Genomic DNA, 133,533 nt, shown 5'->3' on the forward strand with positions numbered 1-133,533 from the left:
GTATCTACACAACACAGCACCTGCCAACAAGGAGATGATGATCGTCGCCACAGATTACTTCACCAAATGGATCGAGGCCGAGGCTTTATCCTCTACCAAGGAAGCTGATGTCGAACGGTTTATCTGGAAGAACATCATCTGCCGATTCAGATGCCCGCAGTCAATAGTCACCGACAATGGTACACAGTTCGTGGGCAGGCAGATCACCACAGTCCTTGCGAAGTATGGCATCAAGCAGCACCTGTCAACTCCCAGATACCTCCATTGTAGACAAGCTGCTCCTCGAGCACAAACTTCATGGAGCCTTTTTCGAGAGCTATGTCCCCGACATACGCACACAGGCTACAAGCCTTACCTCCGCTGAAGGCAAGCTACTTCTCGAGTACAAACTTCATGGAGCCCCTTTTTCAAGCGCTATGTCCCCGACATACGCACACAGGCTACAAGCCTTACCTCCATTGCAGACAAGCTGCTCCCCGAGCACAAACTCAATGGAGCATTTTTCGAGCGCTATGTCCCCGACATATGCCCACAGGCGACAAGCCTTACCTCCACTGAAGGCAAGCTACTTCTCGAGTACAAATTTCATGGAGCCTTTTTCAAGTGCTATGTCCTCGACATACGCCCACAGGCGATAAGCCTTACCTCCACTGAAGGCAAGCTACTTCTCGAGTACAAACTTCATGGAGCCTTTTTCGAGCGCTATGTCCCCGACATACGCACACAGGCTACAAGCCTTACCTCCACTGAAGGCAAGCTACTTCTCGAGTACAAACTTCATGGAGCCCCCTTTTTCAAGCGCTATGTCCCTGACATACGCACACAGGCTACAAGCCTTACCTCTATTATAGGCAAGCTACTTCTCGAGTACAAACTCAATGGAGTCTCTTTCAAGCGCTATGTCTCCGGACATACACTTACAAGATACAATGAGAATTGAAGTTTGAAAGACAACTGAAAATTCCATTACAAAGCTGCCAACCAGCCAAGTTCAACAAGAAATGAGCTTGATTTTGCTCAACCGGCATCATCTGCTCAGCAGCCCCAGTTGCCTCCTCCTCCGCATCTGCCCTAATCTCATCAGCCGCGCCACCTTTGGCGTCGTCTTCCTGCATTGCAGCTTCATCAACTACCTGCTCTTCAACTGCTTCTACATCCAGAGCATTGAACTGCTCACTTTGAGCAGGGGGCAAGTCAAGATAGAGCTGCTCACCATCTTCATGTTCGAGAGAGCAACAAGGAGGAGCACCGTTCCTGCAGTCCAAGTATCCCAGCTTGTATGCATTAGCAGCAATTTCATGCTGGGATGCCTCCGTGGCTTCAACATGAGTGTCAAACTTGACCAGCAGAGCTCTCACCGACTTCCGGATCGGTAGTTTGCGCAACTAAAGGACTTTTTGCTCGAGCAGATGACTTTTTATCTCTCTTGGCTACAACTTGCAACATTGAGTCAGCTCCGCGCTTGACTATTCGTGGCTTTGCAGACGAGTCGTGACTGCTGAACAGAGGCACAGTCTTCTCAGTTTGATCCCCGGATCAGTGTAAGCAACCCAAACCTTGCTTCTATGCAGCCTCTTTATAAGGCAGATCACTGGTTTTGGGCAGTTCAACCGGAGACTTGAGCAGAATATCCCGAACCTCCTGTATGCTATTGACATGCTTACTATTCACGCTGACGAGGCGCATGATCCTAGCAAATGAGGCAGGAGCAACTCCCATAAGGACATTCTCAGCAGACGAGACCCTCCTTGAGGAAGACTTGCTCGTGGCAGAAGAAGGTCTCGGCTGCTTTGGCTGTGGAGACGTATTCCTTGATCGTGAGACTGCGACTTCATCGTGGGCAGATCTACAGCTAGACTGCCCAAGCCAAAGTCCAATTGGCGAGTCAAATACCTCCTCAACTCAGGAGCTCAAATCCAAGAAGGAAGCCTAGTTACAGCTGGACAGCCTAACAGATAATTCACATCTCCTACATGCCACCACGTGCCATGCAGAAGCTGGGGGGCATTTGTGGGAACCGAATTAAATCACCCTAGGTCAAATAATTCCTTCCATTTGGGGATTATTTGCCCTAATTGGGAGTTACTCAATTTAATTGGGAGTTGCCCAATTAAATTGGCAATTACCTAATTAAAATGGGGATTGATTTGATTCCTACCCCAATTAGGGATTTGATTTAAATCAAATAAATCAAATCCCTAATTAATCAAATCTCGCCTAATCGGGGAGGAATAATTCTTTTCCATCCACGGAATTATTCCTCTGAAACCCTAGCCTCCGAGGCTCCTATAAATACCTAGCTACACACAAGGGTTCAGGTACGTCTAAATTCCTACTGAAACTCTGCAGAAATTATCCTTCACAAACCCTAGCCACCATATTCTTTCTCTCCCTCACACAAGGCTCCGGCTTCCACACACGGTGGTCCTTTTACTCCGATCTGTTTTGCAGGGAGAGAGAGGTGCGAAGAAGACGAAGGAATCTTTAGGCGAATATTCCCGTGGGAGGAAATTTGCTCCCACACTCAGCAACAGCATAAACCATAAAGATAGTATTTCAGGGGAAAGATGCTGTGTTGGCACTGGTTAAGTATGTATGTATGTATGTATGTATGTCTGTATATATATATATATATATATATATATATATACATAAAGAGGGAAAGAAGTCCAAAGCCAAATACCTCTCCACCATCATCAAGAACAAAAACCTCTCCATGTTCAAAGGGATCTGCAAATTGTTGAACCAAAATCAAATTAATAAAGAAGAAAATTGAAGCATTTAAAGTAGAGAGTAAGAAAAGAAGAAGAAAACTGATTTTGATTGAGGTGACATGAAGGCCACATGCAAATCAATTAGGCAAAGACCAAAAGGGCGATCCGATTTGCAACAGACCGTCCCAAACGGAAATCAACAGCCCCAGATTCATCCTCAACAGCGAAGCCAAATCTTCCCACAAACGAAATTAATGGCCGCAAGAAAGCCAAATCAAGCTTCAACAGTGAAGCTGTCATCCGAGAAAAAGCCAGCCAAAAAAGATCTCCCATCCCCAAAGAATCCCAACCAAAGGCAAAACTGGTTAGATTTTTCTGACACGTCATGGATAAACAAATTATTAAGTTTTTAAAAAAAAAGTCTATCACAAAATTTAATCAACAAATCATAAACCCTAAATTCCAACAAATCAAATAATCATATATAGTCATCTATAATCCAACAAATCATTATCCACACACAAAATCATCAATATTCATCCAATCCAAAAAATCATTATCCACAAACAAAATCATCAACATTCATCTAATAACTCATTATAAAAATTTCAACTAACTAAAAATATTAGGCATTATCATCAATTAGGGATTTAGAGTTTAAAAATTACTTGAATATGAGCTTTTCCAAACCAATAGATTAAAATCAGAGATGGAGAGGGAAGAGAATGAAAACCTGGAGAAGTAAATCAAGCCCGCAAGCCAAATAAATGAGGCTCCAAATGCAGCTCCGAACCTTTTCTGCCATACACATGAACTAATCAAACCAAACAGTCCTATCAATTAATCAACAAATCATTTTTTTTTAGAAACAAATTTAATTAAGACAAATGAACAAACAGTGGGAGGAAAAGAAGTCCATCACAAAATTTAATCAACAAATCATAAATCTTAAATTTCAACAAATCAAATAATCATATATAGTCACCGAATCCAACAAATCATTATCCACACAAAATCATCAATATTAATCCAATCCAATAAATCATTATCCACAAACAAAATCATCAACATTCATCCAATAACTCATTATAAAAATTTCAACTAATTCAAAATATTAGACATTATCATCAATTAGGGATTTATAGTTTAAAATGACTTGAATATGAGCAGTAAAACACTTAATCAAAACAATAAACTTATGTTTTGGAATAAGTCTATTGCATTATGTCGTGTAATGGATGGTTTACTTGCAGGTTTATTATTAAAAGAAATACATCAAATAAAAACAAATACCAAATTAAATGGAAGCAAACAAACAGAGAGTAAATAGGTTTCTACATATTTTATACAGTGTTAAATCAGATTTTTTGTTTGAATGATCTTATATTGAAGCAACCATCTTTACCTTCCAGCTGAAAGACTCTGTTTTCTGAATACTTCAGCTAGTAAAAAAAAAATGTGTTACCAAATAAAGTAAAATTACCAGAGCATTCATAGCACCGACTTTGAAGTTATGGTGATATTGGGTCTCTTCTCTCAAGCCAAATACACCAAAGTTGGCAACCTGTTAAGCTCATAATTTCATAAATATACATGCCCTATTTACTTACTTCTTTTGCTTAGTTTCCTAGATTTCTATGTTATTTGCCTCTCTTTGTGTGTTTTGTAGGCCAAAAGAGCAAGAGAGCATAATTCATGCAATTCAAGCATGTTAAGGCCTAATTTGGATGAATGGATGAAGAGCTTAAAGACAAACTCATTTTGGCTACAGCCCCCTGCCAGTCCAGTTCCGTAGGTCATATTGCAAGCTTTGTTTCAACAACCTACATAGCTCTAATGAGGCCACATTATTCATGAAAGTTGTTCCAATGGGTGTGTACTATAACATATCCAAAATTCAGCCCCATTGGATAAATATGGAGTCTTTTACCTAGCAAACACAGAGCCATGCTCAGGATGGATTTTATCAGCGCGCAAAATGAGTTAGCAATTTGTTTTGGCCTTAACTTCCTCCTCCGACCTTGGATTGGCCCAAATAACATATGGCTGGAAAGAAGACATTCTGAACTTCAATTTCAAGTGCTTAAAGTCCTAATTTGATTAAGATAAGCCCAAGTTGTAAGCCCTTGAAGTTGCTGGTCATGCTGACCTCAGCATGTGCTGGTTGGATGCTTGGTCATGGTGAGCTAGGTATGAGCTATCATTTCTGGTTGGAAGCTTGGTCATGGTGACATGAAGATGAGCTAGGGCTGCTGGTGGGATCTATTGGTGAAGTGCATCAACCAATTCAAGATTTTCTAATACAAGTGCATCACCCAATTTAGATTTTCTAATACAAATGCATCAACCATTTCAGATTTTATAAAACAAGTGTTGTATGCATTAGCCATATTGAATTCAGATTTTCACTTCCCCTAGGCCTATAAATAGGGAAGTTCTCTAAGCTTGTAAAAACACCCCAAGGGGGGGGAGCTCTCAAACACTTCTCTAGAGCTCCCTTCCCTTCTCTCCCTCAAATTCTCTTAGTTTCCCTTTGTAGTTCTCAATTGTTGTAATAAGATCATTCTATTAAATTTTCTTTGTACTAAATATCAAACACTTTTCCTTTCTCTTCTTCTAAATTCTTCAAATACTCTCTTCTCCAAACACTTCCCAAACACTTCTCCCATTTCCTTCATCAAATTCTCTAAAGCTTTCAAACACATGTTCTTCCAAAATCCTCAAAGTTCTCAAACATCTCTCTACTTCCCTTCTCTTCCAAAAGTCTCCATGTCTCAAACACTTCACAAACACATTTCTCTTCCTTCCCTAAGTTCTCAAATTCTCCAAGTTCACAAACATCCTCCAAGTTCTCAACCACTCTCTTCCAAATTCTCAAAGTTCCTAAACACTCTCTTCCAAAATCCACAAAGCTCTCAAAACACCTCTCCACTTTCTTCTCCAAATCCTCCAAGTTCTCAAACACTCTCTTCCAAATTCCCCATGTCTTAAACACATTTCCTTCCAAAATCCTCAAAGCTCTCAAACACATGTTCTTCCAAAATTCTCCAAAGTTCTCAAACACTTCCTTTCTTCCTCAAAGTTCTCTTAGTTTCCTTAATGTTTTCTTAGTTGTAATTTATTTTTCTTTGTTATGTAAATTCTTTTCTTAAGTTTTCAAGTTGAATTAGTTTCCAAGTTTCAATTATGGTTTTTGTTCTTATTCATTATGCTTATAAGTTAATATGCTAGTTTGAATGATTGATCACCATTTAGGCTTGCATGTTAGCTATCTTGGTTTGAATTAAGAGTATACACCATGCTTTAATTCGAATTGAACTATGAATAGGAAGAGTATGTATGGACATTCGACAACAGGGATTAGATACATACTTGGTTGTTTAAAATGTTCTTCTATGCTTAATGGGTTCCTAATGCTTAATTTTAGGTTAGACAACAAATGATCAAATTAGGGAATTAGGAACACAAGGTTATGACCACACACCATGGCTTAATCATACTTTAGCTAGAATCAATCCATTAATCTAAATTGAACTTGGGAACTTATTTGCTTGAGTTACTTATTTCTTTCTTCCTTGTTTTATGTTCTTTATTTTTGTTTCTATTTTGTGTAGGGAAACTAAATTGGATCATTCAATCACCAATCCCTGTGGAATCGACCTCGCACTTACATATGCTATACTACCAACGGTTCGTGCACTTGCGAGTATCACAAGTTGAGGATGCAGCTTAATCCATTTTGGTGGAGCTAAATCTACGCAACACAACCCACACCCTTCAACCTTCTGATCAGATCTCCTTTCTATTACCTATTCTTATTAAGCAATCTCCCTGTCTTTCTATTTGAGCATGTGGATAATGAAGTCTCTCTTTATTTGAGCATGTGAATAATGAACCCTAGGAGCTTAATATCTTTTGCATCTAAACAAAATATGATTTAGAGCTGATATTATGAACTAATTGATCTGTCTCTCAGCTGGAAGGTAAAGATGGTTGTTTTAATATAAGATCATTCAAACAAAACAAAAAATAATGCAGAACCAACAATCAGCTCAAATAATAAATATAACCAACAATTGAAATATTCATCAATTTAAATCTTTTTTTTTTTTTTCAAAACCTGGCTAAACAATCAAAAGTCACCCTAAACAATTAAAATCACAAAAGAACTATATTTACATGATTGTTGTCATCAAATATTTGAAAATTCTCAGCTAAACTCAAAGAATTTCAATTCTCTGCTTAACTCCAAAAATTTCAATTCTCAAAATATGTATGTTAATTGATGAAATAAAGACCAAAAGATGTGCTAAAAAGGTGAGGTGATGCATACTCGAAGACAAAGGATGCAAGAATTCGCAGCCAAGAGAGATAGAAGATGCCTGAAGGTTGTAGATGAATCTGTGAAAAATATCACAACGAACAGACAATTTCATAAACCGAAAGAGCCGATGGATTCGTAGCTCGCCTCCCCAAACAAAAATCAACGGCCGCCAAAGCATCTCCAAGAGAGAACGGAAATCTTCCATCGCTGCCCCCCAACCAGCTAGTTCGAAATCAACAATGAACTCCTGCTCTGAGTGAACGCATCGTTCGTTGGGGAAGAAAGGCTGAAGGAGAAGGGGCAAAAAGGGAAGAGCAGAAAAGATTAAGTGGAGGGCATGTTTGGAAACTCATTGTGAGGAAGAGAAAACAAAATGTGTAACAACAGTAAAATGAGGGGCAAAACCGTCACTTCACTATTCCTAAGCTACAGTCTAGGAACAGTGAAATCATGGATTCAGTTTTAGTATATATATATAATTTTGAATTGAATGGGAACACAAGCACATGGGCTCATGCACATGTCCCTTTCATAAACAACTTTATGCATTTTAACAATTACAAATGTGGATCAAACTTTAACTTAATTATTTTCATGTCATCTTTTTCAAAGGAACAAGTATGAATGTTCATACTAGTTCATGGACATCCTATATACATATTTTAATATAAAAAAACATATTTTTACACATGAAATTAAAAAGGTTTTTCACGAAATCAACTAATGTGACCATGGTAAACAACATACTTTCATGAAACTTGAAACAACATAGAGAGGCAAAATTCCCTCTATGTCGTGTACCCCTATGCTTGCCCAAGCTTGAGTTCCAAACTCATGCCTCTTAACCTATTCTTTATAACACTTATAACATGTGGAGTTAAAGATTTAGACCCATAGTCATCCAAAATTATGGGAACAATCTAAAGCTCAAACATTTGAAGGAAACATTAAATCCTAACTATATTTAGCCACAAAGATAATATTACAATTAACCTTAGACAACGAAAGCTTTAAAATTTAATCTTTGAACGATAACATAACTAACCTAAAGTATCTTGAGGCTTGATTTAGATTGTTCCACTCCTAGACATTCTAGACTAAGAGAAAGAGAGAGTAGAAATTTTCCCCTTGAAGCACTACTCAGGGTTGACATCCTTTGAGTTGATCACCTTATGGAAGGCCTTGTAGCTTCACCAAATCACCAATGGAAGTGATATCTAACTTTTCCACACTAAGGATATGATGCAACCTGGGATGTCTAGCCTCAACAAGTAATTCAGCAGCTTTACAAATTGGCGCATTGTCAGTGATTACTTGAACCACATTTTGATAACCAATTTCCTTAATGGAGTCGATAAGAATGTTGGCAATACAATGTTTGTCCTTGTACTCTCCATCACAATTAATTCCCTTCAAGAACATAGGCCCGCTCTCACAAGTTGCCATAGTGTTAATAAGTGGTCTTCTTTGTGAATCTGTCCACCCATCAGTACACACACTTATACCTTTAATGCTCCATGTACCCTTGGTTGGTTGTAAACACCGCTCAATGTGCCTCTTCTCTTGTTGCAAAAGAGTAGTTCTTAGTGCATTGTAACCTGGTCGAACATATCCTGGAAGCATAGAAGCACGAAGATAGGAGTTTCGATAATGTGGATTCCTTGCAAGGTGGAAGGACAATCCACCTGTATAAAACATCCTTGCAACTTTAGCATCACATTGTTCTCTAGCCTCATTTTGAAAAGCTTTATCAAGGGGCCCATTCATTTCATTTCTCTTCTTTTGCTCAACATTAGACACAGAAGAGCAAAGTAAAGAACTAGTATTAGGCAAAGACACTTGTCTTGGAGCTGCACTTTTCAACCGGTGTTCACATTCTCTCACAAGTTTTTCATTTTTGCAAAAACTTCATCAGTAACCTTTTTGCAAGGTGCAATCCCATTGCCCGACATTTTCAACAAATGAAACTTGACTCTAGAGTAGGAGCCTTTGTAAGTATTATGACAATAATTGCATTCAAACATAGTATTTCCTCCTCCTTTTCCTAACTTGTCAAGCCTTTTAACATACTTCCATAATGGAGCATGATCATCTACCTCGATTTCAGTATTCTCAATACTATTAACATTATCAGGATGACTCATGTTCCTGAACATAAAGAAAATTCAACATATTGAATAAAAATAAATTATAATATTATTAAATTGTCTTAACTAAACAAAACTTTTTTCTTTTTTCTAAACAAAAGCATGTGGGTTTGAAACACGTGGGTTTGAAAACTTTAATAATGAATTTCTTTTTAATAAAGACTTGCTTTTAATAAGTTGAAAGTTTATTGAAAGTTGAAACCGTCAGTAAACAAAAGCCAGGGATAATATATGGACCAAAACAAAAAAACAAAACAAAACAAAACATAAGATAAACCACAATGAAAAATTGAAAACAAAGAGATAGAGAGAGAAGCTCAGAAACAAACAGAAAAGAACATACCTAGGCTGACGATGAAGAGAAATCAGAAGAAAATTCAAGAACACCACAGCCACCACCACACCAGAAGATTCAAGAAGAAGAAAAGAAGATCTGACTATGGTGGTGCTGTGCTGGGCTTTGTTATTTATATAGAAGAAGAGGAAGATTTGATTGATTCCGAAAAAGAAGAAGGTTTGATTCCCAAAACAAGTAGGAAAGGACAATTCATATCCTTGAAGACTTCCAATTTGTGCCGAATTTTAATTCTCCCTTAAAACGTATCCTTAAAATCGGATACCCGTATCTGTAACGTGGGATACGCGTATCCGTTTGTCGTTGACCGTATCCCTTGACTCAGATAAGTATCCATCGCGTGTCCGTACGGGTCCATTGCGTATTCGTACGTGTCCATTGCATATCGTATCCCGCAGCGTATCGGACACAGGATACATACCTTAACTGCCGTATCCGTGCTTCTTAGCCTACAGCAAATCTGTTTTTCCTCAAATTTTTGTGGTGGAGGATACTTTGAGAAAGGCAAAGGTTGATTCGGATAGTTTCATGAAATCTATGGCAACTCAAATGATGGAAAAGTTCGATAAGTATTGGAAAGAATATAGTTTGATCCTTGCCATTGCTGTAATATTGGATCCTAGATACAAAATTCAGTTTGTGGAATTTTGTTATAAAAGTTTGTATGGTTACAACTCCGAAGAAATGACTAAAGTTCGTGATATGTTGTTTTCTCTCTTTGATTTATACGTTCGGATATATTCTACTTCTAAATCTATTTCTAGTACTTCAAGTGTCTCAACTGGTGCTCGTTCTCATGTTGATGACATGGTTTCTAAAGAATGCTTGGATGTTATGAAGGTAAATAACTATTTATTTTTATAGGAATACATAAAAGTTTAATGTACATTTGACTGTTTGTGCTCATATTAATGTTCTATTTTTAGGAATTTGATAACTTTGAAAGTGAGGAGTTTACCACTTCTACCCAAAAGACTCAGTTACAATTGTATTTGGATGAGCCCAAAATTGACAGGAAGACAAAGTTGAATGTTCTTGATTTTTGGAAAGTGAATCAATTTCGATATCCTGAACTATCAATTTTGGCACGTGATTTACTATCTATTCCAATATCCACAGTTGCATCGGAGTCAGCATTTAGTGTTGGTGGTAGAGTGTTTGGTCAGTATTGTAGTGCTCTTAAGCCTGAAAATGTTGAGGCACTAATTTGTACACGTGATTGGATATTTGGCGAATGTATATTTGCTCAAACTTTAATTCTTATTTCTTGTATCTATTTCTTTTCAACATCAGCTTAATCTTTATGATTTGATTTGTAGAAAATTGTACTTTAGCACCCAACTTGGAAGAATTGACTAAGGATATTAGCACCCTAAACCCTATTATTAAGTTGGTTTTTATTTGTATTTTGTGTTGTAATTTATTCACTTTTGTAACTTGATTTGAACTATTGGAGGACATAGTTGATGTGGTTGAACGAACGATGCAGACTGATTAGTATTAAGTTGGTTTTTATTTGTATTTTGTGTTGTAATTTATTCACTTTTGTAACTTGATTTGAACTTTTCTGTTCAATTTGGAGTTGAACTTGAACTAATGAATATGTATTTGTATTTAATTATTTACTTTGGTTGTATTTGGGGGAAGTTTCATCAAACTGTTAAAACTATTGATTTAGTTATATAAAAAAAATGAACAAGTGACGGGTTACATGGGTTTGGTAGTGTCAACCCGTTAATAAACGGGTCGTGTTCGGGTTGACCATTTTTGACCCGTTTAAAATCTCGACACGACACGACCCATTGCCAAGCCTATATACAATCTTGTGGGACATCCTAGATCACCTAAAGGATGTCAAATCTATTAAATAAGTTAAAGAAGTTAATAGATGCTGTTGCGAAACAAGTAAAATGAATGATAATAAACCACAAGTGAATTATCAAACAAAATGACAATTCAACTCCTTTATTAACTCACCACATTTTAAAGTTCCAAGAAGTTGATCAATGGTATAATACACCGACCATGTAGCAATAGTGAAAGTTAAAAAAGTAATTTTCTTGATCATTATGAAATCATGAAATATGAACTTCAATTAAAGAGCTAGATTATTCATATAAGATGAATAACATCCAAGATAAAGTATCTTGAAGAAGCATTTTAGAAATGGCTATATTCCAAAAGGAAAAGTGGGAGCCCGTTCAAAGTCAAAAGGAGAATCGCCCTCACCTAGTGAGATTGTCTTCAAAAGAAATCTAAAAAGAAAGGAAATGAAAGGTTCATATGTTTATCAATAAGTATGCGATCATATATGATATGAACAAGATATTGCAAAACAAGTTGCACTTAATACAAGTGTATATTAAGGACAACATTGTAACATCCCAGGATCAGAACCCTGGACAACTGATAAAGCATGTCTTTTTGAGTGCCAAAACGCAAATAGACAAAAGGCGAAATAAGAGAAGAGATATAGCATTAGAGCATCATAGTGGAAGAATACACCTGAGTGAACTCTAATATAGGAACAAACTCTAGAAAGTCGTTCTATATAATCTTGGACGTTGTAACACTAATTAGTTTACGACGAAGAGCAGTAAATATCTATGCAATAGAAGTTGATGTCAACACATTTTTTGGATGAAAAGTAAAATTCCTTTACAGGAGTAGTTCCTACCATGATAGATCAATGCTCTTATAAGAAGAGAATACTCATGAGGCAATAGCTCAAGCCAAGGAACTTAAATCTCATCAAGCATCCAAAATTTAGAGAAGACATTAAATTAAATGAGCTGGTAATTCATGATGTCGATTGTCTCTAAGTTGCAAAGAAAGTTGATATAACATAGATCACAAAAGCCTACCTAGAACATATCGGCTATAGCTTGGTAAGCGTCTCAAGTTCAAACACATTGTGTGGCTGATTGGCTTTACGCACAAGTGGGAGACTATTAGATATAAGCCCTAGAAGCCAATATAAAAATGGAATACTCTAATGATATAATATAATTAATATAATCAAAGGGGCATAAATGTTACTTTAAGATACATAATATACCCAAAGTAACAAGTCCATGGATAAATATATAAATGGAAAGCAGTCTAAAGAAGTTAGATTCACGAGACCTTTCCATCATAGGAGTACCATATCCTACAAGGTTCCTGGTCATAGGATCACCAATTAGACAATGGTGAACCGCAAAGACTGGTACACACTATGTTTGCTCAAACGAGAGGATGACTAGCTTCAAGTCATTCGTGTAGAGACACTAAGACAAGTGTTTAGGTGCTCTATAGAGATAAAGTTTGCTGAACACAATCAACTCAAGAATTCTTGTATGGAAGTCTTACTCACAATTGTCAAACAAAGAATTCTAAGTTATGATAATGCAACTTAATCCTTTGATCTGAGACATCACGGTTGTCTTGTGTATGGGTTGTTTGTCTTTGAGAGAACCATATAGTCGTATCAAAAGGTTGTGACTTAAAGGTGTTCCACATGATACTCTATATGTGCACATAGGCATGTGAATGCACAACAAGGAATCTCTACTCTTAGTGGGAAGAGAGAATACTCTAAGGATATGATTCGTTGAATCTTTGGTCAAAGTACAGGATGAGAATTGAAACAAGAATGTTTGCAATTACATCCAAGTGAATCATATAACCTAGAGATGTCATGTTAGGGATTTGACACAAGTTAACCATATCCCAACAACACGACTTAGAGTATTGTAATAAAGAAGGACCGAATTGCATTGTAATAATAAACTGACTAGGTTCTCTAAATGAATTCTATTTAGCTTGGGTACTCATAACATACTACTAGTTGTCACTCATGGTTTGTGGAAGCCCTCTAAGGACTAATTATAATTTGTCTTCGCCAATATAGAGAATTGTATAGAGGGATACAATTCACATTTGATTTAGAAGAAACCATTCTTACCTACAACCTTGCTAATTATAACCTATAAGATTGCACACCGAAAAGGTATGGATCGAGAATTTAAAAGAGAATAAATGATTTTGCAGTTTGGTCAAAGTCAAGGTCAAAGTCAAAAGTCAAAGTCAAAGGTCAAAATCAAAGATCAAATTGTGAGCTCCTGTAAATATTTTTATTTTTAGTTGGACCTTCTATGTGAATGAGAAAAAGTCTAGGCTCAAAGTGGTGACAAGTTGGGAATCCTAGAAAAGGATATTAAGTGAGTACCTCTGTCACTTGTATTGATCCACCTCTTCTTGTATCAGGCCATGCAAACTTGCAGTTCCTTTCTCTACTAGATGCCGTTGGTTTTGCCAAAAATCTGTTTTGTGTACTATTAAAACAATTGGGAAGCATGATCTTGGTCTGCTGAATTGCTCCCCACGTCTGGCCTTGGTTATTTCAGTTTTCATTTCAAAAATTGAGAGATGTATGCCATTCACTTTCTTCAAGGAAGTTTTGTTGGCTGCTTCGGAACTCACTTCTCCACTACTCAAAACAAAATATGTCCTTCTATATAAAGCTATTCCCCTACCTCTCTAAGAGCACTTCCACCCATTTGCCATGGCAAAGGGCAAGGGCTATTACTATTTACATAAATAGTGGCAGCCCTTGCAAAAGGCTTGTGGCATTTCCACCTATTGCCATGGCAACCACTATTCACATGAGATATGAGGAGAGGAATTTGTATAGAGTTTTGGTGTGGGAAGTGAAAAATATGACTAAGTATTTATTTTAAAAAAATTCTGAAATTTGTAGTTTTTATTTTATTTTATATATTTAAAAAAAAAAAATTTGGTTACCGACGTCAGCAAACCTAGGCTAGAGCAAGGGCTGGTTTTGCCTAAGGGCCAGCACAGGCTTGTGGAGCCCACCCCCAGCCCGAGTAAAAGTGGCCCACTGGAACGCCATTTTTCTTCTTAGGCCTCTCCTTGCCCTAGCCTTGGCGCAACAGTGGAGTTGCTCTAAGAGAACATATTCAAAGGTGAGCCAAGTCTAATCAATCTACGTTTCTTAACCATCTGAAAGTCTGTCCAAGATGAGACTAGTTACCCTCATTCTTTCTGTGTGCTGGTTACACTCTATTGTTGACTTAATCACTATTGCAAGTAGCTTTCCCTTATCCTAATGACATCTAGCCCTTCATGAAAGTTGTTTCTACATGTCTCGACTATAAACTATCAAAATTTGAGTTTCATCTCAAAAATATAGTCAGCTCAAATCGTGTTGTAATGTCACTTGCTCATCCTTGTATACTATGTTGATGTGGGCTTCGATTCCCCCTTGCATGTCATTTTATATTGCTCCTTCGACCATCTTTCTTCATAAGAGTTGTACCTCAGTTAGAGAACTATAACATATCCAAAATTCTCAGATATTGGAGTTCTCTAACCACCCGACACCTTGTTCAAGGTTAGCTAGTCATCTACTCTACTATCCTAATTATAGAACACCTTACTCACTATTACATGTCTATTTCTCTTGCTCAGATTGTAATACTTGATAAGCTATAAAATCAAATATACTAACATTGACTCTCAGCTGCCATTGTCCAGAATAGTCGCAAGAACAAGAAAGATCTTCTCCAAGAAACCAACACTGTATGCTTATTATGATGGGGTGAATATTTGATAGCTAAAGCGTGTGTTGTTGGTTCTGGAGGGAGCTCTCTATTTATATGCATATATCTCTTAGAGTTTTGCCCATCAAGGAACTCTAAGAGATGTCCTTAATGCAGTAGATGTTGGAGTTTCAATCCTAATAGAGTTAGGAATCCCAAAGTCTTTAGATTTCTGTTTAACATATTATCCAAAGTTGCTAGTTGAGTAAGTCTTTGAGTTCTTGATTAACTTGGAGTCCTTGCAATCCCTTAGTGATTAGAAGATCACTTTAATGAGTCAAAGATGTATTTCCATCTTACACAGATTGCAAAGGTTCCTTCATGATTGTTGCTCCGTTTTTTGTTTTCTACCACATATCCGAAAATGGTTTCCATCCACCAGGTGTAGCCATCTCGGCAGTGGCACAATTGAAAGAAGCTCTTCCTAGTTTTTGAGTGTTGACTAAGTTGGCTATTTTCATTGGAAGCTTCTTGGTGTATTGCATAGCAAATATAGAGAATTGAGGTAAGGATTTAAGTAGGATAGAAGTGCAATTCTTGTTTAATTGAGGGCCTAAGTGATATTACAAAAGTCTCAAGGATCTAAGAAGCAATAAAAGGAAGTTAAAGAGGAATTTGTGAATACTTGGTTACTATATAAGGAACATGTGTTTTATTGTGGACTAGGAACTTCTTTTACTCAGGCATGGTGTTGACAGCGTTTTTGTGTTAAGACGAACCTTATGGGACAAGGCAGCATCATTAGACTCCAGGTAGGAGGACCATTAAACCCAGACTTGTATTTTCTTGTATGTATGAAGTAGTAGTTATGCTTGCATGAGAAATATGCATGAATTTTGGATGCCATTGTTGTATGGCTTTATTATGTGATGGGTACCGGGTTTGTCCGTTAACGGTGTTCCATATGACTTGAGAGTGAAGGGGACATAGCGACTACCTTGGGTTTCGATTCCCTAAACCTTCGGAGGCAGTTTTACGGACTGACTATTCCAAGACCCATTACCTAGGTGACAGTAGTCTATGTGGTATAACCTTTGAAATGGACACTCTCGCTATCGTGCCACCTAAACTGGATAAATTGGTGATATGGGTAGTTGGCCTACAAGGATCGGTCATCAAAAGAATGTTATTGGATATCTGAAAACTTGGTTTTAAAAGATTGTATGAGCATCCTGGTTTATTGAAAGTAAGTGAAATATTTCTTTTATTTTGTTGTGCATTCTGATTTTGGTTTTAAGATGACACATACCGTGGATTATACTTAGTATCTATTCTTGGTTATCTACTTTTAAACCTGGCTAGGGGTCTCCCTACTAAGGGCAGATGAGCTTAAGTGATGCTCACCCCTACTTTAGATCTTGCAGGTATTGTATACATGACTGGTAAGGATCTTGGACAATGGTCTTGCGGTAGCTTGTGGCTTGTCAACTCCCGTCTTTTGAGTCTGTCTTGTTTCTTCTTTTGGGCAAGTCATCCAAATTGACCCTTTGTGAGAATTTCCTTGTAAATTTCCGGGTTGTGACTTGAGCTTACTGTTTCACAAATGTATATCTAAGGTTACTCTCAAGCTTGCTGGTAACCTTATGGGTTGGTTTTAAATAAAGTGTTTCAACTTAAATATTTTATTTTCCCGCTACCAATAAAACTCTTATCCAACCCATTTTAACTACACAAAAGGGCTCAACATGTTTCGGGAATACTTGGGAGTATGATGCATTGGCGATTGGGCGTTGTATGCTGTCACGTGGTTTCCGAAGCGTGACACAAACTGTTGACCCAAGACTTGACGCAGTCAACATAAGGTTGACTAGGACCAATGCTTATTAGACAAGTTAGTGATTTAATTTGTTAAGTCATTAAATAAATTAAACAAATTAGATTAGCTTAATTAATTAATTAATTAAAGTTATGGAACTTTAGTTTTGGTCCTACATGACTTAAATAGATAAAGAAAATGGACCTTATAGACTTAGGCAAAGTGTGACACATTATGAGATTAATGTGGTAGACCAAAGTAGCCCAAAATGGCCAAGTCATAGGGGTGCGACATACATACGGGATTATGCCCATGTGTCATACAGTTGTGTCAAAATGTGGGTTTATAAATAAGATGTTATAGCACCACACCTCCTTAGGGTTCAAGTTAGACATTTAGGAAGAGAGGAAAATATCACAACCTCCCTCCCTAGTCTCCCTTGGCTGGCCACCTAGAGGAAGAAGAGGCTAGCACCCATCTTCTCCTCTTGGTTCCTTATTCTCCTATTCCATTCAATCTTTGGAGAAGATTCTTTGGGGAGACATAACCTCATTGTGCTTATTTGGAGAACAAAGTGGAGAACCAACATTGAAGGGACCAATCCCTCTACTTGAACACCATCCTTGGTTTCAAGATACACTCCAAGGGTATGTATCCTTTAATCCCTTCTTGCAATAGTTGTCTTAGAGAGTCATTGGTGCTATTTTTATAAACTTATAAAGATTGGAACATAAGATGAGACTTGTATGAATCTCTAGCTATTTCCTTGCTTGCGCTTTATTTGATTTCATATTTGATATGCATATGCTAGATGATTTGTTTTCTCATAGCCAATCCATACACATAAATTTCCCTTCATATGCAGGAATAAAAGAGCCACAGGGAAATTTTCAAAACTATTTGGAGCTTTTGACTGGTTTGGGGATGTGTTTTCCCCATCCAATTTTCCTAGGAAATACAATGAGTGCTGTGAAAATTTTCAATTTCAATTTCTTGTTTGTTGTGGGAAAAGTGGGGAATTTTCTCATGTGCTTGTTTTTTTATATTTTTTAATATCCTTAATTATTCACTACAACAAAAAGGCTTTTTGATGACATGGTTTTAATGACGTGTCAGGAATACACGTCATTAATTGTAATTATCTATGACGTGCTTTTAAAATGCGTCATTGAAGCTGGTTTGTGATATCCTTTCAATGACATCCGGATATGCACGCCATTGAATATGCATTCAATGACGCGTTTTACGCGTCATAGATTTTTTTGACTTTACATGACGTTGGATCTGCGTCATGAAACGTTTCTTAAATCAATGACGCATATTGCGCGTCATAAATGTCTATGACGTTTGGGTTGCGTCATGGAATCAAGTATCCATGGCTGGCTAGCTGCATCATGGAAGTGTTTTTCAATGACGTTTCCTATGCGTCATAGATCTATGAAAATTTCCCACCTTTTTTTTTTCGTTCCACGCAATTATTTTTTACCTCTTTAATTTTGCCCGCTATTTTTTCACATATTATAAAAATATTTTTAATAACCTTAAGATGACGCGTCTTGAGCGCCATAAAAGCTTTAACGATTTGACGACGCAGTATATGCGTCATGGAATTGGTTTTGAGGACGCAGTATACGCATCATAGAATGTAATTTTACGACGTAGATTCTGCGTCATGAAATTTGGTTTTGAGGCCCCAATTTTTTTTCACGTTGCGCTCTTTTTTTGGGTGAAATTTTAGTTTGCCCGCTATTCCCTTCCAGAAGGCGCGCTCTCTCTCTCTGTCTTTCTAAAATATTCTCCTCATTCTCATACCTAAGGATCTCTCTCTCTCTGTCCCCAACTCCAAATCTTCTCTTCATTCTCTCTCATCTCTCCCTTCCCTTTCTTTTCTTTTTCTGTTCACTCTTCACTCATTCTCCAGCACCCCCTGATCTTCTCCTCATCTTTTCTTCTCGTGTATCTCCAACGGTGGCTTATTTTGCTGGGGATGTGTGATATTGAGTTTTGAAGGTGGAGATTCTAATTGAAGTTGTGGTAATTCAATGCTCAAGGTACGAATTTTTTCTTCTTCTTCTCTTCTTTGCATTTTTCTCATTTATATTTTAGTTTGCCCCTAATTCTTTTTTATATTATCATTTTTGTAATGAATTTTCGGGACATTTGAGCTGGTGAAGAGGTGTCTTTTCGAGCCTTTAATTTCTTCTGGGGACATTTGAGAGAGCTTCATAAAGCCATTGTCAGCTTGGGCAATTCGTTGAGAGAGCTAAGGAATTTTGAATTTCTTCTTGAACCCTTTGTAAGTTTGTTTTCTCAGATTTTAATTTCTTGTTTTTGGATGTTGTTGTCTTGTTGGGTTGATTATTTAAATTGTGTAGTTGATTGATTGCTCCACAGAACCCACGAAACTAAATGGAAGAAGAGTATGAATTGGATTTATTAAGTTTGGGTGTATTGATCAACTTTCAGTTTCGGGTTTTGGTTTTTCAAACTTCGATTCTTGTTGGTAATTGAGTAGCAGTCATAACTGAAATATATACTTGTTTTTAAGATTGTTCAAAAGTGTTTTGGGGTTTTGTTTTGTTAAAAAAACAAATAGGTGCAGAAGTTGTTCAGTTTCAGATTTTTAGAAAGTGTGATTGTTTTACCCACATTGACTGTTAGTTTTGCACAGGTTGTGGGTTAGTTTTGAGATATAAGTACTTGGTTTTAAACTATACATATCCAGGATTAAAAGCCCTCTGATATCATGTAATTTGGCTGAAGTTTGATACCTAAAGTTTGGTAATTAAAGTATGACTACAAAATCTGTCAAAAACAGGGGCTGCAGTTTCAGTTTTGAAACACTTACCTTTGTTATATGAAAATAGACATCTCAATGAACATTTGAAAACTTGTTTCATGTAAATCAGAGTTAAATTGAATTTATGGTAACTTTTCCAAGTTAGTGTTATGCTGCAGAAAAACAGAAAAGTCTGTAACTTAGTCTGTTTTGAATTCAGTTTTTGACATGATTCCTGAACTTCGAATTGAATGAATTTTTGATATGATGAGGTTCTATATGTCTTGTTATGATCTAGAAAGTTTTACATTCTTTTGAATTAAACTGAATGTTTAGTTAGCAACACCACTGCAAATGTTAGGGGCATGGCCACAGAGCTTAGGATTTCCTCTGTCAAGATTGTAACCCCAATTAACCTTCTATGCAATTGATCGTCTTTGAGAGGTGATAGGTTCCAGCCCAAAAGAATTGAACAAAACTAACTGGTTTTTGGGTTTTGGATATAATGCCATATATGATATTAGTTTCTCTTACCATCCCTCCCCGTACTTGCACCTATTTCTTATCTTTCTTTTTTTCTGGTTTTTTGGTAAGTTAACTTCATTCAGGAATTTTTGGTCCTTAAAATTTGTTTTGTTGGATTCTATTGTTCCTCTTGTTTTATTTGGCATTTGGTTTAGCAAGACATTTCTATCAAATGAAATTTCCACAAATGAAATTTCCAATTTTGACCAATAATTTACAGACCTGTATCATTTTCATTCATGCTTGCTTGTAATTTCTAGACCTTCATTCTCATTTTCTAATCTTCTGTTTTAATGCAGGTGTGGTTGTAATTATTTTAGTACCTTTTACACTCTCTTTTGGACATGAAGCATCACATCCTCTCATACGATCATGGAGCATACTTTGTTTTGGACAGTCCAAGTATCAAATCTTCTCAAACTTCATAGGATTGACTTTGTGGGATTAGTTCAAGACAATATTAATGTACTAGCATCATTTTGAGTAATAGAAATATAATTTAGAGTACTTTGCCTTTGTGTCTTCATTTTTGCTTCTATATATTAATTTATTTTTTAATAATTATAATGATGGGATATATATAAATATTAGAATTTTTTTTTTTTTTTTATAAATAAAGAATTTCAATGACGTCTGAACTGTGTCATGAAAAATATTTCAATGACGTCTCATCAACGTCGTTAAGTTCCATGACGCCTAGTCCGCGTCATGTAAAGTCCTAAAAGAAGGCGTCAAATAGAACGTCATATTCTTAATGACGCTTAATTGACGTCATCAAAACTTCATCCATGACATCGAGGACGCGTCATGGAAAGAGTAGGACGACACACGATCCGCGTCATTGAAACCCCATTCCATGACGCGGAACAGACGTCGTGTTTTGAAAAAAGTTTCCATGACCCCCCCTTTCGACGACGCAGGTTACGACGCCTGATCCGCGTCATTAAATGCCTTCCATGACGCAAATCAGACGTCATAAAAGGGTTTTTGTGTTGTAGTGATTGGTTCATAATGCAGCGCACAAAATCTCAAATTTGGGTGATTTTCGTTTATGTGTTTAGGAAATTCCATGGTTGTTTATGGGTTTTCCAATGATTGCAATGGTTGTGATATTCTCTTATGAGAGAGAGAGAGAGAGAGAGAGAGAGAGAGAGAGAGAGAGAGAGAGGTGCATGTGGGATGGTATGCTCCTAAGGCAGTGCGGTGGCGGTGGGTCGACGGTTGGGAAAGAGAGAGAAAAGATGAGAGTGCTGGGGCTTTGGGTTGCCAAAGGAGAAGAGAGGGAGCAGTGGAGTGCCAAGCTTTTTCTTTTGTCTTTTTTAAATTAATATGGTACCTTTCTTGATAAACAGAGCAATGAAGAACACACAAAGATCACTCTCATATAGCCTTTATCTTCTAGAACAACAAATCAAGAGCACACAACAAAGAATAGAATTGAGCGCAGCAGACTTGCACCTGGAATAAGTTCTAGAAAGAAAGAAGGAAACAGCTAAGCTTCACCACTACTGTACACTTGTCAATATCTCCATCTTTCCTGTAACAAACTTTAGTCTAGATATTTCCATTTCAAGTGTATATATATAGACTACTGTACAATCTCATTATCATCGAATATACAATTTCAATTCCTACAAACTCTATATTTCTCCTCCTTCTTACTTTTCTTTCATGGTATCACGAGCTTCCCACCTCACGGTATTTTGATTCTATGGCCTCACCTACTTCCTCTCCCTCTACTTCCGTTTCTTCTTCTCCCTCTTCCTCCTCTTCTTCTTACTCTACCATTCCTCCGACCCACATTGCTACTCTCCTTCCCATTAAACTCCCTCTTCTCCTCGCCCCAACACCACCACTACCTATCACCCCAACCCCTCCTTCACCCATTCACGCTACCCCCAAGACTACAAAGTCCGCTGCCAAATCTGCAACAAACTCAACCACACCGCACTCCAATGTCGTCACCGCTCCAACTATGCTTACCAGGGTCGCTCTCCTCCACAACAATTTTCTGCCATGACTGCCACTCACCTTCCACAACCACCATCTTCCCCCAGCTCTCTCTGGTATGTTGACACCGGCGCCACCAACCATTTCACTCGTGACCTCAACAACCTATCTCTCAAATCTTCCTTCACTGACAAAGTGATTGTTGGCAATGGTGAAGGTTTGGATATCACCCATACCGGCAGCTCTCTTTTATATGCTTCTACTTCAAAATTTCAACTCCACAACATACTGCATGTTCCCCAAATCTCTCAGAATCTTTTATCTATTCATCGCTTTGTTTATGATAATCATTGCATACTAATTTTCACTCCTTTTGAATGCCTTGTGAAGAACATAGCAACGGGGAAGCTCCTATATCGTGGCCCTACTGACGGTCATCTCTACCCCATCAATCTTTCTCAAGTTCACTATGTTCCACCTGCTGCTCTTCTCAGTACCAAAGCCTTTGCTTCATTCTAGCACAAATGATTAGGCCACCCTTCTGCTCAGACCCTCCAACATCTTCTCTCCACTCATTCTCTTCCTCTTCAAGGCTTATCCGTCACCAATCGTGTCTGCGTTGATTGTCAATTAGGCAAAAGTCACAAGTTGTCATTTAATAAATCCATCTGTAGTTCTTCTTTTCCTTTAGAATTAATTCACACAGATATTATATCCTCTTCATTGATGACTTCTCACAAGTTGACATTTGGGGCCCTGCTCCTGTATCCTCTGTATCTGGCAATAGATATTATATCCTCTTCATTGATGACTTCTCACATTTCACTTGGTTATTTCCTCTTCAGTATAAATCTCAGGCACTCTCAGCTTTCCAGCAATTTAAATTATTAGTTGAAAAAGAATTTGCCCACAAAATCAAAGCACTTTGGTGCGACAACGGCGGTGAATACACCGGAATTCAATTCCGCCAATTTCTTACAAGTCATGGAATTATTCCCCAGTTCACATGTCCACATACACCCGAACAAAATGGCATGGTCGAACGCAAGCACCGCAATATAATTGAGCTCACTCGTACCCTATTTGTGCAGTCATCTCTACCCATCAAATACTGGGTTGAGGTTGCTCAAACATTTGTTTATCTCATTAATCGCTTACCATCTTCTTCATTGCAGAAATTGAGTCCCCTCCAGAAGTTATTTCACTGCAAGCCAGACTACGCCTTTCTCAAAGTCTATGGATGTGCCTGCTTTCCATGGCTCCGTCCTTACTCTTCCAACAAGTTGGAATTCCGTAGCAAAGCTTGCGTTTTCCTTGGCTATGGTGTCAATCAAAAAGGGTATCGCTGCCTTCATCCCGTCTTCGGCCGGGTTTATACCTCTCACCATGTGGTGTTTGATGAAAATATTTTTCCTTTTACACAGAAAGCCTCACTCTCACCCTCCCCATCCTCACCACCACAGCCCACCAACACACCAACTTATCTTCCATTCCTTCCTTTCACCCAGACTCTTCCCTCTTGTTCACCAAATCCCTCTCCCCCAATTTCCTCTCCCTCATCTCCATCTCCTTCAAGTTCTCCTCACATTCCTTCCTCATCCTCTACGCAAGACTCAACCTTGCCACCACCACCACCGCCTCCTCCTCCCCCACTTGTTCCCACTCACTGTTGCGTAGATTTAGCTCCACCAAAATGGATTAAGCTGCATCCTCAACTTGTGATACTCGCAAGTGCACGAACCGTTGGTAGTATAGCATATGTAAGTGCGAGGTCGATTCCACAGGGATTGGTGATTGAATGATCCAATTTAGTTTCCCTACACAAAATAGAAACAAAAACAAAGAACATAAAACAAGGAAGAAAGAAATAAGTAACTCAAGCAAATAAGTTCCCAAGTTCAATTTAGATTAATGGATTGATTCTAGCTAAAGTATGATTAAGCCATGGTGTGTGGTCATAACCTTGTGTTCCTAATTCCCTAATTTGATCATTTGTTGTCTAACCTAAAATTAAGCATTAGGAACCCATTAAGCATAGAAGAACATTTTAAACAACCAAGCATGTATCTAATCCCTGTTGTCGAATGTCCATACATACTCTTCCTATTCATAGTTCAATTCGAATTAAAGCATGGTGTATACTCTTAATTCAAACCAAGATAGCTAACATGCAAGCCTAAATGGTGATCAATCATTCAAACTAGCATATTAACTTATAAGCATAATGAATAAGAACAAAAACCATAATTGAAACTTGGAAACTAATCAAACTTGAAACTAAAGAAAAGAATGTACATTACAAGAAAAATAAATTACAACTAAGAAAACATTAAAGAAAGCTAGAATTGAGAACTAGAAAGCAAAACTAAGAGAATTTGAGGGAGAGAAGGAAAGGGAGCTCTAGAGAAGTGTTTGAGAGCTCCCCCCCTTGGGGTGTTATTACAAGCTTAGAGAACTTCCCTATTTATAGGCCTAGGGGAAGTGAAAATCAGAATTCAATAAGACTAATGCATACAACACTTGAATTATAAAATCTGAAATGGTTGATGCACTTGTATTAGAAAATCTGAAATGGGTGATGCACTTGTATTAAAAAATCTTGAATTGGTTGATGCACTTCACCACTAAATCCCACCAGCAGCCCTAGCTCATCTTCATGTCACCATGACCAAGCTTCCAACCAGAAATGATAGCTCATACCTAGCTCACCATGACCAAGCATCCAACCAGCACATGCTGAGGTCAGCATGACCAGCAACTTCAAGGGCTTACAACTTGGGCTTCTCTTAATCAAATTAGGACTTTAAGCACTCTAAATTGAAGTTCAGAATGTCTTCTTTCCAGCCATATGTTATTTGGGCCAATACAAGGTCGGAGGAAGAAGTTAAGGCCGAAACAAATTGCTAACTCATTTTCCGCGCTGATAAGATCCATCCTGAGCATGGTTCTGTGTTTGCTAGGTAACGGACTCCAGATTTATCCAATGGGGCTGAATTTTGGATATGTTATAGTACACACCAATTGGAGCAACTTTCATGAAGAATGTGGCCTCATCCGAGCTATGTAGGTTGCTGAAACAAAGCTTGCAATATGACCTACGGAACTGGACTGGCAGGGGGCTGTAGCCATAATGAATTTGTCTTTAAGCTCTTCATCAATTCATCCAAATTAGGCCTTAACATGCTTGAATTGCATGAATTATGTTCTCCAAAGCCATCATTGTTACCTAAAGCTCAATTAACTGAAAGATAAACACAAAAAGGATTAAAAGCACAAGTTTAACTCAAAAACATAACCAAATCATAAGCTAGAAGGGTAAGAAATAATATACAATTATGAACCGATCACTCACCCAATGCAAACCCACTCCAAATCAGGCATTACCAAACCTAGACACCCTTTTCCCATTGCATTATTTGCTTCCTCTCCAACTCCATCAATCCCTACTACTTATAAACAAGCAACAAAAGATCCTCGTTGGCTTCAAGCAATGCATGATGAGTTCACTGCCTTACAAAGGACTCACACGTGGACACTAGTTCCTCCTCACTCTGCTCAAAATCTAGTTGGCTCCAAGTGGGTTTTTCGGATCAAACAACATGCGGATGGCTCCATTGAACGGTATAAGGCTCGCCTTGTTGCCAAGGGCTTCAATCAACTTGAAGGTATCGACTACACTGAGACCTTCAGTCCTGTTGCCAAACCCATTACCATCTGTATCCTATTATCACTTGCAGTCCAGAATGATTGGCATATTTCCCAACTTGATGTTACTAACGCCTTTCTCCATGGTCATCTTACTGAGGAGGTGTTCATGACACAACCACCTGGATTCGAGGATCCGCAAAAGCCAAATTATGTCTGTAAATTACATCGTTCTCTCTATGGTCTTAAACAGGCCCCACGTGCCTGGTACGAAGAATTACACGATGCTCTACTTTCCTTGGGTTTTCAAACATCTGCTGCAGACCCCTCTCTCTTCCTCAAGATCGATAGTTCTGCTACGTTCATCCTTGTTTATGTTGATGACATTGTCCTCACAGGCAACAACCCCTCTTATTGTTCTCGGTTGATCTCACAACTTGGTTCTCAATTTGCAATCAAGGATTTAGGTGCTCTTCACTACTTCTTGGGTATCGAAGTGCATCGAACTACCTCTGGCCTTTTTCTCAGCCAAACAAAGTACACCACTGATCTTCTTTCCAAAACCAACATGCTTGACGCCAAACCATTTCCCTCTCTAGCAACCACAACGAAACTGGCTTCAGACTCTGGTGAACTTCTCTCCAATCCCACTTCCTACAGATCTATTGTTGGCGCTCTTCAATACTTAACTTGGACTCGCCCTGATATCTCATATTCAGTCAACCAAGTCTGCCAATTTCTCCATGCTCCTACCACAACTCATCTCACTGCTGTCAAGCGAATCCTTCGATACCTCAAAGCCACTCCAGATTATGGTCTACCAATTCAAAAAGGCAAGCCTCATCTCATTGCCTTTTGTGATGCGGATTGGGTTGGCGATCCTAATGATCGTCGGTCCACTACTGGTCCTGCATATTCCTCGGTGCTAATCTCATCTCTTGGTCTGCTAAAAAGCAAACCACTGTGGCTCACTCATCAACTGAAGCTGAATATCGTGCACTGGCCACAACAACTGTTGATGTCTTATGGATCTGTTCTCTCTTAGAAGAACTCCATGTCTTCTTAAACTGTCCACCATTATTTTACTGCGACAACATCTCAGCCATTGCACTCGCTGCCAACCCCATTTTTCACGCTCGGACAAAGCACATTGAAGTGCACTATCACTTTATCCGAAACTTAGTGACCTCCAGAGCCATCGCCATTCAACATCTTCCTTCTCATTCCTAAATAGCTGACATTTTTACAAAGGGCCTCCTTGGTGAACGCTTCCTCACTCTCCGATCCAAGCTCATTACTCGTCACCCTCGTCTTCGCTTGAGCGGGGATGATGAACAGAGCAATGAAGAACACACAAAGATCACTCTCATACAACCTTTATCTTCTAGAACAACAAATCAAGAGCACACAACAAAGAATAGAATTGAGCATAGCAGACTTCCACCTGGAATAAGTTCTAGAAAGAAAGAAGGAAACAGCTAAGCTTCACCACTACTGTACACTTGTCAATATCTCCATCTTTCCTGTAACAAACTTTAGTCTAGATATTTCCATTTCAAGTGTATATATATAGACTACTGTACAATCTCATTATCATCGAATATATAATTTCAATTCCTACAAACTTTATATTTCTCCTCCTTCTTACTTTTCTTTCATTTCTTTCATTTATATTAATATTTTTAATAGTATATGGACCGAAATGCCCTTCAATCATTAATGAAAGTTAGAAAAATTTGACAGAAATTGGGCATTGTCCTCGAATTACTTGGAATTGAACCACAGGAGCAAAAGTGACTAAATTGAAATCACATGGACCTTAGCAGTAAAAGTGGGAAAGTGAGTTTTTGGCCCCCCCCCCCCCCCCCCCCCCCCCCCCCAAAAAAAGCAATAAATTATTTAAATATTTAAGGCTTTTTCTTTGTTTGGAAATTTCTCTCCTGAGTGATCTTCAGACGGTAAAAAACACACCTATTACATTACAGTCTCAGTCTCTCTCTCAGCAGAGCCGGCCTTGGCTAGGGCCTGAGCCCGGGGCCCATAATTGAAGGGGGCACAAAAAAAATCAAGTTAAGCCATATATATAATATATGTATACAACCAAAAAAAAAACTAGAAGTCCTCATAAAAAATTAAAAATAACTAAAAGAACCAGGCGTGCATCCTTCCTTCCAAAAAGCACGTGCTAATAGCCCATATATGCCAGCAAATATGTTGTTTTTTAATCCTTCCAATAGCCCATATATTCCATATTTCTCACTATGTTAACATTTAATTTTCTGTCGACTCACACTTTCTTTGTTTTGCGCCCCCCAGGCAATAGTTGAGTACCGGACAACCTCTTGAGGGCCTTCCACCATCTACTACATATGCTTCTTCTCTCTTGTGTAGGCGCTTACTTTGTTGTAATTAAATTTCTGGTTGTAAACTTAACTGAATTAGTTATGCTCTAATATAGTCCTGAAACCCTGTAAGGCTTGGAGCCAATCGAATTAACTGTTTTGTGTGTGAACTCAACTTGTGCGTTCTGAACATTTGGGGAAATCTTATTTTGTGACTCTGTTTACAAATGAAAATTTGTTGGTTTGAGCCTTTTTCAGGGGGGACTCTGTCAGTTTTCCTGTAGTAGTCGAACCCTAAAAGAATCTTTGGATTTAGGTTAAGAAGGTTATTTTGGACATTTGTGTTCGACATCGACTAGGTGTCGGACACGCACAGGGTTCGACACGGATTCCCAAGTGGAATTTGGATCGGGTCCTGTCAACAATAATGCTTGCATAGGTCATGCATGAGCTACCAACCTTGTGAGCATCACAGCTTGGGTTTCCTAATTCCAAATGAAGACTTTGACCACACTAAATTGAAGTCCAGAAAATGAGCGTTCCAATGGACTAAGGTCCTGGCTCCAATTCTTCATGAAATCCATTGAAAAGGTTGATACTCCTTGACTGCACAGCTGCTGGCTCGGTTTGACAGTGAATGCACTGAAGTCTGCTTGTAGGCACATTTTGTGCTTGTTTTACCATTAATAAAATTTTGGAAAAATAGGGATCTTGAAGATCTTTGTCTTATATTCCAACCATATGTAGCACCGCTCAAGGAAAAATCGGAAAGGCATTTAAATATCATTTTTGGAATAGTAACACAGATGTTTCCGAATTTCACCTTCAGTTGCCGGCCCTGAGCCCGATGCCCATAATTGAAGGGGGCACGAAAAAAAAAAAAGTTAAGCCATATATATAATATATGTATAAAAAAAAAAAACAAAAAACTAGAAGTCCTCATAAAAAATTAAAAAGAACTAAAAGAACCCAGCGTGCATCCTTCCTTCCTAAAAACATGTGCTAATACTAATAGCCCATATATGCCAGCAAATATGTTGTTTTTTAATCCTTCCAATAGCCCATATATTCCATACATTCTCTATTGCTGTACCTAAAACTAGGGGTGAGCATCGGGTCGAAACCAATGGTTTCTTAACAATCCAATCCAATCCAATTTTTCATTGGATTACAGATTTTACAATCCAATCCAATATGATCAAATATCAGGATCCAATCCAATCCAATCCAATATACATTGGATTGGATTGGATTGGATGATCGGTTTGTATGAAAATATAATCATTGCAAAAAACTTTTAGTTTTTCATTACATATAATTCAATTCAAAATTCATTATCCCCTTCGTGATTTATAATCTGCTCCTCCAAGAACTCAATTTCATTTCGACAACTCTTGGCATCTCGAATCCCCAATCGCTCTGCAAAAAACAACCACAAATCGGCCGAGTCGGGAACCCGACCCTTCTCAAACTCGTCAAGGAACGAAAAGAACTGAACGCTCAACTCCTCATCTCCTTCATCGATGAACAGTTTCGCCCTCCTGGCCTGTCTCTGCAACAGCTCAATCTGCTCCCTCACATCCTCACCCAATTCAACGTCCTCCATGGGAAAAACGTCCAAAAGGGTCGAAATTTCTTTATTCAAATCATGAAAATGACCTGAAATTGGATGATTCTGAAGCAAAAGCCATAACTTACTGGACTGGGCGCAGTAATCGAGAAGAATTTTGGATCTATACAAGAGCAAGTAGAGCTCTTTCAAGCATATGACAGCCGTCCATGGTAGAGCAAGTAGAGCACTTACCAAATATGCTGATGAAGGGTGTGAGAATTCTTCCGAGCTTGTTCAAACTTGTGGACCCTTGGTAAATAAAGCAAGCATGCTATCTAATATATTAATAACATATGGGAGTTTGTGAGCAGCATGCTGTGTTGTCTGTAGGAAACAAATATGAGAGTTTCTGAGCATGTTTCGCATGCTGGGTATAGGTAAGGTCAATATATTAATTCTTAATCAATATATATTTATATATTTTACAATAGGAACGTATGGGAAGAACAATATTATATATATGAATGTATATATATTTGATTGGTTCGGTTTTGGTTGGATTTTAAAAACTTGATCCGCCATCCAAACCGATCCAATTGGATTTTCAATTTTCTGATCCAATCCAATCCACCGATGTTGTCGAAACCAATAAAAATTGGATTGGATTGGATTGGATTGGTCGGTTTTAGCGGATTGGTTTGGATCCTGCACAGCCCTACCTAAAACCCATATTTCAATCAACTCATTGCCTCACTTATCATATCAATTTGAGAAAAGGACTCATTTTCTTTTGGGATGTTGGGATTTAATTTTGATTATTATTTTTGGGTCTTAATCTGTTTCCTAGAGAGAATGTGAGTTCTGAATTACCTCTTTTAAACACGAAATTAGATATTACGCATTGTCCTCTTTTATTTGCTGAAGGATGAGAGTGGTTTTACTTTTATTGTTCAAAGTGTAAAAGGGTATTTGAATAATTATTTTCTTTATATATATATATATATAAAAAAAAGAATGGTTCACTTGAAATTTATTTAAAGATTTACCAAATGAATTGTTGATATTCATTTGGAAGAATTAGCAAAAAATGAAAATGAATTGAAAATTTGTGATGCAAAAGTGAGATAATTTTTAAATTTGCCAAAGCAAAAAAATGAGAGATTTAGTTTTAAAAAAGTTTCATGTAAGAGAAACTAATTGCAAATTCCCTTTCCTCAAATTTTTCATCAAACAATAACAAATGCGAAGACTCATCACGTTGTAAGCTGTTTAATAAAATTAATTAATTGATAAAAAAAAATTATAATTTTAGTGATTACTTTATTTATTTATAGGGCACACTTTAGATTTTTTCCCTGGTCGGCTCTGTATCTCAGTCACAGTAGCACCGAGATTCCAAGTCCTTGGCCTCTGCGCTCTCTTCACACTCTGTCTTAATAGAGGAATAGAGTAGAGAAAATCCGAAGCAAAGCCAAAGAAGAAAACGAAGAGAATGTCGTGGAGAGGAAAGAGAAAGGACGAGGAGGATCACGCGTCGGACGGTGACTCTGAGGGCCACGCGCCCCCCAAGAAGACCTGCAAGAGAGACTCCGCCGATGACAACTCTGACGAAATCGTTGCCTGCGAGGTCACCATTTCTCTCTTTATTATTATTATTCTTCTTCTTCTTCTTCTTGTTTTGTCTGCATGTATATCTGTGAGGAACTGATTCGAGGGTTTTTGGGGAATTGCAGATATCCAAGAATAGGAGGGTAACTGTGAGGAACTGGAATGGAAAGATTATGGTCGACATTCGTGAGTTCTATGTTAAGGATGGCAAGCAAATGCCTGGGAAAAAAGGTTTGCCGTTTTTGCCTATAACTTCTTTCAAAAAATGGAAAATGGTTTTATTGTGTTTTTATAGTAAAATTGTTCATCTGGTTTTCGTGGCTTCGACTTTCTACTTTTTATGATTTATTTACTGATCACTGTCTTATTTTCTTGTGGGGTTTTTGTATTTTGGCCGGATTTGGGGTTTATAAAGAAATGAAAATGCTGCAATTTAGGGTTTGCGCTTTTAGTTTTCGGAGTCTTGTCACAACTGAAAGTCTAATGCTCAACATTACAAGTGGAAAATGAAGGTGGTGTTTTTTTTTTTTCTTTTTCTTAAATGTACTTGAGAGAAGTTTTTTCATGAGAAATCATGAGGGAAAGAGTCCGTCGAGAGGTCAGTAACAAACATTTGAACAGAAATTCTTGATGTAGAGGTCGATGAGGATTCAAAGCAGGTGCTTTATAAATAGTAGAGAGTAATATATAGAGAAGTTTTTTTATGGAGTTGGGATGTGCTGTATCGCTTTGGGGGGATTTGGCAGAAGAGGTGAGCCAGGACTGGTTGAGGAAACAGTTACCAGAAAAAAGGGTGTTTTCATCAACATCTCACAAGGCTTGGGTCTGGGATGATAAGGAACAATATGATTTCCAGAGGTCGGAAAGTAAACGGTTGGACTACAATGGCATGAATGTTACTCAGTATAGCCTAAGGAAGGAAAAACAATGAACCTGGCCATGTTAAAGAGACAGTGCAAAGAAACCTTGGTCCTCTGTAATATCTCTGCGAAACAATTCAAGCCACCTAGATAGAGCTAGTTATTCAGTCTTTAGTTAGTTGGTGAAGGCTCTGGTATCCACCAGAGAGTAGTTCCACCCTCGGAGTAGGATACAAGCAGCCTTATCAAGGCTCCTTGGGTTCCATATGGTACTGAGACCTCTCCCAAGCCAATAAAGCAGTGTTTCTTTTTAAGAGTCAAGACGAAGTGGAAAAGGTTGGGAAACTCAAGAAGTGTGTTCTAGTGGGTGCATTGGGAGTGAGTCTACAAAATTAAAATCCTCTGTCTAATGTCACAAAAAGCAGCTTCTCTTTTTTGGGTGGCTGATGTGGAGGATTATTCACAAACGACATCAAAACTGTGGATTTGATGGAACATAGGCAAAACTAGTTTAGCTGATGGGAAAGGTTGTCAGGACATATGGTTTGCTAGGATCCCTAAAAATTATAAGTGCAGCGGAAGTCTAGCTGGCAATATCCTAAAGGCAGAGACAAATTGAGAATTTGGATTGTATTGAGTTATGACTTAAGCAAAAAGAAGAAGCAACAGCCATACTAAACAAGATTAACTGACAATACTTAAATTAGCATAATAAAAGCAAACAAAAGTTTGAGTATGGCCTCAAGATTTGAGAAATACAGTTGTTGACCTAATTAAGAGTTCAAACAATAACGGTTGTGCATTAAACTTTTTGGAGACAATCTACTACAAATCTAGGTGAAATAAGGGTTAGGCATGGTGCTTAGTTCAATTCTAACAACGACATACTGTTACTAGGCAGTTTCTAGTTTAGGTTGAAAGATTATTTAAATGCCTAAGCAGTGGCTTCACTTTTGCACAAGAAAGGCGTTCATTACTCAGAAAAGTACAAAGACTCTTCATTGTGTGCTCCTGCATCAGTCAGGGGTTGGTTTATGATGAATGTGGTATATTGTGTTGTACTATTTATCATGTTAGTTTTTGCCAATACAGTATTCATAGTTTTCTAGGGTTTATTTGTTGGGTTTACTCTATGGTTTGGTAACTCTTTAGTTTAATGATAAAGCAATTTCTTTTCTTCAGCGCTTAGTTTCATTTTGTAGTTGACAAACTGTTGTCTTATGTATGATTTCTATTCATTAAGTGTTGCCTAGTGTTGACTTGTTTGCCCTTGTTCTCAGGAATCTCACTAACGAAGGATCAGGTATATGTCTTGATTTTTTTGTACATTTGAATAGCTGTTGAGAGCTTTCTTACCTATAATTTTTTCTTGTGCAGTGGGATGCGCTTCATAATCATGTGGAAGAAATTGACAAGGCTGTTAATGGGACCTCTCAGTGAAAAGCTTTGTTTTTATTTTAATAGAACATATGTTACCTTGCAGGCTGTCAAATCAGGTGCTGATGTTTTTGTATCTACCTAGGAGGGATAACTGGATTTTTAGGTTACTGACTTTATGACTGGAAATTTGGAATTAAACCTCTCAGCATTGTATGTACTTGATTAACTATATCAAGGAATAGTATTTTTGGGGTCAGATATCAAGGAATAGTTTGTCTATGCTTTGATGTGTATACAGATATCGCTTCTGTATAAAGAAGACGTCCATTTGGTGCTGTTGAATGTTTCATGAAGGATGCTGATTTGCTCTAAGTTTTCATGTTAGTTTCACAGAAATTTTAGTGCATCCCCAAGTTGTCAATTGTGCCTCAATCGTTATGTTTGTTTGGTGACAGATTAACTTCAATCTAAGTCTTACAAAGAAGTTTATGTTCGCAAAAGGGAACGGGACAAGAGCTGCTTTTTGTGTTTTTTGTTTTTTGTTTTTGGTTTATCAAATATTGATTTTGGATGCATTGCTTGGCAGTAGTTAGGTTGAGGATCATATCTGCATGTAGTCTCCTTTCGGGGTCAATATAAACATCTTTAGATGAAGCAGACGATAGGAAAGAGAATTAGAGAGAGGAGTTTTAGGGTTGTGATTCGATTGGGGTTCGTTATCTTGGGGTCGGGAAAGAGAGGACAATCCAGATATCTACATAGGTTACAGAACGGGTTGGAGAGACTATGGTCTTACGAGTTCTTTAAGTTACTAAGGCTACAAGCCACCGTTGGATTAATTCAACAAGTGAGATGTGTGTGGTGCTCACAACGCTCAAAATTTGGTCCACAGGTGGGCACTTTTGTATAAAATAAATGAACTTTAAACTTGTTTTCTTTGTTTGCATGGGAATAGAGTTGGGGATATAGGGGAATTTAGGTAGTAAATTTAAGCTTAATAAATTTTGAACACGAAACTACTGCATCCGAGGAATAAATTACCAATTTAAACTTTTTAGTATCAAAAAGTATGTTGTTTGCTTCATAATCTGAAGAAATTTTGGCCAAAGGATTCAGAAAGCGAAAATAGAAAAAATGTTAAAAACTTGGTTTGATGATTTTGGTCTCAGTAAAAAAAAAAAAAGTTACACCCACTTTTTTTATTCTGAGAATCTATTTAAAATGTGTTCGTACAAACACACATGCAGCATACCTGAATCAAAATTGCTAAAATTCACTTCCATGCGCGTACAGAAAAGGGGATTTATTAAAAACATACAAAGCAACATAATACAATGCAAATAATTGACTTTATAATACAATTAATCAACTAAGTTAAAAAGATTTAGTAACGAATTCCAATATTGTATAATCACGAATCACAAAAACAAATTTGTGTCCAGACAAATTTCACATCAATCATAATTTAATTGAAGATGCAAACAGTCTTAATAGCAATCCAATGAAATGATTGGTTTCAGTCTACGTACGTGCAAACATACGTGGTTTTATATATAGATCTGAATACCTCTCTCCACGTAAAATCAACCAGCTGCAGGGACACAGAGGGATCCCATGTCAAGCACTCTGGGTAGAATCTGCAACAATGCAAAGCATGTTAAAGTCCACTAAGCTAACACCATTTTGTAGAGCCAGCTGCAAACAAAAACAGCTATACCTCTCCCAGTCGAGCATTGATTTTCAAAGGTACAAAATCATCAGCTCGTGTCACTCCTACATTTACAATTGCAGTAGCAGCACCAGCTTCATGTGCAGCTCTGTAGAAGTTGGAAAGTTAAAGCTACTTATCAGAAGGCAAAAAAAGAATGAAATAAATAAATGAATCAAGCCCTCAACAGATAAAACAAAGAATAAACAATAAGGATTTCGTCTCCAATATACTCTTATTGTTCAGGAAAAGTCTGTCCTTGCTTACATAAGCTGCACCAATTTACTGGAATTATTAACCTCATCTTGCACCACAACCGAGAGTGATTATGACATATAGCAAGGAACTGACGACACTATAGTCAATATTCTTGAGACGGGTCAACCGGAGAAACTGTCATTCAACTGCAGAAGGTGTCCAAATTTTTATCCTATATTACCATTGATTAAATTACAAATTTTCTGTTACTTTTTTTTGTCAGAAGTTTACTGTCACTTTAAGGTTTTGGGTTCGAGAATTGTGCAAACCGAGATATGAAAATGACTTCATCAAAAACTAAAATTTACAATGAAAAATATATATGCACCTGACAAGCCGGTAAGCAGACATCGTCATTACGGATGATCCTAGCACAAGAAAAGCTTCACATTCTTTTGCAGCTTGGATTGTCTTATCAGCTCTATCCTTGGGAACATTATCACCAAAGAAGACAACCTTCAAGATCACCATGCAACAAAAAGAGTCCCCTGAGACTTTATATTTCCAATGTACTTGTACAAGATATTGGAAGTGTTCAGGATCAGAACTATTGCATGAATTGATGCAAATGAAAAAGGGTGGAAAATCATAAAAAAGAAACGAATAGCGCAGGCAAGACAAGGCCATAAATAAGCAACTCTTATTCCAAAAAATGATATCACATGATATGGATAATTGTGATAAACTATGTTCTAAAATGCTTGTGCTTTCTTGGGAAAGATAATACACCAAAAAATATTGAGATATTCTAGATCTTTAACGTGCCTATTGGTCAGGTTCACTCAATAGACAAGCAACACTATAAAAAATGTATCACATAAATTCTCTGATAACCTGTTTCTTGTCTTGAAACTTTTCCAGCTTCTGAGAATAATATGCAAGTACTATTGATGATTCAACACTATAATAAAGATCACATATAATATGCTTGCACATCTATCCAAGGACCTATGAAAAAAGAAGAACTAAATGATTTGCATCACCATTCCTGACATGAAGAAATAGCTACTCTCATTCCTCTCAGTAGCTAAAATTTGAAATTCGCTAGGCAAATGTCTTACATCAGGTTTAAGCACTCCATTGCACTTTTGACACGTAGGGATGTGAAATTCCTCCTCCCAAAATTTTTCATCAATTTCAATGTCACCGTCAGGTCTCTGCTTCATGCCAAAGCTCCTTTCTGATCCAGGGTTACCATAGTCCAAACTCTCAATTGCCTCTGCCCACTGCAGTAAAATCAATTTTTACTTGCTCATTAGGCCACCATTCTGATTAATGCACCACAATGGAAACATGAGTTTGCAACCAAACCGGAGTTTACTTCTATAACTCATGAAATATCTTGAAAAATTTTACTTACTTAGGAGACAGAAAAAAAAAATTACATATCAAAGAAAGTTCCTGCGGATAAACACAGGCAGCAATATCATCCGTCACAGAGTCCCAGACTCACAAGAATATATTCAACTGCCCATAGATGACACATGTCTATGGAAGAATTTTTAAGCAATTTTCCTTTAATTTAGCGAGAACAACATAAGACATCTTTTTCCATTCTTTTTTCTAGTATAAATCTTCACCACATTCAACATTTTGCAGCCCATCCATGGAAGTCAAAGAAGTTCTTGACAACCTAAACATTAGAAGGCAAGTTTTTTTCCAAGGAGGAGGGATTAATGTAGGTAAGAACGATGCTATGCAATACAGAACAGTGTCTTGTTATTAAATTCTAGCCAAAGAGTCTCGTTTTTCGGGTAGACTGAAGGTTTATCATTGATGAAATGTGAGAATGCTAAAGTGTGTTTAGGGAGGAAGAGCCTTTAGTTAGTAAATTACAAAAGGGGTCAGTACCCATAGTCTGGGCAGATTAGATTATACTGTTATTTATCAAAGTATTGGTTGTTTCTCAATAAATTAGGCTTTTACAGGTTTCCCTCTAGAGATATAGGCTCCGACGACGATTGGAGTAATATCATTCTAGAGTTATTTTTGTAAGTGGGCTAGATTTCCGCTATTTGAATCGCATCCACTGTTATCTCGAGCCATCAGTAACAGTGGGTCTGTTTGCCCAGAATTAACTAGTATCTGAGCTTCTAGTGGTCTGAATTTATCATGACTTCAATGTTAGCACTAAAATGCCATTCAGGAATATTGAAGAGCAAAGTTTAAAAGACAATCCTAAAATGATTTCACTAAATATAAATCAAAGGTCTTCATAAAATCCATTTCTTAAACACTAACATGACATTACATGTTAAACAGCCATTAATTATCCTCGAATAATAAACAGCACAAGACTAACCTTTGGATTAAGGGCCTTAACTTGGTCCTGAAATAGATCCCGAGGGAAGGAAAAACCACACTCTATACAAACCACAGAATATACAGTCCCATGTAATTCAACTGGGTTACTACCAGCACGGTGATGCAACCTGAAACAAGACAATGAAATTTAGTTCCACAGGCCAGAAACATCTTTCTTCGAAAAAGTTTGACGCGAAAACTGTTTCTTTCCTAATTTGTAATTTGTTTGGTACTGATTTAGATTTTCTGGGAATCATTTGAAAAGGGAAAGAAGTATTGACTATAAAACATTGATAGTCTGAGCTTTTAAAAGTTTTTCTATCTGACATATCTTAAATATTAACCTTAGAAATTTCTAAATATAGTTGTATGACTCTTTATCTGAATTGAAATCCAGGATGCTGATTTCCACAATTTAGTGTATTTTCCTCAATAATCCTTGAAACAACACAGCCCAAGAAACATACAGCTACTTGCCTATCAACATTTTGTGTAATCATACAGTTTATCCTGCCAGCTTTTTCTAGAGATGCTAAAGCAATATGAGCTCGACCAGGATGTGCAGCAGTAAACCGTCTCCACCCAGCATAACTCCTTGCCCAATATCGCCTCCGGGCCCGAATTGAACGGACAAACTCCTGTTCATCAAATGCAGCAAAAGCAGAAGTTGAAGGCAGAGCTGTGAGAATATATTATACAACATAAACAGCAGTAAATGAACTCCATCTGGAAAAGAGTTATATTAGAAATTAACCATGTTGAATTTTTTTCTTAAATTTTTTTTTAAAAAAAAGGTAATCTTTATTAAAGACATGTATAAGAAAGAACAGAGTTGAGACCAATGTCACAACGATACATCACGTGAATCTTTTATTGAAGTAATTTGCTCAAAAAATATCATGTGCCGACTGAAAGACGTCTATAGCTACTATGGAGATGTAAACATAACTTTTCTGCTGAACGGCTCTAGTTCCTTGTTTAAAAGCATGAGTGATGTAAGATATTGAATATCACATGCTGACAACTTCCTAAACCAGAGGCTGTCCGTCATTGAACATAATTACTTCATAATACTAAACTCAACACCACTCTTTGGTTGCCAAAAGAAAAAAGAGAACAGGAAAAGATGCCTCTCTTTCCTTTCATAAATTTTAAGAACCAAAAGATAACTTCTATACCAGCATAAGTCAAGTTACAAATCCATTCAAAAATTAAATGTTTAACTTTTTATTCCAGGTCTGATGCATACAGAACAACCATAATTGAAAGCTTTGAAATCAATTATTGGCACCAACTCATTTTCAATTGATCAAGATTCAAAATATCGTACACTACTTAAATTTTAAATCAATGGTATAAACAGATTCCATGTACTTCCAGCACTCAAATAACTAGTCTATTAGTTAAGACCAGAAGGGTAAAGACTTATCATTATCTCAATTATATATAACTATATGACCAGTATGAGAGTCTTGCTTTTTCTTTTTAGGGTCTTATTTTATATTATCTAATTTAGCTCACAACTTTTTTTAAACCATCAAAAGTAAAACTTGAACCCTTCTGATGATGTAACCAATGCTATAGGAGCCCTCACAGCACATGCCTTCTGATCACCTGATGGGTAATTGGTCTGAAACCAGAACTATAAGCTCCATTTGGGCTGCAGCAGAAGAAAATATCACTTATTAGTAATATTATGTATCTCCATATGACTAAAAAAAAAAAACTAAGACACCTAGATTGACTTATTCTTTTAGCTGATTTGCTCCGAAGTACAAACGTGCAGCATATCAAACATTGTTGACAATAAAAAAATGTAAATAAAATAGTCAAAGATGGCTTTTACAGCTCTCAAAGCACATGGATAAAAAGTGTAACCTAGTGGAAAATGCAGGGTCTGGAGAAGGCTGGATGTGCACAGGCATTACCCATAATTCCAAAGAGGTTTCTGTGACTCAAATCCATGATACAAGGCCACTTGGAACAAACCATACCATTACACCAAGGAACATTCTCTCTCAAAATACGTGGATAAAACAAATCAATACGAATGAAAAAGGCAGGCTTTGAAAAGCCATCAGCGAATGTTGACTGAACAAGTTAATAGTGCAATCGAGAACATAACGGTTGGAAACCACTGCTCAACGTCATCAACATATTACTGATTAGAGTCAATTCAACAGCCAATAATAGGTCCCACAAAGATAGGTGCAAAAGACGAAGTTAGAAGCAACCTATTTTCAAAAGTTCAATTTTAAAAGTTCTTAACTATTTGAGGATGCAAAAACAAGGCAGCATGGAACTCATAAGCTTGAAGAACCATATTAAAAAAAAGAGACAGAACCTTCTGTAGTCAGGAATTCCACATTCTGTGCTAATTCCAGCTCCTGTCAACACCATGAGCTTGGTACTGCAAGATAGTAAATAAAAGATAAAGGAAAACCGATAAAGACAAATATTCAACATATGCAGTCAAAAATATAAATCTTTTCCAAAACAGAAGAAAAGCTTATATGCAACAAAGAACACAGAATTCAAACCACATAGATGAGGGCATCTGATAGACCTTTGATAAAAAAACTGATACAAAAGGTTGACATCTTGCATGCTAGGAGGATCTGAATCAGGAATCAACTTCTTGTCCCTCAAGAAGCTCGAAGGCACTTTTTCTTCCCTCGTTGATGAGGTACCTGGGACAGATATTCGACATGAAGTTTGGACAGAAATGACTCTTCTTCTACTACTCGGTAATTGCAAATTTGCACTACTTGATCGAACAATATCTGTATATATAAAAGAGATTTCAAGAAGACAGAATCAATCATATATTCAGATACACCATACTTGCAGAGTAACAAAGTTAGAGTTACTAATACTGTAAACTTTGGTATTTAACATGCCCACACTTGCCTGTCATGATATTCCCCAGCAATATTCTAGCAGTTCTGCAACTCTGGAAATTAAAAGTAAACAATTTTGTTTCGTCAATCCCAGGTGAAATTGAACAAAATGCTGAGGGCAAACCAAATGTCTGCTTCCAAAAACTAGTAAAGAATATTGATTTCACCGCAGAATTGCTAAAACAACATTACGAAATAATTTTGCATTATGTGAGCTTCAATTTTGAACAACAACAATAAGAAGTATACTCAAGATGTCTAACATCTTGAACAAATTATTGAAACCTCAACTTCTTTTGTACAAGTATACTCAAAATATCCAACATGATTATATTTCATATGTCTTCTCAAATTTTCTTGAATACCCAACATGATTACTGTTTCCCATTTTACTTTTCATGGTCACCTCTAATCATAATTTACAAAAGAAAAAAAAAAGGAACTAGAGAAAACCCAGAAATGTACAAAAATCTAAAATATATAAGTGCAAGTATGACAGCTAAAAACAAAGTAAAGAAACAAAATGAAAGGAAGGCGAAGAAAGTGAAAGGGCAAAAGGACTCACGGAAGAGCAGGGTAGGTGGGAAGGCAAGCGCATGAGCATGGCCATCGTTCCAGCTTATATTCAGAAATATAATTTGTTGTTGTTTTTATTTGAATTTGATGTTTCTATTTCTGCTCTAGGATATGAATGAATGAAAATGGAAGGTGGAGGTTTGCGTTGTTATTTTGGGTTTGATTTTGATCCGGGCGCGTTTATCATTGGACTCATCGGTCATCAACTCATGGTTTCTCTTCATGTTTTCGGTCTTTCCTTCGCTTTGTCCACGTTGCCTACTTCTGCACCGTTTACACAAACACAACAAGAGTTTTTATCATAAATAGCCAAAAATTAACCCCTAAATTCATAAATGTCAGTTTTTATAAAAACTCTTAAATATAGCTAAAACCCCATTTAAATATACTCAAATGCCCTTCAAATTAAAAATCAAATAAATCTACATTAAAAAAGGAAATAAATTAAATTTAAAAAAAACTGCATCTATAGCTTGTATCGCTGATCATGAATCACAAATATAAATAAAACAAATCATTTTGACCTTCCTTGAATTGATACAAAGAATGTCTGATCTGGAAGAAGGCACACCATTGTTCCATAGTTTCTTAGTTTCATCCCTAAGTTCGAAGTATAAAATGAAAAGAAAGCATGTGGAAGAAGGCACATCATTGTTCTATCCATCACGAGGGACTATTACCTCGTGAAGGCGGCAGTGTGAGGAGGTCTAACATGGTTTGCTTCTTATTTGGGGTTAATGGAACACCTCTAACACCAGCAAAAGCAGCAATCAGAAGCGGTGATACTGCAAGTACAGTCTGCAGATCAAACTTTGGGGAACAAAGTACTGTCTCCCCAAATTCCTCTTCAAGTTTCTTATAAATCTCTTTGTCACTCTTCCCATCATGAATCTCAACATGAATTAAGTTTATAAGCAAGATGGCAATATAAGCTTGTGAAGCAGAGAAGACACATCGAATAAAAACTGATATGGTGTGAACAGATGGTCCTCATGGAGATGAACTATGTTTTTAGGTTATTTAAATTTTGAGGGCATTTTCGTCTATTTACGTGGGTTTTTGGCTATATTTGAGAGTTTTAATAAAAACTGACATTTATGAATTTGGGAGTTAAATTTTGGCTATTATTGATAAGGAAAATGCTAGAGGCACCAACTTTGGGCACCACCTTGGGCACCAACTCTCTAATAGAGCGTGGGACCCGTTGTATTGGCAGGCTCCACCTCTATTAGAGAGTTGGTGCCCAAGGTGGTGCCCAAAGTTGGTGCCTCTAGCACCACCCTATTGATAAAAACTCAAACAACGAAAAGGGAACCTTTGGTCCCTTGGCCTCGTTGGTCCGGTTTGTTCCTCATAGGGTGCAAGTTGGATTGGATATTCAAATTATGACTGATTTTGATATGAAATTTCTGATTTTGGCGAGTCCAAATCAATTCCGACATAAATTTTTCAAAAATATTTGAATTGTAATTGGTATATATTCTGAATTCTGAAATATATTAGGGTTTCAAGCTTATATTACACATACTACACATAATAACAAATTTTAGGTTGAACTAAATTTGACTTAATGGCCAAATAGACATATACGAGTTATTTCATAAAGGATAACATCTCAGTAATAACGTATAATAGTTTTTCGAGTTTTGCCTTGTGATTTTTCAGTTTTGAGCCAATTTTAACCTCTCAAATCAATGATCATGTTTAAAATTTTCAACTATTTTCCAAAATTTCCCAAAAATTTCTGAAATATGTAAGTTCTAAAAATGCTGAGTTTTCCAAATTGGAATGGATGTGAAAATTTGAATTTTTTGGATTGGAATTAGAATCCCCTAATTCCAATCCAATCCATCTCAAAGTTAGCCATAGTTCCGCATAACTATCTTAGCATGGACTATGCTTAGGGATTGTCCTGAATTGGCATGGCTTGGTCTAAGCTAGATAAAACTTTTCGCGCTTGTTTGGTAGGCCTCATTGGACTATACTAGCTTAAATAACACCCACAACCCATGTTTGGTGAAGCGATTCTTTAAGTTAAATGAGACTATAAAATCTAGGTCCACTAAAAAAGCCTCCTTCATTCATGTGGAACTATCTTAGCATGGAGGTGTTGCTAAATAACAAAGTTGCTCTTTAGGACGAGCGAGTCTACCATTATCCAACTTAGACGCTTGTGCTCTTTCTCTTCGATGTTTCTATGCTCACCTCTACTCACTCAGGTTAGTTGTTCAACTCTTCCTATCTTTGCACTCTTATTCTCTGTCTCTCTTTCCTAGGTGATATTTGATTGGTTCAATATGCTATTTCTTGGTTTGATTTTTAAGTTTTTATTATGTGTTTGTTTGTAGTTAGCTTAATGTGATGTGAATTATGCTAACAATGTATAAATCCCAACCGTCCAAAGTATACATCCCCAGATTCACATCCCACCATTGGAGAAAAAACCTGTTTTACACCTCCCGGAGATGTAAACAAAATATAAAGTGGCTTTACACTCCTAATGTTACACCCTTGCAATGGAGATGCTCTAAGGTGCTTTATAGAAACTTCAGCCAAAAATAAAAAGCCATAAGTTATTTAAATCTTTTAAGGCTTTTTCTTTGTCTAGAAATCATTCTCCTGAGTGATCATGAGACGGTAAAAAAAACATTGGATTGGAATAAGCAATAAATTATTCTGACATTCGAAAATTATGAAATCTGAAAATTACTGAAAAAAATTTGGATTGGAATTGGAATGTATTCCGAATTCCAAAATATATTGGGTTTCAAGCTTAGACTACACATAATGACAAATTTCAAGTTAAACTAATATGTTGTTCCGAAATATGTTTAAAATTTCAATTATTTTCCCAAATTTTCCAAAAAATTCCGAACTATGTATGTTTCGCAAATTCATCGTTTTTCGAATTGGAATGGATGTTGAAATTCTGAAATTTTTTGGATTGGAATTGGAATCCCCTGATTCCGATCTTATCCATAGGAAAATCAAGTATAGTTTCGCATGACTATCTTGTTATAGATTATGCTTAGGGACTGTCCTAAATTGGCTTGGCTTGGTCTAAGCTAGATAAAAAATTTGGGCTTGTTTGGTGATGTGCGTTTAAACCAACCTAAATATTAGATCATTTTAGATCAAATTAAAACTCTCGCAAGGGCATGAACTGATTTATAATATAGTGTGATACAATTATGAGTATCGTTCCCATAGAGATTAGTGATCAATTCTAGTTTTTTAACCTAACCTAATGCATGACTCTGTTTATGGATTTTCAACTTATGACCCAACTAAACTAAACAAACAAACAAAACAAGAACACTTAAACAAGTAAAGCGAAATAGAGAAGTGTTTTGTAGCGGAGCTTAAACCTAAACTACAATTAAATAAAGATGCAATTAAAACGAAAACAAATTAATCAAACAAGAAAAAGCAAAGCAATGTTTAAAGATAGCGTTATAAGTCGATTATGATAATTACTAAGGCATCAGATTCTACCACTAATTCTATTGCCCAAGTTTCTAGGATGCAAGTTAACAAATTCAACAAATTTAATTGATGAACATTCTGTGCCTAAGTCCTTCTTAGGACACTAAAGCCAAGTTTCCCTAATTTAAGATTACTATCCATATTAAGGCATAGGTCTAATATCCCTAAATGCAAATCACCTATGTTCAAGACAACTCTAGCAACCTATGAATTCATTAAGTTCAATGGAAATAAGGAATCAAACAAACTAAGTATTGTATTAAGACTACTATGTATTTGCTATCCTTAATTTGTATGAGCTAAATGAACATGCAATGTATTAAGCCTACACACAACGCACAAATAGTCTGGATGCAAGTCTTAAAGGTTGGAAATCAATAGAACTCAAACAAGTAAAACCAAATAAATTGGAGATTAAGAATTCATCAATCAAATTCAGAACTTAAATTAACTTAGCATCCAAAACCATGAATAATAAAATTAGGGCATCATCCTAGCCTTAGGTAGATATAGTCATAAATAACACACAAGAAAAACATAGAGAAAATAAGAAGAACTGAAGAATAAGGTGGTGACAGCAAGGTGGATGATAGCTGCTCCAAGCTTCTCTCTCAATTGAACTAATTTGGGGCTGAATGAGTTCTCCTTGAATAAGAGGTGTATCCCTTGCTTTTATAGAGGGGAGGAACGTCTCTTCTTTCTCCTTATTTGGCTTGGAAGTAGCTTTTCTAACTTTCCAAACGAAACCCTAGGACAGCTAGGCAAAGTTGCTTGGGATGCAAGGACTTTCCTGAAATGAGCACTCTTCACTTAAAACGCCTTAACTCCTTCTACATGTATCCAAATCACAAATCGTAAATTGCTACGGAAAGCTAACTTCTATATCTTTCCAATAATATAAGACTCATCAGCGCATTCTTTATGAGGAATTCACACCAACTTTGAGAATTAACAATTCTGCACTGGCTGTTTTAGGAGTGTTGTAGGATGATGAGCTAGCTTTGATGACATGGCATGATAATGCAGCACCTTCTAGAAGCATCTAGAATCTTCTTCTTTCCTATTTTAGACGGGTTTCTTCGTCAAGAAGGGAACCTTTCTAATTCAACGCCTATGAGCTTTCCATCAACGTCGCTTTCATCCTTTGAATGGATGTAAGATAGTTTATTATCCCAATCCTTACAGAATTGGTCTTCTATTCATTATCAGATTGCAAGACTCAAGACTGATCAAGAACTCAACACACCTCTCGACCTGCAGCCTCTGTGTCAGTGTTCCATATGGATTACAAGGCTAAAGGGGTTTCTAGTTCTATGAGAATTAGGATTAACAGTTCTATAGCAATAAGGATACCTCAAGGAGTCTCTTGATGGGCAAGACTCCTTGAGTGATGCATATAAATAGAGCAGCTCCCTCTAAGAGCCGATACACATAAAATCTCATCAAGTAATTCACCCCATATGGAATTTGAGAATAAGGCAGTCGGTTATCTTAGAGAAGAGCTGTCTCTCAAGTGTTCGATACTGTCTCCCAAGTGTTCGATAAAAGGCTTCAATGGCAGAACAAGGTTAGTGTTCAAGTTATAATAGCTTTAAAGTTTACATGTGGTATCAGAGCATAAGTTATTTTATCTTCTACCTAACCAATTTTGTTGCAGCATTTAGAACTTGAAAACTGAAGGATAATTAAGTTTTTAAGGTTAAAGAAACTTGACACAGCAAAAGTTAAAGTTAACACCTTGCTGTGACAAGCAGAAATTGATCAGAGTGTTGTATAGTTCTTGCCGTGTTCTGAGCAAGCCAAAGCAACTTAGACACAACAAGATCTGTACAATTCAAAGTTTTATGATCAAACTTGTGTTGAAAATAAAGGCATAATGAATGATTCACTGTCCAAAGATATGAATGATTCCTCGTGCAATTATTTTCAGCAGAACAGCATAAGAGATGAAACATGTAGGCTATCAAGATTGTTCTTCTGTCCAAAGATGTGGAACCATTCTTATACAGGAAGCTTATGTGATTTTCATGTCTTAGTGTTGATAAACATGTTTTGTTTTCTTCACCAAAAGGTGAGAATCGATCATGTTTTAAAGTTACGGGGTTTTCAGTTTTAAACATATATATACTATGTGTTTTTCAGTTAATCACAACTCGATTGAAACTCTCATTGGCTCCAACTACACCAAATGGAGGGAAGATGTGGAAATTGCTCTAGGATTGCTGGATTATGAGATGGTCATTGAAGAAGAAGCTCCTGCAGAACCTGCTGCTACTGCATCTGCTGAAGCAAAAGCAAAATATGCAAAATGGATTAAAGCCAACAAGATGGCTATTCTAATCAAGAGGAGATCAATTTCACCATCTGTCAGGGGAAGCATCACACCATCTGATAATGCCAAGAAGTTCATTGATTCTATTGCGGAAAAATTTCAGGAATCCAAGAAAGCTGAAATTGGTACTCTAATGGCACAACTCACTGATGCCAAATACAATGGGGAGAAGTGTGTAAGAACACACATACTGAATATGCTGGAAATTGGGAACAAGCTGCAAGCACTCAAAGTCAATGTGGATGAAAATATGATGGTACACTTTGCAATAAATTCTCTGCCGAGCACTTTTAAGCACCTTAGAAGCACCTATGTAGCACAGAAGGAAATATGGACAGTAACTGACCTCATAGGCATCTGTGTGCGGGAAGAACAAAATATGAAGAAAGATAAGGCTGAAGAAAGGGTTAACATGGTACACAACTTCAAACCCAAAAAGGATTTTGGAAAGGGTAAAACTGCTTGGAAGAAAAACAAGGAAGAAAAGGAAACTAAGGGGCTAGAACCAGAAAGTTTCAAGTGTTACTTCTGCAAGAAATTTGGTCATATGAAGAGGAATTGTGACAGATACAAACGCTGGCTAGATAAACAGAAGGCTAAAGGTAAGTCTGGTCAAGTAAATGTTTGTTTTGAGTCTAATGCAATTGAGATTTCTTCAGATTCATGGTGGTTGGATAGTGGTGCAACAATTCATGTGGCTATTGTTTGCAGGGGTTCAAAACAAAGAGGCTGCCAAACAAGGCTGAGATGAAAGTGTTCGTGGGAAATGGAGAAAGAGTCAAGGTGGAATACATTGGATTAGCTAGGATTGAGTTAGAATATGGTTTTGTTTTAGAATTAGTAGATGTAGTTTATATTCCTTCTATGAAAAGGAATCTAATTTCAATCAGCAAGCTTGTAAAGTCAAACTTACAGTTTGAGTTTGATGAGTTTGGATTCTCTATTTTCAGAAATAAAGTTATGATTGGTAATGGTTTTCTAAATGATGGAATGTTTCGATTAAACTGCAAGAAACCAAATCCCAGCACTGGAAATCTAAGCATCAATGTGATAAGCACTAAAAGAAAAGCAGAAAAAGAAGAATCTTATAAACTTTGGCACAAGAGACTAGGACATATCTCAGCTGAAAGAATGAATTTGCTTAACAAAGAAAATCTGTTGCCACCACTTAACCACCATGACAAAGATAGTGTTTGCATAGAATGTGTTAAAGGGAAATTGACAAATTTGAGAAAGAAAGGTGCTACAAGAAGTGAAAAAGTGCTGGAAATCATACATACAGACATTTGTGGTCCTTTTCCCACTCAAACACATGATGGTTTTAAGTATTTCATAACCTTCACAGATGACTACTCTAGATATGGATATGTGTACTTAATATCTGAAAAATCCAATGCCCTGGACATGTTCAAAGTCTATAAAGCAGAAGTGGAAAACCAGTTGGATACAAAAATCAAAGTAGTAAGGTCGGATAGAGGAGGAGAATTTTATGGTAAATTTGATGAGAGAGGAAGGAACCCTGGACCTTTTGCCAAATTTCTACAAGAAGAAGGTATAGCGGCTCAATACACTAACCCAGGCACACCACAACAAAATGGAGTGGCAGAGAGACGAAATAGGACCTTGATTGAGATGATTAGGAGCCTAATGTGCTGCACAATGCTTCCAAACTTTCTTTGGGGAGAGGCTTTAAAAACTGCAAATTATTTGCTAAACCGAATTCCTACCAAAAGTGCAGACAAAATTCCTTATGAAACATGGTGCAATAGAAAGCCTAGTCTCCCACATCTTAAAATCTGGGGAAGTAAGGCAGAGGCAAAGTTCTACAATCCAATGGAAAGGAAACTAGATTCCAAGACATTGAGCTGTTTTTTCATTGGATATCCGGATAGAACAAAGGGGTACAGGTTCTATTGTCCCAACAACAGCACAAGATTCATGGAAACTCAAAGAGCTATTTTTATTGAAGATGAAATTGAATCAGACACTGAGGAAAACTTTGATTTTGATGAAATTTTGGAAAACAAGGAACCTGCTGAAAAGGAAAATATGCTGAGAGATATAACCATCTTACCATTCATTGATTTGAATGACAAGCAAGTCTCACCATATTTCGTATACTTGCAGGAGTCAGAACATGACATCAATACCACAGATGACCCTTTGTCTTATAAGCAGGCCATTCAAAGTGACAACTGTGATAAGTGGATAGAAGCAATGGAGTCTGAACTCCAGTCAATGAGCAAGAATGGCGTATGGAGGCTTGTTGACTTACCTCAAGGATGTAAACCAATAGGATGCAAGTGGGTTTACAAGACCAAAAGAAACTCAAAGGGACAAATAGACATATACAAGGCACGGCTAGTAGCAAAAGGGTTCACACAACAAGAAGGAGTGGATTACAATGAGACTTTCTCACCTGTGTCAACCAAAGATTCCTTAAGGGTTATAATGGCATTAGTGGCACATTTTGATCTTCATCTTCATCAAATGGATGTTCAAACTGCATTTTTGAATGGAAACCTTATTGAAGAAATCTACATGAAACAAACGGATGGTTTCATTCAAAAAGGGGAAGAAGATTGGTTTGCAAGTTACAAAAATCAATATACATATTAAAACAGGCTTCTAGGCAGTGGTACTTGAAGTTTGATGAAGTGGTGAAGTCTCAAGGTTTCATTGACAATCCTTTAGATGAGTGCATTTACCAAAAATTTCAAGGGAGACATTACATTTTCATGCTGCTGTATGTTGATGATATTCTCTTAGCAAGCAGTAATCTGTCCTTATTACATGACACTAAGAGAATGCTATCAAACCATTTTCAGATGACTGATTTGGGAGAAGCAAACTATGTATTAGGAATTGAAATAAGCCGAGATAGAGAAAGGGGGTTACTTATTCTATCACAGAAGGGATATATAGAAAGGATACTGAAAAGGTTCAACATGGAAAACTGCACAGGTTGTGATGTTCCATTCTCGAAGGGTGATAAATTGAGCAGCGAACAATCTCCCAAAACTGAGCAATAGAAGTTGGAGATGCAGGACAAGCCCTATGCCTCACTTGTAGGAAGCTTGATATATGCTCAAGTTTGCACAAGGCCAGACCTTGCTTTTAGCATTAGTGTTCTTGGAAGGTTTCAATCCAATCCAGGTCAGGCACATTGGGTAGCAGGCAAGAAAGTTTTGAGGTATTTGCAGAGAACAAAAGAGTATAAGCTAATCTATCGAAGAGTTGAAGATTTGAAACTAGAAGGATATGCATATGCAGATTTTGCTGGCTGTCTGGATACACAGAAGAGTACATCAGGTGTTGTATTTTTGTTTGCAGGAGGAGCAGTGGCTTGATGAAGTGTCAAACAACAATACATATCAACCTCAACCATGCAGGCTGAGTTTTTAGCAATTTATGAAGCGACCTCAATAGCTATGTGGCTTAAAATTTTTATGTCAATGTTAAAAGTCGTGGATTCTATACAAAGGCCAATTCAATTGTGGAATGACAACAGTGCTGCAGTTTATTTTGCAAAAGGAAATAAGAGGTCAGGAGGATTAAGACACATGCAATTAAAGTTTTTATCAACCAAGGAAAAGATCTGAGATGGTTATACAGCCTTAGATCATATTGGAACATATTTCAATATTGCAGATCCCCTGAACAAAGGCTTGCCTAATCATGCTTTTCATAGGCATGTTAAAAGTATGGGTTTACAGATAAGTTTTGATGCTTGAAGTCTGTGGGAGTCAGTGGGAGCCATAGTTAGTTTTATTTTCTTTTAGCTAGCTTAATCGAGATTGTTTTACAGTTTATTTAATAATATTTTTCTTATGAATGTTTTGGCATGTGGATGAAGGAAGAATCTGCAAAATTTTGCTAGCACATATGTTTTGCATTTTCGTATCCATGAAGGAGCCGTGCAAGTTTATTAAGACCTTGGTAGTCTTGTAAGGGTGAGCTAAGCTTTGTTTTGATCATTAAGTTTTCTAAGGTAGATCACAACATTGCTTTGATTCTAATTCAGTTGGCAGTCGCATGTGTTGATATACATTTGTATGTGTGGTTGTAAAAGACTTGAGTTTGGTTGCTCAAATGTTCTTTGACAGTTCCATATGAGTTTATATCAATGACAGTGGCTTGGTAAGAAACTGAGAAGGTTGAGTTCTAAATTGGCCATTAAGAGATTGCTCTTGAGTCACAATGAATATTTGACCAAGTGGGAGAATGTAAGATAGTTTATTATCCCAATCCTTACAGAATTGGTCTTCTATTCATTATCGGATTGCAAGACTCAAGATTGATCAAGAACTCAACACACCTCTCGACCTGCAGCCTCTGTGTCAGTGTTCCATATGGATTACAAGGCTAAAGGGGTTTCTAGTTCTATGAGAATTAGGATTAACAGTTCTATAGCAATAAGGATACCTCAAGGAGTCTCTTGATGGGCAAGACTCCTTGAGTGATGCATATAAATAGAGCAGCTCCCTCTAAGAGCCGATACACATAAAATCTCATCAAGTAATTCACCCCATATGGAATTTGAGAATAAGGCAGTCGGTTATCTTAGAGAAGAGCTGTCTCTCAAGTGTTCGATACTGTCTCCCAAGTGTTCGATAAAAGGCTTCAATGGCAGAACAAGGTTAGTGTTCAAGTTATAATAGCTTTAAAGTTTACATTGGATTCCTTCCCGAACAAGGAAAACTACCTTTTCCTAGTCTTAGTAGGAGAACGTCTTCTTTGCTTTATTTTCTTGATTAGACTTATCAAAACTAAAAAAACACATCATAATGCTCAAAAAGAAGAGAACTATACTAAAAAAAAAATGAAGCAAGAGGCCCTAAGAATATAGTGAATTATGGACTCATAATTTGGTAGTCCTCATTGGGCTGGACTAGCTTAAATAACGCCCACAACCCATGTTTGGTGAAATGCTTCTTAAAGTTAAACGAGACTAGAGAATCCGGTCCCACTAAAAATGCCTCCTTCGTTTGGCAAAATAGAGAGCTACGTGGAGGTGCCGCTAAATAACGAAGTCGCTCTTTTGGATGAGCGAGTTTGCCATTATCCAACTTGCATGCTCGTGCTGTTTCTCTTTGATGTTTCTCTGCTCTCCTCTTCCATTGTTCTTTGCTTTCCTCTTTTATTGTGATCTACTCTCACCCACTCATGTTGAATAGGATTATGAGCAATATTGATTGCCAAGTTATTGTCACAATACATCTGCATGGTCTTCTCCAGTTTAAAGCCCAATTCTATCAATAAACCTTAGACCCACAATAATTCACAAATTTCATGAGTCATACCTTGATATTCTGCTTCTACAATATGTTAGAGTTTGTATAGGAAAATTCACTGTCACTTAGTCCCACATTGAAAGGGATTGGTTTCCTTTTATGGTTTATAAGCACCAGTCCTTGAAATATATATATATATATATACAGAGAGCTTTCATTGAGGGATCCCTCAAATAAGTTTATGTGAGGGACACCCTCGTAGGGCCCACTCCGCATTGTATTTCACTAATCCAAATGTACATTTTGTATATATCCATTCAAAGATCATCTCTACAAAAAAATCACTTGAATATGATATCATTTGTATATTCAATTAAATTATTGAAATTTAAGCACTCTCTTGAAGCATTGTATTCATTGATTTTGTTGGTTTCAATTAGATGCCTTAATGATTTAATGTTTTGCAAGGATGATCTATGAATGAAGACTTGAAAAATAGACGGTTTGGATCGTTGAAAACAAATTCGTAGGTTACTCTAAAGGGTGTCTCTCAAATAAAATTATTTGAGGGATCCCTCAATAGAAGGGAACTTGGGCGAGCTCTTGGGCTCTGTTGATTTAATTAATATTATTTTTTTATTAATTAGAAATTTATGTTTAGATAATATCATTATCTAAAATTCAAATTATATTTTAATAGTTATTACAATTGTTGGATAAAGAGGTTTTAGACCTCTATATATTGACAATTTGTTTAAACCAGTCAATTATAGAATTATATGAAATTGCATTATCATTCTCCACACATAAACACTTGATAAATCATATCACTATTCGCCAGAAATCAAAGCCACAATACTTAGGCTTTATTTGTGATAGTTTAATCATGGTGGGAAAACTCCTATCGAACTACAAGCACAAGGGGTAGAGGAGAAATATTATCTAAAGGACACTGCAACTCTGCATGACTCTATCACCAATCCAAGTCAGTATTTTCTATTTGATTACACTACAGTACTGTATTAATTAGATTTTATTATTTATATATAATATATTTTCATGTTGTTTATTCTATTATTTGGTTTAAACCTGATTGTTCTGCAACAATCTTTAGACAGTAATATGGAACAATCAAGAAAGTAAGACCTCATGCCGAAAAGTGTGAGAAATTCAAAGGCACTGACTTCAAACGTTGGCAACATAAGATTTTGTTCTATCTTACAACATTAAACCTAGCCAATATTATGAGACATGATGCCCTTGTGTCGAATGAGAATCGTGCAACCAGAGAGACCGTGGTTGCAATTGATGCATGTACACAATCTGATTTCTTGTGTAGGAACTAGGCCTGGGCACGGTACGGGATGACATGGGATAGAGGTCATCAAGGTGTCAATCCCGGATATAAGTATTGGGACTGACGGGAAGGGATGAGGGGTTTTCAAAAAATGTTCGAACCATACCGGCCCCAAACGGGACCAGTATGATTCGGTATCATTTTTTATATCGTAAAAAACCTGTTTGCATAACACAAAATTATAAAGTTTTACAAATCAAGCATAATACAAATCATGAGTTTTACAAATCAAGCATAATACAAACAAACAATCATTCAAGAGTTTTACAAAGTTCAAGTGAAATGGAAATCAAATCTCACATAGGCTTTTACAAATCAAGCCTAATACAAACAAAACGAAAGGGGTCTGATCGAAATCAAAAGGGATTTTGGGAATTGGACGGCGTATATGAATGACAAAGAGAGAGAGAGAGAGAGAGAGAGAGAGAGAGAGAGAGAGGAGGAGGAGGAGGAGGAGGAGAAGAAGAAGAAGATAAGATCGATTGATGGTGGAGGATTTGGGAATTACGGCTTCGATGATTGAGAAAGGAGAAGAGAAGAGAAGAATAGACAAAGGGAAGGAAAGGACGGAGGAAACAAAGCTCGAGTCGAATGTTCGTGAGAAGGAGGAACTGAAATTGGGTTTTATTATTTACCCAGTACTGTTCGATACAGTATGGCACCAAACGGGACCATGAATATGAAATCAGTGTCGTGCCAAACAGTAACAGGATGACACGGTATCATCCCGTTTACACTTCAACACCAAATGGGACGACATGAGATTGGCACGATTTTGGTATTCTGATTTTGATGCCCACCCCTAGTAGGAACTATATCTTAAATGGGTTGGATGATACACTATATGATGTTTATGCAACATTCAAGACAATTAGAGAAGTTTGGGAATCTCTTGAGAAAAAGTATAAAACTGAAGATGTAGGATCCAAGAAATTTGTTGTAGGCAGATTTCTGGACTTCAAGATAGTAGATTCCAAACTTGTTCTCAAACAAGTTGAAGACCTCCAAAAAATTATCCAAAAAGAAGGAATAAGTTGAGACTTGAATAAAATTATAATAACAAATTTAAAGCTTGAATAAAATGGGTACTAACCACATCACTAAGATTATACCCACTTGCAGGGCTTGCATTGGCTTTAGTCAGATAGGTCTTCCAAAGAGAGCATTGTTGGTTGATGATTTTGAACTGAGAATATATAGCTTGTGATGTTCGAGGCTCAGACCTAGCCATGCCCTAGTTATTCTCCAAAAACTTTGGTACACATGATCCCAAAATGTGTCACTTGCTTCTACATAAAGCCTCATCTTCTTGTGGTCTCCAATTCACACATCTTTGGGGTTTTGGGGCCATATTGAAAAGGATTGAAAGGAGAATGTATAGAATTATCAAAGTGAGAAATGAAAATTTGATTTTGGTGGATTATTTAACAAAATAGATGAATATTTATAGGGTTTGGGATGAGTTTTGGCATTACATATGATTTATAATAATTTTTTTTTTTTACCGTTGGATTTGATTTTTATCGTTGGATCTATTTTATTTCTGTTGAAATTGTTAAGAAGTAATCCTGGCATTTGATCACATAGCCGTTGGGAACAATTTGAAAAAACAAAACAAAAGCAAGTTTCAATTATGGCCATCTGATTCCAACAACAGTATTAATATTGCCATCCACGTGCCCCTAGGTGTGGCTAACACAATGGGTCCACAAATCTGACTTTGCACATAGGAGCAAGTGGCTTGTGTAACTGGGCTCCGCCAATTTTCAGTCCAGGCGAAAGGTGGACTGCTATTCCACCCAATATATGGACTGGATTGATATTTCTTCTGGCCCTATACATGCATTAAGGGCTCCATCCAAGCTATATTATTATAATTTGACATTCATGTACCCAATATTCTTAAAAATATATATATAATTCTTCATGGTTTTCAATATCAATTATGGAGCTTTTATAAAGCCCATTTGCTATTTTAATAATAATAAAAAAAGACAGTAGATTATTCCCATGAAAACATCAAGGCTCATAAATCATCTAGCTTACTAAGGCCCCCTGATTGCAGTTTCATTGTAATAGTATATAGCTACTCAAATCTTAAATAAACACAAAAAAACAATTCAAAATTTGGTAGAAAGCTACTAAAATATTAAATAGACACTAAATGCATCATTATGATTCAATGAAACATCACCGACAAACAATTCAAAATTTGGTAGGTAGCTACGGAATGCATCATTATCATTCGATAAAGTTGTATCGCATATGTGAGAGGTATTCAGTGTATTGTCGCAGAACTGGTGGGGTCAGCCTTAGGGTTTGCAAAGTGATGGAGTGATGGGGTTTTCGAAAATGAGTTGAGGAAGAAGTTATGCAGGATTTGAATAATAAGTGAGTATGTTATTTGAATAATAAGTGATTGGGTGTGAATATAAAAGGGTTAATTAAAGTTTAGTACCCTGTGGTTACACCCTTAAGACACGTTAGTCCTTATCTTCTCAATTTTAACAATCACATATCCTGGTCTTTTAAATTTGTTACAATGTGGTTCTTGTTGTTGTTGGATTAGTTGCGCCAAAATTGATCCAACTGCATCCTCAACTTGTGATACTTGCAAGTGCACGAGCCTTTTGGTAGTATAGCATATGTAAGTGCGAGGTCGATTCCACAAGGATTGATGACAGATTGATTCAATTTGATTCTTTGCACAAAACAAAAAACAAAAAAGAAGATAACATACAACAAGAAAGAAAGAAAAGAAACTAACTCAAGCAAATAAGTTAACAAGTTCAATTCAGATTCTCAGATTGATTCTAGCTAAAGTATGATTAAGCCATGGTGTTTGGTCCTAACCGTGTATTCCTAATTTCCTAATTAGATCTTTGTTGTCGAACCTAAATTAAGCATTAGAAATCCATTAAGCATAGAAGAATGTTTTAAACAACCAAGCATGTATCCAATCCCTGTTGTCGAATGTCCATATATACTCTTTCTATTCATAGTTCAATTCAAATTAAAGCATATGGTGTCTACTCTTAATTCCAACCAAGATAGCTAGCATACAAGTTTTAATGGTGATTAATCATTCAAACAAGCATATTAACTTATAAGCATAATGAATAAGAACAAGAAACGTAATTGAAACTTGTAAACTAATTAAATTTGAAAACTTAAAATAAGAAATTACATGATAATGAAAAATAAATTACAATTAAGAAAAACATAAAGGAAAATTTAGCAAAAGGGTTTTGTTACAACAATTGTGAACTTAAAAGAAAAACTAAGAGAATTTGAGGGAGAGAAGGGAGAGGAGCTCTAAAGAAGTGTTTGAGAGCTCCCCCCCTTGGGGTGTGTTTGAGAACTTAGAGAATTTGATGAAGAGAAGGGAGAGGTGTTTGTGAACTTAGAGATTTTGAGGAAGAGAATGGAGAGGAGCTCTAGAGAGGTGTTTGAGAGCTCCCTCCCCTTGGGGTGTGTTTGAGAACTTAGAGAATTTGAGGAAGAGAAGGGAGAGGAGCTCTAGAGAGGTGTTTGAGAGCTCCCCTCCTTGGGGTTTGTTTGAGAAGAGATTTTAAGGAAAAGAAAGGAGAGGAGCTCTAGAGAGGTGTTTGAGAGCTCCCCTCCTTGGGGTTTGTTTGAGAAGAGATTTGAGGAAAAGAAAGGAGAGGAGCTCTAGAGAGGTGTTTGAGAGTTCCCCCCCTTAGGGTGTGTTTGAAAGCTTGGGAAACCTCATTATTTATAGGCCTAAGAGAAGTAAAAATTTGAATTGAGTATTGCTTCTACCTACAACACCCACTTCACCAACTTTACCTAACTTCCCTACAAAAAACAATTAGCTCATGCGTATGTCATGCATGACAATACATTTCAATATGCTTGTAGGCTCATTTTGGGCATGTTCCTCCATTCATACAATTTTGGAAAAATATGGGTCTTGAAGCTCTTTGTCTTATCTTTCCAACTATATGTAGCCAGCTCAAGGAAAAATTGGAAAGGCCTTCAAATATCATTTTTGGCATAGTAACGCAGATGCTGTTGAATTTCACCTTAAGCTTCCAAAACTTGCATAACTTCCTCTAGAAGACTTAGAATCATGAACCATAAAATGCTCCAGAAACTAGACTTACACATCTTTCCAATGGTGTATGGCTTATTAGCTGGTTCTTCCTAAGCATGTACAATCCAATCCATGAAGTTGACTGATCTGCAAACACAATTTTGAGCTAACTTGACTTCAAAATGCATTAAATGAGTCCCAAAGCTTAATACACTAAAACAAACACAAAAAAGATTAAAAGCACAAATTTAACTAAAAAACATAACAAAATCATAAGCTAGAAGGATACAAAATTATATACAATTATGCACTGATCAATTCCGCCGTTAGGGTTTCTGTCAGATCTCTTTGTTAGTTGCCTATGTGGCACTGTGGGTCCCATATTTTTCACATTTTTTTAATTTAAAATTGATTAAAATATAAATAAAATATTAAAAACAAAAAAAAATTTAAATCTCTCTCTCTCTCTCTCTCATAGAGCTTCATAATAATCTTCATGTAATGTTCCTGATGTTGATCGTAGATCACTTTCCTTTATTAATTCTTCCACCTCTCTCCAAGTCCTTCAACTTTTTGATAATCCTTCAAATTCTTCAGTGTTTTATTGGATAGTCAATAGCAGCAACCTTATATATATATTGAATTAAATGGAAATGATTTACAAGGTCCGATCCTAGACGTTTCCACAAACATGGTTTCTCTATTGGATAGCCAATAGCAGCCACCCTCCACCCAGTGCTCCCTTCCTCCAAAAGAACCCAGAACCCCAAAAAAAATCGCGATTTTCTTCGACAAATGGAAAACACATCTCTAATTGCCTTAGAGGAATTTTTCATATATGTACAGAAGAACAAGGTCCAATCCTAGCATTTAAAAGAGAAAACACATCCCTAAAATGTGAAAAATTTTGAACCCACAGTGGTAGGCAACTAATAGAGAGATCTGACAAAAACTCTAAAGACGGAACCACATTGTTACAAATTTAAAAAACTGATGTATGTGTTGTTAAAATTGAGAAGATATGAATTAACATGTCTCAAAAGTGTAACCACATGATACTAAATTGTAATTAATCCAATATAAAATGTGTGTGATGGATTTATGTTAGTGAGAGTAATTTAGGAGAATAAATTTAAATTTCACTAATATGTGAGTATGAAAAGTGTGGGGTAAAATAAAAAATAGATATTTATAAAAATACTCGATCCTAGACATGTATTTATAAAAATACCCAAGCACTATTTAAACATAGAAACATATCCAAAATGGGTTTTGGGTATGTGTGTAATGATGGGTTTTGGGTATGTTTATAAATGGGTTTTGAGTGTGTGTAATGATGAGTTTTGGGTATATTTATAAAGTGTTTTGAGTGTTGGGTATGTTTATAATTTCAGCCCCCATTTTGGGTATTTTAGTGAAACTCCCAATAAAAAATTGTTGGGTTCAAATAAAATGACTCAAATTACCCTTTTGAAATTCAATTTGGCTTACTTTAATCGCTGCACCGAGTTTGAATCCCCTCCCGTAATTTAGATGTTTGTGGCGCTCACACCGCTCAAATTTCGTCGCTCATCCTCCGCTTCGCACCCCTAAAGCAGCCGCGCATCAGCAGCCCTGTTTGCGTGACTAGGAGTCCACGGTCCCTTGCAGCATTTAGGATTTAATCATATTTGGATCAAACCTTTGAAATTTCCTTAAAATGATGACCCTTTCTTCAATCTCTCGGTTCATGTCCTCCTCAGTTGGCCGCAAAAGTCACAAATTCTCAATCTTGCGGTTCTCTGCTGCCTCAGATGGGGAGATAGTCTACAATCGGCTGCAGGAAAATGGTGGCAACATTGAGAAAACCCTTTCATCAATCAATGTCCAATTGGACTCCAAATGTGTAAGTCAGGTCTTAAAGAGATGCTATCGTAGCCAATCCCAAATGGGTCTTAGGTTTTTCATATGGGCTGGTCTTCACTCCAGTTATAGGCATAGCTATTTAATGTACAGCAAAGCTTGTGAACTGTGTGAGATTAAGCTAAACCCAAGTGTGATTTTTGATGTTTTGGAAGCTTATAGAATTGAAGGGCGCTTTGTTAGTCTTAAGGCATTTAAGGTTGTCTTTAATTTATGTAAAGAAGCTAAGCTTGCCGATGAAGCTTTGAGGGTATTAAGGAAAATACCGGATTTTGGTTTGCGTCCAGATACTACTGTGTATAATGTTGTTATAAGGTTGTTTTGCGATAAAGGTGATATGAATATGGCTGAAAGTTTGGTGAAAGAGATGGGCTTGGTGGATCTTTTGCCCGATTTGATCACGTACATGGTAATGATTAAGGGGTTTTGTAAGGTGGGTCGGTTAGATGATGCTTGTGGGTTGTTTAAGGTTATGAAGGGACATGGTTGTTTGCCTAATGCTGTGGTGTACTCAGCACTTCTTGATGGGTTTTGTAGGTCTGAGAAAATGGAGAGAGCTTTGGAGTTATTGACAGAGATGGAGAAGGAAGGTGGGGATTGTAGCCCTAATGTAGTAACATATACGTCTGTGATTCAAAAGCTTTGTGACAAGGGTCGGTTGAAAGAGGCGTTGGTTATTTTGGACCGAATGGAAGCTTGTGGATGTGCCCCAAGTCGCGTAACGGTTAGTGCTCTAATTAAGAGTTTTTGTATGGAGGATCAAGTTGAAGAGGCTTATAAACTGATTGATAGAGTTGTTGTGGGACGCAGTGTTACATATAGTGATTGCTATAGCTCTCTTGTTGTGTCTTTGGCAAGAGGTAGAAAACCTGAAGAGGCAGAGAAGGTCTTGAGGATGATGCTTGATAGTGGAGTGAAACCAAATAGTTTGGCGTGTAGCATTATGTTAAAAAAGATTTGTTTGGAAGGACGGGTGATAGATGGATTTTGCTTGTTTGATGAACTTGAGAAGATGGAATGCTTGTCTTCCATTGACTCTGATACTTACTCAATTCTTTTAGTGGGCCTTTGTGAACAAAAGCATTTAGTGGAGGCGGCAAAGCTGGCAAGGCTAATGCTAAAGAAAGAAATTAAGCTGAAAGCTCCTTATGTTGACAGTATAGCTGAGATCCTGAAGAAATCCGGAGATGAGGAGTTAGTCAAGCATGTGGGTAGAATTGCATTTTGAAGTTTAACAAAAGACAATGCTCACCTGTTTTTATGGATTTTCTTTGCTTATCTGGAATTGGGTTCTTCTCCTAAGCTCAAAGTCTCAAACCTAGTAGAAAACAATCAGTGAGTTAAGTTGGTAGGTGTGGAAGAAGGGAATTCATGCCCTGGAAATACAATTTTGGTAGCAGAAGCATTGTTGGTTCGGATGCAAAACGGGTTTATCAGTGCAGGGGCTCATGCGCTGTTTTACCCAACTCTGCTTTAAAATGTCATTGGGAATAAGCTTTAGGCTGAGTTTCTGTGGTGGGACAAGGTCGATGAGGTACAAATATAATTTTATCAAGCCCGTTTATGCTTATATTTGTTTGTCATATATATATATAAAATTTGTTTAGGTGTCTGGTTCATTTTGAATTCTGATTTCGATTGGATAGCTTGTGAAAGTGACTGGGATCTTTTTCTCCTTTTCTTTTATTTTTATTTTTTTAATGTGAGTGTGTATCCTTTTTCTGCAGCTGTGAATTAATTTGCAATTTTTGTTTATGTTTTGTTTTGATCTCCGTTAATTATAGATGTAAATGCGATGCAGTTAATTATATTAAATGAAAGAAATTTATTGAGTTTGCATGTGGAGTTCGATGGAGTCATCACACTTAATGAGCCATACAAGACTTTGGTTCCAACGTCTTTATATCATGTTAGTGGTTTCCTAGATTTGCATTCTCAGAGTTTGCATGGTTGGAGATAAACCGATACATTTTTCTTTCAAATGAAATATTATTGCTGCTCAGAGTTTATATGTTTATATATATATTGCATGAAATATTTAGGGCTTGTGTGGCTATGCCTTTATAAGTGCTAAAAGTACTTTCTGATAGCCAAAAGAGCTTTTGGCAACGGTTGATAGAAAAGGTTACAAGTGCTTCTAGGTTATGTGCTTCCCCCAGGAAGTGCTTGCAAGTGCATTCAGGAGTCACTTGGTTTTTTAGTAAAACTTTGTTGTGCTTCTAACAAAAGTGGTTCTCAGTAGAAGAAGCATTCCCAAAATGCCATAAGTATCTGACAGGATTAGCTGGTGCTTTGCCATAATATTGTATGTATTAATACGCGAATGCTCTGAATTAAAATTGACTTGGGTCATGTCTATACTTGACTAGAACTTCTGCATTTTTTTTTTTTTTTTGTTTTGTTTTTTTTTTGTTTACATTATTTTTTCGGCTCTAATCTAACCATTAAACTTTTGGCAGTGCCACGGAAGTAACCATCTGGTGATTCCTACAAGAGATTACTGCTTTGCACCATCACTGAGTGATACATGTTGTGCTGTAGACTTCATTCATGGTAAGCATTTTTGCATCTTTGATTTGATTATGTTGAATAGCATCTGATATTTCACGATTTAGCATAAACTAGGCTCTATGTACCTAGCACATTCTGTTCTTGACTAGATACAAATGACATGAGTCATAAAACAGTTGAAGCCAAATACACTCATCCAGCATCGTTCTGATATGCAAGGGTGCAAGTGTGAGGCTTCCCTTCTGGATTTTTCCAGTATAAATAAATTTGGATGGTTAGAATATCTTGGACCATCTAGACTGCTCATGTTGAATTGTGTCATTTCCGAACTGCTTTTGTGGAATTTTATTTTGAGGGTACAAAAAATCATTTAATTGGAATTTTTTAAAGCAGTTGTTTCTTCAGTAAGGGGGTTTTGTGTTAAGTCATCATTTTCTACTTGTATCTACTGAGATGTAAACTTTGTTATCTGCTACCTGGTTAGTACTAAACTCTGAAAATAACAAATTACTTGAAGCAGATGACACCTGATTCTGCCTATGAATGAATATCTGAAGTCAATTTGTCCAAGGTTGCTTTTAGCCTCTTCTCAGTGGCAGGTAACTTAAGAAACTCAATGTGATTTGTAATGACATTGTGGGCTCATTCTCCCTGCCTAGGAATCTGGTGTTCAAAACCCTGGAAGTTTTGTTCAATTTTCTTTCTTGTGGGAATTTTGGTGTTTTTTTTGTAGGTGATTCTAATTCGTATTTGATTTATGTTTACTGGTTTAGTTATTGACTTGCAATTTGTTTTTTCTGTTGTGTGTCTATGTATGTGATGAAGAATAGTGGATAAGAAAAATGCATTGAGTGCCTGATTAAGTTTTCTCTGCATTTGGCAGTAATAATCTATGAGTTTAATATCCTTGTTTGTCTGATTATCTTGGCTATGCAAAAAGTATAATTTCTGAATGATCTGCAGACATTGAATTCCCAAACAGTCAAGGCACCGATTCTTTAATTTAATTTTCTCAATTCATTTGTTAATGGTGGATTCGGAAAGTGTTGTGAAGGAAAGGAGAACACTGAAGATTTACGGAAGGCAACTGAACCAGGGGCTGAGGTTGTACGGGAACCAGCTGTGGGAGAAAATAAGACAAATGCTGGTGAGACGGAAAATGAAGATATAACAAAGATAAGAAAAACGAAAATGTAGATCCGAGTACGGAAGGTACCTCTTTGAGTACCCAAACAGTGTGAGTGCCAATTACGAAGGTATACTCCCCAGAACCCCTGGACCAAGGATCAAACCTGCCTGCATGCAATTTACATATATAGTATAGATACGTTAACATACCAGCATTTGAGAGACAAAGACGGGAATCCCAAAACACCTGAGAATGTGATGAAGGATTTGGGTGGTGAAGAAAGCCAAACCCATTTGCCTTTCGAGGACTGGAAATGTAGAACTTCAGTCTCCACCGGACACAGCACCACCATCAAGTCCAAATACCGGCAGAGTGAACTGTGGGAGGGATTTCCACACAAAAAGGGCCCATATTATCCTCCGTTACGTTCAACCACAATACTTGTGAAAGATTCTTCATCTCTCTATTTCATATATATTATAATTATATCGTGCAGATATGTGATAATATATAATCTAGCTCGCTAGAGATCAGTTTTGTTAGTTTTCATGACCAGCTTTGATCAGTTCTCACAAACGGTGGCATTTGTTGTACTAAACACTCCAAACTCACTTTAACATCCTCCGTATGTATGTTTGTATGTATGTATGTATGTATGTGAGAGTGAGAATAATCAACGGTTTCAACTAACAACCACCACATGGCTGTTAAAAAAAACAAGCAGTGCCTTTGCCTGTGCTCTTCAATTTATAATATTCATTAATTAGTTCTTCACTAATGTCTTTTTTTTTATAGAACTTTTTCTATTGAGAGAGGCGATAGCATACTAAACTCATACACACTACACGGATGCTAGGATTCAAATCTAGGACCTTGTCTGAAGGAGTAAATACTCCAAACCACTACACTAGTGGGTCCTTTGCCAAAGATTGCTCTGAATTTTCCTTCAAAACAAAAACATGATGCCATGTATTATAACAGAGAAACCCCTTTCAAATCAAACAATATGTTAACTGGAAATAACGGTCTTAAAACAAAATGACCAGCATTCCTTCACTTTCCTGTCAGTGTCAGAGTGGTGGATTCACTAGTGATTGGATTTCCCCGTATCTTACTAGGAGAAGTTGTTTTTATTTGTATCCTGAAAGAAGGGGGGGATTAAACTGTGTTAATAATATTTTGATATTTACTTTCCTTTTCCCACAAGGAAGCTAGGTGGAATTTAGAAAGCCAAAATATTACTTTCTCCTTATCGCATTTGGAAAGTGTCCCTATAAATTCAGTTCAGACATGTTGTTGGTGAACTAAGAAGTGTAATTTCACTTCCCTTTCATTCTTGAAAGTTGCTTTGCGAATCAAGCACACACCGATCATCATGGAGGCTTCAAGTCCTTCTGCTTCGTCCAGAAAAAGAAAAACAAGACAAGCCCCCATGCCACAAATTGTCCTTGCTCTCGCTGCTCCCAATAGCAACCCCGCCAACAACAATGCCATCGAAAGCACCGTTTGGTCCACCAAACCCCGAAGTAATTGCAGCGGCCGGAGGAGAAAACAAGAGGCGGCGGCAGCCCAGCAAGAACATGAACGCCAACTCCATATTCCCACCACCAAACGCACCGTTTCATCCACTAAAATCCAAAGCAATTACAGCCTAAGACCAACAGCACGCGGAGGCCAGAAGACAGCGCCACAAGAACAAGAACATGAAGAAAAGAAGGGAAGGTTGAAGGTGGTTCGGATCCGGGTTTTGGACCCGTATGAAACGGAGTCTTCTACAGACACCGGAGAAACTAATGTAGCCGTTAACAAACAACCCAAGAAAAAGAAATTTGAAATAGTGCACGAGATTCGGATGCTGGAGAGAAACCCTCCTTGTCCAAAAAACCTTGAGACGCAAGAAACAAGCAAGAAAAGAGAGAGCAAGAAGAACTATATTGGCAAGAATAATAAGCAAATTTGTTTGTCATCTCGATCATCATCGCCATCTTGTAACGTTGAAGGGCGTGAAGATGAAGAAATACTAAAAGGATCATCAACAACATCATCAGTTGTGCAAATGGCAGTTAGAAAGATGGCTCTTTACAACGTGCCGGGTCCAATTCCTGACCTGGATGAATTTTTGAAATGGGATTATGACCTTCACTTTTTGCTTACTTTCTTTGATGATATGCCGTCAGACTCCGACTGTGAAGATTATTGAGCACGATCAACCAAGTTCATTTCAAACTTTATCCATGATTTTTTTTTTTTTTTTAACACACTTAGGCATGATTATTGGGTACAAATTTTTGTACAGTCCACCACGATCTCACATTCTATTTGAGGGAAAGTGATGAAATCGATTGTGTTATGTAGTACCTAGCTAGGGTTCTTAATTTGAAGGAATTCATTGGGGTTTCTTTGTTCTTACCCATGAATTTTGGGTACTAAATTTGTTCGCAGTATACATATAGATGTAGCTGGTGTGCCACAATGATCACAATGATCCCAATGATTGTAATTGATTTTATGAAAATTCTATTGGAAGAAATTGAAGTGATGAATTACATTTCCTATATTATGAATAATGTGCCAAGCATTCACCTCTTTTGTTTTTTTTCTGAAGCTTATGCTGGAAACATTACTGTAGTCTCTGATAGTTTTGTTGGGTTTGAAATGTGCTTATAAAAAGTATGTCACATCAATTACCTTTGAGCTTGTTGACATGACAAGTGACATATCATGGCTGTCTGAAGCTCTGCCTGGTTTGCTAGATATAACCAACGTGATTGCTTTTGTCTTTCATTAAGCAATTTTAATATACTTGATGAATCAAAAAAAGAAAATTTTCCTTATACATGAATTGTTGTTTTATTTCTAAAGCAGCTATGTATAACCATAGCTATCAGTGAAGAACTGATTGGACACCTCCAATGGATCGATATTTCATTGATCTAATGTTGGAGCAAGTTCGCAATCGAAGTATTGTTAACTATAAATTCAGCAGACTAGCCTGGACTGATATGGTTTCCACTTGACCAGAGTGGGTTTGCTTGGGATGAAATGCAACAGATGGTAACTGCTGATGATCATCTTTGGGATGCTAATGCCAAGGTGTGTCTTTTGTTGAATTGTTGATTGCATAAGAATTGTATGTCTATAGCAGGCTAACAGCTCACATGTTCTGGTGCAGGAACACCCTGATGCACGATCATATACCGCAATCAAACTCTCCCAAATTGCAATGATTTGTACTTGATATGTGGAAATGGAGACCATTTTAAAAGGGAGAGTACTTCAAGTCACACTATGGATGCCATGGATGATGATCTGGGAGTTAATCTTGGTGTGCGGCCCTCTCTCCCTTTCTCACAATGCCATAGGTGTATTCTGCTCGACTCTCTGGTTATTGCAATGGAATGAATTTATTACAAATGTTTTAGGACGTCAGAAACTTTCTCAATACGAACTTGTTTTGCAGGGGATGAAACTCAGCAAACAATATCAAGGTGCGTGTTTTTCTCACTAGTTGCTGCCTAGGACAAAAGGAGTTTCCTATTTCTAGTACTAATTACAGCTTCTTCAACATGAAGTGTGTGCAAGTTTTGTATGTGCATGTTGAATGAACTTGTTGGTAAAGTATGCTATCCCTTTGCATGAAGTGAACCCTGAGTAGCTTTGGGCTCAGGAGACACTTTCCTGATTTGGTGACATGCGTTTCTTTCATGTCAATATGATATTTTGCAGGAGCATCCATATCCAATTGCATGTGCAAATAGAATCTTGGACAGAACTTATAATGATTTGACTAAAATATACGGCAACGGAGCCCCTGATGGAAGATCAAGTTGTTTCGGTAGCAACATGGAGGAAATGGAGAAAATGGAAAAAATGGGGATCAATATGATGTTTGGTGATTCCCCAGCCATGGAGTATGAAATATCTGATCAGCAAAAGAAGCGAAAACCAACAGCTTCGTCCACCTCAGCTAGTAGAAGAGCTCAAAGAATCATCAAGGAGGAGATACAAGAACCATTGGATGAGAAACCACATATAGTAAGGGTTGGTAGGTGACGAAGAAGACAAAGACTACTACTCAATTGTAATAACCTCAAAAATAATATTTGGTTTTATTATTTTTGTGGAAAATCGTATTAAGTCGTGTGACTATATTGGATGTTTTATGAATTTGGTTTGATGTGAAAATATTGGAATTAAGTGAGTTTAATCTCAAATTGGGACAAAAATGCCCTTACGATTAAGTTTATGATTTTTCAAAGGATGTTCAGGAAATTGAATTGATAAAATTGTAATATTTGGATTGGAAAATCGAGCTTTATATCACGAACGTGTAGGCGCAAACGGTTCGTGAATCGGAGTTGACACGAAGAAGTTATGCTCGTTTGAAGTTTCAAGACCTTAATTGCAAAATTAAACAGTGAAAGATTTTTGGTTTATAAATTGTGGAGGGCTATTGTGCAAGTCAAAAATTTTCATTTTAGTCCGGAGGTTTGAGAGCTCGTCAGAGAGGTGAATTCCGGCGGTTTCTGCGGCGGTGTACGGTGGAGGTGATCAACGCCACCCACCCAGATTGAAAGCCTGCTATCTCGTGAGCATAACCCAAGAAGAATCGGGGCCATCGGAGGTGTAGTGAAGGCACGGTGATGCCATGAAGTTGGTTAGTCATTAGTGAAGTCAACGACTTCAACCGGCGGTTTGAGCCACTTACACTTCGAAACGGACCTTGAGGTAAGAATTAAAGTTGTTCTACTTAGTATTACGAACATTTTGGTGTAGGTCTTGACCGGCGATTCTAAGGTTGGTCCGTCGTCGGAATAGTACCCCGAACCACCACCGGCAGTTGCGGTGCGTGGAGGAGCGTGGTGGGGATTCTGAGTTGGAAGTTTAGAGACATATTGTAGTCCTGGAGTTACTGAGCATGGTGGTATGTTTAAAGTGTTGTTAAAGTGTTGAAGTTACTAAGCATCCTTAATTATGTTGTAGCTGGTGTTGTTAGGAGTCTGTAGGTTCAGACAGATTGATGATCGGGCATCCCGATCTTAAGTTATTATGTTTAAAAGTTAAGGCGAGCGATTGCCATTCGATCGTGCGATCTAGAATGATCCGACCGTTAGATCGGGCCCAAATTGTTGCAGGGTGATGTCGGGACTATTTAGGGTCCATTAGTGCAATCAGATTTGAAATTTGAGGTTGCGGGCCCAAGGCGGATTTTTGGGGTGTCAGTTAGACATATGGGACCCACGGGAACCAAATAGTGACCTTTTGGACAATGGGTGTCATTGGTCATGATTTGACATCGACAGCACATACGTCATAGTTTTGGAGTTGGTTGGACGAGATTTGATCGCTTTGGATCCCCGGTTGGTCCAAAGGGCATTTTCATCATTAGATGCGAAATCTTGGATTTTGGAGTTTTGTGCTAAATTGAGTTATGTACTTTGCTTAGGTACTGTTGTAGTTTAAGTTGCTCGTTGAGGTTTGAGATTGAGGATTCGTTAAGTTGTTGAAGATGTAGCTTGGACAAGAGGTGAGTAAATCCATCCTAATCGTGAGTAAAATCACAAATTATTATATTTATTATAATGTGACCTTGGATAATGTTAATGGCTATAATTAACATGTTGTTTGTGATTTTGTAAAATGTTTTAATTGATTTAAAGCACATGAACTTGTTCATCAGCGATTCATGAGGTAAGTGAAACCTATTTTTTTTTTAATTAATTCTTTTTATTTGAAGATTTTGGTGTTGAACCATATAATATATGTTGTGGATGTATGGTGGAAATTCATTCGTAAATAACCACATAAATATATATAATAAATATAGATTGTTGTGATTGGTGTATTTGGCGATAAAACAATGTTTAATGTGAAACGACATTTTATATTGTTTTGGTGTTGGTGTTTTGGTGTTGATGGATTTAGGTGAGAATACCTTAAATCCCTTCTGAGTTTGTCAGGTGGACATTCTCGTGGCAAATAATGAGGGATAAATTAACCTAGGGAGCAAGACCCAAGAACAGTTAGAGCTCTAGTCTGGAGCCATCTAGTACTCACGACTAGAGTGTAATCATGAGTGAACACTACTTTGGAGGTTTGTAGTGTTATAGATTAGAGGTTCATAGTATTCTCTCTTCTATCTGTCAAATATTTGACGTATGATAATTAATTTGAAATAAAAGAGTTTTGGTGTGGTCACAGATGGTGATCGAAACAGTTCTTTAAATAAAATAAAAGAATTGTGGTTGTGATGATGTTGATGATTATGATTACCTTGGTTATACAAGGATTGCGGTATGCTAATGAAAGTGCATGTGTTTGTATATTATGTGTAAATTAACATATTATACTCTGGATGTGGTTTACTCATACAAGCTTTAGAAAGCTTACCGGGTTGTTTTGTGGTGAATCTGGTGCACTATTCGATGGTGTAGGGGAAAATCTGGCAGGTGGTAGAGACCGTGAGCAGGAGAAATAAGATGAGGAGCAGGAGGCTCGTTGGTGGTTCCATAGAGTGCAAAGTGTGGAGTGAGAGTGTTGGTGAGTATTAGACTTCCACTGTGTGAAATGAACTCTGAGGAGCAAATTATGTAATATGATGATTGTTCATTTTATTATGTAAGTTTGTAATGTAGTATTTGGCTCAGAAGAGTTGAGTCATTATTGACATTGTGGTTCGGAACAGTGGTTCAAGGAAGAAAAATTTAAATTTCTAGGTACTTTTGTTGAAGGTTCCGAACTTCACATCCCGGATTGTTGGTTGTTCTGTTTAAACTCACTGATTAGTCGTTGTTGAAAATTCGGGGTGTGACAGTTTGGTATCAGAGCATATGGTTCTGCTTTGATGAAGTGTTAGAGCTTACGGTCGGCTCTGACAATTTGGTATAAGAGCATATAGTTTGCTCTGACGAAGTTCTAGAGCTTATGGTCAGCTTAAGCTCTGACAGTTTGTTAACTGTTCAATTGGATTGCTTTGTCGGAACTTTGGGTAAGTTCAAGAGACATTTACGTGTTTAGCTCTAAGAAGGGTTTAGGTGTTAGAGGAATGGGTCCTCTGTTGTTGTTGTGGTTGTACGTTAATTTCAAGATTGGTTATTTTGAGATAATACTCAAGTATGGAATTAATGATTCGCTTGTCTTTTGCAAGAAGGGGAATGGACCAAGGCAGAGGTCGAGGCCGAGGCAGAGCTAGTGGTTATGGCGAAGAGCCCGGAGCTGTAGAGCTTACTCCTTAGATTCACGAGGAGTCTGAGGAGGAGATTGGGGAAGAAGCTCCTACTGGTGCACAAAATGTGCACAATGTGCAAATGGATGATCGTACAGCTGATCTATTCACCGAGTTCTTGTAGGCACGGGGGCATGGTGTTCCTCAACCACCACCAGTGCCACCCACAGATCCCTTTAGAATGTCCCTATTGATTCGTGACCTCAAGAAACAAGGAGTTAAACCTTTTGAGTGTAAGGTTGATCACATGAAGGCGGATAGGTGGATACGGAATCTTGAGAACTACTTCAAGGTTTTGGGTATGACCAGTGTTGAAAAGAGGAGTGCAGCTTCCTTTTACTTACAGGATGAGGCACGAGTGTGGTGGGAGACGGTGGAAAGATCACATAATGTGGACCAAATGGACTGGGAAGAGTTTTTGGCGCTCTTTTACAAGAAGTACTTTCCTGCTACGGTGAAGGAGACATTACAAGTGGAGTTCCTAAGCTTAACGCAAGGGTCCCTTACTGTGAGGGAGTATGAGGCACGGTTTGCTGAGTTGTCTCGTTTTGCTGACCCTCTGAGTGAGTTGCAACAAACCCAGAAGTTTCAAAGGGGTTTAAATGTGTATGTCAAAAAGATGGTGATTGGTTTCCGCCATATGAAATTTGTGGATGTGGTGGAGTGCACAGCGTTTATTGAAGCAAACAATAATGAGTTTAAGAAGCGTCTGGATGTCAAGGGAGACGTCAAGGGGAAAGGAAAGGCGCCGGCACAAAGTAGCACTACTGGGAATCAGGGAGGTGTTGGTAAGAAGCAGAGAACTGGGTACCTTACTGCGACTAAAAATGATGCACATGCTAAGCAAGCTGGGCCTATTTGATGTTATAACTGCAATGAGGTGGGCCATCTGTCAACAAATTGTACCAAACCTAAGGTGCATACATGCTATACTTGTGGTCAGCCAGGACATATTGCTAAGAACTGCGTGCACATGCTAAGCAAGCTGGGCCTATTAGATGTTATAACTGCAATGAGGTGGGCCATCTGTCAACAAACTGTACCAAACCTAAGGTGCATACATGCTATACTTGTGGTCAGCCAGGACATATTGCTAAGAACTGCAAGAGTAAGAACAAATAGGGACAACAACAAAGACAAGGAAATGCAGAGTCTTTGTCGTGGGTCAAACGCAGAGGAATACTAGTGTGGAAGGTACAATAACTCTCTTTCATAATCTTGTGAGAGTTTTGTTTGATACTGGTCCATCACATTCATTTATCTCCCAATCTGTTGTGAATGCGTTGAGATTAACTCCTGAATTGCTTGGTGTGCCTTTCACTGTTGAGTCACCTTTGGGTAATTCTGTGAAGTTGATTTGGTATGTGAGTCTTGCCCATTGTTGATTGGTAATAAGGAGTTCCTTGCCGATTTAATTATTCTGGATAATAACACATATGATATGATACTTGGTGTGGACTGGTTATAGTGTAATCATGCTGTAATTGATTGTCATGGTATGTTAGTGTCATTTCATATTCTTGGACAAGCAGTGGTTCGGTAGCATTAAAACTGATGCAACTATGAAAGATGGGTTTCTAGTTCTTGTGGAAAAAGTAGAACGAGGTCTAGCATTGGAAGATGTTCTTAAGGTACCTTTGTATCAGGATGTTTTCCAAGATATCTCTGGTTTACCTCCAAGGAGGAAAGTGGAGTTAACTATTGAATTGGTTCCGGGAACGTCACCAATATCAAAGGCTCCATATAGAATGGCACCTACTGAGTTGAAAGAACTCAAGCTTCAAATTGATGGCTTAGTGGCACAAGGGTTCATTAGACCAAGTACATCACCTTGGGGTGCACCTGTCCAATTTGTGATGAAAAAGGATCACACACTGAGATTATGTGTGGATTACAGAATGTTAAACAAGGTAACGATTAAAAATAAGTATCCGTTGACAAGGATTGAAGATTTGTTTGATCAGTTGAAGGGGGAAACTATGTTCTCAAAGATTGATTTGAGGTCCGGATATCACCAAGTTAGGGTGAGGGAGGAAGATATTCCTAAAACAGAATTTCGAACCAGGTATGGACATTATGTGTTTGTTGTCATGCCTTTTGGGTTGACCAATGCACCTGCTGTGTTTATGGATTTGATGAACAGAATATTCAGTCCTTACTTGAATGATTTTGTAGTGGTGTTTGTGGATGATATCTTGATCTACTCAAAGAATGATGAAGATCATGATAGGCATCTTGAGATTGTGTTAGGAACACTAAGAAGGAATCCGTTGTATGCCAAGTATGAAAAGTGTGATTTTTGGCAGGATAAGGTACAATTTCTCGGTCATGTGATTTCCAAGGATGGGGTATCCGTGGATCCTTCTAAGGTGGAAACAGCCTACTACTGTGACTGAGATTCGCAGTTTCTTGGGTTTGGCTGGTTATTATCGGAGGTTTATTGAGGGTTTCTCAAGTATTGCTGCACCTTTGGCCAAGTTGACAAGGAAAGATGTGTTGTTCATTTGGAATGAGGATTGCAAGAAAGCCTTCAATGAACTGAAGAAGAAATTGACTACTGCTTCGGTATTGACAATTCCCTTAGGAGGAGGGGGATTGGTGATTTATAGTGATGCATCTCTTCAAGGTTTGGGATGTGTGTTGATGCAGAATGGTAAAGTGGTTGCATATGCATCTAGACAGTTGAAGGTTCATGAGAGAAACTACCCTACACATGATTTAGAATTGGCTGCAGTAGTGTTTGCCTTGAAAGTTTGGAGGCGTTATTTGTATGGTGAGAAGTTTGAACTCTTTTCAGACCATAAGAGTTTAAAATACCTCTTCTCTCAAAAGGAGCTGGACATGAGGCAAAGGGGATGGATGGAACTCATAAAAGATTATGATTTCACCTTGGAATATCATCCAGGGAAAGCCAATGTTGTTGCAGATGCATTGAGTCGCAAGCCTAGAGGAGTAGTCGCATCTGTAATGGCACAGGAGTGGAGGATGCTGGAAATTGCATCAGAGGCTAGCCTAATACCAACTACGGATGGAGGAAGTGTTTTTTTGGGGACTATGACAGTTCAACCTAGTTTGATTAGCAAGGTGATTCAGGAGCAAGCTCAAGATGTGGGAATGCGAGCTAAAATGGTTGAGTTAACAATTGAACCAACTTTTATAGGTCCTTCTGAGTGGACAATTGGGAATAATGGTGGTGTTCACCCGTTTTGATATGTTTCCTGTGATGGTAGGGTAAAGTTCCCCATTAATCCAAAGACCATGGTTGGTCAATAAATTAACTTTCTTTGTGTGTCGAGCGTGCCACCGTTAGCAATTTTTCAATTCTAACAGACTTGAGAGTAAAAATAACTTGCGCCCCAAGCTATTGACTTTGAACAAACGATTGTGAACTTGGGTGAGGAATATCTCCCAAGTAAGTTCTTTTCTATGCCTTAGACTGGTAAGGACTTTATAATTTTTCACAGTATAAAACTGGTAATTCTGGCCAGAATGATTGATAACAGAGTGAACCACTTTCAGGCAGAACTCCCCTTTACAAAGCTCAAAAAGGGAAAACTAACTATGAAAAGACAAAAAGAGGGCTGTGCTTCCATTTCTGCCCGGGTAGATGCCTCTGTTCTGGGTTGGATTGGGTATGCCTGTGCTGGACTGGACTTTTAACAACTTCAACTGCTAGGCTTCAGCTGCAAATCGATGCCAAAGCTTGAGTTTGGCAGAGCTCTAATCTATTTCAAGCCCTGGAAGGCTTTTGGATGGGCAGAACTGGGACTTTTCCAGTCTGAAAGGGGCAGAAGTGGTTGGACTTAAGCTGGAACTGTACTGTGGTACCTGTGCTGCTTAACCAAGGCTCTCCATAAATTTGTGGAGGTTTTTCGTATTCGTGAAAACTCAAACTCTGCTTGTCTTGGCTTTACTGAACCAAATTTGTAACGAGAGAAATCTCGTTTTGCTGGTTTGTGAACTGGGATTCGAATCAGGAACAATGTTTTGACTGTTTTTGCTGAGAAAAAGCAGTATGATTCTGCAAGCTTGTTGTGAAGCTTTTGAAATGTTTCTGACTCTGGGTCTGTTTGAATCTGTTTGAAGATTTTCTGAGATCAAGTGATCATCTTGGGTGTTTGTCTTTTGACTGAGTTTTGGTTGTGTTGATTGTGTTTTGCTCTGTTCACTCTCTCCTGTATTTATAAGAAATGCTTCTGGGAGTGGGAGTTTTTATTCTTTTAACAATGGTCGGCAAACAATCTCAAAAGATCTTTTAGTTTTAAAAGAAAAAAAAGGGAGTTTTATCCATTTTTCTGGCAGTTAGGCTCTCAATAGTCACTTCCCTGTATTTTGATGGGGCATCATACCTCCTTTTTCCAATCTAACTGCTTTTCAAACCGTGATGGTGAGTATGATTTTCCATTTCAGTGACTCATTGTTTCCTGCTTATCTTTCTTTTTAGAAAACACAGTCTACGTATCCTTTGAGAATAGTGTCTGCCGAGTTTTCTATATATATTTATATATATATATAAAAGGATTTTGACCTTTCTCTGCCTGTAAAAGCCTGGAGAATTTTCTGCAGGCGTGTATTCATGAATCCCTGTAACTTCTCTCTGTGACTTTAGTTGCAATTTTTGACTTTTTCAAAGTCAGGTAAGTCACGTGAGTATGTCTCTCTTTTGGACTTCTCTTTTCTTTCTTCAATTTAAAACCTGCCAAGCTCATTTTGGTTTTGAGTTTGATTTGGGTTCCTTTCGAGGCCCAAGTCTCTTCTTGGTTTTGACTGCTTCCAGGCCTCCAATGTTTGGGCCGAGTATATCGTTTTGGCCTGTTTATTTGATAATGGGCTGGGCGCGTTGTTGGGTTGAGGGCGTCAATTTTAGGTCTAATCAGGCGTCTCGAGAAATGATGTGGGCTTCTGTCTTTAGACTGGGCGCACCAATTTTAGGCCCAAACAGGTGGTTTGAGATACCGAGGGAAGTTGTGTGTGCCTGAATCTAAGGATCTTAAGAGAGAGATTTTGGATGAGGCTCATCGTTCTAAGTATACGGTTCATCCAGGAAGTACTAAGATGTACAAGGATCTTAGGAGACAATTCTAGTGGATTTCTATGAAAAAGGAGGTGGGAGAGTATGTGAGTGTCTCAATTGTCAACAGGTGAAAGCAGAACACCAGCGACCATCAGGGTTGTTGAAACCTTTATCTATCCCTATTTGGAAATGGGAAAACATTGCTATGGATTTCGTAGTGGGACTGCCTAAGACTAAGCAGGGTCACAATGCAATTTGGGTCATTGTGGACCGATTGACAAAATCTGCACATTTTCTGCCTGTATCTATGAAGTATTCAGTGGACACACTGAGTAAGCTTTACATTCGTGAGGTGGTGAAATTGCACGGGATTCCTGTATCCATTGTCTTGTATAGGGATGCTCGTTTCACTTCTAAGTTTTGGAGGAGTTTCCAAAAGGCCATGAGAACTAGATTGGATATGAGTACAGCGTTTCACCCTCAAACTGATGGTCAAACTGAATGGGTGAATCAAGTGATGGAGGATATGCTTCATGCATGTGTCTTGGATTTCAAGAGAAGTTGGGATGAACATTTGGCTTTGATAGAATTTGCCTATAACAACAGTTATCACTCTGTTATCGGTATGGCACCGTATGAAGCATTGTATGGAAGGCCATGTAGATCACCTGTCTGTTGGGCTAAGGTAGGTGATAATAAAGTGATGCGTATGGAAAGAAGAAAGGAAAGTTATCTCCCAGATTTGTTGGACCTTTTGAAATTCTAGATAAGGTTGGTGAGTTGGCATATCGGTTGGCATTACCTCCAATGATGTCGGGTGTCCATGACGTGTTTCACGTGTCAATGTTAAGGAAGTATGTTAAGGATGCTTCACACGTAATTGATTACGGTACTGTTGAAGTAAATAAAGATGCAACTTATGTAGAGGCACCTGTACGCATCTTGGATAGAATAACCAAACAGCTTAGGACAACTCAAGTGGATTTGGTCAAAGTGTTGTGGAGTCACCATGACGAGGGCGATGCTTCTTGGGAATTGGAGTCTGAAATGATGAGGAAGTATCCTCATCTCTTTGAAGACGAGGCGGGTTGAATTTCGGGACGAAATTCCTTTAAGGAGGGTAGAATGTAATAACCTCAAAAATAATATTTAGTTTTATTATTTTTGTGGAAAATCTTCTCAAGTTGTGTGACTATATTGGATGTTTTATGAATTTGGTTTGATGTGGAAATATTGGAGTTAAGTGAGTTAACTCTCAAATTGGTACAAAAATGCCCTTATGATTAAGTTTATGATTTTCCGAAGGATGTTCAGGAAATTGAATTGATAAAACTGTAAATTTTGGATTGAAAATAGAGCTTGATCCCATGAAGGCGTAGGCGCAAACGGTTTGTGAATCCAAGTTGAAACGAAGAAGTTATGCTCTTTTGAAGTTTCAGGGACTGAATTGCAAAATTAAACAGTGACAGATTTTTGGTTTATAAATTGTGGAGGGCTATTGTGCAAGTCAAAAAATTTCATTTTAGTCCAGAGAATAGAGAGCTTGTCGGAGAGGTGATTTCCGGTGGCTTCTGCGGCAGCATAAGATGGATATGATCCACACCACCCACCCAGATCGAAAGCTTGCTATCTCGTGAGCATAACCTAAGAAGAATTGGAGTCATTGGAGGTGAAGTGAAGGCACGGTGATGCCGTGAAGTTGTTTCATCACTACTAAAGTCAACGACTTCAGCCGGCGGTTTGAGCCACTTACACTTCGAATCGGACCTTGAGGTAAGAATTAAAGTTGTTCAACTCATTATTATGAACATTTTGGTATAGGTCTTGACCGGCGATTCTAGGGTGGTCCGTCGCCGGAATAGTACCCCAAACCACCACCGGCGGTGGCAGCGTGTGGAGGCGCGTGGTGGGGATTCTGAGTTAGGGTTTAGAGACATATTGTAGTCCTAGAGTTACTGAGCATGGTGGTATGTTTAAAGTGTTGAGATTCCGTCGTTTGGTCGACGATCGGAGCCTCACAAATCTGGATCATTGATCGGATATGATTGGACCATTGGATCGTGTCCAATTTTACGTATATTGTAGCTGGTGTTGTTAGGAGTCTGTAGGTACAGACAGATTAATGATCGGACGTACTGATCTTAAGTTATTATGTTTCAAAATTAAGGCGAGCGATCTAGAATGATCTGACCGTTGGATCGAGCCCAAATTGTTGCAGAATGAAGTCGGGATTATTTAGAGTCCATTGGTGCAATGAGATTAGAAATATGAGGTTGTGGGCCCAAGGAGAATTTTTGGGGTGTCGGTTAGACTGTAACATGTGGGACCCACGGGACCCAAATAGTGATCTTTTGGACAATGGGTGTCATTTGTCATAATTTGACGTCGATAACACGTACGTCATAGTTTTGGAGTTGGTTGGACGAGATTTGATCGCTTTGGATCCCCGGTTGGTCCAAAGGGCATTTTCGTCATTAAATGCGAAATCTTGGATTTTGGAGTTTTGTGCTAAGTTGAGTTATGTACTTTGCTTTGGTACTGTTGGAGTTTGAGTTGCTCGTTGTGGTTTGAAATTGAGGATTCGTTAAGTTGTTGAAGACGCAGCTTGGACGAGAGGTGAATAAAACCATACTAATCGTGAGTAAAATCACAAATTATTATATTTATTATAATGCGACCTTGGATAATGTTAATGGCTATAATTAACATGTTGTGTTGTGATTTTGTAAAATATTTTAATTGATTTAAAACACATGAACTTGTTCATCAACGGTTCATGAGATAAGTGAAACCTATTTTGTTTTGAATTGATTCTTTTTATTGGAGATTTTGATATTGAACCATATAACATATGTTGTGGATGTATGGTGGAAATTCATTCGTGAATAACCACATAAATATATATATATATATATAGATTGATGTGATTGGTGTATTTGACGATAAAACAATGTTTAATGTGAAATGACATTTTATATTGTTTTGGTGTTGATGGATTTAGGTGAGAATACCTTGAATCCCTTCTGAGTTTGTCAGGTGGGCATTCTCGTTGCAAATAATGAGGGATAGAATAGAGGTTCATAGTATTCTCTCTTCTATCTGTCAAATATTTGACGCGTGAAAATTGCTTCGAAATAAAAGAGTTTTGGTGTGGTCACAGGTGGTGATCGAAACAGTTCTTTAAATAAAATAAAAGAATTGTGGTTGTGATGATATTGATGATTATGATTACCTTGGTTATACAAGGATTGTGGTATGCTAATGAAAGTGTATGTGTTTGTATATTATGTGTAAATTGGCATATTATACTCTGGACGTGGTTTACTCATACAAGCTTTAGAAAGCTTACCGGGTTGTTCTGTGGTGAACCTGGTACACTATTCGATGGTGTAGGGGAAAATCCTGCAGGTGGTGGAGACCATGAGCAGGAGAAATAAGGTGAAGAGCAGGAGGCTCATTGGTGGTTTCACAGAGTGCAAAGTGTGGTGTGAGAGTGTTGGTGAGTGTTAGACTTCTGCTGTGTGAAATGAACTCTGAGGAGCAGATTATGTAATATGATGATTGTTCAGTTTATTATGTAAGTTTGTAATGTAATATTTAACTTAGAAGAGTTGAGTCATTATTGACATTGTGGTTCGGAATAGTGGTGTTGTATCAAGAAAGAAAAATTTAAATTTCTAGGTACTTTTGTTGAAGGTTCCGAGCCTCACATCCCAGATTGTGGGTTGTTCTGTTTAAACTCATTGTTTAGTTGTTGTTGAAAATTCGGGTGTGACATCCATAGAATGAATTGTTGCTGCACTTGAAACCGTACCTGGGATGGATGATGAGCTTTTCTTGGAAGCTTGTCTATTTCTAGAAGATGATAAGAAAGCCAAGATGTTTGTGGCAATGGATGTTGCAGCTCAAAAGAAGTGGCTATACAGAAAACTTCCCCAGTAGCATCAAAGTTGCTCGTTAGTATGCAACTGTTGTCACACCCCGAATTTTTAACAACAAATCAGCGAGTTTAAACAGAACAACCAACAATCCGGGACGTGAAGTTCGGAACCTTCAACAAAAGTACCTAGAAATTTAAATTTTTCTTTCTTGATACGACACCACTGTTCCGAACCACAATTTCAATAATGACTCAACTCTTCTGAGTCAAATATTATATTACAAACTTACATAATAAAATGAACAATCATCATATTACAAAATCTGCTTCTCATAGCTCATTTCACACAGCGGAAATCTAACACTCACCAACACTCTCACACCACACTTTGCACCCTGTGGAACCACTAATGAGCCTCCTGCTCATGGTCTCTACCACCTGCAGGATTTTCCCCTACACCATCGAATAGTGCACCGGTTCACCACAGAACAGCCCGGTAAGCTTTCTAAAGCTTGTATGAGTAAACCACGTCCAGAATATAATATATTAATTTACACATAATATACAAACACATGCACTTTCATTAGCATACCACAATCCTTGCATAACCAAGGTAATCATAATCATCAATATCATCACAACCACAATTCTTTTATTTTATTTAAAGAAATGTTTCGATCACCACCTGTGACCACACCAAAACTCTTTTATTTCAAAGTAATTTTCACACGTCAAATATTTGACAGATAGAAGAGAGAATACTATGAACCTCTAATCTATAACACTACAAACCTCCAAAGTAGTGTTCACTCATGATTACACTCCAATTATAAGTACTAGATGGCGCTAGACTAGAGCTCTAACTGTTCTTGGCTCTTGCTCCCTAGGGTAATTTATCCCTCATTATTTGTCACGAGAATGCCCACCTGACAAACTCAGAAGGGATTCAAGGTATTCTCCCCTAAATCCACCAACACCAAAACAATATAAAATGTCGTTTCACATTAAACATTGTTTTATCGTCAAATAAACCAATCACAGCAATACATATTTATTATATATATTTATATGGTTATTCACGAATGAATTTCCACCACACATTCACAACATATGTTATATGGTTCAACACCAAAATCTCCAATAAAAGGAATCAATTCAAAACAAAATAGGTTTCACTTACCTCATGAACCGTTGATGAACAAATTCATGTGTTTTAAATCAATTAAAACATTTTACAAAATCACAAACAACATTAACATTATCCAAGGTTGCATTATAATAAATATAATAATTCGTGATTTTACTCACGTTTAGGATGGTTTTACTCACCTCTCGTCCAAGCTTCGTCTTCAACAACTTTATGAATCCTTAATCTCAAACCTCAATGAGCAACTCAACCTCCAACAATACCTAAGCAAAGTACATAACTCAACTAAGCACAAAACTCCAAAATCCAAGATTTCGCATCTAAAGACGAAAATGCCCTTTGGACCAACCAGGGATCCAAAGCAATCAAATCTCGTCCAACCAACTCCAAAACAGTGACGTACGTGCTGTCGACGTCAAATCATGACCAAGGACACCCATAGTCCAAAATGTCACAATTTGGGTCCCGTGGGTCCCACATGTCTAATCGACATCTCAAAAATCCGCCTTGGGCCCGCAACCTCAGATTTCAAATCCAATTGCACCAATGGACTCTAAATAATCCCGACATCATTCTGCAACAATTTGGGCCTGATCCAACGGTCGGATCATTCTAGATCGCATGATCGAATGACGATCGCTCGCCTTAACTTTGAAACATAATAACTTAAGATCGGGACGTCCGATCATTAATCTGTCTGTACCTACAAACTCCTAACAACACCAGCTACAACATACGTAAAATTGGACACGATCCAAAGGTCCAATCATCTCCGATCAATGATCCAGATTTGTGAGGCTCTGATCGTCAACCAAACGACGAAATCTCAACACTTTAAACATACCACCATGCTCAGTAACTGCAGGACTACAATCTGTCTCTAAACCCATAACTCAGAATCCCCACCACGTGCCTCCACTGCCGGTGGTGGTTCGGGGTACTATTCCGGCGACGTATCACGAATTGCCGGTCAAGACCTATACCAAAATGTTCATAATATGGAGTTGAACAACTTTCCAATTCAAAGTGTAAGTGGCTCAAACCGCTGGCTGAAGTCGTTGACTTACTAGTGACAAACCAACTTCACGGCGTCACCGTGCCTTCACCACACCTCCGATGACTCCGATTCTTCTTGGGTTATGCTCAAGAGATAGCAAGCTTTCGATTTGGATGAGTGATGTGGATCACCTCCACCTTTCGCCGCTGCAGAAGCCGCCGGAAATCGCCTCTCCGACAAGCTCTCTAATCTCCGGACTAAAATGAAAATTTCTGACTTGCACAATAGCCCTCCACAATTTATAAACCAAAAATCTGTCACTATTTAATTTTGCAATTCAGTCCCTGAAACTTCAAACGAGCATAACTTCTTCGTTTCAACTCAAATTCACAAACCGTTTGCGCCTATGCATTCATGGGATCAAGCTCTATTTTCAAGCCAAAATTTACAATTTTCTCGCCAAAATTTACAATTTTCTCAATTCAATTTCCTGAACATCCTTCGGAAAATCATAAACTTAATCATAAGGGCATTTTTGTCCCAATTTGAGATTTAACTCACTTAACTCCAATATTTCCACATCAAACCAAATTCATAAAACATCCAATATAGTCACACGACTTAATAAGACTTTCCACAAAAATAATAAAACCAAATATTATTTTTGAGGTTATTACAACTGTAGTTTTGATATGCTTATCATCCTTGTGCTTTTTTCCTCATGTAAATTACTTACATGGAAAGAGTTTCCCTCTACATAATGTAATTCCCTTGTGTATATCAGTAAGTTTTGAGATGGGCTTTTTCCCTGCTATTGAACAAGAAAGCCAAAGCTTCCTCTTCTCTTTTTTTAAAAAGCAAATTAACCTCAACAAATGCTAATTAGCAACCGGATCAGCTCCACACTATTATGGGTTTAGGTTTTGAAGCTAACAAAGTTGTAAATCAAATTTCATACTTACCAAGAACTGCAATACTCATTAACAATAATTTCATACTTACAAGTAAAACAATAAATGAAGTTACTGATCAATTAAGGAAAACAAAATTACCCAGATCAAGAAAAAAAAACTACTGCGTCGTTCTTCTCCGCTGAAGTAGAATTATTGACTATTCTGTGAACCGCATAAAGACGAAGGTCGTTGCCAAAAGTTGGATCCAAATTCCACTCTGTGAACTGGGAAGAGCCAAAACAAATAGACACAGAGATGGAGACAGTGTCACGACCTTGACAAAAGCTAAATGGCATGGCCATCTCATTCTCTTCTTTTAGAATTTGCTTTCTCTCGCTCGCGCTCCTCTCTACCTTCTTATCCCATAAATCATATCAACTTGATTCAAGACATAGCCCATGATAGGAGTACCCCAAGGTTGGAAGTAACTACTCCAAAAGTAACCTTACCCCTATGATGAAAGTTTTCCAAAGAGGATTCCACTGAAAATAATAGCACCAAACCACTTGTTCGACACAAATCTGGAACCAAGACAAGAGCAAATGCTGAGGCAAGCTGATCATGTTCAAGGCAAAACAAAGTAAAGAAATCTTAAACCTAAATGAGCTTTTCCTTCCCTAGTGTATGAAATCCTCCAACTTATATTTTTTTCAATATTTACCTTTTTTGTTTCTCTTTGATTGGAGAAATATGCAGTATGGCAAAATTAACATTGATGCAGTATGCCTATTTAATCTCTATGATTACTTGAAATCAAGATCATATCACGAAAAATACGCACTTTCTGTTGCAATCAACCCGGGATGAAAGGTCGGCAGTCCATATCTGCCAAGCTAATTGTCCAGATGCAGCTGCCAAAAATGCATAGTATGGCCACCCTGCTCCATAGTTGAAAGATTGGTGTGAGCATGTGGCAGAAGGAAAAAGAATTGGATTGAATTTCCAATAATGGTAAAAGAAAAAATAATTATTAAAAAAAAAAACAAACAAAACAAAAATAAAGGAGGAAACAAAACCAATTTCAGCATTATATCCACTGAGGGCAAGACTGCTGATGCACATAATTCCAAACCCAGTAATCCACTCCTTAGTTGAATCACCAAATCTCAATGCAGTAGACTTAACACCTACTTTCAGATCATCTTCCTTATCCTGCAAGTACAGTCAGAAACATCATTTGTTGGATTGCATGAAATAGTTCTCTTATTACTACATATTCCATAGTTTCATCACACACAAATCTTGGAGACTACTACTTCTGACCATGTGAGTACTACAGTGACATATTTGCTTTACCTGATGTGCGTATATCGTATCATACACAAGTGTCCAGCAAACTCCAGAAAGGTACAATGGGAGCACTATAGCTGGATCAATGCTTCCTTTAACTGCAGCCCATCCTAATAAAGCTCCCCAATTAAAGGTCAAACCTAGATAGGCTTGAGGCTGCACCAAACGTGAAAGCATTTAACAATTAATTAGTCAACTGTCATGGGGTTTCACATCAAAGTTAAAAATAGAAGAAAACTTGAGGGTACGTTAAGAAACCGGAGGTTTAATTACCCAAAATGTCAACCTCTTCATGAGAGGATAGGAGAAAACTAGCAACAATGATGAAGCCCCCAAAACGCGGCTGTCAATTCCAATGAAGTAAACAGAGGTTCATGTGCTTGCAGATAATATTGGTTTAACCAGATTTATTAACTAAAAAAGCCACTGATGCAAGGGCAGATATACAAAGTAAACTAACCTATAATTATTCAGTTGAAGGAGAATTCCAAGACCCAAAAGCAATTGAAATCCAAGAAAACAAATCCCCTGAAAAGGGGTCAAAAGACCACTTGCAACTGGCCGCAATTTTGTACGTTCTACCTGGAGTGAAAAGGAAAGGCACTCACAAGTTCACAACCACAAGATAGAAAACAAAACAGGCAATGAAATAAACTGCAAAGGCCCAGTGGACATTACCATGGTATCAATATCCCGGTCAAGGAGATCGTTTATGGTGCATCCAGCGCCCCTTAAGAGCAGAGCCCCACATCCAAATAGTGTCATCATCTTAATATCAGGAAGGTGTCCTGGGCTTGCAGCCAATGTTATTGACCTGCACCAACAACCATGTCCTTCTCTTTCCGTCAAACCAAACAATGCAGTGGACAAACCAAAGTTTAAAAAGTTGAAGTAAGAGTCGGTTACCACATACAAGGCCAAGCGAGCAACCAAGTGCCAATGGGCCTGTCGAGGCGAGCGAGCTTCGCATAAGGGCGAGCTTGTCTCGGCAAATACAAGTCGATCCAAGAAGCCTCAACTTCAACCTTGACGTCATTGCTGCCCTGATTTCCGTCCTTCTTGGCGCCTGTAGTTGAAGACGAGCTGGAGATGTGGGCTACGAGTCTCAGATCAAATTCAACGCAACTGGGAGTCCAACTGTGCCTCTGAGTGAATGGGCCCAACTGGGTTCCGTTGGGATAAGCGTTAGGGTTAGAATTTTTCGAGGTGGTGGTGGTGGTGGTGGTGGCGGTGGTTGGTTGGGAAGTAGAAACTGCGAATAGGGTGCGGGAGAGAGAGAGTGAAGGTTTCGCTTTCAGAAACCTACGCGAAGCGCGAGAGACGAGCCAAAACGACGCCATTTTCGGAATTCACTTTCCGCCAAAACGACACCACTTAAGTGGGTCGATATCGATATGGAATTTCTTTCTTTTGTGGATGTAAAGATGTAAGATGTCATCTTCTTGGATCATCTCGTCCACTGGTAAAGTATAGTAAAGTGATGGCTTTGCGCATTTGCAATTGCTTTGCGCTCTCGAACCACAATCCTTTGAAATTCTCAAATTCAATTCCCAGAGCAGTCCAAAGACACACTCATCTTCATCCTCCAAGAGAAACACCATCATCACCTTGTTTGACCAAGAGAGACCTCGGCCTCTCAATTGTCGCTATTTTCTTAAATGGGTTTTTGCCAAACTTGCAAAAGGCCATTCTCGCTCAAGACTTGGAGCTTCAGAGGTACACAGATTCCAAGGAGGGTTTCACTCTCCTCCGGCCCTCCTCTTGGATAAAGGTGAACCAGAAGTTCAAGCTTGTATCTTTATTGCCCTCTGTCACTCTCTGTGATTATTAATGTATTGCTTTCAGTTTCAGTCTGTATAAGTGGATTTTGTGTGGATGAAAATGGCTGCTTATGGATGGGCAGGTCGAAAAAGCAGGGGCAACTGCTCTGTTTGAAGAGGCAAATAACGGAAGCAACAGTATTGGTGTTGTGGTGAACCCAGTTCGTCTTACGAGCCTTGGAGAGTTTGGCAGTCCTCAATTTGTGGCTGATAAGCTTATACAAGCTGAAAGGCGCAAGGTGAAAATGCTTCCCTTGAATGTGTGTTTGCTATTATTATCTTCTTTTTTTAATATAAGTGGGAATTTTGGTTCAAAGAAAATTTGCATCAATGAATAAACCACCAATGCCAGCATTTTGTTTTCTTTCTGTGTTTTTTTTTTTTAGACTGTGGCATTTTGTTTATGGATAAAGATTATGCCTATTGTGGCCTTTTGTATCTTTTATGCTTGGTTCACTAGGAGAATATCTTTCTTGTTCTTAGCAAACTAGGGCTAGGAGCAGAAAATGATTTGCTATATGAAGAAAAGAAATATTATTTTTTGGGGTGGGGTGGGGGGTGTGTTTAAGGATGCAGAGTTGCCATGGAATTCAGTTAAGTTAGGCATTTCAGTAAACCAAATTTGTTTCTTTGTAAATCTAAGAACAGTTTATATGTTGGTTTATAGTATGCCACTTACTGACAGTGGCAGATCCCGGAATTCTTCCCACGGGTCATTGTGTGAAAGTACGCTAATATAATATGTATGCATGTATGTATGGACTGTGGACTCAAGAAATGCTGGCAAATAGAAAGAGCAACGGACATGAGTAAGCAAAACAACAGCAATATAAAAAGTAACAGGACTTTGTACCAAATAATGTTAATAGCATTGCTGTTGTGGTAACAATCCCGTGTAGACAACATGGCTGCAATAATTTAAAAGGAGATCAAATTAAAGGAATGGCTGCTTAATGGTAAACTTTGAACAAGAAGTTTATGAGGAAAGAAGTGAAGTGATTACATACCTGCTAAAGTTCAGTAGCAATACGTGTTTTACTTAGTTCAGTCAAGTACATCTCCTTCATGACTTTGATCTGCAAATCAAAGTCAGAAAGACAAAGATGATTACAAAGAACACTGCAGCTACATGCCTGCAGACATAATTATCACTAGATTTCTTTATTTCTTACTAGCACATGCTTCTATTAAACTCTTTCTGCATAATCCTTTAAAATACATTGCCAACAGAAAATAGCTTGTGCATGCAACCATGAATTCATGTATGCTTGTATGTAATGTAGGTTCAAGACAGTGGCCTTATATCAAAATAAATAAGTTCAAGATAGTCACAGATGACTGAAATTTTACTTCTTCTCTTCTGAATGATATGACCCGAACGGTCTGTAGTACTAGTATATTCTTCTTAAGTGTCTAATACGCCACATGAATTGTTTGTTGTAATTTGGATGCGCCCATTCTATTATGACCTGAGATTAATTGTTGCTGCTGCTATCTTTTATCACTGAAAGGCTAATTGAAGTTGAGGGTTTGAGCGTAATAATGGAAGTTTTGATTGAAGGAATATTATAAGTTATGTATGTGCAACCTCAGTATAATAATGTTCTGATATTCCCAATTGTATCATCACAACTTTGGATGAATATCACCGGATTGAGCTTACAGTATATTTTTTTTTTTCCTTTTTTCTTTATTATGAAAAGTATCACTTCTCTTATTTTCGAAATATTAAAATTTATAATTGTCTTGTTAAACCTCTCTGTTCATACACAGGAAAGTACAAAAGATGCTGTGGTTATTGGATTTGCAGAGAGACCAGGCCAGGGTGGCCTACAAGTATACGAGTTCGAGTATGAGGTTGATAGCACAAGAGGAGGGATGAAGAGGATCTTTTCGGCTGCATTTGTGGCCTCAAAGAAGCTATACCTTGTCAATATCACTCACTCGGACAAACCAGAGAGTCCTCTTAGCTCAAATACAAGAATAATGCTAGAACAAGTTCTTCATTCCTTCGATGCAGCACCTTTGACATAATATCACTGCACTTTCTTCCATCATGACTACTTTACTATTCTTGCCTCTGCATAAGCTCAAGTAATGTTTGTCTTCAACTTACTTTGAAAGAGATCAAGGTGATATTGTGAGAGTTGAAACCACAATGAAAGTAATGCGGCCTTCCCTTTATTTCCAATCTCCAAGGCATGGACCAACAAGGAACCACAAGACCACAGAGAGCCATTGCCTTCTCCCCTTCTACTACCTCAATGTCATTGCCGGTACAGCAGCACAGTGCGATGTGTAGAAGTAGCAAACGTCCTCTTCGTTTTTCACCCATCTTTCCTTCTCAAGTCCTCTCCCAAATTCAGTAAGTTTTTTACCCCCGGCCTCCCTTCTTGTGTCCTCTCCAAAACTCAGAAAACTCACAGAGCCAAACAATGGCCGAAGAAGTCAGAGGGGTTGATGCATTGGATGGGAAAATAAATTTTTTTATTCAATTAAAAAGTATTGAAACATAAAAAAATTATCATCAAATCAAAACCAATCACAGATTTTTCTTGGAATCAAGTACATGAGAAAAACTAAAAAGGGAGATTCACTATTATACCCAATATTGGAGCTCAAATTATAAATAAAAAAAATCATATATGAAATGGACTTTAGAAACACACTCAAAATCCATTTACAATATAACAAAAAGGCTTTTAACTTTTTTTAAATTACAAAACTGCCATTGATTACTTAAAACAAATCCAACCCCAAAACTACATAAAAAAAACCCAAAACACTCAATAGGGCATCAAAGTAATTTAATAATTAAAATTAAATTTAATAGGACCAGATGTTATTTTTTAGGTTTTTTCTTGGGTTTGTTTATAGAAATTAAATTGTATAAGATTTATTTATAATTTTAGTGCTAAGAATGAGTATAAATATCTCAACTAAAAAGTGAATGTTTCAAATTTCTAGACACCAAAAAGCATGAAATATACTTGGAATGGTTTGATTGGATTGTCTTATCGCAAGCAGATTGGGTCAACAGATTAGATTTATAAATAAAAAAACACACAAAAAGACGAGAATAACATGAGAAGGATTGAATAAAGTTGGAAGCATATATCTAGGCGTTGAAATAGGGGCGGCAAGGAAGGAAGCCATGCAATGCAATGCAATGCTATTGTATATTTATATTATTAAGCTTTGCGCAATGCTAGCCTTTGCTTGTGCGACTTTCTGCATAGAAAATTCCAAAGCCCACCTCCCACAGGAAGATACTGTACGTATCTGGATCCCCATTCCATTTAAATATTTCCCAGAATATTCAATGAGAAGAAAGTATCTAATTTTCTTGTTCCCAATGTCATTGAATCTCTCTCTCTCTCTCTCTCTCTCTCTCTCTCTGGGTCGTTGGGTTACATTTGTTTTTATTTCCATAAACAAAAATGTCAAACTTTTGACAGAAAATGTAGAAGCAGTCAAATAGTTTTGCTCAGACAAAGTCAAGTAATTTTGTTCACACATGACATCCAATAAAACAGTAAACCCAATAACTATTAAGGAGAAAGAAAATTATCGACCTGTTTGAGGAATGGAAAATTAGAAAAGTCAGACGGGGTAGGGGGTGTAGGATGTTGAGTACAGAGGGAGACACAGAGAGAATAGAAATGTGAATGTGAGCTGGGGAATGGGGAGAGCATGAGAAAATTTAAAATTGGGCCGTTATTTTATGTGTTCAATTGTTTAATGACGATTTTCAAACATGCCGACTGTTTAAGGCTTACGTGCATCATCACCTAAAGTCTTGTAAACCTTTAAAAAGACTAAAGTGGCATTGAATACAAGGTTTACGCTACTTTGCTTGTCTCTCTCTCTCTCTCTCTCTCTCTCTCTCTTTGTTGTATAAAACCCAGTTGCATATTTATAAGCTGCTAATTTAATTTTGAGCTAAAATGGTACACAACCAAGTAGATGCATCAAGAATCCAAGAGATGGATTCAGGAGAAAAGCGCCTTAATGAGCTTGGTTACAAGCAAGAACTCAGAAGAGAGATGGTAGGTAATTTTTTATTTGATTTCATGTTATGTTTTATTATCATATTAACTTGAGCTTTGTGGATTGGATACTTCATTTTCTGCAGACTCTGTTCAAAACTCTTGCAATATCATTCTCCACGATGACACTTTTCACTGGAATTACTCCCTTGTATGGTTCAAGCCTTGCATATGCAGGTCCTGCAAGCCTTGTGTGGGGATGGGTGGTGGTATCATTTTTCACCTGGTTTGTAGGAATTGCCATGGCAGAGATCTGCTCCTCTTTCCCGGTTCGCCACTTCTCACTTCTAATTCCTTTTTATATATTGTCGAGTATGTGTTCACCTATCCTACTTTTACTCTCAATATACTACCATGGAGATGGAGATTCTTTCATCCCATTCTGCGCTTCAAATTCTAACCGTTGTTCGTTATTGAATAAGCATGTTTAATATGACAAAAATGAATTATTAGTTTAATTAAGAAACATGTTAAGAGGATTATCATACTAGAACAACAGTTGCGGGAGAATGGAAATCATTCCCTGCTACAAGATGAATATAATAAATTTTTATTCCAGCCATATTTTGCTTGCACTTTTAGATTTTAGAGGCAGTAAATTAAGTTGTTGACTTTTCTCTCTTAGGGATATAGCAAGAGATGCCTTTCGTCACTGAAAAGTTTTAAGTCCTAGACAACTTACTTCCTCGTTGTGAAACAGACTACAGGTTCTCTTTACTTCTGGGCTGCCCATTTAGCTGGCCCCAAATGGGGTCCATTGGCATCATGGTGCTGTGCTTGGCTTGAGAGCATAGGGCTCATTGCCGGCATCGGTACTCAGGTACTAATCTTTTCATTTTGAAAGAAGAAATTAGTGATATGTATATATATATATGTTGAATTTTGACCTAAACACTTTAAACTTGATTTGAAAGGCATATGCAGGATCACAAACACTGCAAAGTATCATTTTATTGTGCACTGGAACAAATAAGGATGGAGGCTATCTTGCACCAAAATGGTTGTTCTTATGCATGTACATTGGCCTCACTCTTATATGGGCATTTCTCAACACATTTGCACTAGAAGTAATTGCGTTTATTGACATAATATCAATATGGTGGCAGGTAAAATCATCTTTTGGTTTCTTGCCTGCTTTTTTTCATAGTTTTTTGTGGGAAAGTGGTATATTATGATTCTGTTTTAAGTGAGTATTTTGTACTGTGATTGATACTCTGTTAATGTCAAAAGGTGCTAATTCTACCTTTATGAATAAACTCTATGGAGGGTTTACATATTCCCATTAAGTGTGTTGTTTTTGTACATGTACAGAAAGTTCATACTCCCTACTAAGTGGATGAAGAGAAAATTTAGAAAACTATGAACCCTTTGGTTTTTTCATTCCAAGCCAAATGCAGTGGGTCCAAATTAGGATACGTCTACATATGTATATGTAAACCACATTTACAAAAGAGAAACTACATTGGTTTCAATTGCTGAACCTCAACACTTCCTCCCTAGGCAGGTGTGTGTAAAATGTGTTTACTTACCTTAAGTATCATATATCATGTACGATGCGTGGGTGTAATTATAGTTAATCATCAACTAATTCAAGGCCTGTTTAGAAAGCACTCAAAAAATGCACATAGATGGAGAAAAAAAAGGTGCTATGAATGTTGAACCCATTTCAATATTTCCAACCTGCCTTCCATGGATATTTGCAGTATGCCTCATTTACGTTACTTGTTCATTCAGTTTCGCTTTATCTACCATGGACTAAAGCAGCGATGTGGATTATAATTCTCTCTGATATAAAATATTGCTTGCAATTTTTTGTTTGGCAGGTCATTGGGGGGACGGTTATTGTGATAACGCTTCCCCTTGTAGCACTGACTACACAGTCTGCATCATATGTGTTCACAAATTTCAACGTGGCCCCTGAGAGAACTGGGATATCAAGCAAGCCTTATGCAGTGATTCTATCATTTCTTGTTAGTCAGTATTCATTATATGGATATGATGCTGCAGCACATCTGACAGAAGAAACCAAAGGTGCAGACAAGAATGGTCCTATTGCTATTCTATCTAGCATTGGTATCATATCAGTGTTTGGGTGGGCATACATCTTGGCCCTTACTTTCAGCATTCAGGTAAGACGCAAAGTCTAATTTTAGTGCAATTCTGGTAGAGCAGGCACCTATTTGAGAATCCAAATTACTTTTAAGGCTTCTGCTAATTAGTGTGCAGAGTGCCTTCATTCCTCTGTTTTGAAAGTGCACAAAATGAAGTCAAATGTTAATTTGTCCCTAGTGAAAAATTAATTTCACATGTGTAGTAGACTTGTATAGTTCCATAGTCTGCCGATGCAATGGCAGAAACTAGTAGAGTTTTTAGAGTTTGCACTAACCATTTCAACCCCTAGCAGTGAAAATAGTCATTGTATTCTTTATTCTGGCAATCCTTCCCTCAGTCTTTGTGCAGTTTTTCTTTTTCTGGTATAACGATCTTTCATGGAATTCGATTAAAGCATAAATCGATTGTTGTAAGTGCTTTTTATAGTTGGAATATTATTAAACTGATACTTTTTCTGCGACTTTTCACTCAGGATTTTAGCTACCTATATGATACGACCAATGAGACTGCTGGAACGTTTGTGCCAGCTCAAATACTCTATGATGCTTTTCATGGGAGGTACAATAGTTCTGCTGGAGCAATCATTTTTCTGTTCATCATTTGGGGTTCATTCTTCTTTGGCGGGCTTTCAATTACTACTAGTGCTGCCAGAGTGGTAAATAGACTTTTCCTTTTTACTCCTAAAACAGCATTTATACATTCACTTGCTGAGAACAGCACCTTAATTCTAGATTTACAGAAGTAGTCTGTTTGGTCTGGCACCACCAAAAAAGTTGTTTACGGTTTAGGGTATTTTCAGGTATATGCTCTATCAAGAGACAAAGGGATTCCATTTTCATCCATATGGCAAAAATTGCACCCAAAACACAAAGTTCCTTCCAATGCAGTTTGGCTCTGTGCAGCCATCAGCATTCTGCTTGGACTTCCAATCCTGAAAGTTAATGTAGTCTTCACTGCAATAACTTCCATATGTACAATTGGATGGGTAGGAGGATATGCAGTTCCAATCTTTGCAAGAATGGTAATGGCCGAGAAGAACTTCAAACCCGGGCCATTTTATTTGGGGAAAGCAAGAAGGCCAATTTGCTTTGTTGCCTTCCTGTGGATTTGTTATACCTGTTCAGTCTTCCTCCTCCCCACTTACTACCCAATTAGTTGGGATACATTCAATTATGCACCTGTTGCTTTGAGTGTAGGTTTGGGTCTGATAATGCTTTGGTGGGTGTTGGATGCAAGGAAATGGTTCACAGGACCTGTTAGAAACATTGATACTGATAATGGAAAGGTATAAACTTATTCACAAGTTTGAATTTCTTTCATAAGTAGTAGGTTCGAAGCTTCCCTTCTATGCTGCTCCTAGCATTTTGTTTTCTTGTATCTATGTCCATTCATTGCATTCCAAATTTAGAATCAGTAAGCAATCCCCCATTTGTTGCCTACGGCATTATTTATATAAAGGGCAAATTTATGCTACAGAACAAATGCTCATGTTGCCGACTGTGTATACACAGGCACACACACACACACAAACATATGAATTATTCCGGAAGAATTCATGCCATAGTTAAATTTAAGAACAAGTTAAGCAAGTCAAGTACAGAGTTAAAAGCAGCGATCTTTAAACATGCATGTCCAGAATACAAACTAGGGAACTACTTCCCCACCTCTAAGACATGGAAATTGTGTAGCTGTCCAGAATGGACGTACCGCCGATCTCAATTCTGTCAACTCCTCCAACAATTTTTTGTAGCTTGAATTCTTGGCTACAACGTCTTCGGAGACCTCCTTTCTTTCCACCAGTGTAGCTGCGTACATTACAAAGTTATTGATACTATCCCACAGCAAAGCCTGCTTCCTTGCATCACTTTCACTTCTAACCTTAGCTACCCATTCTCTAGCTTCCTCCACCTTGGCCCAAAAGCAGGAATCCTGAGTCAAACCTGCAAATTTGATTCTCTTACTATTTTTCTCCTCATTAACTCTCTTCTCCTTCCACCACCTGTCGAAAATCTCAAACCTCCTCTCTCTTCCATGCTTCAAGTAATGACCCTTGACAAGGTGCATATTAGACCTATAATACTCAGCAATCTCCAGTGGCTCTACCAGGAGCATGTAAAACTGGGAAGCATTTACCCATTTTGATCGCCTGTGAAAATCGTAAGGCAGCTCATTTTTGTCCAACATTTCGATCACGCCATTCCAAAATGCAGCAAGTTTGTGGCGGTTCATGTTGACTTTGTGAACCCTTTTTGAGGAGCCCCTTTGCTTGAAGGCGTCGTAGTACCCTAGTTTCTCATCAGACTTATCACAGGATCCCTTGTACCATTCTATTTCAGCCCTGTAAGGTGTGATCCTGGAGAGCCGAACGGCTAAATCAGCACACTTGAGGTTTGGTGTACGTCCCAATCGCCTCGCTATCTTTAGGCACTCTTTCGCTTCTGAAGCTGATTCCTGAAATTCATTTGACAAGAGATGAATGGACGGAAAAAAGGTTAAATAAATTGGAGAATGATAGTGAAATGTTAGTACCTGACCACTTATTCCCAAGGACTGCAATGCCAATGCAACCCCTGCGTCCCAGCTTGACTGAGGAAGCTCCCCTTGCATGAAGCTTCTCTTGTTCAAAAACTGTGAACAAAACTTGCCAACATATTCTCCATACTTGAGATGATCCTCAATACAGCAACTGGGGTTACCTGCAATAAACGTCAAGTACATCATCTTGATGACAGATGCTGCATTGTCCACACAGATAGCCCCCTCTTGTGAGCAAAACAAGTAGTTCCCAAATGGGCAGTAGGAACTAGTTGCTCCCTCTTCCCCTGCTTCCGATGCCACTTGCAAATGAGCGGCTACAGACAGAAACAGTTCAGCTTTTGCTTCGTCTCCAAGCTGCACACCAAGATTCCCAAACTGAGGAGCAGTCCAGTGTTGCAGTAAGAGATGCAGTTGGGTGGTGCATGATGCCATTGGAGCAAAGAGTAGCCTCGGCATGATGTCATACTTGGAAACCACATGGCAAAAGTTGCCACCCCATCTTTCTCGAAGGATTGCTCGGGAAAGGGACTCATTGCCAAGCAATGGTGAACCAAAGGTAATGCAGAGGACTGAAGGGGAAGAGGAGACAGATTGGAGGCAGGAGAGGAGCCAAAGAGCACAGAGTGAGGCAGTTGTGCCTCCTATAGAATGGCCTGTGATGATAATGGACTTGCTATTCTTTGTTACTTCCATCATCTGCACCAGCCACCACCAGATATTAATTTTTTGGAGCACTAATTAATTGTATCCTACTAATAAATGTTACAATTAGAAAGCTAAATCAACGTGGACAATTTAATCCATTTACTTTGATTTTGATGGCAGATCACAAATCTATGTCCAGTTTGATCCCTGCAGTTTCAGTTTTCATGATTCTAGGCATGTGGTTTACTAGTTGTTTCAATTTTGGGAATATAAGGCTTATAGTTTCTTAAAGTTACCAATCAAGTCCTACAAGTCTAACATTGCTAAGAAAAATAAACAGAATTCTTATGTTTTGGGTTGATTGCAAATGTTTTGTGGAGACAAAAGTTCCCTCACATTTGGTGGTTGCATATTGCCAAGTTAAATTTCATCTATTAGTTTGACGATAGGATTATGAATTAATTGCAAGTCAAATCAAACTACAAGATTGAAATGGCCAAAATTCAAATAACATGGACCCAAGTGGAAAATTACGGAACTAAAATGTTATTTGGCCTTGTTGCAATTTAAGGAAAATGACTTATTTTGTCCATTTTTCAACGGGAACATGTTGTTTGTCTTTGAGGGCACTATACAGCTGTGTTGTAAAAAACATGACCTAAAGGTGCTTATCAAGACTCTCAATAAAGTCATGGAGGCAAATAAATATACAACAAGGGATCTCTACTTTCAGTAAGGAGAAAGAATACCACAAGGATTTGATTGATCAAATCTTTGCGTAAAGGTAGTGGATAAAATTTGAAAGAAGAGGTCTTCAAATCTTATCAGGATAATCATATAAATGAATAATTCACATTATGATATTTGACATTAGATTTCATTATATAATAATGTGAATAAGGAGTATTGTATAAGAGAAGGATTCAATTGCACAGTCATTCCAATTTGAATGGGTTCTTCCCTACACCCTATTTAGCTCAGATAATCACGACATGCTGCTAGGTGTCAACCATGGTTTGTGGAAGCCCTGAAAAGTTCAATCATAATTAACCTTCACTAATATGAAGAATTAAATAGTGAGATTTAATTCACAAGTTAACTCAGAGGAGTTCAGTCAACTCACTTCCTTGCTAAAAGGAACCTACGGATTGCACACCGAGAAATGAGATTAGAGGAACAAATGAAGAGAAAAGAAATTAGGAGTCAAAAGTCGAAGGCCAAAATTCAAAGGTCAAAGTCAACATGTTTGACCGGAGCAATTGACCGAGTTAAATAAGTAAGACTATAATAGTGATTTAAAAGTTAAATTATAATTCAAAATAAAGAATTAATTATGAGATTAACTTTGACATAAGGAATTGAATTGGGCTCTAAATATGATTTAAATGAGAAATGCAAAATATCCAAAAGCCCATTGAGCCCATAGATAAGTGTTGTATGACAATACAAACCGCTCTATGATATGCTATTTATCCAATGTGAGATCTTGAGTCCTAACACAAATCCGCAATCCCACCACCACATTTTGTTTTAAAGTTTTAATTCATGTGTGTCACATCAATAATTTAATAGACTTTTGAAAGGAACCTCACGACAAAGGAAGGAAGATCCGGCTAGAGGAATGGGGGGTTATCTCTGTGATCATAATAGGAACTTCATTTGTAGACCTCCGGGCATGGATGTTTTGGAGATTCAATGCACATGAACCATATACAATTTACATATTCAGTGGGGGACACCGAAATAAGTAAGTTGGTTCGAAGGTCATCCATCAAAATTTCCCCCTAACTTCAACAAACCAGGAACAAATCACTTAGTAGGCTATCACCGAAACGCATAAACGAACTCGATGGTCACCCACTAAAAATTAGGGTTTGTTGGGTGTGACTATAAAATGTGATAGTGTGTGATGGATTTAGGTTAGTGAGAATAATTTAGGAAGAAGTGATATGTGTAGAGAAAATAATTTAATTTCACTAAAATTGTATGTAGGTGTAAAGAATGTGTCCAAAAATAGGATTGTTGGGTTCCATTAAATCACCCTAATGAATTCTTTCATTTGAACAAAAAATAATAATAAATGTTATAAATAAACTAATTATAAAGTAAATTTTATTATGGTGTACTAGAACAAGACATACTAGATTATAAGAATAAATAATTTTATTTTTCTTAATTTTGGTCATAGAAAGAAATATAATTTATTTGGCAATTTGTTGACGAAAGATTTTGGCAGTGGGAAAGCAATCTAGTCAACACGTCTTGTAAATTTGCTTTTTGTTCGTTGGTACGAATTGTTCTTTTTGTCAAATAATACAACAACCACCCAAACACGCATGAAAGCCTCCACGCATAATTCTAATTCTAGATAATTAAAGTAAATTATTTTCTCTCTCTAAACAGACCTAATCAACATATAAATGCGACAAAAAATAGTTAGAGAGGGAGATATGGGATGGGACAAGTTAAAGTAAATACATGGAACTTAAAATTAAAGTTTTGTTAAAATTGCTTTTAGCTTTTGCTTATTAAAGATTCAAATACCAAGCAAATGCATGACTTGAAATAGAACTTTTGACGTAGACAATTGAATTCAAGTCTGTCTGGTAGTTGGCATGCAGAGAGAATATTTTCATGGCCTTAATAACTAGCTAAGATTAACTCTTCTTATGTTTTTTTATGTCGATTTCGCTCGTAAAAGTAATTAAGCCACGTGAGAAGAGAAATAAACATAAAAATACGACTGCCCCTTGTAGAAATTTTCCGAATCAGAAATATTGAATTGCATCCTGGGCAGTGGCCACTACGTGCTTAAAAGTTTGTGTGTTTTTTTCTAAGATGACAATCATAGCCTAAAATATCACTTTTGAATTTGGTTGAACACATTGGAAAATGAGTAGAAAGATTTATGACTTTTTGAAACATTTTTGTTGTTTCTTGGCCAGCCGCAGCCGGTACACGCAACCTGCGCGTAGGAGTTTAAAAGGGGTTGGAAAACGAGGTTACTGTTGAAAAGTGCCATGGGCAAAATGAAGGAAATTCAGAATCTTGAAGCAATATTCAGAAAGAGAAGTTGTTTTTGTTTTCTGTATTTTATTTATTTATTTATTTATCTTGTCAAATAAGGAACAAATGAAAGCGAAATACCACTATTAGTAAACCTATTGACTTGACTAACTATTATTTATGAACAAATACTTGACTTGTATTTGCAGTTAAACCAATCAAAAAAGGCCCTTTATATTATGATTTCTTATATACATTTATCATTGATTATTAACATATAATATGCAACAATAATGTCCATATTTTGTTTCGACTACTCTACCATTTTTTCTCGGGCTTTCACAAATCGGTTCATTCTAACATTACATTTTATTTATAAAGATAAAAATAAAAATTTCCCTCAAATCCAATACTTTAGATTAGAAAAACTCCATCATGTACTCTTTTAAGTGAAAAAATTATAACACACTAAGAACCAATGGCAATAGTTAGAGGATTTTTGTTTTTGTTTTTGTTTTTCTCTCCAAAAAAGCGTTGTAAGAATTTTTGTATAAAATATCATATTCGAATGCGACTATCTGTGAGAAAACCTATTCTTTCTAATAACTGTCTAGTATATAAAAAGTAGAATAGAACACAAGAAAAAGGGCTCATATTATAACTAGCAATTGCCTGGGCCGCAAGACAACAAACAAAAGGTAAATACGCGTCACAATCAAGGCAGAAAAAAAGAAATGCATGAATGATATCAATTATCTGACCTGGTTTTGGACAGCTTCGAAGCAGTTCAGGAAGAGATTGAGCAGCCCTTCATGCACCATGACGGCCTCTTCCTCTTCATTATTATTGGTTAATGGAGAAAAAAGGCCGTGGCCAGCGCCACCCAACGCCACCAGATTCCTGCTGAATCTCGAATATTCTTCTGATGATGATGATGATGATGGTGATGATGTCATAATTCCGTTACTGGAAAAGGCAAAGTAACCGACATCTCCGATTTGGAGGGGTACAAAGCCGCCGTATGGAGCAGCGGCCGCGGTGTTGGCTACGCTGCATAGCTGCCATGCCTCGCTCAGCAGAGGCGTCGAGGCCAAGAAACTTGCCACCATCTCACTGCTCTCAAACCTGCATGAAAATATATAGATATATATGAATATGATTAATTAACGAATCAAAGTCTTCCCCTTTTTGTTCAAATATGTCCGAAGAAAATTTCTCGGTCATGATCAAATTCATTCTTCATGTAGGTTGGAAAATACAGGTGAGAGAGAGAGAGAGAGAGAGAGAGAGAGAGAGAGAGAGAGAGAGAGAGAGAGAGAGAGAGAGAGAGAGAGAGAGAGGACTTACGGTGAAGCTTCGGTATCCATGGACTGACCGAGTGATTGGCTTCTTCTTCTTCTTTGGAGTCTTTAGAAGCCAACCAGAGTTTGGATGCAATTTCGTGCCATATGCGGTACTTTTATAAGGGTTGAAATAAATATATAGCTAAAAAAATTCCTTTTGGCTTGGACTAACAGTGTTTTTGAATTATTATTATTATTTTATTATTTTAAACAAGTGCTTTTTTTAAATAGGGAAATTCACTTTTATACCTAATATAAGAGCCCAAATAATAATAAAAAACCCTATATGAAATGAACTTTAGAAACACATCCAAAGCCCATTTACAATATAACAAAAAAACTTTTAACTTCTTTTAAATTATAAAACTGCCATTAATTTCTTAAAACAAACATAACCCTAAAACCTCATAAAAAAAAACTCAAAACACTTAATAGGGCATCAAAGTAATTTAATAATCAAAATTTAATTCAATAGGGCCAGGTATTATTTTGTGGGTTTTTTTTTGGGTTTGTTTATAGAAATTAAATGGTGTAGGGTTTATTTATAGTTTTAGTATTAAGAATGGGTATATGATTAAATATCTCTTTTTATTTACAAGATGAGCTTATTAGTGAAATCCTCTGAATAAATCTTCACCGTACGCATGTCATAATCGTAACTGTTAATTTCCTGAATCACAATTTAAAGATCACACTTACAAAACTCTCAATCGCTTTGCTTGAGGTGCAATTGGTGTAACTTTCATTATTTTGTGGGGTTTGGTTTTGATTAGTGACACTAGTATTATAATCAATTATACTAGTTAGTCGGTTGGGTCTATTTAATTCATGCAAGTCGTTAGAGTGAAAAAGCTTGACTTGCTACCGTGTTTTTGGGGGGGGGGGGAGGGACTTCCTAGGGGGGGAGGGGTGCGTGGGCCTTTCGCCTGCACCGGGAATAGGACAACAGTCCTATTTGGCAGAAAATGGACACATGGCGGGTTGTGATTGGAGGGGGATAGGACCCGGTGCATGCAAGTGTTTCTCGTGGGTGGGGCACTTCCTAGGGTTTTGTATGGCAGCTGCACTTGCAAATGCAATATCTTAAATTCAATCCGTACCTGTCATTATTGTTTTTCTTTCATTTTCAAGGTACCTTTCATATTCTTGTTGAATTGGTCTTTTTATTTTTCTATGGACCACGTGATGTGAGTGCTGCTGCTACAAACGCGGTTGCTTTTGCGTCTTTAAGTGGATTGGACTTGTGGAGGTGAAAACCTTTGTTTTTGCCCCTATTGAGCACGCCTCCACGTCATCAACATTCTGGTCAACGCTGGATCTCATCTTATGGCAAAGCATGTTTATTAACTTGGAATCGGAGAGAACATGAATCCATATTAGCACAACCCAATTATATTTTTAGAAAACAAAGAAAGGATTAAGGCCCTGTTCGGTATCTACTGAAAAAATATATTCAAAAATTATGATTTTTTTAATTAATTAATATGAGTTTTCAAATAATGATTTTAAGATTTAAAAACTCGTTTGGTATTGAACTCCAAACTATTTTTAAGATTTAAAAAAATTGAAATTAAAATCAGAAAATCAGAAATACTAGATTCCCAAATTGAAATTAACAAAAGAAGAGGGAGGGGGAGGAGAGAGAGCGTGAAAAGAGGGAGGAGAGATTAAGACGTGAGAGAGACAGTGTTGAGAGAGGGAGGACAGAGAAAGAGACAGGAGAGAGAGAGAGAGAGAGAGAGAACCTGAAGAGAGGGAGGAGAGATTAAGACGTGAGAGAGTGCGTGGAGAGAGGGAGGCGAGAGAATAAAAAAAATTATAAAACCTCACTTTTTTTGTTTTTAATAATGGGGTGTTTTTGAGTTTTTCTTGGATTTGAGTTTTTAAAAATAGGCTTACCAAACGGGCTTTTGTGGTTTTATACTTAAAATCTGTTTTTGAGTTTATAAAATTGGTAGGAATTATTCTCAGTTTTCAGGATTACCCAAAACGAAAAGAGTTTATAGCTATCAACAATTCAGACTAATTGTACAACCGGTCATTAGCCTCAACTCCGTAAACGCCATTCGATTTTCTTTCTTTCTTTATGTTGCTTTCCGTTAATTTAAAACTGCATTTCATCTTTGAAACGTACTAAAAAGAGATCATTAAATCTACATGTGATGTGACCTATAAAAACCCAACCAGAACAAAATAGCAAAAACATGGTTTACTAATCCAACGTCAGAAGCTATATTGCACTGGTAAATTAGCACAATCGCTGCGAATTTGGTACTAATAGCACTCTTACCAGGATTTGTTCATGCTTATTGCATTTTCACAGAAGAGAATGTTCTGCTGTTGGCGGTTGGTTGTTATAGCAAAGAATCCTCAATGGAGAATGTCTAAAACTTTATCACTGGCCTGACCTTGTTGCAGCCGCGAGAGGTTGAACAGCAGCTAAAGGATTCACCTGGTATGAAAATGCAAGCTGCCACAAGTCTACCAGAGCATTCTTCATTGATAAAGTTCGTCTCTGAACAATTCTGAATGAAACATAATAATTTAAACATCAAATCTGTAAAGTCTATCAGTGCATTCTCCATTTAGGAAAACCAATAAACAAAACTGAACAAGTAACATATATTCAGTAAACAAGTGAAGCGTCAGTCATTCTACATGGGGGTGTTACGATAAATAAGCATTCAAATCAATCATGCATACGAACATTAGTGTTGTGTGTATACGTGCACACAACATGTCCAACAGCCAACTCCTACAAATCTAGACATGCCGAATTGTAATGAGTCTTTTGAATTTATACAATGTAAAATATAACATAGATATCTGTGGTTTGAGCATAAGTTTTCATTGAGAATAATTAATATATATCAAACCTATTTTGGAATATTAACCTTGTAAAAATTTCTTTGCAAACAATAATAACACCTGAGTAACTCTGCTCTCCTGTTAAAATAAATGAAGGTGATTCTCTTCAATCTTCCAAATGAAGTATTAAGCATGGGTGCACACAAGTTGTGTCCTTTGGAGAAATCAAATTTAAAAAGGTCCTACGAATCAGATATGAACACATTTTCAGTATTATACTATCAAATTCAATTCTTTATTATATATCATGTGAATCATCTGTATCCACATGACACTGACAAATAATATCCGCTTGTTTGTTGTCATCTAAATAATTTCAAACAATTATCCAGCATTATTAAAAATTTTGTATGGCTAAGGTGTCATCCAACTCACTAGTCAAATTTGCACAAGGGAAAGAGGGGCAACCAGTCGAGTGCAGATAATCAGCATTCGTAACTAAAAGAAGTATAAAGTAACAAGTTAAAGTGACCTTTGTTTTTCAAAAAATTACTGAACTGTCCACCCAGGCAGTGACGACAGCATTATCAAAAAAGGATATTGATTAATTTCATGCAACAGATCCATTTTACCAAAAAAGGCTATGATTAATTTCAGACAACAGGTCCATTTTACCAAAATAAGGATATTGACTAATTTTCATGCAAACAAGTGTGTTTACCATACAGAAGCTAACCCGTGTCAAGGCGGCAACTATCTTAGATGATGACTAGAGGGAATGGAACCAATATCATGACCATGGATATTGAATGCATACATGTTGACTATGAAGAGAGAATATCTCACCTCTTTATGGTAGCTTGTTTCCTCCGGAAAACATAATATATGAGCAGAATCAAGAAGCCCAGGACAATCTTTCCATTAGATATTACCACCCGAGCACTTCCAAATTTCAGAGTGATGGTACGGAACCACCAGAAACATGGTTCCAATCTTTTAGATAAATTAAAAACTGCTTGGTTCTTAGCAGTGTCTCCCTTTGGAGGGTATTTGGTTTTAGGATGTCCGTCTGGCACAGTTATCTGCTGCAAACATGATGAATGAGCTTCATTGTCGTCCACCAGCAAAGATGAGAAGTTACCTTGTGAGGAATTAGTGGCTTTAACAGAATGCAGTGAGTGTAATCTTCTCAGAAGTACCTAGGAAAACACATGGAAGAAACTGAAGTGGTATCAATTTCTTTTAACCTAAAAATTCAATCAACTGTACCATTTTAAATTAAGTTAAATAACGCAACCTAGCAATATGTCAATAATTCAAGAAAAGAAAGAAGTTACAGGGCAGTGTCATATCACTGGGGAAGAAAACTTCTTCAATAAGTGAGTGAGCCATACTTGTACTCAATAAGGAGTGCTACTCACCATGCAAAAATGGCAGAGACATAGCACTCCCATAAATAGACTAATATAAAAAGTGAAAGGTTTTGCAATTATTTGGACGGTTTCCAGTTCTCAAAATAATTTAAAACCACATGACCTTTTCACTTTGTCAAAAAAGAAATACGTTACGCAATTACCGCACATGAGTACCAGGAAATATGTGTAAGAATACTGAAATTAAATTTGATGACAGCTTGGGGTTGGACCACTGAGTGTCTTGCGAAATTCAGTGGCATAGCACAAAAAATAGGATACACAACATGATTTCAACTTGGTATAAGGAAAAAGCTCATTTTTCAAGCACTAAGTTCGACCAGAAAATGTCTTATGTACTTGTGTGTGTCTAAAGATCCTTTCAGCAGACAGAAAGGCGTTGCCCTCCTAACATTGTAGAGACAGTGTCTTCTGAATCTCAGTCAAACCATATCTAGACAACAGAGTTTCTCTAGCATGAGACTGCTATTTGTGGTACAAACTCACATCAGAAAGAGAATCTAAACCCCACAACAAGCTTTTGTCTCCAATTTCACAAAGAAAGGCCTTCTAAAAATTAAACAAAAAACAAAGAAGGGTGAAATTTGTATAGACATAGAGTGAACTTAACCAATAAAACCACTTCAATTAATTCTCGTGGTACAGAATCAAACATATGATGTATAGATTATTTACCTGTCTTCTGTCCTCAGGTAATTTAGCATTCTCGACCCAAGAGGATGCAAGGTCAAAATCATTCAAAATGGTTCCCAGAAGTTTCAGAACATAGACCTCAACAACTTCTAGATACTTATCAACTCCCAAAACAAAAGGCCCATCACATTTTTCTGTATAATCTGCATTTTCTTCTGTACCAACAAGAACATATTGTTCGTCGACAAAAGTCCACCTGCTAAGGAACTCTTCCAGAAATTCTTGAACACCAAGAGAGTGCCCTTCTGATATATAAAAACATACCCTGAAAAACAAATTCAGACAGAAATTTTGAAAACCACAATTTCCAATGATGCTTTTAGAATCAAACAATATGAAATCAACAAACTTTCAAAAAGGCATGTTAAATACTTATCAAACAAAGAATCCGAACAAGGATAACTTGAGCCGGAGATAAGAGTACCCAGTGAGAAGAACTTGAACAGGGATAGTAGGAACGGATGCAAATAATAGTTTGAGCTCGTGCAGAATTTCTGATGTCCTGCATCAACCCAAATTAAGTCACATTCATTATGAAAAAGGATAACTGGGAGAATTTCTTAAAGATAAACAACCAATGAGCAGTTGAAATATAATAGAATTTTAAAATAACAACGAATCTACAGTTGGGTAACAGACGGATGAATGTATTCCAAAGAACACATTACTTTTGAACTACATATAAAGCCCACTAAATCATTAACTTCCCTGGAAATTTATAAAAATCTCAGCTACAGTAATTTACATAAATTCTGAAGTGATTGCATAATATATAGAAATTACATCAAGTAAAAGACTGAAAAATAATTTAACATTAACAATGAAAGGAGTAAAAATGTGATTTTAGATCTTTTCAGCGGTGCAATCAATCAATTCCACAAAGATTGAAGCTACACTTAAAAGAATAGATGAACATACCTTCCAAGTTCTATTAAGGATTGGACAAGCACCATACCAGCCGATTCCAACATGTCATACAATTCAAAATGGTCTGTGGCTTCAAGGTCTTCGCCATGTTTAGAAAGACGCTTCAAAATAGAGGAGGCCGATGACGCTGCCTCCTCGTACATTGAGCAAACAAGGTAGCTGAAAATTATCACAATAAACAAGTGGAGACAGAATAAGAGATAGTATTGTATTATAAAATGGGTAATGAAATTGAAGCAAAACTGACCTCTCGGAAAGCTCAATTTCTTCCCAGATTGCAGGGTCGGAGCCTTTGGAACTCATCTCCATTTCACAGTCTTTCTCTGACTTTCCTTGTGAACCGGATTCTACCCGTTGAAATTGAATCAAATGGAGCATTGAATATACCAAATCAGTGTTTTTAAAGGCATGCCTTCGCGCGCGTCGGCCAGCGCGTCGGAGCGAGGCGGCAGGAAATCGCCCGAGGAGGTCAGCTGTTTCGGGAGTTGCACGTTTAGCGCGGGGAAGGCGTAAGGAGCGTTGCAAGGCGTGGCCAGGCGAGCCAGATCTGGACACTTCTGAACCGAAAGAAATTTTGCGAGTCTGCAAATTGGCTGCGACTCTGCGGGGAAGACGACTCACGTGTTTGTCTTTTAGGTTTATTGTTATGAAACGACGTCGTTTAGATTGCAGTGTTTTAACTTTCATTGAAACGACGTCGTTTCGATTGCGTTTTAAAAAAAACTCTAACTGAAACGACGTCGTTTCACTTGGAGTGTTCTGACAAAAAAACGCAAGTTTCTGTGTTTTTTTTCTTACCTTAATTGTAACTAGCCCCTAAGTATGTGCCAAATGGTTTTCTTTTTTATTTTATATTTTATTTTTAGAATTAAGAAAAGATAATATGGGTAGTTATGTTCCATAAAAGTAGGACATATTATTTAATTTTGTTTTTTTTTTTTTTTCTTTTAATATGAACAAAATGTGAATTTACCATATTATCCTAATTTAATTAATAATTTCAATTTTTAATGTTTGAATTAACCAAGAGCATTTTCTGGTATTTTGAATGTTTCACCATTCTCAGCCTTTTGCTTTTTATATATAGATATTGAAAATGCAGAGAATGGTGAAACATTCAAAATACCAGAAAATGCCCTTGGTTAATTCAAAATTTAAAATTTGAAATTATTAATTAAATGAGGATAATATGGTAAATTCATATTTTGTTTATTAAAAAAATTAAAATTAAAAATGAAATCAGATAATAATTACCCATATTATCTTTTCTTAATACTATAAAAAAAAAAAAAAAAAAATCAATTGGCACATGTGTGAGCTAGTACATATATATGCGATGAGAGTCCCTTATGTCTCCCTCCCCTAATTTCAAAAACCCATAGCCACCACCACTCAAGAAAGTGCCTTTGATCTCTGCCATTAGAGCATGTCCAGCCTTGAGCCAAGACTGGGCAAAAGGCCCCCCAAGGCAGCCCAAGAGAGCTCTAGCGGGAGAGAAATGGCCCGGGCAAATGGTGGGTCCCATCAAACTGGGCAAGCCCACGGGCAGATCTTGCCTGGGCTGCAGCCCAAAGGCGCTAACGTCAGCGAGTAAAAAAACATCCAAAAAATTTTCAAATTTTTTTTAAAAATACCAAAAAATTAGAGATATTTTCCCTATAAATACATAACAATTTTATTCACTTTCTAAATTGTTTATATTTTGTTGCATAATCTTCTTTTTTTTCTTGCCCTTGCCCTAGCCTTCCAAGGGTGGAACCAACTAAGGCAAGACTGACACTATTCACATGAATAGTGGCAGCCCTTGCCTTGCCTTAGCCTTGCCTTAGCCTTCATGGGTGGACATGCTCTTATAGATTTGCATTTCTCCACAACAAAAATTCAAAGCTTGCCTCAAATATCTTGCCCAAAATAGTAGCATTTCCATAGTAGTAGTAGTAGTAGTAGAGATAGTATATAGAAATTTACAAAATACTCATGCCCTTAACGGGTTAACGTGGATTTGCAAATGACACTGACACAATCCGTTAGTTTAACGGGTGTCTAACAGGTCCACCCATTTTCAACTCGACTTGATAAGTCCAACCTGAATACTGATTTTTTTCGTGTGAATTCGTGTCGTGTTAGTGTGTCATGGACAATACTGTCAGCTCTACTTTCAATTTATGTTTATTAAAAGTCGCAACTCAACTTTTGTCCTACACTACAGGTACCAAACATTGTACCTTGGATATAAAATATATAAGTAGTGTTCTCATGTTCCTAGAACACTTAGTGCTTGCAACCACAATCATATGATGTACTTGGCTCATTGAACTCAAGGACTTGATGTTTCAAGTGTTGAGTTGAGTTTTCATCATTGGTGACTTTGTGAAATGGACTTTAATCCAATCCCTTGTGATGTCTTAGACACCATATCCCATGAAAATCTAGTTAACGAATCTACCAAATTTTGACATGATCTTACAAAATTGATGGTTAGAACCCCATCACTTATCAATTGACTCACATAACTGTGTCTTAGACCAATGTGTCTAGACTTTCCAATATATACTTGGCAATAAGTCTTTGATAGTGTTGCTTGACTATCACAATGTATAGAGATAAGAGGCATTGGCTTTGGCCATAATGGTATAACTATCATTAGATTTCTAAGCCATTCTACTTCTTTACTACAAGTGGCTAAGGCTACATGACTCAACTGCCATGGTGGAATCTGAAATGTATGTATGTTTCTTTGAGCCCCAAGGCATAGCACCTCCACCAAGTGTGAAAATCTAGCCACTTCATAAACATTTATCCAATTGGCATCCGTATATCCTTCCAAAACCGTAGGATCCATTATATCAAATTCCTTAACTTTAAGGTATTTTTATATTCAAGATTTTGCATTAACCTACTAAGTTTACTCACTACATGCATTTCAAAGATTATAAGAACTAGATTATAAGAATTTCTTTATTGTGTTTACAACTTCTAAATCAATTCCAAAGATTAACATATAATCTACGTATAAGTTAATGATAACTCATTTTCCATTTTGAAACTTGCTATAAACACACTTGTCTCAATCATGTATTCGAAAATCATTGGATACAATAACCTTATCAAACTTTTCATGCCATTGTTTTGGTGCTTGTTTTAAAGCATATAATGATTTTATTAACTTGTACACCTTGTGTTCTTGTGCAGGCATGACAAAACCCTCTGGTTGATGCATATAAATCTCTTCATCTTTATTCACCATTTAGCAATGTTGTTTTGACATCCATTTGATGAATTTCAAAGTAGTCAATATGGGGGCACATTTGATTGTTGTTCTAGCTATGAGAGGGTTTTGACATCCATTATGTTAAGGCTATGAGAACTCTTATGGTTGTTGTTCTAGCAACTGGAGCATATGTATCAAAATAATATATGCCTTCCTTTTGTATAAAGCCTTCGGAAACTGTAGCGATGGGGGCACATTTGATTGAGGGGTTTGACGTCCGAAGCATCATTTCCCTAATCAACTCCGTCACTTTGTGTCCATGTAGCACTAATCGAGCACTTGTCCAGTTTCCATCAACGGTCGCACCATTCTATCTTTTCATGTATAAACTTTCCCTAGTGTCGATTAGAAGAACTACCACATTAGTTGCCTCTTCTGTCTCTACCCTTCCCAACAAAATGAATTACAACCCTACTGATTCTATCCCTTGAGAGAATGACCTATCAACCTTCTTTGGTACTCTGATGTAGAATGACCTATTGTAGGGGTCTTTTCTTCCAACAGCTAGACGAATGGGCTTGGGTTTCTGTAAAGGGGTGAACATATAAGATTGCCCTTGTTTATGAGTTCAAAGACTAGGCTCCAAGAGAGTTTTGAAAAGTTTGTGGAAAACTTTAGAAAACACCTTGGGTTACTTTCACCAATAAGCCAAATGCACGTGGCAAATTACTGATGTGACTTGCTTGAGGAGCTTGTGGCATGGGAGCTAAGCCTTCACAAGCTTAGTAACTTGAGAGAGAGGCAAAAGCATGAACTTCTTACAGAAAGAAAAGGTTTAGAGTGAGGGGGGAGGAAAATTAGGAAGCTTTCTATCCTCGGAAGGGAGAAAACAACGGAAGTAGAAGATAGAGTGTCTAGAGTAAATTCCTAGTTGCTTGACAAAGCTTGGTCGCACTCTTGATGATGGTTTTCTGGGTAGAGGAAGCTCCCTTTTATAGGCACTAGAATTCCTAATTTCATCGAACCTTCTTCTTCCTTTTCCTTAACTTTCTTCCATCCACTCTTGTTTGGTGAAATTTTCTTAACCATAGCGCATGGGTATCAAATCCTTTGGGGTTCCAAGATTTCTACGCAGCTGGACCTCTTCATGTGGGTGAGGCGCCACCCACTTTTCTCCTTGGTTTCCCTATTAGAGCTCGCAGAGGAAAAGGAGAGTGGAAAGAGCGTTTGCCCAATGGGTATGTCTCCTACATGTATGAATTTCCTTTGGTTTTTGCAATGGCTTCTCGTTGACTCCGTTGTGAACTTTGACAAGGATTGAACATGATGCTAGATATTTTATAAGACCATGGGCTGGGCTTTCTCTAAGGCATGGGGTCATTGGCACTCTATTTCTAGCGGCCTGTGAGTTTGGTTTCGTCAAGCTGCTGGAAGTAGTTTACTTGTTTCATTTTTTGACGAGGTGTTGGGTGCTTTAACGAATGTGGGTTTTTCCTAAGTGTTGCAGCGGGCCATTAGATATTTTCCTAAGGCATTGGATCACTTTTCTCTCTCTCATGCTTACCCATGTGCTTTGGCCCAAGAAATGGGCTTGAGTTTTAGTGCTCCCAAGCAGCCCCAAAACTTTCCATCCGTTGAACCCTCAATGGGCCTTGTGAGTGCTCAACCCATCCATACCACAACCTTCTCAGCAAGCCCCAGATATTTATGTGGCTTGGGCCCACTTAAGCTTGTAGCGTGGCTTGTCATTAGAATAGCAGTCCTTTTATTTGGCATTGCGTGTTTGTTTAGCATGTTTGTGCTTGAGTTCTATTATGCTATAATAAGTTATGACCGGGCCAAATAGCACTTGATAGGTCAGTAAGCACGAATTTATAGAGCCGGTGCATTTTGACCCTTTTGCGTGGCAGTTGCGTGTGTTTGCTTGGCGTGGCGCATGGCCCATAACTCATGCAGGTGGGTCCCACAAGTTCTCATGTGTCCCGGTTGGGCTCCTTTTGTGGCTAAACATTTGTGCTGGGCTAGGAATAAGCCTGGGCCCAGCCTTTGGATTTTTTTTGGGTCTCAACATTAGCCCCCTTGATTATTGAGGCCATGAGCAGATACGGAGATGGGCCAAATAATCAAATCCAGCCCAAAAAGCAAATCAAATTTGCTCTGGTGATATGACCTTCTCGCTTCCCGCGTGTGTGCTGATGCCATGATTGTCTTCCAATAGCTTTTTACGTTTCCCAGGTAGGCGCTTCGTTTAAAAAAAATAAATTATTTCCCGTTCCTCCTACTCCTTCTTTCAGTTTCCTTCTCCTGTGCGTACTAACTCAAACCTTTAACTCCATTCCTCTCTTGATTTCTACTGATCCTTCATCACACCCAGATTTAGAGAACCCTTGAAGACAAGAAAGCGTTGAAGGGCACCATCTATAACTGCTAGTCGGTTAAGCGCAAAGAAATCGTTCACAACCGCTGGGAGGAGCAATCGTCTGCCCTTTAAAAACCCCGATCTTCTGAATTTCCCCTTCAATTAGTCCAAGGCTAGACTTGAGGAGGCCACTTCACAAGGCGTGGGGCAACTTGGAGAGAAAATTGAAGGGCAGCTCCCGATTTCCTTCTCCTTTCTCTCGATTTGACAAGTTGTTGGAAAGGACGCAAGCGAGGGTGGTGGTAAGCATTGTTCCTCTTTCTCTTCTTCTGTTTCTTCATCTGGTCACTGCATAAATACGCATATATATATATATATATATATATACGTATACATATATTCTGAGAGCCCTCCATGAAAAGGGCATTTGCAATTTTCCTTAGTTCTTCTTGTTGCATGTTCGTTTGATCCCTTGTGCTTGTCTCTTTGAATTTTTTAGATATTGACCACTGATTAGGGATTTTTAGGCACCTACCAGGTGATAGCTTGATCGGTTCATAATTGTATATTATTTCTTACCCTTCTAGCTTATGATTTGGTTATGTTTTTGAGTTAAACTTGTGCTTTTAATCCTTTTTGTGTTTATCTTTCAGTTAATTGAGCTTTAGGTAACAATGATGGCTTTGGAGAACATAATTCATGCAATTCAAGCATGTTAAGGCCTAATTTGGATGAATTGATGAAGAGCTTAAAGACAAATTCATTATGGCTACAGCCCCCTGCCAGTCCAGTTCCGTAGGTCATATTTCAAGCTTTGTTTCAGCAACCTACATAGCTCGGATGAGGCCACATTCTTCATGAAAGTTGCTCCAATTGGTGTGTACTATAACATATCCAAAATTCAGCCCCATTGGATAAATCTGGAGTCCGTTACCTAGCAAACACAGAACCATGCTCAGGATGGATCTTATCAGCACGGAAAATGAGTTAGCAATTTGTTTCGGCCTTAACTTCTTCCTCCGACCTTGGATTGGCCCAAATAACATATGGCTGGAAAGAAGACATTCTGAACTTCAATTTAGAGTGCTTAAAGTCCTAAATTGATTAAGAGAAGCCCAAGTTGTAAGCCCTTGAAGTTGCTGGTCATGCTGACCTCAGCATGTGCTGGTTGGATGCTTGGTCATGGTGAGCTAGGTATGAGCTATCATTTCTGGTTGGAAGCTTGGTCATGGTGACATGAAGATGAGCTAGGGCTGCTGGTGGGATTTAGTGGTGAAGTGCATCAACCAATTCAAGATTTTCTAATACAAGTGCATCACCCATTTCAGATTTTCTAATACAAGTGCATCAACCATTTCAGATTTTATAATTCAAGTGTTGTATGCATTAGTCTTATTGAATTCTGATTTTCACTTCCCCTAGGCCTATAAATAGGGAAGTTCTCTAAGCTTGTAATAACACCCCAAGGGGGGGGGGAGCTCTCAAACACTTCTCTAGAGCTCCCTTCCCTTCTCTCCCTCAAATTCTCTTAGTTTCCCTTTGTAGTTCTCAATTGTTGTAATAAGATCATTCTATTAAATTTTCTTTGTACTAAATATCAAACACTTTTCCTTTCTCTTCTTCTAATTCTCTAAAGCTTTCAAACACATGTTCTTCCAAAATCCTCAAAGTTCTCAAACATCTCTCTACTTCCCTTCTCTTCCAAAAGTCTCCATGTCTCAAACACTTCACAAACACATTTCTCTTCCTTCCCTAAGTTCTCAAATTCTCCAAGTTCACAAACATCCTCCAAGTTCTCAACCACTCTCTTCCAAATTCTCAAAGTTCCTAAACACTCTCTTCCAAAATCCACAAAGCTCTCAAAACACCTCTCTACTTTCTTCTCCAAATCCTCCAAGTTCTCAAACACTCTCTTCCAAATTCCCCATGTCTTAAACACATTCCCTTCCAAAATCCTCAAAGCTCTCAAACACATGTTCTTCCAAAATTCTCTAAAGTTCCCAAACACTTTCTTCTCCCTCCTCAAAGTTCTCAAACACTTCCTTTCTTTCTCAAAGTTCTCTTAGTTTCCTTAATGTTTTCTTAGTTGTAATTTATTTTTCTTTGTTATGTAAATTCTTTTCTTAAGTTTTCAAGTTGAATTAGTTTCCAAGTTTCAATTATGGTTTTTGTTCTTATTCATTATGCTTATAAGTTAATATGCTAGTTTGAATGATTGATCACCATTTAGGCTTGCATGTTAGCTATCTTGGTTTGAATTAAGAGTATACACCATGCTTTAATTCGAATTGAACTATGAATAGGAAGAGTATGTATGGACATTCGACAACAGGGATTAGATACATACTTGGTTGTTTAAAATGTTCTTCTATGCTTAATGGGTTCCTAATGCTTAATTTTAGGTTAGACAACAAATGATCAAATTAGGGAATTAGGAACACAAGGTTATGACCACACACCATGGCTTAATCATACTTTAGCTAGAATCAATCCATTAATCTAAATTGAACTTGGGAACTTATTTGCTTGAGTTACTTATTTCTTTCTTCCTTGTTTTATGTTCTTTGTTTTTGTTTCTATTTTGTGTAGGGAAACTAAATTGGATCATTCAATCACCAATCCCTGTGGAATCGACCTCGCACTTACATATGCTATACTACCAACGGTTCGTGCACTTGCGAGTATCACAAGTTGAGGATGCAGCTTAATCCATTTTGGTGGAGCTAAATCTACGCAACAATAGCTTGTCCTGGTTGAATGCGAAGTCTTAGATGATGTCAGGGCAAGGTGGGAAAGAATAAGCATGTAATGTATCAAATGTCTCTGCCTTTATTCAAGGATAGTCAATCCATGGCTCCTCTGAATGATTGACCTCTGTAATTTGGGCTTTCTTTTACACCTGTGTCACATAGATTTTTTTTTGCTGACTATTGGGTGAAATTGTACAAAAGCACAGGCTCGATCCTTTTGTAGGTATGACCTTGGCATCTTTGCACAAGTCTAATAGGAATGCATATAGGTGTGTTCTTCTGCCCCCCCCTTTTTTTACAGTGGGATTCCAAGTCTTCAGGTCAACAATCGTGAAGGTGCCAGAACTTATCCACTTTTTTGTTCCTTCCGTGTTTTTTTTTTTTTTGCAAATACTTGTGACTTAGTGGGCCTTACCATGGCATCCACCAATCTCCCATTGATCATGATGGATCATCTCTATTCCATGGATGACAATCTAAAAACAGGAGGGCCGCTTTTGCTACTCGAAGAGGCCTGTGAGAATCCAGTTGTAGGTGATGAGCCGTCACCTGAGACTACCCCTATAATTGAACCCGCATCCGTATCCAGGTGCTGCATTGAGAAGGGCTTATTCCCAGCTGTCCCTTTATTTTTTCAGCATCCTTGTAGCATCAGTAAAGGTTGGTCAGAATGGGTTGACCACGAGCTACTGGACCCATCTACCTACGACATTTTGCGCAAGGCACAAGTTCTTGACGCCATTTTCCTTTCCAAGCTGTGGGACATTCATGTTGAATCAAAGATGCTCCGTCACGTGGTCAGGAGTTGGAGTACCGCTACTCACACCTTTGTATGTTCATGGGGGGAATTTACCCCTACTCTTGAGGACATGGCCAACATTTCTCGCCTCCCTGTTTGTGGGGACCGGAGCCCCTTTGACATTGCTCTTACCTTGACTTGCAGGTTGTTTTTTTCTTTTTTGCTTGGCGTGAGATTGACTGGCTTGGCACGTATTAGAATTTCTCCCGAGACTGAAGGGCGCATCGACCTTTGGACTATATAACTTGATTTTGTTCGGGTTGTACTTCTTTTAGATGCCCTTGCCCTTGTACTTGTATTGTAGCAACTTTGTATTGTAATGTTGTTACGTTTAGATGCCCTTGTACTTTTAGATGCCCTTATCTGATATATACATGCTGTCTAGTTGGTGGAATTCATCCTTGCTTGAGATCTTCTGACAGGTTGGGTAGCCTTTAAAACAAAGTATATGCTGCCAAAATTTCGGTAGGATCTTTTCTTAAGCTTCCCAATACACAATTTTCTGGCATGGCTTACGTAGATATTTTAAATCAAAACACACTCTCTTGTTACGCCTTAGAGGAGTCAGACCAACATGCACATGGTTTCCCCTATCTCATTTTTGTTTTTACCAAGTTACCCGCAAAAGTTCCTGGACGTTGTGGGCATACTGGTAATAGCTTGGCTTGGTGTATGTTGCGTAGATTCAGCTACACCAAAATGGATTCAGCTGCATCCTCAACTTGTGATACTCGCAAGTGCACGAGCCGTTTGGTAGTATAGCATATGTAAGTGCGAGGTCGATCCCACGAGGATTGGTGATTGAATGATCCAATTCATTTTCCCTACACAAAACAGAAATGAAAAAGAAAGGAAATAAATAAAACAAGAAAAAAAGAAATAACTCAAGCAAATAAGTTCCCAAGTTCAATTAGATTAATGGATTGATTCTAGCTAAAGTATGATTAAGCCATGGTGTGTGGTCATAACCTTGTGTTCCTAATTCCCTAATTTGATCATTTGTTGTCTAACCTAAAATTAAGCATTAGGAACCCATTAAGCATAGAAGAACATTTTAAACAACCAAGTATGTATCTAATCCCTGTTGTCGAATGTCCATACATACTCTTCCTATTCATAGTTCAATTCGAATTAAAGCATGGTGTATACTCTTAATTCAAACCAAGATAGCTAACATGCAAGCCTAAATGGTGATCAATCATTCAAACTAGCATATTAACTTATAAGCATAATGAATAAGAACAAAAACCATAATTGAAACTTGGAAACTAATTCAACTTGAAAACTTAAGGAAAGAATTTACATTACAAAGAAAAATAAATTACAACTAAGAAGAAAAAGGAAAGATAGAATTGAGAACTAGAAAGCAAAATTAAGAGAATTTGAGGGAGAGAAGGGAAGGGAGCTCTAGAGAAGTGTTTGAGAGCTCCCCCCCTTGGGGTGTTATTACAAGCTTAGAGAACTTCCCTATTTATAGGCCTAGGGGAAGTGAAAATCAGAATTCAATAAGACTAATGCATACAACACTTGAATTATAAAATCTGAAATGGTTGATGCACTTGTATTAGAAAATCTGAAATGGGTGATGCACTTGTATTAGAAAATCTTGAATTGGTTGATGCACTTCACCACTAAATCCCACCAGCAGCCCTAGCTCATCTTCATGTCACCATGACCAAGCTTCCAACCAGAAATGATAGCTCATACCTAGCTCACCATGACCAAGCATCCAACCAGCACATGCTGAGGTCAGCATGACCAGCAACTTCAAGGGCTTACAACTTGGGCTTCTCTTAATCAAATTAGGACTTTAAGCACTCAAAATTGAAGTTCAGAATGTCTTCTTTCCAGCCATATATTATTTGGGCCAATCCAAGGTCGGAGGAGGAAGTTAAGGCCAAAACAAATTGCTAACTCATTTTGCGCGCTGATAAAATCCATCCTGAGCATGGCTCTGTGTTTGCTAGGTAACAGACTCCATATTTATCCAATGGGGCTGAATTTTGGATATGTTATAGTACACACCCATTGGAACAACTTTCATGAAGAATGCGGCCTCATCCGAGCTATGTAGGTTGCTGAAACAAAGCTTGCAATATGACCTACGGAACTGGACTGGCAGGGGGCTGTAGCCATAATGAATTTGTCTTTAAGCTCTTCATCAATTCATCCAAATTAGGCCTTAACATGCTTGAATTGAATGAATTATGTTCTCCAAAGCCATCATTGTTACCTAAAGCTCAATTAACTGAAAGATAAACACAAAAAGGATTAAAAGCACAAGTTTAACTCAAAAACATAACCAAATCATAAGCTAGAAGGGTAAGAAATAATATACAATTATGAACCGATCAAATACCCCCAAACCTAGATTTTGCTAGTCCTCGAGCAAAACAACACAAAACAAAGTTAAAAACAAAACTAGAAGTTAACTAAACCACTTTCGTAGGTAACTCGATTGCATTTAGCATATGCAACAAGCCTTTAAACCTCTAGGCATCCCTAGTAGGAGGAGTTGTGTCTCCTGAGGGTTTAACAGATACGATACCCACAAACGTTTTTCTAACTCTACAAAACAAAATGGTTAGAAAACTTAAAAGATTGTTAGTCTTTAAGCAAAACCAAAACAAAAAACAAACACAAAAACACAAAAACACAAAGAACTTAAAACAATTTTTCCGAACATTTTCTGAAGAGAAATGACTCATGCACATGACTTAAACGTTTTAACAATAAAAGCTCAATTTTTAGACATTATTTACAAAGCGGCAAAGTTCTAAACACAATATGCTAAAAGTGTAGTAGTGTGATAGCCAAATGCAACAAATTCCCCAATCTTAGTTTTCACACAATTTCAAAAATCATACAAAGCACAAGTTCAACTTCAAATCTCACCAAAGTTGTCCTCTCACAAATGAATCACTCAGAAGAGGGCTATAATGCACACTCAGTTATAAACATGAGAATAGAGTTAAACCATAAGGGACTTAACTCGCAATAGAAATATGAAGAACTTACATTAATATGATCTCAAGAAGGATGTCAAACACTTAAAAGTAGAAAAATGAATGCAATTCAACCACATGACATTTAAGATCAATTTAGGTCTTTAACATGGGTTGTAATGGGGCCAAGGGTGTAAGGTGAGTAAGAAATGAAGGATATGGATAATACAAAGTCCAAGGAACTCGCAATGCAAGAGCATAAAATAATTGTTTACAAGACTTCGAATCATCACGATTAGATTTTTTTTCTTTTACCTGATCAAAACTCCTTATACCCTTCATTTACATTGATTCACTCCTTTCCTGAACAACCACCAATTTATTTTGAAGGCCCAAAAATGAAACCCAAAAATGAAATTTCATTCAACCACCACTTAATCACAACTTTTCTCTTTTCTTTCACCAATTGTGTGATTTTTTTTTTTCTTCGAAATTCCCAAACTTAGTATGAAAAACACATCCCAATTAAAGCTCATGAGTTCCTTAGAAAGGTAAATATTTGTTTTTCAGGCTAAGTGTTGCGTAGATACAGCTGCACCAAAATGGATTCAGTTGCATCCTCAACTTGTGATACTCGCAAGTGCACGAGCCGTTTGGTAGTATAGCATATGTAAGTGCGAGGTCGATCCCACGAGGATTGGTGATTGAATGATCCAATTCATTTCCCTACACAAAACAGAAATGAAAAAGAAAGGAAATAAATAAAACAAGAAAAAAAGAAAATAACTAACTCAAGTAGATAAGTTCCCAAGTTCAATTAGATTAACGGATTGATTCTAGCTAATGTATGATTAAGCCATGGTGTTTGGTCATAACCTTGTGTTCCTAATTCCCTAATTTGATCATTTGTTGTCTAACCTAAAATTAAGCATTAGGAACCCATTAAGCATAGAAGAACAATTTAATTGGTAAAATGAAAGAAAAGGTTTACATGTAGGCTCAAAATGGTTAACAATGGAAAGTCATGCTTAAACATGCATAAGGTTAGCTTGAAAGGCACAAACGATCCAAAGAGGGCCTTAATATCATTTCTTAAATGTCATGAGATCAAATTGCAAAAGAATGAATGACTTTTAAGTGTTCAACCAAATCAATGAATAATGAGATCAAACAACAACTTAGATGACAAGAAATTAAGAGTATGTGTATATAACACTCATGAAATGAAGTACAAGGCTCAAAAGCTCACATTATATGGTTATATAAGTCTAATTTATGATTCATACAATTCTTTAGATCATGCAAATCCTTTAATTGGAAAATTATGAAACAAATGGCAAGTGCAAAGAAGGTTTCGAACATGTCATGCTAGAACGATGCCAAATTAATTAATTAATTAATTATTATTTTTTACAATAAAAATTTACAAGGAAAAAAAAAATAAATAAAATTCAATTTTTTATTTAAGTCATGCAACATTTATCACAATCTCATCAAATGTGTTCGGAAAGTGACTAAACAAAACAAGATTCAAAACAAGAACGAAATTTAATTTTTTTTTTATTTATTTATAATTTTAAGAAAAACCAAGTTTACTTGCTAAACTCCAATACCCCCAAACCTAGAAATGAGCATTGTCCTCAATGTTTAAAAATTAGCCACAAACAATGTCATAACAACAAATGAAAGGTATTAAAGCAAAAAAAAAAAAAAAAAATCACAAAATCACAAAAGAAAACAAAAACAAAATAATTATAAAATAAAAATTACAACACAAACAAACAAACAAACAAACAAAAATGAAACAGTAAACCCTAATCACACAATTCTGAAACCCAAAAAAAATTTTGAAGCCCAAAGCCCACAATTTTGAAACACAAACCACGGTGAATTTAACCCACTTTGAAACCCAAACTAAAGTGAAACCCGACCCACAATTTGTTTTCATTTCCGGCTTTTTATTATTATTTAGTTTTGTAAAAACAAACTATCGAACCGTGATTAGCAACACAAAGAGCGGGATTTTAACATGGGTCATGATGTCTCGGTTCAGTGTAAGGGACCAACAGACAGGGCGAGACACGTGTCGACGCATAGAGGCGCCGCAGATTCCACAAGCAAAAATTACGGGCTCATGGAAAGGCGCGAAGACTTTACTGAACGCGTTCGTTCAGAAAAGACACGTCGTGATAAATGAGTTGGGTATGGTTGGAAGGCGAGAAGGTTGTGGGACTCAAGGAATGCTGGAGATTCAGAAAATGCTCAGATGCTGTAATGGCTAGGGTTTGTCAAAGACTAAGTCTATAAGAAAGGGTGAAAAAAAAAAACGCAAACTCAGAAACACACAAAAGAGAAAAGAAAGAAAGAAGAAAAGAGAGTGAGAAATCAAATGGCCTCTAACTACCCATTTTCGTTGGATCTCAACCTAGCTCCACCGACTCAGACACGAGGCCAAGCAGCGGCACCAGTATGGATGCCCTACTTTGCTTCCGCACGGGGGCCTGTGACAGTAACTGACTCAATACTCCTGGACAACGATGTTGCCATTGGAGTGGCTAGAAATCTGGTGACTCCTAAAGATATACGTGTTCTGGGGACAAGGGATGACAACCGGGTCGTGAGCGATGCCCTGGCACTGAGCGTGCAGAGTACGGCAACAGTCGCAAGTTTGGGTCATCGCCTACTTGCGAAGTCCCATGAGGTAGAGGTGCTGAAAGGTCAGTTGGCGGCAGAGCGAAGTATGGTTGAGGAGTGTCAGACTGCTATAAAAAGCTTGAAAAGGGAGAGGTCAAGGATAGTGGAGGTGAATCGACACCAGCTAGAAGTATTGCGGGACGAGAATAAAAACCTATCAAAAATGGTAGAGTTGTACTCTCGCGACATGCGAAAACAGCTGGAAGACCTAGACCGACCGGGTAAACGCAAACAAGCAGATCGCGAGAGTAGTTACGCTCAAGCTAAGATTGCGATCTTTGGGAGCTCAAGTGGTGAGCCCCAAGAGGCTGTGCGTGAAGCCCAGGAAGAGGACAGCCAGAGGGCCAAACTCAAAGCTCCAATGGTCGAGACACCGAGCACTGTGAAGAAATGACTTCTACTGCATTATTGTTGTTTTTATTTTATTTTGTTGTTTTTGTATTTTCGTTATTTTGTTTCGGAAATAAAAGAGTAAATTTGCAGAAGGAAAAAGAAAACGGAAAAGAAAGCACACTTTCCAAACTTAAATCAAACGAAGACGACAAACGGAAATGGAAGCACAGTTCCCTAACTAAAATAAAATAAAGATGATAGCCGAAAGGGAAAGGCAAAAACACAAAGCTCTAGAAAATGAAAGTAACGGGCAAAACAATAAAACACCAGAAAACACGGAAAAAAGAAAAGTAAAGTGAAAGTAAAGGTGCTCCCCCTTGAAGCGATTAGGTCGAGCATGCCCGGGAAATCCGAAATGGTGTTGGCACCTTCATCAGCATATGTCTATTTAAAGCACGCCTCTACAAGCGGATGATACCCAGCATTTCTTCCTGCAAACTCAAGGAAAAACATCAAAAAATCCAGAAACAAAAAAAATGGCATCCTCATGCACTCACCTTGATGATCTCGACCTTGAGCTGTCCCTTGCACCTCCGAATGCCCAGATAAGGGCTCCTCCAAACCGTGTCTTCCCAAACTCCATATATCATCACGGTACGGCCTCAAACTTTGCTGAGGCAATACCGAACTTTTCTGAGGCACTGCCGAACAGAGCAGTGCTGCTAGGAGGCATGATTAGCAGTAAGCTCACTCCGACAGATCATCTGCATGTGGCACAGAGGTCTGACAAGGCAGCGGTAGAGGAGTCCCACAATTTAACTGTGCTCCACGCGGTCTCCGCTACCAATTTGGGCATGCGCCTACTAGCGAGGACAAGGGAGTGTGCCGCGATGAGCGAGGAAATAGCTTCCTTGAAGGCTATGGTGGCGGACTTGCAGAAGCGGCTCTACTGTGCCAATCAGCACGTGGAAGCACTGCAAAGAAAAAATGAGGACCATGTGGAGCTGCTGCAGATTCTACAAGTGCGAGAAAATAGAGGCAAGCCATGATGATGAAGAAGATGAAGAATATTTCTTTTTTTTGTTTTTTTGTTTTTTGTTTTTTTTTATTGTTTTTGTTTTTATTTTGTTTTTGTTGTTTTGTTGTTTTTTTTATGTTTTTTTTTTATGCAATGTTTGAAATAAAAATGTGTTTTAACACTCAGAAATAAACTAACCAACCAAACCACGTAAATAAAAACATAAACTAACTTAACGAAACAAAAACAAAAACAAATCAAAAACAATGACTCAACAGAAAAGAAAACAAAGAAAATAAAAATAAACTTAATTTAAAAACACACGAATGTACAAGCAACTCACGGATGACCAGTTAAGGGCCTCAGAAAACACAGCCAGGGGATCCGGGAAGGTTGGAGGGGTCACAATGGTCCCGCTTAAAACCCAAACTTCTTAGACACCGAAGGTGTCGCCTATAGAACTCCTAGACACTGTATTGACGGAAGTGCTCACTGGAGTTACCATAAGTCAGCTCATATGAAAAATCTTTTTAAAATTTTTAAGATAAGAAACAAAAACAAATTAAGATAAAATGGAACAACAAACCATAAACGAAAATGAACTAAGTACTCTAAACAAATTCAAACAAACAACATAAATTGTTGTACTAAAAGAAACAAACCAATAAACCAAAGAAAAACACAAACAGCACTTTCTATCACCCGTTTATCACCATTTGGACAGATTCGTTTCTCTGTTTTTCAGCTTCGACCTGTGTTCAGTTTTTAGGCTATAACTTTCCAACCGTAAGTCCAAATTTCACGTTCTTTATATGGTTGGATTCAGTACAGAAAAACAAAGAACTCAACGCGGACCAAAAGGTAAAAACAATGACGTAAATAAACATAATTCAAAGAAGAGAAAGGATTGAAATGCTCCCCCTTGAAGCGATTAGGTCGAATGTGATGCACTTGGAGGTCGCGACTTCTCCCATTGCTCCACACTTCCCATTCTTATGATTGAGGTTGCCATCTCTCTCCATTTTTATTAAGCTATCATAAATTGCTAAAACAAACACACAAACTTGAAATGGAATTAAAAGGATTAGGAAATAAAAACTAAAATGAAAAGGAAAATCAACACACATCCAATTCCATGCTTCAAAGCAACAAGCACCAATGGTTTGTGTAAGCTGGGACTTAAACCCAGTTCTCTTGCTTGTTGGGCAATTGTCCTTTTCTGTTGGACTACAAACACAACTTGTCCATTAACGTCATTAACTTTAAAACTTGAAATTATCTAGAAAAACATGAAAATGAAAAATAAAAATAAAACAAGTAGGGAAAAGAAATAGAACCAAACTATGTTGCCAATCCCCGGCAACGGCGCCAAAAACTTGTTGCGTAGATACAGCTGCACCAAAATAGATTCAGTTGCATCCTCAACTTGTGATACTCGCAAGTGCACGAGCCGTTTGGTAGTATAGCATATGTAAGTGCGAGGTCGATCCCACGAGGATTGGTGATTGAATGATCCAATTCATTTCCCTACACAAAACAGAAATGAAAAAGAAAGGAAATAAATAAAACAAGAAAAAAAGAAAATAACTAACTCAAGTAGATAAGTTCCCAAGTTCAATTAGATTAACGGATTGATTCTAGCTAATGTATGATTAAGCCATGGTGTTTGGTCATAACCTTGTGTTCCTAATTCCCTAATTTGATCATTTGTTGTCTAACCTAAAATTAAGCATTAGGAACCCATTAAGCATAGAAGAACAATTTAAACAACCAAGCATGTATCTAATCCCTGTTGTCGAATGTCCATACATACTCTTCTTATTCATAGTTCAATTCGAATTAAAGCATGGTGTATACTCTTAATTCAAACCAAGATAGCTAACATGCAAGCCTAAATGGTGATCAATCATTCAAACAAGCATATTAACTTATAAGCATAATGAATAAGAACAAAAACCATAATTGAAACTTGGAAACTAATCAAACTTGAAACTAAAGAAAAGAATTTACATAACAATGAAAATTAAAGTAGAACTTGGAAAGACTTAAAGGAAAATTTAGTAAAAGGATTTTTGTTACAATCAATTGAGAACTAGAAAGGAAAACTAAGAGAATTTGAGGGAGAGAAGGGAAGGGAGCTCTAGAGAAGTGTTTGAGAGCTCCCCCCTTTGGGGTGTGTTTACAAGCTTGGGAAACCTCACTATATATAGGCCTAAGGAAGCTGAAAATCTGAATTAAGTATGGCTCTGTGTTTGCTAGGTAACAGACTCCATATTTATCCAATGGGGCTGAATTTTGGATATGTTATATTACACACCCATTGGAACAACTTTCATGAAGAATGTGGCCTCATCCGAGCTATGTAGGTTGCTGAAACAAAGCTTGCAATATGACCTACGAAACTGGGCTGGCAGGGGACTGTAGCCAAAATTGAGTTTGTCTTTAAGCTCTTCATCCATTCATCCAAATTAGGCCCTAACATGCATGGATTGCATCATTTACTATCCAAAGCCCTCATTATTACCTAAAGCTCAATGAACTGAAAGATAAACACAAAAAGGATTAAAAGCACAAGTTTAACTCAAAAACATAACCAAATCATAAGCTAGAAGGGTACAAAATGATATGTAAATATGCACCGATCACTAAGGCGAGGAAATATAATTGGTAAATGAAAGAAAAGGTTTACATGTAGGCTCAAAATGGTTAACAATGGAAAATCATGCTTAAGCATGCATAAGGTTAGCTTGAAAGGCACAAACGATCCAAAGAAGGCCTTAATATCATTTCTTTAAATGTCATGAAGTCAAATTGCACAAGAATGAATGACTTTTAAGTGTTCAACCAAATCAATAAATAATGAGATCAAACAACAACTTTGATGATAAGAAAATAAGAGTATGTATATAACACTCATGAATTGAAGTACAAGGCTCAAAAGCTCACTTTATATGGTTATATAAGTCTAATTTGTGCTTGATACAATTCTTTAGATCATGCAAATCCTTTAATTGGAAAATTATGAAACAAATGGCAAGTTTAAAGAAGGTTTCAAGCATATCATGTTAGAACAATGCCAAATTAAATTTTTTTTTTTTTAAAATTTTTTTTTTAATAAAGAAAAAAAACACTAAAATAAAATGAAATCCAATTTTCATTTAAGTCATGCAAACATTTATCACAATCTCATCAAATGTGTTCGGAAAGTGAATAAAATCAAAATAAAAATAAAAGCAAGACTCAAACAAAATAAAATAAAAATAAAAACAAGCAAAACAATTAAATTAAATTAAGGAAAAAAATCAAATTTACATGCTAAACTCCAATACCCCCAAACCTAGAAATGAACATTGTCCTCAATGTTTAAAAATTAGGAACAAGCAATGTCATAGCAAGAAATGAAAGGTACTAAAGTAAATATATATCACAAAACACACAAGAATTAAAATACACAAATAAAATAATTACCAAAATAAAAATTACAAAACAAACAAACAAACAAACAAAAAATGAAACAGTAAACCCTAATCACACAATTCTGAAACCCAAAAAAATTTGAAGCCCAAAGCCCACAATGAAATTAACCCACCTTGAAACCCAAACAAGGTGAAAAACCGACCCAAAATGAATTCTGAAGCCCACACATTTAAATTTAATTTTTTTCTTAAAAAGATAAAACGTGAATTATGAGCGAAAAGCGGGATTTCTAAAAAGAGGGAATGTGGTCCCTGATGTCGTTTCATGGATAGTCACGGGCAGAAAGCAGGAGCCACGTGTCGACGCATAGAGGCGCCGCAGACTCCACAAGCAGAAATTACGGGGCCATACAAAGTCGTGATGACTTTACTGAACGCGTCCGTTCAGAAAGGTCACGTCGAGATAAATGTGTTGGGTACGGTTGGAAAGTGAGAAGGTTGTGGGACTCGAGGAACGCTGGATATTCAGAAAACGCTTAGACGCTGCAACGGCTAGGGTTTGTTTGTCAAAGACTACATCTATAAGAAGGAAAAAGAAGGGAAAAAAAACAAAAAACAAAAAACACACAAACTCAGAAACACAAAAGAGAAAAGAAGCAAGAAAAAGAAAAAAAAAGTGAGAAATCAAATGGCTTCTTCCTACCCCTTTTCGTTAGATCTCAACCTAGCTCCACCGACTCAGACACGAGGCCAAGCAGTAGCACCAGTATGGATGCCCTACTTTGCCTCCGCACGGGGGCCTGTGACTGTCAATGACTCAATACTCCTGGACAACGATGTTGCCATTGGAGTTTGCAGAAATTTAGTGACTCCCAAAGATATACGTGTGTTCGGGACAAGGGATGACAACCGGGTCACGAGTGATGCCCTGGCACTGAGCGTGCAGAGTACAGCATGTGTCGCAAGTTTGGGTCATCGCCTACTTGCGAAGTCCCATGAGGTAGAGGTGCTTAAAGCTCAGTTGGCGGCGGAGCGAAGTATGGTTGAAGATTGTCAAAGTGCTATAAAGAGCTTAAAAAGGGAGAGGTCAAGGATAGTGGAGGTGAATCGACACCAGCTAGAAGTATTGCGAGACGAGAATAAAAATCTATCAAAGATGGTAGAGTTGTACTCTCGCGACATGAGAAAGCAACTGGAGGACCTAGACCGACCGGGTAAACGCAAGCAAGCAGATCGCGAGAGTAGTTACGCTCAAGCTAAGATTGCGATCTTTGGGAGCTCAAGTGATGAGCCCCAAGAGGCTGTGCGTGAAGCCCCGAAAGAGGACAGCCAGAGGGCCAAACTCAAAGCTCCTATGGTCGAGACACCGAGCGCCAAGAAGAAATGATTTCAGTTTTTATTTATTATTTAATTTTAAAGTGTATGTGTGTTTTTTTTTTTCTTTAATTGGGAAATAAAAACGTTAGCTATCTCAAAGAAACGATTGACCCTAAATGTAAAGAACGACAATCAAACAAAAACACGAAGACCCAAACAAGATTTTTTTATTTTTTTTTATTTTTTATTTTTAGTTAAGTAAATACACAAATAACTGCTTCTTCTTTTAAGAGAAAAACTTAAGGATGACCAGTTAAGGGCCTCAGAAAACACAGCCAGGGGTTCCGGGAAGGTTGGAGGGGTCACAATGGTCCCGCTTAAAACCCTAACTTCTTAGACACCGAAGGTGTCGCCTTAAAGAACTCCTAGACACTGTATAGACTGCGGTTGCTCACTGGAGTTACCAAAAATTTAGCTCATTCAAAGAATATCCTATGAGTTTTAAATTATACTACCTAATTAAATAAAAAACAAAATAAATAAATAAATAAATAAACTGAAATAAACACGCAATTCAAACAAGAATTTAAAAGAAGAGTTGGGATTCTTGCACCAGGTGTCCAAGACGCATCTTTAATTTTGTCTCTTCTTCCAACTACATTATTAAGAAACCAGTCAAACAAGAAGAAAATAATTGAAAATAAAATAAAATAAAATAAAATAAAATAAAATAAAATAAAATAAAAACTGAAAAAGCAAAAACACAAACATCAGAAAACAGGGAGGCAAAAGTAAGTGAAAGTGTAGACATGCTCCCTTTTAAAAAAAAAACGTGCTCGCAATTTGCGCCAGAAATGAAGGGATCCGAGAGAAAAGAGCACATGATAGCACCCTCGAGATCCGAAGTGCTTTCGGCTCCCTCGTCTGTATAAGTCTATTTAAACTCATCTCGGTGAAGTAGAAGAGCACCCCGCATTTCTTCCTGCAAATTTAGAGAAAACATCAAAAAATCCAAAAACAAAACAATGGCATCCTCATGCACTCACCTTGATGATCTTAGCCTTGAACTGTCCCTTGCACCACCGAATGCGCAGATAAGGGCTCCTCAAAACCATGTCTTCCCAAACTCCACATATCATCACGGTACGGCCTCAAACTTTGCTGAGGTAATACCGAACTTTTCTGAGGCAATGCCGAACAGAGCAGCGCTGCTTGGAGGCATGATTGGCAGCAAGCTCACACCGACAGATCATCTGCATGTGGCACAGAGGTCTGACAAAGCAGCGGTGGAGGAGTCCAATAATTTAACTGTTCTCCATGCGGTCTCGGCTACCAATTTGGGTATGCGATTGCTGGCGAGAACACGGGAGTGTGCCGCGATGAGCGAGGAAATAACTTCCTTGAAGGCTATGGTGGCGGACTTGCAGAAGCGGCTCTACTGTGCCAATCAGCACGTGGAAGCACTGCAGAGAAAAAATGAGGACCATGTGGAGCTGCTGCAGATTCTGCAAGTAAGAGACAATAGAGGCATGCCATGAAGATGAAGATGAAGAAGTTGTTTTTATTTTTAATTTACTTGAATGTTTTTTTTTTGTTTTTTGTTTTTTTTTGTTTTTTTTTTTTTGTTTTACTTTTTTTTTTTCTTTGTTTGTAATGTTTGAAATGAAATAAAAATGTATTTTTAACACTCAGAAATAAACTAACTAACCACACCACGTAAATAAATACATAAACTAACTTAACAAAACAAAAAAAAGAAAACAAAGAAGTTCCAAATTGATTTTTTTTAAAAATTTATTATTATTTACAACTAACTGACCACACAAAGAAAAATAAATAAATAAATAAAAAAGAAGTTCCAAATTGCAATTTACAAGGATAAAAAAAATAAAAACTCAAATTTCAATTTTTTTAAATTTTTTTTTTTTTGTATTTTTTTTTTATTTATAAAACACACAAATATACAAGCAACTCATGGATGACCAGTTAAGGCCTCAGAAAACACAGCCAGGGGATCCGGGAAGGTTGGAGGGGTCACAAAGGTCCCACTTAAAACCCAAACTTCTTAGACACCGAAGGTGTCGCCTAAAGAACTCCTAGACACTGTATTGACGGAGACGCTCACTGGAGTTACCACGAGTCAGCTAATATAAAAAATCTTTTTATTTTTTTTTTAATAAAAGAAATAGAAAATTAAAATTACTGAAGTAATAACAAAACAACTAAAGAGAAAGGATTGGAATACTCCCCCTTGAAGCGATTAGGTCGAGCATGATGCATTTGGAGGTCGCGACTTCTCCCACTGCTCCACACTCCCCATTCTTATGATTGAGGTTGCCATCTCTCTCCATTTTTATTAAGCTATCATAAATTGCTAAAACGAACACAAAAAACTTGAAACAGAATTAAAGGATTACGAAATATAAAAAAAAAAACTAAAAATGAAAAGGAAAAATCAACACATGTCCAATTCCATGCTTCAAAGCAACAAGCACCAATGGGTTGTGTAAGCTGGGACTTAAACCCAGTTCTCTTGCTTGTTGGGCAATTGTCCTTTTCTGTTGGACTACAAACACAACTTGTCCATTAACGTCATTAACTTTAAAACTTGAAATTGTCCAGTTAAGAAAAAAAAATAAAGTAGGAAAGCCAAATAGAATCAAACAATGTTACCGATCCCCGGCAACGGCGCCAAAAACTTGTTGCGTAGATTCAGCTGCACCAAAATGGATTCAGCTGCATCCTCAACTTGTGATACTCGCAAGTGCACGAGCCGTTTGGTAGTATAGCATATGTAAGTGCGAGGTCGATCCCACGAGGATTGGTGATTGAATGATCCAATTCATTTTCCCTACACAAAACAGAAATGAAAAAGAAAGGAAATAAATAAAACAAGAAAAAAAGAAATAACTCAAGCAAATAAGTTCCCAAGTTCAATTAGATTAATGGATTGATTCTAGCTAAAGTATGATTAAGCCATGGTGTGTGGTCATAACCTTGTGTTCCTAATTCCCTAATTTGATCATTTGTTGTCTAACCTAAAATTAAGCATTAGGAACCCATTAAGCATAGAAGAACATTTTAAACAACCAAGTATGTATCTAATCCCTGTTGTCGAATGTCCATACATACTCTTCCTATTCATAGTTCAATTCGAATTAAAGCATGGTGTATACTCTTAATTCAAACCAAGATAGCTAACATGCAAGCCTAAATGGTGATCAATCATTCAAACTAGCATATTAACTTATAAGCATAATGAATAAGAACAAAAACCATAATTGAAACTTGGAAACTAATTCAACTTGAAAACTTAAGGAAAGAATTTACATTACAAAGAAAAATAAATTACAACTAAGAAGAAAAAGGAAAGATAGAATTGAGAACTAGAAAGCAAAATTAAGAGAATTTGAGGGAGAGAAGGGAAGGGAGCTCTAGAGAAGTGTTTGAGAGCTCCCCCCCTTGGGGTGTTATTACAAGCTTAGAGAACTTCCCTATTTATAGGCCTAGGGGAAGTGAAAATCAGAATTCAATAAGACTAATGCATACAACACTTGAATTATAAAATCTGAAATGGTTGATGCACTTGTATTAGAAAATCTGAAATGGGTGATGCACTTGTATTAGAAAATCTTGAATTGGTTGATGCACTTCACCACTAAATCCCACCAGCAGCCCTAGCTCATCTTCATGTCACCATGACCAAGCTTCCAACCAGAAATGATAGCTCATACCTAGCTCACCATGACCAAGCATCCAACCAGCACATGCTGAGGTCAGCATGACCAGCAACTTCAAGGGCTTACAACTTGGGCTTCTCTTAATCGAATTAGGACTTTAAGCACTCAAAATTGAAGTTCAGAATGTCTTCTTTCCAGCCATATATTATTTGGGCCAATCCAAGGTCGGAGGAGGAAGTTAAGGCCAAAACAAATTGCTAACTCATTTTGCGCGCTGATAAAATCCATCCTGAGCATGGCTCTGTGTTTGCTAGGTAACAGACTCCATATTTATCCAATGGGGCTGAATTTTGGATATGTTATAGTACACACCCATTGGAACAACTTTCATGAAGAATGCGGCCTCATCCGAGCTATGTAGGTTGCTGAAACAAAGCTTGCAATATGACCTACGGAACTGGACTGGCAGGGGGCTGTAGCCATAATGAATTTGTCTTTAAGCTCTTCATCAATTCATCCAAATTAGGCCTTAACATGCTTGAATTGAATGAATTATGTTCTCCAAAGCCATTATTGTTACCTAAAGCTCAATTAACTGAAAGATAAACACAAAAAGGATTAAAAGCACAAGTTTAACTCAAAAACATAACCAAATCATAAGCTAGAAGGGTAAGAAATAATATACAATTATGAACCGATCAGTGTACTCCATTTTATTTAAGCGTGAAGCTTGTTAATGATTCGGGATCCTATCCAAGTGACTTCGCTTGGCATGCTTACTGCTAAGTAGCGTTTTTATTTTTATTTTTATTTTTATCATTTGCCTATTTACTTATATATATATGTATACAATGTTTTTTTTTATAGCGCAAACAGAAGTTTGAGACATAAAGAGGCAAAATTCCAGGGACAGTTTTTCAAAAACACTCCATTTTCATTTCAAAGCCATGCTACCATGATGGTGCATTTTACAAAAGTTTCCTAAAACATCACGTAGGAATATAGAAGGAGGTCATATTTAAAATGAAAAGAAATGCAATAACACAAGAGATAAAACATGATGCTGACTTAGCAATAGTAAGGCTTGAGCCACTTTCCATTGATGGGATCCGTTAGCGTGCCTTCCTTGACGGAGATCAAGCGATAATAGCCACTGATGTGTACTTCCTTGACTGCAAACGGGCCTTCCCATTGCGGAGCAAACTTGGAAGGTCCCGACACTTGTCTTCTTACATGCTCAACGACTTTTAGCACGAGATCTCCTTGCTTGAAGGCTCGAGGCTTGACTGTCTTGTTGTATGCTTGGGTAGCAGTTTTGTGGTAAAGTGCCACCCTTCTTTCAGCTTCTACCCTTTTCTCATCCACAGCTTCGAGATCCACTAAGCGCCAGTCCAAGCATGACTTCGCATCCCATTCAAGATCGTTGACAGCTGATACTCTGGCAGTGGGAGTGGTGATCTCCATAGGTGAGATGGCATCGGACCCATATACGAGTGAATAAGGCGAGAAGCATGTGGCACTTCTTGGAGCGGTGCAGTAAGCCCATAAGGCATCTGGCAGATGAATGTTCCAACCACCTTCGTACTCATATACCATTTTGCTCAAAATTCTCAGTATAGTCTTGTTGGTGGCCTCCGCTTGACCGTTTTCCTGTGGGTAATAAGGTGTGGAGCGACGATGCTTGATACCGTAGCCGCTAAGTGTCGAGCTCACTTGCTTGTTAACAAACGGTGTGCCATTGTCAGTAACAATTTTGTATGGGATTCCAAACCTGCACACGATGTATTCTCGGATAAAATTTGAGATAGCAGCCCCTGTGGCCTTTCGAAGAGGAATTGCCTCGACCCACTTCGTGAAATATTTCGTGGTAGTGAGGATCCATATGTAACCGTCAGAAGGTGGATGGATTGTCCCAATTAAGTCAAGCCCCCAAGTATGGAAAGGCCAAGGAGTGCGCATGTTCTGCAGCAGCGTGGGAGGCATCTGACTCAAATTGGCATGAATTTGGCATGTGTGACACTAGCCATATACGTCATTCTTCATGGTAGGCCAGTAGTACCCAACATTCAGCAGCTGTCGGTGGAGCCTCTTCATCCCTTGGTGCTCACCACATTCTCCAGCATAAATTTCCTGCATTACATGTTGCGTTTCCGATTCTCCTAAGCATTTAATGGCTCACCATTAAACCCTTTATGATAAAGAGTGGACCCGTCTATGAAGTATCTTTTCAGTGTCTTTTTGAGCTTGTGGGCATGCTTGGTGTTGCTTGGTAGAATTCCCTCAATAAAGAATGCTAAATACGGCGCCCTCCAATCTTCCGCAAATGAAATGGTGAAGGATTCTTCGGTGGAGGGTATTGTTGAACACTTGGGGCAATTGGCTTGAACTTCAGCTGCTTGTTTCTTCATTTCTGGCCAATAGTAACCTTTGCGTTGCAGGCGCCGATATAAGCTGATTACTGGTTCCAAATTGCAAGTGGCCTCATGTACCTCTTGGAGCCTCCTCTGTGCTTCCGTCATCCCTATGCAGCGGATCAAAATACCTCATGGGAGGCGTCTGAAAAGCTCCCTGAAGATAACCGCATAATCCTTCAAGTCCTTGATGTCGCTTCCCTTACTCAACTTTTCTTTCACGGATTTTCTCCAATCATTTTCTTCCAGCAATTCCTCTTGAGTCATTGCTTCAACTGTTGGCACATCCTTTTTTATCACAGTAATGTTAGGTTGCTCTTGGATAAATGAGAGCTTTGATCCCAATGTAGCCAAATCTTCTTTGCTCTCTTTTCTTCTTTGGAGTTGTCTTTTTTCTATAGAAACCTTCACAAGAACAACAAAATTCTCTTTTATGTATTACACCATTCTTGTCCTTATTTACTCTAAGTTTTCTCACACTAAATCCAACACCTCTAGCATATGAATTGTAATATTGATATGCCTCCTGTTCATTATCAAAACTCATGCCAAGTGTTGGAACGTCACCAAATTTTCTTGTGAGCTCTTCAATTTGCTCATTATGATCCAAGAGATAAGACTTTCAGAATCAGAATCTAGGTGTATACAATCAACAGATTCTTTACCATCATTGGAAGATGTAGCATGAAATTCATCCTCTTCATGGTCCATGAGGACACTAGCAGTATGTGCCTGCATATGTATCTTATTACTTGATATTCAATGATTGACCAAAAAAAAAATATTGAATATTCAATGAATGCTACATCCATAAAGAATTTTATAAAAAAAACTTAATCTTCACAGCCAATATCGATTGTTGTTTTTGGTTTTTATGGAAGTTTATTCAGATTTTTTTTAAAAAAGGACATGAATTGTTAAATTTGAATTTGGTTTGATACTCAAAAAACTAAATAATGCAGAGTCATCACCAAAGTATAAAAAAGAATCAAGCAATACAAAGTACTGGAAAAAAAAAAAAAAAAAAAAAAGCAGCATAGATGTTACCCATCTTTCACTTGAACGAATGGAGGAAGCCTACAATTGAATTGGAGTTGTTAAGTCTTCAATTCGGATAAAAGTATTTGGGTGTGGATAAAAGGAGTTAGCTAAAGCCAATTGAGATTCAAAGTATTTGGGCATGTTATTCGAAGTATTGAAGCCTGTGAATTGCAGATTAAGTCTTCAACTTATTAAAATATTGTTTCTCTCTCATAATAATGTCATCAAATAAATAAAAAATAAAAAATTAACTATAGTTAAACCCATGGACATGTATAAACTTTTAGGAGGGGTGAAGGTACACCTATGATTAAAGTGTTGAGCAAAAATGCATCCTCTTTTTGTGTTCACGTAGCACTAATTGAGCACTTATCCAATTTCCATC

The 133,533-nt window shown here is 37.5% G+C and overlaps 11 protein-coding genes across 21 annotated transcripts; 7 read left to right on the top strand and 4 right to left on the bottom strand.

The window, feature by feature from the left end:
- Positions 1-10,077: 10,077 nt before the first annotated feature.
- LOC148294815 (zinc finger BED domain-containing protein RICESLEEPER 1-like) lies at positions 10,078-10,838 on the top strand. The gene is made up of 3 exons (XM_088252260.1): positions 10,078-10,380; positions 10,467-10,749; positions 10,834-10,838. The coding sequence occupies exons 1-3, from the start codon at positions 10,078-10,080 to the stop codon at positions 10,836-10,838; spliced, it is 591 nt and encodes a 196-aa protein (XP_088108386.1).
- A 20,210-nt stretch (positions 10,839-31,048) lies between these two features.
- Positions 31,049-33,819, top strand: LOC110754303 (RNA polymerase II transcriptional coactivator KIWI). Its single transcript, XM_021955362.2, has 4 exons — positions 31,049-31,319; positions 31,426-31,531; positions 33,441-33,463; positions 33,538-33,819. Exons 1-4 carry the CDS (start codon positions 31,185-31,187, stop codon positions 33,598-33,600), a joined length of 327 nt encoding a protein of 108 aa, XP_021811054.1. The 5' UTR covers positions 31,049-31,184; the 3' UTR covers positions 33,601-33,819.
- Positions 33,820-34,870: 1,051 nt separating this feature from the next.
- SRT2 (sirtuin 2) lies at positions 34,871-41,532 on the bottom strand. 2 transcript variants are annotated; one of them, XM_088252740.1, is made up of 11 exons: positions 41,276-41,532; positions 40,721-40,763; positions 40,377-40,500; positions 40,155-40,220; positions 39,425-39,470; positions 38,288-38,448; positions 37,809-37,938; positions 36,568-36,732; positions 35,835-35,962; positions 35,258-35,357; positions 34,871-35,177 (listed from the first exon to the last, which is right to left on the bottom strand). In XM_088252740.1, exons 1-11 carry the CDS (start codon positions 41,318-41,320, stop codon positions 35,124-35,126), a joined length of 1,062 nt encoding a protein of 353 aa, XP_088108866.1. In that variant the 5' UTR covers positions 41,321-41,532; the 3' UTR covers positions 34,871-35,123. The 2 variants fall into 2 exon arrangements, with proteins under 2 accessions (XP_088108866.1, XP_088108865.1); XM_088252739.1 differs by having other exon boundaries at positions 40,377-40,593; positions 41,276-41,531.
- A 4,794-nt stretch (positions 41,533-46,326) lies between these two features.
- On the top strand, positions 46,327-47,850 carry LOC148294816 (uncharacterized). The gene is made up of 3 exons (XM_088251700.1): positions 46,327-46,339; positions 46,915-47,706; positions 47,816-47,850. The coding sequence occupies exons 1-3, from the start codon at positions 46,327-46,329 to the stop codon at positions 47,848-47,850; spliced, it is 840 nt and encodes a 279-aa protein (XP_088107826.1).
- Positions 47,851-59,234: 11,384 nt separating this feature from the next.
- LOC110745792 (Tetratricopeptide repeat (TPR)-like superfamily protein) lies at positions 59,235-63,836 on the top strand. 7 transcript variants are annotated; one of them, XM_088252561.1, is made up of 4 exons: positions 59,235-61,188; positions 62,114-62,207; positions 62,686-62,764; positions 63,129-63,836. In XM_088252561.1, the coding sequence occupies exon 1, from the start codon at positions 59,452-59,454 to the stop codon at positions 60,880-60,882; it is 1,431 nt and encodes a 476-aa protein (XP_088108687.1). In that variant the 5' UTR covers positions 59,235-59,451; the 3' UTR covers positions 60,883-61,188; positions 62,114-62,207; positions 62,686-62,764; positions 63,129-63,836. The 7 variants fall into 7 exon arrangements, with proteins under 7 accessions (XP_088108687.1, XP_088108690.1, XP_088108688.1 ...); XM_088252564.1 differs by having other exon boundaries at positions 63,210-63,836; XM_088252562.1 differs by having other exon boundaries at positions 63,220-63,836.
- Positions 63,837-64,669: 833 nt separating this feature from the next.
- On the top strand, positions 64,670-65,494 carry LOC148294817 (uncharacterized). The gene has a single exon (XM_088251682.1). The coding sequence runs from the start codon at positions 64,670-64,672 to the stop codon at positions 65,492-65,494; it is 825 nt and encodes a 274-aa protein (XP_088107808.1).
- Positions 65,495-82,515: 17,021 nt separating this feature from the next.
- Positions 82,516-85,140, bottom strand: LOC110745789 (4-hydroxybenzoate polyprenyltransferase, mitochondrial-like). Of its 3 annotated transcripts, none has more exons than XM_021945931.2 (8): positions 84,707-85,140; positions 84,479-84,614; positions 84,261-84,382; positions 84,074-84,143; positions 83,807-83,956; positions 83,527-83,662; positions 83,292-83,388; positions 82,516-83,031 (listed from the first exon to the last, which is right to left on the bottom strand). In XM_021945931.2, the coding sequence occupies exons 1-8, from the start codon at positions 85,138-85,140 to the stop codon at positions 82,962-82,964; spliced, it is 1,215 nt and encodes a 404-aa protein (XP_021801623.2). In that variant the 3' UTR covers positions 82,516-82,961. The 3 variants fall into 3 exon arrangements, with proteins under 3 accessions (XP_021801623.2, XP_088108298.1, XP_088108297.1); XM_088252172.1 differs by having other exon boundaries at positions 82,516-82,863; positions 82,960-83,031; positions 83,292-83,662; XM_088252171.1 differs by having other exon boundaries at positions 83,292-83,662.
- Positions 85,141-85,280: 140 nt separating this feature from the next.
- Positions 85,281-87,674, top strand: LOC110745790 (Photosystem II reaction center PsbP family protein). Its single transcript, XM_021945934.2, has 3 exons — positions 85,281-85,571; positions 85,704-85,859; positions 87,394-87,674. Exons 1-3 carry the CDS (start codon positions 85,281-85,283, stop codon positions 87,652-87,654), a joined length of 708 nt encoding a protein of 235 aa, XP_021801626.2. The 3' UTR covers positions 87,655-87,674.
- On the top strand, positions 87,674-93,269 carry LOC110745788 (amino-acid permease BAT1 homolog). 2 transcript variants are annotated; one of them, XM_088252170.1, is made up of 8 exons: positions 87,674-87,985; positions 89,587-89,669; positions 89,756-89,938; positions 90,370-90,489; positions 90,584-90,775; positions 91,493-91,798; positions 92,254-92,436; positions 92,581-93,269. In XM_088252170.1, the coding sequence occupies exons 2-8, from the start codon at positions 89,607-89,609 to the stop codon at positions 93,070-93,072; spliced, it is 1,539 nt and encodes a 512-aa protein (XP_088108296.1). In that variant the 5' UTR covers positions 87,674-87,985; positions 89,587-89,606; the 3' UTR covers positions 93,073-93,269. The 2 variants fall into 2 exon arrangements, with proteins under 2 accessions (XP_088108296.1, XP_021801622.1); XM_021945930.2 differs by having other exon boundaries at positions 87,828-89,669.
- A 111-nt stretch (positions 93,270-93,380) lies between these two features.
- PAD4 (alpha/beta-Hydrolases superfamily protein) lies at positions 93,381-99,540 on the bottom strand. Its single transcript, XM_021945929.2, has 4 exons — positions 99,318-99,540; positions 98,732-99,095; positions 94,311-95,015; positions 93,381-94,232 (listed from the first exon to the last, which is right to left on the bottom strand). Exons 1-4 carry the CDS (start codon positions 99,335-99,337, stop codon positions 93,426-93,428), a joined length of 1,896 nt encoding a protein of 631 aa, XP_021801621.1. The 5' UTR covers positions 99,338-99,540; the 3' UTR covers positions 93,381-93,425.
- A 1,843-nt stretch (positions 99,541-101,383) lies between these two features.
- APEM9 (3-phosphoinositide-dependent protein kinase-1) lies at positions 101,384-105,789 on the bottom strand. The gene is made up of 6 exons (XM_021945937.2): positions 105,422-105,789; positions 105,166-105,333; positions 104,672-104,749; positions 104,230-104,512; positions 102,968-103,320; positions 101,384-101,838 (listed from the first exon to the last, which is right to left on the bottom strand). The coding sequence occupies exons 1-6, from the start codon at positions 105,550-105,552 to the stop codon at positions 101,709-101,711; spliced, it is 1,143 nt and encodes a 380-aa protein (XP_021801629.1). The 5' UTR covers positions 105,553-105,789; the 3' UTR covers positions 101,384-101,708.
- Positions 105,790-133,533: the final 27,744 nt, after the last annotated feature.

This window comes from Prunus avium, chromosome 4 (assembly GCF_965620075.1).
Source record: "Prunus avium chromosome 4, drPruAviu1.hap1.1, whole genome shotgun sequence".
Lineage (NCBI taxonomy): Eukaryota > Viridiplantae > Streptophyta > Magnoliopsida > Rosales > Rosaceae > Prunus > Prunus avium.

What these genes read in the sequence shown, in the direction of transcription:
- LOC110754303 (XM_021955362.2), top strand. Translation starts at nt 31,185, where the DNA reads ATGTCGTGGAGAGGAAAGAGAAAGGACGAGGAGGATCACGCGTCGGAC. An exon ending in ACGAAATCGTTGCCTGCGAG is followed by an intron (nt 31,320 to 31,425) that starts GTCACCATTTCT and finishes GGGGAATTGCAG; the next exon opens with ATATCCAAGAATAGGAGGGT. An exon ending in TCTCACTAACGAAGGATCAG is followed by an intron (nt 33,464 to 33,537) that starts GTATATGTCTTG and finishes TTTCTTGTGCAG; the next exon opens with TGGGATGCGCTTCATAATCA.
- LOC148294816 (XM_088251700.1), top strand. An exon ending in AGATAAACAGAAGGCTAAAG is followed by an intron (nt 47,707 to 47,815) that starts GTAAGTCTGGTC and finishes TATTGTTTGCAG; the next exon opens with GGGTTCAAAACAAAGAGGCT.
- PAD4 (XM_021945929.2), bottom strand. Translation starts at nt 99,337, where the DNA reads ATGGATACCGAAGCTTCACC. An exon ending in TCGAAGCTGTCCAAAACCAG is followed by an intron (nt 95,016 to 98,731) that starts GTCAGATAATTG and finishes TGGCTGGTGCAG; the next exon opens with ATGATGGAAGTAACAAAGAA. An exon ending in CCTTGGGAATAAGTGGTCAG is followed by an intron (nt 94,233 to 94,310) that starts GTACTAACATTT and finishes AATGAATTTCAG; the next exon opens with GAATCAGCTTCAGAAGCGAA.
- SRT2 (XM_088252739.1), bottom strand. Translation starts at nt 41,320, where the DNA reads ATGGCCATGCTCATGCGCTTGCCTTCCCACCTACCCTGCTCTTCC. An exon ending in ATTACACAAAATGTTGATAG is followed by an intron (nt 37,939 to 38,287) that starts GCAAGTAGCTGT and finishes GTCTTGTTTCAG; the next exon opens with GTTGCATCACCGTGCTGGTA. An exon ending in TCTGCTTACCGGCTTGTCAG is followed by an intron (nt 35,358 to 35,834) that starts GTGCATATATAT and finishes CAACTTCTACAG; the next exon opens with AGCTGCACATGAAGCTGGTG.
- LOC148294815 (XM_088252260.1), top strand. Translation starts at nt 10,078, where the DNA reads ATGGCAACTCAAATGATGGAAAAGTTCGATAAGTATTGGAAAGAATAT. An exon ending in AATGCTTGGATGTTATGAAG is followed by an intron (nt 10,381 to 10,466) that starts GTAAATAACTAT and finishes TTCTATTTTTAG; the next exon opens with GAATTTGATAACTTTGAAAG.
- LOC110745789 (XM_088252172.1), bottom strand. Translation starts at nt 85,140, where the DNA reads ATGGCGTCGTTTTGGCTCGTCTCTCGCGCTTCGCGTAGGTTTCTGAAA. An exon ending in CTCGCTTGGCCTTGTATGTG is followed by an intron (nt 84,615 to 84,706) that starts GTAACCGACTCT and finishes TTGTTGGTGCAG; the next exon opens with GTCAATAACATTGGCTGCAA. An exon ending in ACCGGGATATTGATACCATG is followed by an intron (nt 84,383 to 84,478) that starts GTAATGTCCACT and finishes TTTTCACTCCAG; the next exon opens with GTAGAACGTACAAAATTGCG.
- APEM9 (XM_021945937.2), bottom strand. Translation starts at nt 105,552, where the DNA reads ATGCTCCATTTGATTCAATTTCAACGGGTAGAATCCGGTTCACAAGGA. An exon ending in GAAATTGAGCTTTCCGAGAG is followed by an intron (nt 105,334 to 105,421) that starts GTCAGTTTTGCT and finishes GATAATTTTCAG; the next exon opens with CTACCTTGTTTGCTCAATGT. An exon ending in AAACAAGCTACCATAAAGAG is followed by an intron (nt 101,839 to 102,967) that starts GTGAGATATTCT and finishes TGTTTCATTCAG; the next exon opens with AATTGTTCAGAGACGAACTT.
- LOC110745788 (XM_021945930.2), top strand. Translation starts at nt 89,568, where the DNA reads ATGGTACACAACCAAGTAGATGCATCAAGAATCCAAGAGATGGATTCA. An exon ending in TAATATCAATATGGTGGCAG is followed by an intron (nt 90,776 to 91,492) that starts GTAAAATCATCT and finishes TTTGTTTGGCAG; the next exon opens with GTCATTGGGGGGACGGTTAT. An exon ending in CCCTTACTTTCAGCATTCAG is followed by an intron (nt 91,799 to 92,253) that starts GTAAGACGCAAA and finishes CTTTTCACTCAG; the next exon opens with GATTTTAGCTACCTATATGA.
- LOC110745792 (XM_021945936.2), top strand. Translation starts at nt 59,452, where the DNA reads ATGATGACCCTTTCTTCAATCTCTCGGTTCATGTCCTCCTCAGTTGGC.
- LOC148294817 (XM_088251682.1), top strand. Translation starts at nt 64,670, where the DNA reads ATGGAGGCTTCAAGTCCTTCTGCTTCGTCCAGAAAAAGAAAAACAAGA.
- LOC110745790 (XM_021945934.2), top strand. Translation starts at nt 85,281, where the DNA reads ATGGCTTTGCGCATTTGCAATTGCTTTGCGCTCTCGAACCACAATCCT. An exon ending in GGCCCTCCTCTTGGATAAAG is followed by an intron (nt 85,572 to 85,703) that starts GTGAACCAGAAG and finishes ATGGATGGGCAG; the next exon opens with GTCGAAAAAGCAGGGGCAAC. An exon ending in TACAAGCTGAAAGGCGCAAG is followed by an intron (nt 85,860 to 87,393) that starts GTGAAAATGCTT and finishes GTTCATACACAG; the next exon opens with GAAAGTACAAAAGATGCTGT.